The 144,179-nt window shown below is 33.0% G+C and overlaps 11 protein-coding genes across 13 annotated transcripts in view; 4 read left to right on the forward strand and 7 right to left on the reverse strand.

Moving 5' to 3' along the window:
- Positions 1–1,188: 1,188 nt before the first annotated feature.
- On the reverse strand, positions 1,189–7,108 carry LOC105173809 (NADP-dependent alkenal double bond reductase P2). The gene is made up of 5 exons (XM_011095688.3): positions 6,720–7,108; positions 6,290–6,473; positions 2,420–2,586; positions 2,090–2,172; positions 1,189–1,776 (listed from the first exon to the last, which is right to left on the reverse strand). The coding sequence occupies exons 1-5, from the start codon at positions 6,960–6,962 to the stop codon at positions 1,383–1,385; spliced, it is 1,071 nt and encodes a 356-aa protein (XP_011093990.1). The 5' UTR covers positions 6,963–7,108; the 3' UTR covers positions 1,189–1,382.
- A 7,095-nt stretch (positions 7,109–14,203) lies between these two features.
- On the reverse strand, positions 14,204–23,916 carry LOC105173810 ((+)-pulegone reductase-like). The gene is made up of 5 exons (XM_011095689.3): positions 23,521–23,916; positions 21,425–21,608; positions 16,322–16,488; positions 16,005–16,087; positions 14,204–14,811 (listed from the first exon to the last, which is right to left on the reverse strand). The coding sequence occupies exons 1-5, from the start codon at positions 23,761–23,763 to the stop codon at positions 14,418–14,420; spliced, it is 1,071 nt and encodes a 356-aa protein (XP_011093991.2). The 5' UTR covers positions 23,764–23,916; the 3' UTR covers positions 14,204–14,417.
- Positions 23,917–32,826: 8,910 nt separating this feature from the next.
- LOC105173501 (2-alkenal reductase (NADP(+)-dependent)) lies at positions 32,827–37,669 on the reverse strand. The gene is made up of 5 exons (XM_011095260.3): positions 37,062–37,669; positions 36,661–36,838; positions 34,603–34,769; positions 34,036–34,118; positions 32,827–33,356 (listed from the first exon to the last, which is right to left on the reverse strand). The coding sequence occupies exons 1-5, from the start codon at positions 37,290–37,292 to the stop codon at positions 32,978–32,980; spliced, it is 1,038 nt and encodes a 345-aa protein (XP_011093562.1). The 5' UTR covers positions 37,293–37,669; the 3' UTR covers positions 32,827–32,977.
- A 2,975-nt stretch (positions 37,670–40,644) lies between these two features.
- Positions 40,645–83,561, forward strand: EMB3142 (nuclear pore complex protein (DUF3414)). Of its 2 annotated transcripts, none has more exons than XM_088875325.1 (45): positions 40,645–40,938; positions 41,513–41,608; positions 42,966–43,040; positions 43,330–43,434; positions 43,515–43,625; positions 46,639–46,798; positions 47,314–47,399; positions 48,217–48,339; positions 48,425–48,652; positions 49,885–49,974; positions 52,121–52,282; positions 53,542–53,658; positions 53,768–53,974; positions 57,774–57,875; positions 57,995–58,138; positions 58,429–58,559; positions 58,635–58,754; positions 58,938–59,061; positions 60,616–60,813; positions 61,622–61,740; positions 61,837–61,987; positions 65,974–66,086; positions 66,203–66,284; positions 66,397–66,483; positions 66,575–66,652; positions 66,945–67,148; positions 68,561–68,653; positions 68,724–68,834; positions 68,947–69,111; positions 69,426–69,481; positions 69,979–70,051; positions 70,149–70,339; positions 70,436–70,562; positions 70,642–70,719; positions 72,187–72,351; positions 77,209–77,379; positions 77,473–77,607; positions 78,750–78,893; positions 79,137–79,256; positions 79,364–79,459; positions 79,549–79,683; positions 79,766–79,866; positions 82,032–82,151; positions 82,246–82,357; positions 83,176–83,561. In XM_088875325.1, the coding sequence occupies exons 1-45, from the start codon at positions 40,798–40,800 to the stop codon at positions 83,251–83,253; spliced, it is 5,625 nt and encodes a 1,874-aa protein (XP_088731451.1). In that variant the 5' UTR covers positions 40,645–40,797; the 3' UTR covers positions 83,254–83,561. The 2 variants fall into 2 exon arrangements, with proteins under 2 accessions (XP_088731451.1, XP_088731452.1); XM_088875326.1 differs by having other exon boundaries at positions 68,561–68,578.
- Positions 83,562–85,779: 2,218 nt separating this feature from the next.
- LOC105173504 (putative polygalacturonase At1g80170) lies at positions 85,780–92,368 on the reverse strand. The gene is made up of 10 exons (XM_011095263.2): positions 92,324–92,368; positions 92,085–92,222; positions 91,309–91,446; positions 90,926–91,096; positions 90,011–90,037; positions 89,260–89,467; positions 88,879–88,960; positions 88,681–88,789; positions 86,165–86,281; positions 85,780–86,089 (listed from the first exon to the last, which is right to left on the reverse strand). Exons 1-10 carry the CDS (start codon positions 92,324–92,326, stop codon positions 85,862–85,864), a joined length of 1,221 nt encoding a protein of 406 aa, XP_011093565.1. The 5' UTR covers positions 92,327–92,368; the 3' UTR covers positions 85,780–85,861.
- A 1,715-nt stretch (positions 92,369–94,083) lies between these two features.
- LOC105173505 (FkbM family methyltransferase) lies at positions 94,084–96,709 on the forward strand. Its single transcript, XM_011095265.3, has 2 exons — positions 94,084–94,843; positions 95,873–96,709. The coding sequence occupies exons 1-2, from the start codon at positions 94,235–94,237 to the stop codon at positions 96,233–96,235; spliced, it is 972 nt and encodes a 323-aa protein (XP_011093567.1). The 5' UTR covers positions 94,084–94,234; the 3' UTR covers positions 96,236–96,709.
- A 5,106-nt stretch (positions 96,710–101,815) lies between these two features.
- On the forward strand, positions 101,816–104,826 carry LOC105173506 (DUF538 family protein (Protein of unknown function, DUF538)). Its single transcript, XM_011095266.3, has 2 exons — positions 101,816–102,377; positions 104,556–104,826. The coding sequence occupies exon 1, from the start codon at positions 101,935–101,937 to the stop codon at positions 102,373–102,375; it is 441 nt and encodes a 146-aa protein (XP_011093568.1). The 5' UTR covers positions 101,816–101,934; the 3' UTR covers positions 102,376–102,377; positions 104,556–104,826.
- Positions 104,827–109,194: 4,368 nt separating this feature from the next.
- On the reverse strand, positions 109,195–111,490 carry LOC148785084 (uncharacterized). Its single transcript, XM_088875290.1, has 3 exons — positions 111,138–111,490; positions 109,996–110,071; positions 109,195–109,455 (listed from the first exon to the last, which is right to left on the reverse strand). Exons 1-3 carry the CDS (start codon positions 111,387–111,389, stop codon positions 109,328–109,330), a joined length of 456 nt encoding a protein of 151 aa, XP_088731416.1. The 5' UTR covers positions 111,390–111,490; the 3' UTR covers positions 109,195–109,327.
- An 8,379-nt stretch (positions 111,491–119,869) lies between these two features.
- On the forward strand, positions 119,870–123,240 carry LOC105173507 (uncharacterized). 2 transcript variants are annotated; one of them, XM_011095267.3, is made up of 9 exons: positions 119,874–120,074; positions 120,206–120,336; positions 120,654–120,723; positions 120,968–121,050; positions 121,258–121,296; positions 121,861–121,931; positions 122,006–122,120; positions 122,221–122,345; positions 122,959–123,240. In XM_011095267.3, the coding sequence occupies exons 1-8, from the start codon at positions 120,026–120,028 to the stop codon at positions 122,287–122,289; spliced, it is 627 nt and encodes a 208-aa protein (XP_011093569.3). In that variant the 5' UTR covers positions 119,874–120,025; the 3' UTR covers positions 122,290–122,345; positions 122,959–123,240. The 2 variants fall into 2 exon arrangements, with proteins under 2 accessions (XP_088731388.1, XP_011093569.3); XM_088875262.1 differs by lacking the exon at positions 121,258–121,296 and having other exon boundaries at positions 119,870–120,074.
- Positions 123,241–132,482: 9,242 nt separating this feature from the next.
- On the reverse strand, positions 132,483–133,607 carry LOC105173508 (uncharacterized). Its single transcript, XM_011095270.3, has one exon. It carries the CDS (start codon positions 133,435–133,437, stop codon positions 132,724–132,726), a length of 714 nt encoding a protein of 237 aa, XP_011093572.1. The 5' UTR covers positions 133,438–133,607; the 3' UTR covers positions 132,483–132,723.
- Positions 133,608–134,967: 1,360 nt separating this feature from the next.
- LOC105173509 (Regulator of Vps4 activity in the MVB pathway protein) overlaps positions 134,968–144,179 on the reverse strand; it is a 10,260-nt gene continuing 1,048 nt past the window's right edge. Inside the window, exons 3-6 of the mRNA XM_011095271.3 lie at positions 141,059–141,162; positions 137,760–137,904; positions 137,534–137,674; positions 134,968–136,757 (exon numbers count right to left, since the gene is read on the reverse strand). Coding sequence (XP_011093573.1) covers positions 135,378–136,757; positions 137,534–137,674; positions 137,760–137,904; positions 141,059–141,162 — 1,770 coding nt within the window. The 3' untranslated portion in view covers positions 134,968–135,377. The remainder of the gene's footprint in view (positions 136,758–137,533; positions 137,675–137,759; positions 137,905–141,058; positions 141,163–144,179) is intronic.

A 144,179-nucleotide genomic window follows, 5' to 3' on the forward strand; every position in this document is an offset into this window, starting at 1 on the left:
ATTATAGGGGTGTTTAACACCTATTGAGGAAAGGAAATAGATACCCCTCCTACAAAGCCAAAATGCCACCAACACCCCAAGATCTGCGTCCTCTACTAGCGACCAATCCACTCCAAGGACTCGGGATCTTGGCCATACAATGTCTAACAGCTAGGGCTTGAAATGATGCCATATGGACCAGACAAGCAGGCACATATGGCCCTATAGATACTCTCATTCTATTCCATTTATAATAAAGACACATTTATTATTTGCTACCTCGTTTACTACTCCAAATCGCTATTTTTCATTTCGAACTTAAGTATCAGAGACTCTTCGTCAGGGACCATCACGACTAGCCTAACGTACTTTCCTCTTCTTAGGGACCACCTTACGTTCCGGATAATCTGACTGGATCGCAGAGCTTGACCCCCAAGGAGCTCGCGTATTCAACCCGGACCAATATATATCTATATATATATATATATATATATTCAATTACAATTTTGAAACTCTCACTTCATCATAAGAAAATAGGTCAATAACTACGAAAAAAATTAATATTAAAATGAACGTCAGGTTAATTAACAAATAAAATTTTTATTAAATTTGTTGCTAATATATATTAAAAAAATACTATTATTTCCTAAGAATATATGTATTGTTATTAATTATTACTTGTCGTGCTTGGTTCGGTGATACACAATCAGAACTATTATAATTATATCCACTAACTTTCAAAGATCGAGCACAACACATTTCAATAAATTTCACTTCTATTCTGATGGGGAAAGCCCCAATTTTCAGACAGAATATCGAAAATATCCTTAATGAAGGGTACTCCCATCATTTGGGAGCCCATGATTCGCAAATCAATGAAGGCGAGTCAGATAGACCCGACTCAGGAAGGGTCGTCCGGTCGCGGATGCCTTTCACACTGATGGTCACACGTGGCCCAAACAACAGTATCTACATGAGCCTATAAATACCCCAACGCATTCCTTTTGAGGTAACTGACATTTGCTATTTTCGACGTACATTCTCCAGTTCGCATATTTTTACTTCGAACAACTCTAATTTGAGCGTCGGAGGGTCATTGTTTGGGACGTACCCGACAAGCCTCACGTTCGTGTTTTATCCTCAGGACCCAATCACTAAATTTTGGGGGAATACGTGGCCGTGATCGAGATAACCAACTGAGATCGCATATTTCGAGTGAAATCATATTCATTTATATTTGGCATCTTCATGGCAATCGTACAATAAAGTTGAAAACAGTATATATGTGTCTGGACATGACGGATAACCAATCAATGAAGTCAAAGCTATGTGTGGAGTTCATAAGTTCAAAAGACATACAAAAATCATTCGACAATGTAATAATGCCACCTCACCTTGGCAATTCAATGTAATGCATGATCGCCTTCAACAATTCTGACTACCTTTTTTCCAATATTATTGCCACGAAAAATATCAAGAAAGGCCTTTGGAATGCTCTCAACACCATAAGAGATGTCTTCTATGGCCTTGATTTTGCCTGTCTGAAGATATTGGGTGGTGGTTGAAATGAATTCTTGATATATACTCATCAAGTCCAAAGAAATAAACCCTTGTATTCTGATTCTTTTGTAGATTAATTGCACCATATCCAGCTTCGCTTTTCTCAGACTGTCCGTATATTCAGATATCACTCCACAAACTGCCACTCTACCAGAGCTGTTCATATTCTCAACTGCTGCTTCCAACATTTCACCTCCCACATTGTCAAAGTATATATCTATCCCTTCAGGAAAGTACCTGATATTAACCAGTACTCTTCCAGTTACAAGATCAAAAATGAGAATTCGTAACCAATTGGACAACAAGTGGAAATATCCTACGTTACGTTATGGGACAAAAAATGTCATTTTACCCATAATTAGTGATAATTCTTATATTTTCACCTATAATAATTAGCATCTCTCTTTTTCACCACAAAAATTATGGAATACCAATTTTACATAGTGTAGAATTGCAAATAATCATTTAATTATTATTAGGGAAAAAATAAAAAGAAAAGGCCTATGGACATATGATATAAATAACCAAGCATATTTAGAAAGAAATTCACCTTTGAAGAGTTGAACTCAAATCATTTTCTTCTTTATAGTTGAATGCATCGTCAAACCCAATCTTCTCCTTTAGTAAGTCCACCTATAACAAGCCACCACGTGTTCCTTAGATGAAGAAAAGTTTCACAAAAAATTCTAGTCCGGTTCTGACTCGACCAAATTTGAACTAATCAAATGGCAATCGCAATACATTTATCATGGGATTGGCGTATAGTTTAGGAAAAGTGAGCAATCACATAATAAAAGTGATACTTGTTCTGTGATTAATTTTGTTCAATCAAATATGATTCGAATAAAAATTTTTCAAGTTTTTTCAAGTGTATACTTACCTTTTCCTTACTTCCTGCACAGCCAACAACATAGCATCCAGACATCTTGGCATACTGTCCGACTAAAATGCCAACTGATCCACATGCAGCAGAAACAAACACTTTCTCCCCCTTCTTGGGCTTGCAAACTTTGAAAAACCCTACATATGCTGTGAATCCACTAATTCCTACAAGTAAATTAGGGCATGTTAATTACTCGGATGGGCAGAGAGTTTCTCATTGTCACATAAAATTATGTTCACCACATGTTTATTAATTCTAACATGAACTAGTTAATTACTACAAAATAAAAAACTTAAGGTGTCAGTTATATCGGGTGTTTGGACTATTTTAACATCATGTTTACCTCGTAAAAGCTTATCGGTTGGGCCTGACCTTATTTATTATTTGACTTAAATAAGCTATGTTGAATCATCGGAATAGCCGCATGATCTAATAAAGGGGTATATCGATCATTTTACCCGTCTTATTCCCCATGTTTTCTTCCTCTTTCCCGCTGCCCCCACCCTCTCCCCCCGTGTTCTTCCCCACCCCGCCTTCCATCCATCAACCGCCCTCCCCCCCGCCTTGTTTCTGCTGCCAATTTACTTGCTCAATTTGTGAAAAAAAAAATAGTTTTTGGGATATAGGGCTTTGCTACTTTTTCTTTAATCAAAGATTTAATATAAATTTATCTTATCACTCAAATAATTCATAGAGTGAAGTAAACAACACTAAGAGATTTAGAGAGTGTTTGGCTAAGCTTACTTAAACATGAGGCTAAATTGGATTTTTGATCCTGTATGTTAAGGCGTGGCACTTTGAAGATACTCAACTATGGGGATGACAACTTAATGACATTACGTATTTAATTTTTTTAAATTTTAGGACTTGACCCACCGAAATACCCAAATTTAGCAGCAATGAGATGATCTGACAATTTAGGGTTTTGAAATTGGTGATGAGTTTGACCAAGCCTTGGCAATGTTGCAATTGTAATCATTCTGTCAAGAATTGACCTGAATTCCGTCAGAGCAATTAGGGATTTATCGGAGTTGGAAATGTCATCCAATTTGCTCAAAAAATTACACATGAACAGCACATGAAAATGTCGAGATTAATTTATGCCTTTTTTTTTTTTTTTTGTCTAACTAAATTCATTCCAAGACACCCCTGAAATTGGGAACCCTAGAAACCATTTTGTCTGTCTAAACGTTTTTTGTCAAAATTAACCATAATGTTTGAATTCGTTTTCTGAGTGTTTTGTTGTGTTTTGTAGAGATAGAGAGAGAAAAACAAAGATAAATAAGTGCGTGTTAGAGATAATATATATGTTTGGATTTGTTTTTTAAGATAATTTAAAATAAGTATTGTATGTTTAATGTTGTGTTTTGGGAGACAAAAATTACTATTCATTGTCAAATCATAGTTAAATCATGTCTCTTTTATATATATTTATGTATATGTATGTGTATATATACATGTACATATTTATGCTAAAATAGTTTAAAACACCTAGACAATGTGTTTTTGAATGATGGCAAACATTGAGTATGTTTTGACTCGTCTCGAAAATAATTTGAAAATAAAAACAAACATAGTGAATGGTTTTTTCCTCCTATCTACAATAAAATTACATATTTTTAAAATATTTGTGTAGGTTGTGAGCGTTGAAGAAAAGTATGTACAAGACTAAAATTTTAAATTTTTTAGACATGATTGTCTTCGTTGGCAAGGAAATTAATTTTATCATTTGTTAAGTCAATCACAGCCGCAATTTCAAAATCCTAAAAATGTCAAATCAACTTATTCCGACCAAATTTCGAGACCCCAATGGCTGAAGGCCTAAAATTGCATAAAACTAAATACATAATGTCATTAATTAGATTGCCAAACCCATATTTGAGTGTCCTTAAAGTGCTACCCTCTAACATACAAGATCAACGATGCAATTTAGAGAGTGTTTGAGAAAAAAAAACTAATGAAATAATTAAAGAAAATAAAAAGTAGAGACCAAAAAAGAAAGAGATACTAAAGAGGGGTTCTTCCTTAGTAATATAATATAAATTTTATGATTTTTGAAAATTTTACTTTTTATATACTAATGGCGTATTTATTACAAGTTAAATTCAAATTATTTCCATATAAATATTACAATAGTCATAACTTCAAATTATTCTAATACGTATCTCAATTAATATATTTAAAAAGACTGATTTAACCCCCCCCCCCCCCCTGCTTCATTGTATTATTCACTTTGTGATAATTTTCATTATTTGACTAACATATTTTCTACATATTCTCATTTATTTATAAGATTAATACACGATATTATGTTAAAACTTAATTTTATTTTCTCTTTTACCCCCAACATATCTTAGTATGATACTGATAGGGCCCTCTCCCAAAGGAAAATATCTTTAAAGGAAGAGGATCCGACATTTTTAGTCAGGTCGGTGGGGTCGCCCCCGAATCTGCCCTGACTCTAAGACTCGAATGTGGTCTGTTGATCACTATATTGAGGAAATGCCTCAAGATCGCGCCACGTGAATCCGCACAAGTGTCCCTTTAAATACACCCTCCAATCTTATTTATTGGTACTCCATTTATTACCTTACATCGTACTTCAATGAACTGATTTAGACATCGAAAGATCTTTATTAAAACCACCCAACGAGCCTAACAACCTTCTTACTTTTCAGGTTCCTAACACCCAAATTGAACACTCAAATCTAAATCGATCTCCGATCCGGATCTGATTGTAACATTTACGACTATAAAATAATTTTTTCAATAAAATTTCTTTTTCCTAGCGAGTTTTCTCGCACTTGAGCTATTGGAGGGCGTAGTTGAACTTTTTTCCGACTGTAAGCTAACATAAGTGGACTGATTATTATTGTTTTTCTGCCATCAAATACATAAACTAAAACCAACATTTGCACAGACACTGTGTGTCTATATATATATATATATATATATATATATATATATATAGAGAGAGAGAGAGAGAGAGAGAAATATCTAGAAACCCCCCTATGATAATAGGAATGTTTAAAAAAACCTCTATGAAAATTACGAATAGCCTCCCTATAATATAAAATAAAGTTCAAAAAACCCCCTCCGTACAGAAATTGAGCCACACTCGCTCTTGATTGCTAATTTGCTATAAAAATACTTTTTTTTATATATTTTTGTCCTTCTCTCACATATATATTTATTGATAATAAAATATTATTTTATATAATAATTATTCAATTAAATATTATATATATTTATCAATAATAAAATATTATTTTATATATTACTTATTTAAATATTTATATAATAAAATATAATTTTAATTAAATTAAATAAAAATAATAATTTTTTAAAACAAAAAACATAGCGGCGGTGTCGAAAGAGGCTGTCGCCCAACGCAGCGAGGGCGACCGCCGTCGCCCTCCACTTTCTTGGCGATGCCGCACTGCCCAGACGGGCGGGGGCGAGGGAAGGGGAGGTGGGATTGGCTGGGGAAGAAGATTGGGGGTGGGGGGGGGGGAGGTGGGGTAGGGGGGTCATAATTTTTATTTTAAATTTTTTATAAATTATAATTATATATATTATAAATATATTTTAATAGTTATAAATTATATATTTTATAAATAAAAAAATATATATTAATATATTTAGTTTGACGGTTGACTATAAAGGGTATTTTAGTCATTGTATCTAAAAAATAGGTTCAAGTTGATCAGGGGGTGGTGTGATTATTTATTCATAACATATGGATGATTTTTTATATTAAAAATTTCATAGGGGAATTTTTGATATTTTGATACATCACAGGGGTCAAAATGAATTTAACCCTATATATATATATATATATATATATATAAATGTGTAAATTATTACCTAGAACTCCTCCAGCATAATATGATAGGGGAAATCCGAAACTGGTATCCAACTTTTGCAGCAAAACACCTGCTTTTACGACGCAATACTCTCCCCAGCTTAGAAGCCCCCACACCACATCGCCTGCTTTGAAATCAGGATGCCGGGAATCCACCACTCTTCCCACCCCGATTCCTTCAATGGCCTATTAAATTAATTAACAACTTTTTAAAAAACATAGTAAGATCGAAAACATTTTCATAGGTTTAATATATTACAAAAACAAATTAATAACTTTAAAAAACATAGTAAGAAGTAGACTGATGCATTTTGAAAACTATAGAGACAGTAAATCGCTCATCTTTTTTTTGTAGGGCATAATTTGTTCATTTTTAATATCACATAAAGATTACTTATATTTTTCCCACAGGAGAGTTGCTTGGAGGATCACCTGTCCTGGAAGAAGAGCGGATGCCTCAGGGATGCTGGTATGCGTGGAGCTGTGAGTCTTCATGCGGTTTATTAGGCCGGGATCAATGGATATGTAGAGATTTTGCACCAGCACATGAACATCGTCGGAAGCCTGAGGCTGGAGCTTTACTGAAAGTAACTCTTCACAAATGGAGAAGTCTGATTCATTTGGGGCTCCATCTATATGATTCTTCATTGCTACATACTTATTTTTCACCTCCATTTCTTTTTGTCTTGTGCTTCTTTTCCTTTTTCCTGCTCCGATGCTAATTCTCACTAATTTGTGGTCTGTTTTGTCTGTTGTGTTTCATTTGTTAATCTGTAAGTGATAGTAGCAATATATGAAGGAGAAGATATATGGTAGGGCTACATGCCAAAGAAAAAACAGATAACTATTTCATGTATAACTCATTTACGTTAGGAAAGGACAAAACTACTAATTACAACTCATATGCAATCTTATTAAAAAAATAAATGTATAAGAATAAGTTTGCTGTTTAGTTATGGAGGACAAATAAAACTGGATATATATGAAACCTTTTCGGAGTCTAATTTTGTTTCCATCCAAAATTAGACGAAAAAGTGAATATATAAGACTAAAAAGACAAAAAATATATTTTTTTATTTATATTTACTCTGTTGGCCATATGCATAATTTTTCTCCAATTCTTGTCTCGTTCCTACTGATAATACAGATATATGATCTTTTAAAAAGATAACCAAATCACCAACAAACATGTTGGTGTTTTGAATTTAATTTCTTCATTTGAGGGCATTTGTAGCAATTTTCATTTTATGTAAATTGAATAGTGTAGAATATATGGACAATATATACTTATATTGATGAATATTACTATCAATAAACAAATATTCTTGCTCTTGTTGGATCAATATTTTTATTGATGAGATTTTTAATTCTTTTATATACTAAAAATTATTTTAGTATAATATTAATTTGTTTATTTTCTATTACAAAATAAAGAGAAATGATTAATTAGTAAAATTACAAATTAAATTTTTCTTCTCAATCTATTTCCTTCGTACCAAACACTAGAAGAATTATAACATTTTACTATGGTTAATTATCACGTTTTTTTTTTTATTAATTGTCACGGTTAATAACAAATAGCATAGCAAAGAGTTATTGACCACGGTCCCACAACGATTGTTGGCCGTGGTTTTTGCGAGGATAGCTAAAAGCCATAGCAAATATTTTGACTATGGCTCTTAATCGTGGTAAATAATTTTTTCATGGTGAAAAAACTAATTTTTTACATCGATTTTATTGAAACATAATTAATAATAATTATTTACCATAATTTTTAACCATATCCATTATCATTATAGTCAATAATAATTTTTTTTCTAATAAAATAAGAAGTATTTGAAATTTAACTTTCTTCCCACTCATACCAAACAACTTAAATAAAAATTATTATATTTTACCTCCCACTTCATTTTCTCTCACTTAAACTAAAATTGTTTGGAGAGTGGAGAAGATATAATAAGGCTATCCTCGTTGGATGGATAAGCATAGTGTCGGAAAATGTCCATGTATGCTACAGACTACGGAACGTCACATAGGGGCGACGCATTATGCTATAAATAAAAGTATAAAATCGGTCAAGTGTCTGACTCCGTTGTGAAAACGCACTCTTTCCATCTCATGTCATTTTTTAATAATAAATCAGAATTATTTATATTATATACGAATTTATTATTTGTTTATTTCTGTTATGAAAGGACACTCGTATTATTATGTAGATAATAGTTTAAATATTAAATCAGAATTAGTTACTACAATAGAGAACAGTATCAGTGATGAAATGTTAATTTATATAATTAAATGAAGAAAATCGTGTTGAATACTAATTAACGATGAATGTTAATCATTATTTCTACAAATGAAGTTAGAATATTAAACATAGTTAAAAATATGTCTGATGTGCATAAAAATAGATTGGCCCAAAGAGGCCTAAGAGATCCAAAAAGAAGAAAGAAACGGGAGGCCTGTAACATCCTAGGAGGCCTACATCATGAGGACAGCCAACTAAAAATTTGCTAAGCTCAGCCGAAGAGGGAAGCCCAGTATACCAAGCTCAAGCCAAGAGAGAAACCCAGTATACCAAGCTCAACCCAAGATGGAAACCCAGTACTCAGCCCTAGAAGGAAGCCTAGTTAGGCCCAAGAAGTAGGCCTGGTACGAGGCCTATCGAACCTTAAACCTACCTTCCAAGTCCAGCTCGGGAGAAGGAAAGCTCCCTCAAAAAGTTGAACTCCTTGACCTAGAAGGACTCCTTGCATAACAAGAGTTCTCGCATAAAGGGAATCCTCGTTCAACCAAAGATTTGCCCTTAGAAATTGTTTTATATGGATGGTCACTACAACTATATATAATATATAAGTACGTGCAGTACATATTTTGAATACGGATAAAAATATTCAGAAAATGTATGTAGATATCGAAAACGACAAAAGGAGCATCAGTTACATTTTATATACACTTGGATACCTTTTTTTTTTCCTAACCGGAGGCCAATTTTTTTTAAATAAAATAATAATGTGAGATTTATGCTGCACTTTTTGTGTGTAATTCTTTAATTCTCATCTTCCATACTATTTTTCTATTCTCTATTTCCAGTTAAAAATACCAATAAATCTTTATATATATAAGTTATGCGACTACAAATTAATTTGAAAAAATTTTATATATGTAAATGATATTATCACTACAAAAAACAATGTAATAATATATAATGGATTTTTCTGATAGAACTTATTCGTCGCTATTATCAACAGATTTTCTGACTACTTTCGGACGGACGACACCTACTACTTTAATTTCGTTGCCAAATTCATCGCGAAATTATTACCAAAATTTAGCAATGGAAAATCAGTGGGAAACCGATTAGAAAATTTGGCGCGAATTTGGAGGGAGAGATGTCCATTGGAATCCGTCGGGAAAGATGTGACAAAATGCAATCGTCCAAATTTTCCAACACAATTTTTTGATTGAAAAATGTTCACTACAAAAATTGTCCTTTTAGTGATGGAAGTTATGATAGTTTTTGGTCACTATTTTATATTTATGACGGGAAGTAAATCGTCGGCTTAGGTACAGTAGAAAAAAAAATTGATGCAAGAAAACAACCCGTTTGCAAGACTTGTGACGACAGTCGACAGCTTTGATATTTTCTGTTGCAAGATATGCTAATTGGATGGAATATATTATTAGTGTTGTTGAGATAGATTTTGCAACAAACTTCTGATGGTTATTTTCGTAATGCATAAGAACACTCTAGGATAGGCTTCGAAATGAAAGTCACGTTCCAACATATGAAAGAAATTGAGACAGAGTTTGCAACGGGCATTCGTCGAATTGAACGTAAATATTATCAAATTTGAAATGATTTTTGCGATGTCTTGTGTTATAAATATTTGGAGAGGCTTGCAATATCGCAAACTTAACCCGAATTTATAGCATAGTCCCCCGTCGAACGAAGAAGTGTGATTCCTTAAAACTCAGGTCAGTGGCTGCTGCAGATTGGCCTACTCATTTATGCACGCAACCATCTTGGCATCTAGAGGGCAAGGAGTCACTCCTCCTTGGGAGCTTGTATTGAATTTTATTCAAGCTATGTTTCTTCTTGGGGTGAGTGTAATTTGAGGCAACAAATATTACAATTAGATATTTGCTATACCATGACAATCATAATTACAAAGCAAAATTTTTAATTTTTAAATTTATTACTACAACAAAATAATCGTAATAAAAATGGATATATGATGATCCAAACGATGATTTATTGTTGTGACGGACCTTTAGAGCCAAACAATTTATAGTCATAAAGAAATCTAAGTTTTCATAATAAAAAGGTATTTGCTAAGAATTTTGTTCGAAGCCAAGCATTGCATTTTCCACTAGCAAAACGACTTTTGCCACGAACCTTTAGCGACCAAATGAGGCATTATTAACCAAGATTAACTTTCACATATGATACAGTAGAAAATCAAATCCTTTCCGTAAGCGGCAACGAGATATATTTAAATTATCTTGTGATTATTAGATTAATCCTAGATGGTACTCATATTTAGCGGTAGGTAAGGGCGTACGTAGAATTGATTTTCCACCCCCTAGCATTTATTGCTAGCACAATATAAATATCTCTAATTTCGTTGTGAGAAGGGACTTTTGGAAGAAGAAGTAATTGAAGAGAAAATTACTAATTTCTAGTTTGTGGAAGAGTTTGACGTGCTTCAATCTCAAGCTTCAATTTTTTGGAAAATTCTAGTCCGAACCTGGTTCGGCCAAACCTAAGTCAATCATATGGCAAATGCAATATACTTGCCGTATGATTGGTGTACAGTTAAGAGAAAGTGTCAATCACATAACAAGTGTATCATAGTTGCTTTATGATTGATTTGATTCGATCAAACTTGATCCGTGCTAGAATTTTCCCAATTCTTCCCTCATGAATAGTTGTTTTAGACACTGCTCCTAGTGACATATCACAACTCTATTTGAAGGAGACATCACTTTTTCCACAGAAAAAATGCAATTTACCCCTTGTAACATGAGAAATAAGCAAAAAAAAAAAAAAAAAAAAAACAACTATGAAACTAAATTTAGCAAATTAACCCCCTATCTAAACCATTAATAAAGGTAATTTGCGTTATTCTTCAAAATACGAGTGATTTGTTAATTCTTTTTTTATAGAGATTTTTTTGCTCATTTGGTGCCATAGGTATAAATTGCATTCGACTCCTCTTTCCGCTCTTTGTATCAAAAATAGAAAAAATCAAAGTGGAAAAGATTGGCTAAAACCTTTTCAGAGCTGACTTTAGATTGCTCTCATTCTTGTAGTTGAATGCATCATCAAAACCAAGTTTTTCCTTCAGCAAATCAACCTACATGTATATGACACAAATGCAGCATGAAATTAATTAAAGGGGTGTAATTATTAAACTTCTAAGAATATAAACAATTTCATGTGTTAAACTCATAATTTAATAATAGGCCATATACATTAAGGTGCTAATAGTGGTAATTCAAGAAATTTAACTGGAAAACAAAGTAATATGGCCTCACCTAATGCAGTCTATTTATAAATTTTGGAAAAAACACAATTTACCCTCTTGTTAGATGAGAAATAATTAAAAAAAAAAAAAATTGTGTAAAAGCAATAGCAAATTACCTCCTGTGTCGTGAAAAATGATGCAAATTATCCTCCAATCTAAACCATTGATGGGAGAGTAATTTACTTCATTTTTAAAAACACACAGGAGTAATTTGCTGATTTTTTTTTCACAGTGGATCTTTTGCTCATTTAACATATCACATGGAGGGTAAATTGCATTAAACCTTTATAAATTTGGACAAGTAGAATTGATGATTAGGTTCAGAGTTACTCTTTTCAATTTTTCTTCATATATATAAATCTCATATCAAAATAAACACATCTTCTACAGAAAAGATAGATAAAAAGAAGAGGGAGCAAAATGGAGGGGACAAGAAGAAATGGTATACCTTTTTCTGGGCACCAGCACAGCCAATGACATGGCAACCAAAGAGCTTAGCGTATTGTCCAACTAAACTTCCTACAGATCCAGACGCTGCCGATACAAAAATACTTTCTCCCTTTTTCGGCTTGCATATTTCAAAGAACCCTCCATACGCTGAAAGCCCACTAAATCCTGCATTCCTTGTATATCTTTCTTATTCTATAATGCAGCATATACACAGCATATGATAACTAATTCATGGTCACTTTTAAGGTTCAAATATAGCTATTCATACTTTATTCAAGGCTATTTTTATCTTTTGTAACTTCTAGAGTTGTAAAATAGTCGTATAGCTTTTGGATATTTTGTGATTTTGATTCTTTCGGTGTCGAATTTTGTAAAAGTCGTCGGAATGAATTGTGAGTCCCTAGCGATTTTGATATTTTTATCCTTTATATTTCTAGAAACTACAAAAGAGTATTGGAATTTTTTTATATTTCGTAATTTTGGTATTTTTGGTGCCGAATTTTGTAGAAATTATCGGAATAAATAATGTGTCACGTCACTTTTTTTTATAAAAAAAAAAGTATTCATATTGCCTATCAGAATAAAAGTCCAATTTAAATGAACCACGTGAAGCGCGCATGATTTATTCCAACTACTTTTGCAAAACCCGGCTCTTGAAGGATCAAAAATGGCAAAATGGCAAAATGACAAAAAATTACAAGACTCTTCTGTAACCTACAAATATAAAAGGCACAAAATCCTTTTTTAATCCCGTTAAAAAAAGGGCATTTTTGCTTTTGGTACCACAATTATGGCGAGTGTCGCTTTTGATATCATAAAATACAAAAATAAGCTTTTTTGCTCCCAAGTTAACAGCAGAGGTCATGTGCCTCGCACGTGACTATTTACGGCTGTTAACTTCTATTGACGCACATGACTTTGACTAATTTTAGCTTCAAATGCCTTATTTAAAGGCAATTAAGATAAAAAAATGTGTTCTTTTTTGGTACAATTAAAAGAAAAAAATATATTTTGACCAACTTTGACCACAAACTATAAGATTTTTTTTTATTGTTTTACAAAAATGAAAATGTTATGAAAATTTTATTTTAATATATATAATAACTAGTCTAAAATTATAATTATTTTTATTTCAGATAATTTCTAGGATTCATTTTACTATTTTTGAAATTAAATTATTATATGGTCTAAAAATATATTAATATTTGAGCACAAACTATAAAAAGTAAAATTTATTTTTTGAATAAAAGTATTAGATAAATTTTTTATTACATAATAAATTAATTTTTAAATTATAGTTATTTACATTCGAGATAAATTGTAGAAATAAAATTAAAATTTATTTCTTACTTTTTTCGGTCAAAGTTTATTAAAATATTTTTAGAATACGCAATAATTTAATTTTAATAATAATTAGAATATGCTAGAATTTATCTAAAATAAATATAAGGGTAAAATACACTTTATCTCCCTAAACTATTTGTCATATAACATATATCCCCCTAAATAAATATGAAGTAAAAAATATTTTTCAACTGATAGCTGATTAATTCAAATTTTTAAATTTTATATTAATTGATAAATTAGTTTTTTTTATTATTTAGTTATTTCCTTTTTTTTTCTTAATGTAATGTATTTATATATATTTTTCTCTTATTTATAAGACGTTTTAATGTTTGAAAGATTATTTATTATATACAAATAGAGACGGCAGAAATAAATGGACAATCTAGCCCCATTCCGTGGGTCATAAGATGGGTTTGGAAATGAGCCAACCACAGGGAAAGGGCTACTCTTGACTAAGAGGAGCCTGAGCAAAGATAAACCTCTCCCCCCAAGGACCAATATTAGACTTTACTTCATCAAAGAAGCAACAATCCTTACTAGTGGTAAGATAGAAAAAACCCCGGTCACAAACACCAAAAATTATCGAAGTTTTGGCTCAAGGTTAAAATTTCGCATTATCATGATAAAAAGAATAATATGACGAATGAAGTTAGCGGATAGTTGCATGAAGCAGATATCTATATCCAGTAGGATATCACCTACAAGGCGGGCTAAAGGAAAACAAAGACCACCTTCTAAATGCAAAAATGCTGAGGCGAATGATGCATTCGACAATGTAATAATGCCTCCTCATCTTGGCAATTCAATGTAATGCGTGATCGCCTTCAGCAATTCTGACTACCTTTTTCCCAATATTATTGCCACGAAAAATATCAAGAAAGGCCTTTGGAATGCTCTCAACACCGTAAGAGATGTCTTCTATGGCCTTGATTTTACCTGTCTGGAGATATTGGGTGGTGGTTGAAATGAATTCTTGATCTATACTCATCAAGTCCAAAGCAAGAAACCCTTCTATTCTGATTCTTTTGTAGATTAATTGTACCATATCCAGCTTCGCTTTTCTCAGACTGTCTGTATATTCAGACATCACTCCACAAGCTGCCACTCTACCAAAGCTGTTCATATTCTCAACTGTTGCTTCCAACATTTCACCTCCCACATTGTCAAAGTATATATCTATCCCTTCAGGAAAGTACCTGATATTAACCAATACTCATCCAGTTATACTAAAATTAACCTCTATAAATTAATAATATTGGGACTACGTAATTTTATTAATTTAAGGAGGTATTAATTAATCAATAAATGAATAATTTATTAATTTAAAGAGATTTTTTTCGATTCAACGAACCTACATTATTTTTCATAAATAAAACATATACATTGTATTGACTAATTGAACGAGATTTATGTATAATGTGACTAATTAAATATAATACATGGACCGATCCCCCTAAAAAAACAAAGTTCATTGTACGTAGAACGTAGCATTAGTAATTAAAACTTAATGCAAGTTCATGTATAGTAAGGAAATGTATAAACAACTTCAAATATTCCTAATAGAATACGATAAGGAAGGTTAGAGTTGAAATACAGTTAGATTTAAATTTTAAGATGAAACAAACAATAGAAGGATCATATTGTACTAAGTTGTCCTTATTATATGTATAATTTTATAGAATTATTAATTTATTATATTGAAAGAATCATAAATTAATATAAGGGTGTTTCGAAAACTTATTGTCTTATTAATTTAAACCTTGAGTCCAAATTGGAACTAAAAAAAATTCTTATTTTTAAAAAAATTATTAATTTATTTCGTATTAATTTATAGAGGTGATTCACAAAATACAAATTAAAAGGGAGCCTTGTAGTAGCTCGTGACGAACGTAATCTATTATTTGCAATATTATTATAAATTAAGGACTAAGAATATTAGCTACACGATATCAAATAATGAGATAGTATTAGTAATCGTACAAATATTAAGTATAATATTTTGAGTTGCAAATTCTAATTATTAGTTAAAAAATAAATATAAGTAGTGACAACAAATGTAACATCAAATGTCGTTCTAATAATATCTTCTGTTGCAATGAATGGAAGTTATATGTTTATCCAAAATCCTGAATATATATTTTTTTTTTGAGGAAAAATCGTTCTAATAATATCTTCTGTTATAATAAATGCACGTATATGTTTATCCAAAAACCTGAATATATTTTTTTTTTTCGTGGAAAAGTCGGGCATACTCAAAAATCATGGAATACCAATTTTACACAGTGTAGAATTGCAAATAATTATTTAACTATTATTAGGGATCAAAGAAAAAAAAAAGGCATATGGACATAAGATATAAATGACAAAGCATATTTAGAAAGAGATTCACCTTTTAAGAGTTGAAGTCAAATCAATTTCTTCTTTATAGTTGAATGCATCGTCAAACCCAATCTTATTTTTCAGTAAGTCCACCTGCATTAGATTCTCATGTCAAGAAAAAGTTCTACATATGAATGGTAATAACAGAAAATTCTTGTTCGAATCAAGTCTGACAAGTATGTGTATCACACTTGTTTTATAATTGCTCACTTTTCTTGATTTGTATACAAATTACATGACAAGAATATTATACTTACCATATAACTAATTTAGAATTGATCAAATCAAATCTGTGACAGAATTTCCCGAAAATTAGGGTAAACTTGCCTTTTCCTTACTTCCTGCACAGCCAACAACATAGCATTCAAACAACTTGGCATATTGTCCGACTAAAATGCCAACTGATCCACATGCAGCAGAAACAAACACTTTCTCCCCCCTCTTGGGCTTGCAAACTTTGAAAAACCCTGCATATGCTGTCAATCCACTAGTTCCTACAAGTAAATTAGGGCATGTTAATTACTTGGATGCATAGAGAGTTTTTTTCATTCGTCGCCCAAGATTGAGGAGGGTGCGGCGCCCTCTTCAGTAGGAATTTTTTTAACATTCCTATTATCACAGGGGAGATCTCTAAATTTTTCCATATAAAATTATGTTCAGCACATGTTTATTCATTCTAACAAGAATTAGTTAGTTACAAAAAAACTTACCTCGTAAGACGGTGGTCGAGCTTATCGGACAGGGCTGACCTGATTTACTTGACTTAAATAAGCTATGTTGAATCATCGGAATAGCAGCCTGATCTAAGAAAGGGGTAAAACGACCATTTTACCTGTCTTATTTCCCATGTTTTCTTCCTCTTTCCTGTTGCCCCAAATTTGGCCGCAATGAGATGATCCAATAATTTTAGGGTTTTGAAATTGGTGATGAGGTTGAGCAACCAAAATAAAAAATTTTCCATACCAACTAGGACGATGACACGGAAAAAATATAATTTTAATTCTGTATATTTTGAGGGTGGCAGACGTGGTCCTATAACTAAAGTCTTGGCAATTTTAGTCCTAAAAATTATTATTTTCTTGCAATAGTAATCATTCTGACGAGAATTGTCCTGAATTCCGCTACAACAATTAGGGATTTATGGGAATTGGGAATTTCATCCAATTTGCTCCAAAAAAATTACACATGAAAAGCACGTGAAAACGTCGACATTAATTTATGCCTAATTTTTTATTGATCTAACTAAATTGGTTCCAATACACTCCTGAAATTGGGAACCCTAGAAATCCTTCTGTCTGTCCAAACATTTTTTGCAAAAATTAACATTTTTTTCTGGGAAAGGTAAGTCGCATTAAGTAAAAAAGAAAGAAAGAAAAATAACCAATTCGAACATCCAGCGGTGCCTCTCTTGAGAGGCCAAGGGATACTCCACAGTTTAAATAAAGCTCGTGTACTGATTGATCTAGGCAAGGTGATGCTATGAATTCGCTTTCTAATATCCTCGACTATTACTAATGCCATGGTGGTGGGTATTTGTTCCATGTGCTTTAATCGTCTGAGATAGATCTCCTTCCAAATGAGGTTAACACATGATGTAATGTCTATAATATCTTCTGCATCATCTAGCAATTGTAGAGCATCAAACGTATTATATACGGCAATTGCCTTACCCTTTTCCTCACGACTCAACCTTCTTTCACGAGGAAACTCTCGTCCCTCTCTTCGGTTATCCACCCCTCGAGTCGGCGGTATTCTCTCTTGATCATGCTCTCATCCCTCTCACTGGTTGTCCACTCCTTGAGTCGGCGGTATTCTCTCTTGGTCATGCATAGGTGGTGGCCTCGCAGGTCCCATTTTAGGAATGCGGCTTTCCCCGCGAGGAGGCTCTCGTCCCTCTTTCTGGTTGTCCACCCCTTGAGTCGGCTGCATGGGTTGTGACCTTGGAGGTATCGTTTTAGGAACATAGATAGAGACCAGTGGTTTAGCTGGGTTGGACGGCTTGGTGAACGTACAAACCTTTGCCGTATGGCCTAACGTTATACAACTTGTATATTTAGGAGGTAGCCACTCATATTCAACATCAATTGTACATAGTATTTCTCCTCCTTCCTCGTTAGGCATCATGATGATAATATGCCTTAATAATTTAGAACTCACATCTAGCATCACGCATACACGAGCGAAGTCCAATCTCGTGCATGCTCTTGTAATCGCATCTGATATAGGGGTATGCCAATTCCACTGGCCGCCATGCTCAGGCCTTCCTCCGTCCACAATTCTAACGGCAAATGTCTTAATTTTATCCAAGTTGGGACCTGTGTATGTTTTAATTTTTGCAGCATCATTCCCGATTCCCACTGTTGCAGTACAATTGGTTGCCCTTGGAACAACCATGGTCCCCCTTCGATTGTTTTTCCATATATGCCACTTTCTTGAATTGGAAGAAGTAGAGTCCGTTCGTGGTGGCCTTAACATCACGTAAGCCAGGCCAGACGGACATGGCATATTCTTGGACATGATAAAAGTATGGTCTCTTTCCCAAGAAGTAACTGACCGCGGGTGTTTTCCACCTACTAGCTCCGTTTCAAATAGATTCAATCGTAAGTCTGATAACCATTTCCCCATTTTGTATAGTAGGGGGGATATATGAGAGCGTCTTATGGGACGAGTTGTTGAAACCATCAGCAATTTTATCATCCGCGCCTGGAATTAGGCATGACTGCAATGGGATGTTCCCTATAAATAAGCTGGTATGAGTAGAGTTAGTCTCATATGTTCGTTGCTGTCCAAATTCAACAGTGTCATTGCACCGCGTCTACATCTTTATCATTGTCCTTTTCCCCATCCACATCAACGTTGACCGGGTCCTTGTTGACCAAGTCATCATTGACCAAGTCATTATTGACCAAGTCTTGTTCCATGATTTCCATGTTGACTGCGTCTTTATTGACCAAGTCAATTTTGACCGGGTCATTATTGACCAAGTCTTGTTCCACGTTTTCCACGTTGACCGCGTCATTATTGACCAAGTCAATCTTGACCAAGTCCAGTGCTCCATCTTCAGCCATATCTGTAGTCCGATTTTCCGATGCCACGTAGTTAGTGTTTGACACGTACTCAGCTACTAACCGCCCGGCATCCGTGGATGGTGGTTGGCTCCGATCTACCGCCGGCTCAATCGATTTCAGATCGGTATTTCCCTCTTCTCAACTCGCCTGACCGGTGGTCGAATATTCTTTACAGGCGGCCTCAATACTTTGGGCAGAAATGGCGTACTAATCTCCTCCCTAGATGGCGGAAAGCATCGCGTAGTTGCTTCTTTCCCAAAACGCTCCGTCCACTTGTTGTTTAATTCACGTAGCGCATCCAAAGCTTGTTTATCGCCGGTATCTATCACCGTATGGGCAAGTTTTGAGAACTCAGACATGTTGAAGGAGATCGAGCCCTGTTCGCCGTGTGAACTGCTTGATTTTGCACTTGTAAGCCCTAGAGTAGGACGGCTCTTTAGGTTACCGCGAGTAATGGTCGAAAAATCTCCGGCGGCCATCTTTTGGAGACGTTCAACCATCATGTTCAACGTGCAACCATCCTCCATCGTCTGACCGGCCAAATCGTGGTCGCCCTCCTCTTCACATCCTCCATCCCCGCCAAAGTCGTCTCCATTGCTGGTCATAGGGTGTAAACAAAGAGGGAAAAGTCCCTCTAAGTTTCGGAAGAGAGAGGTGTCGGTATTGAGAGAGAATTTTTTATTAACATTTTTTTCCTCCTACGATAAAATAACACATTTTTAAAATGTTTGTGTATGTTGTCAGCGTTGAAGAAAAGTAGAGATTCATTTGTTGGTATGCAACATTCTCTTGAGTCAATTTAAAAACGACTTTCTATTAGAACGACAACAAAAAGTGATTCTAGAATTCGAAAATCTATTGCCTAAAAACTTTGTGCTTCGACTTCTGCCTTCAATTTACAAAGCAAGGTAGAGGGAAAAGTGAGCAAATTAGCTAGAGAGTGTTACCACAAACTGCACATACAATTTTTCACTAAATTGGATAAAATCCCTAATTCCCAAGAATTCTCAATTGTTCTGGTCGAATTCAGGTCGATTTTAATTAGAAGAACTTAAATTGTTGAAATTTTATAAATTTCAAAAGTAAAATTATCATTAGTTATAAGACCACGGTCGCCACTATTTAAAATGTACAAAACTAAAATTTTAATTTTTTTCTACATCATTGTCTTCGTTTGTAAGGAAATTTTATCATTTGTTAAGTCAATCACAGCCGCAATTTCAAAACCCTAAAAATGTCAAATCAACTTATTCCGGCCAAATTTGGAGACACCAATGGCTGGAGGCCTAAAATTGCATAAAACTTAATAAATAATGTCATCAATTAGATTGTCAACCCCATATTTGAGTGCCGTTAAAGTGCTACCCTCTAACATACAAGATGAATAATGCAATTTAGAGAGTGTTTGCGAAAAAAGAAAAAGAAAACTAATGAAATAATTAAAGAAAATAAAAAATAGTAGACCAAAAAGGAAAGAGATACTTTTTAATATAGTATAAATTTTATGATTTTTGACAATTTTACTTTTTATATACGAATGGCGTATTTATTACAAGTTAAATTCAAATTATTTCCATAGAAAAATTACAATAGTCATAAATTCAAATTATTGTAATACGTATCTCAATTAATATATTTAAAAAGAATGATTAACCCCCTGCTTCATTGCATTATTCACTTACCAAATTTGTGATAATTTTCATTATTTGACTAATATATTTTCTATATGCTCTCATTTATATATAAGATTAATACACGATATTATGTTAAAACTTAATTTTATTTTCTCTTTTACCCCATATCTTAGTATGATACTGATAGGGCCCTCTCCCGAAGGAAAATATTTTTATAGGAAGAGGATCCGACATTTTCAGTCAGGTCGGTCGGGTCGAACCCAAATCTGCCCCGACCCTAAGACTCGGATGTGGTCTATTGATCACTATATTGAGAAAATGCCTCAAGATCGCGCCACATGAATTCGCACAAGTGTCCCTATAAATACACACTCCAATCTTATTTATTGGTACTCCATTTATTACCTTACATCGTACTTCAACGAACTGATTTAGACATCGAAGGATCTTTACTGAAACCACCCAATGAGCCTAACAACCTTTTTACATTTCAAGTTCCAAAACACCCAAACCGGACACTCAAATCTAAATCGATCTCCGATCCGGATCTGATTGGAACATTTACGACTATAAAATAAGTTTTTCAACAAAATTTCTTTTTCCTAGCGAGTTTTCTAGCACTTGAGCTATTGAAGGGCTTAGGTGAACTTTTTTCCGACTGTAAGCTAACATAAGTGGACTGATTATTATTGTTTTCATCCACACAGACATAATATGTAAATTATTACCTAGAACTCCTCCAGCATAATATGATAGGGGAAATCCGAAAGTGGTATCCAGCTTTTGCAAGAAAACACCTGCTTTTACGACGCAATACTCTCCCCAGCTTAGAAGCCCCCACACCACATCGCCTGCTTTGAAATCAGGATGCCGGGAATCCACCACTCTCCCCACCCCGATTGCTTCAATGGCCTATTAAAGTAATTAATAATTTTAAGAAACATAGTAAAAACAATATTCTTACAGGATTTAATATAATTTATCCTATAATATTATAAATGTACAAATTACTCCTTATGAAAAAAAAAATTATTTTGCCCCCTTATTAAAACGAAACAATTTATTACTTCATTTTAGAAAAACAGAGAGAAGTAAATTAATGCATTTTGAAAACTATAGAAAGGTAAATTGCTCTTTCTTTTTTCATAGGGCATATATAATTGGGCAAAATCCTTTTTTGGTCCCATTAAAAAAAGTCATTTTCGTTTTTGGTACCATAATTATTGTAGGTTCGGATTTTGGTACCATTAAATCCAAAACTACGCATTTTTTGTTCCAAGTTAACAGCAGAGGCCATGTACCTCGCACGTGGGTTTTAACGGCCATTACCTCCTATTCATTCACGTGACTTTCACTTCAAATGTCATTTTTAATGGTACCAAAACAACAAAATATTTTTTTGTACCATTAAAAGAAAAAAAAATATTTTGACCAACTTTGACACAAATTATAAGATTTTCTTTTTTACAAAAATAAAAATGTTAGAAAATTTTATTTTAATATATATAATAAAATAGCTCTAAAATTATAATTATTTGTATTTCAAATAATTTTTAAGATTTTTTTTACTATTTTTGAAATTAAATTATTATTTGGTCTAAATATATATTAATATTTGATCACAAACTATAAAACTAAAACTTATTTTTTGAGTAAAAGTATTAGATATAATTTTTATTAAATAATAAATTAATTTTTAAATTAAAATTATTTACATTTGAGATAAATTATAACAACTATTAATTTTCTTAAACTAAAATTTTATTTTGTTTGAAAATATTTTTTAAATTTTGACAATAAATTATAAGAAATAAAATTTTATTTTTAAAAAATTTAAAAAATAAAGAAATTTTATTTTAATATAAATAATAAAATAGTGTATAATTTATAAGTATTTATTTTAGATAAATTCTAGATATTTTAATTATTTTTAAAATTGAATTATTATTTATTCTAAAAATATTTTAATAAACTTTGACCAAAAAAAGTAAGAAATAAATTTTAGTTTTATTTCTAGTATTTATCTCTAATGTGAATAACTATAATTTAAAAATTAATTTATTATTTAATAAAATAAAATTTATCTAATATTTTTAAATATTTTTATTCAAAATAAATTTTAATTTTTATAGTTTGTGCTCAAATATTAATATAATTTTAGACCAAATAATAATTTAATTTTAAAAATAGTAAAATAGATTCTAGAAATTATCTGAAATAAAAATAATTATAATTTTATAACTATTTATTCTATATATTAAGATAAAAAAAATTAATATTTTTATTTTTGTGAAAAAAAAGTTCTTAGAGTTTGTGGCAATAGTTGGTCAAAAGATGAGAAAAAAAAAAGAATTAGGGAAAGAAAATGAAGGGGAAAAGAAATTGGGATGTGGAAACCCTAACTTATGTCAATTTCCCTCCTTTTTCACAGCATCACGTGTCTTTTCTCTCCACAATGGTGGGGTTAACGGCAGTTAACGGAGCATAATAGTTATGTACGCCGCACATGATTTTATGGGACCAAAAAAGTTTATTTTTTAATTTAATGGTATCAAAACCCGAACCCACAATAATAATGGTACCAAAAATAAAAATGACCTTCTTTAACGGTACCAAAAAAGGATTTTGCCCTATATAATTTGTTCATTTGCAGGATGGTTCCCCCATTAATTATTTGATAGTTCAAGTTTAAATCAGAAAAGATAGGACTTGGAAAAATTAAAAATAATCACAAACCCCTATGAGTAGTATAGGGAATTAATATATTAATGATGATGCACATAAACAAAAGAACAAGCAGTATTAGGTGTTTTTGAAGGATCACCTGTCCCGGAAGAACAGCGGATGCCTCAGGGATGATGGTATGCACGAAGCTGTGAGTCTTCATGCGGTTTATTTGGGAGGGATCGATGGATATGTAGAGATTTTGCACCAGCACATGAACATCGTCCGAAGCCTGAGGCTGGAGCTCTACTGAAACTAATTCTTCACAAATGGAGAAGTCTGATTCATTTGGGGCTCCATCTATATGATTCTTCATTGCTACATACTTATTTTTCACCTCCATTTCTTTTTGTCTTGTGCTTCTTTTCCTTTTTCCTGCTCTGATGCTAATTCTCACTAATTTGTGGTGTGTGTTGTCTGTTGTGCTTCATTTGTTAATCTGTAAGTATTAGTAGGAATATATGGAGGAGAAGATATATTACGTGCCAAAGAAATGGATGTATAAGAAAAATGAAAGTAAAAAATATAAGAATAAAACAAGTAAAATTGGAATATGAAACCTCTTCGAAGTCTAATTTTGTGACCGTCCAAAATTAGGCGGAAAAATGAACATATAAAATTAAAAAAACAAAAAAGTATATTTTTTATTTATATTTATTCTATTAGCCATATGTATAATTTTTCTCCAATTCTTGTCTCATTCCTACTGATAATACTGATACATAATCTTTTAAAATGATAACTATTTCTTCATTTGAGGGCATTTTTAGCAATTTTATTTTATTTAAATTGAATAGTTTAGAATATATAGGCAATATATACTTATTTTGATGAATATTGTTATCAATAAAAAATATTCTTATATATTCTTGTTCGAGCGATATTTTTATTAATGAGATTTTTAATTTTTTTATATGCTAAAAATTGTTTCAGTACAATATTAAATTTGCTTATTTTCTATTACAAAATAAAGAGAAATGATTAATTAGTAAAACTACAAAAGTTAATATTTTCTTCTCAATCTATTTTCTTCATACCAAACACTCGAAGAATTATAATATTTAACTACGGTTAATTGTCATGGTTAATAACAAATAGCCGTAGTAAATAGTTATTAACAACAGTCACCTAACAATTGTTGGTCGGGGTTTTTGCGAGGTGGCTAAAAACAATAGCAAATGTTCATGACTTTTAGACGTGACAAATAATTTTTTTCATGATGGAAAAACTAGTTTTTTACATCGATTTTATTTAACCATAGTTAATAGTAGTCATTTATCATGATTTTTAATCATATTCACTGTTATTATAGCCAATAATAATTCTTTTTTTAATGAAACAGGGAGAAATATTTAAAATTTAACTTTCTTGCACTCGTACCAAAAAACTTAAATAAAAATTATTATTTTTATCCCTCCCCTCTTCATTTCCTCTCATTTAAACTAAGTCAACCCAAAACATAAATAGGTGTATTATTTTTTGGAGATTGGAGAAGATATAATAAAGCTATCCTCATGGGATGGATAAGCATAGTGTCGGAAAATGTCATATATATCACGATAGGAACTGACCCTAAATAGCATAGATATATGTATTGTAATAAAATGTCAATGGTATCAGGTATTAGCTACTATTTTTATATTGGACACGTTAAATTATAGTATTGTATATATATATATATATATATATATAGTCATTTTATCTATAGTACAGACTAGGGAACGTCACGTAGGGGCCACGCATGAGTATTCAAATATCTATATACTATCAATAAAAGTATAAGTCTCTCGAGTGTATGATTCCGTTGTGAAAAGGCACTCTTTCGATCTTATGTAATTTTTTAATAATAAATTAGAATTATTTATATTGTATACAAAAGTATGAAATTAATTATTATGTGTTTACTTCTATTATAATAGAACACTCGTGTTATTGTGTAGATAATATTTTAAATAATAAATCAGAATTAGTCGCTACAATAGAGAAGAGTATCAGATATGAAAATTAGATATGGAGAAATACTCATCTATGAATTTTGACTTTCAGAGATAGATTCATATTCCGTAAACAACATAAAGGAAGATAGAAGAGAATATGTTATCGTTGTAATCATATTTGTTTCAATAAATATGCTCTTTAGACATTTATGAACCTACTTGGATCACATATCTAGACGTCGACGAGATAACATGAAATTAATGCACACCGTGGTGGAAAAATATATAAAGCAAAATATTACTTTTAAAAAAATAAATGAAAATTAACTTAAGTATATTATCAGCATAAAAATTTTGGTGTAGGGCGGTATCACAAACTGTCGTTTGTGAATGAAAAAGATGTTTTTTATATATATATTAACTAGCGAATGGTGGCACGTAGTCTCTACATACATAATTTTTATTTTGGTGTAATATATTTGACTGCATCTATAATTTTTTATCATATATATAATTTACTTGTTATTTCTCCGTGTAAATGTAAATATTTTGAGACTTTTTTTATTTTACTTATGGATACATAAAGTGTTACTTTTTATTGAAGGCGAAAAAGCTCTTGATAATTTTCAAATAATTAAAGAGAAATCTGAAAAATCAACTTATTATCAATATATCATTCTCGACTATATATATATATATGTAGAAAAAGAAAGTAAAATCATGGAGAACAATCATTTCAATTAATTCAAAAAGTTAGATAAAAATAAAGAAAGGATATAATATTGACAAAAGACTTTGGGAAAAATCCGTATTGATGGTTGAGAGAATCTAGAAACGATTTAAAAATCATCAACTAAATCAAATAAAGTAAAACTGATGATATATGGAATACAAAAACTTTCAAATGCAGGAGGAATTAATCAAATTTGATTTTTTTAGTTAATTAAACATATTTTCGACAAACCTATTTTTCTTGTACTAAAATCATAATATTCTGTGTTTGTTTAAAAAGTTTGTCGTCCATGCATTCTCATAAATAATTATTTATATTTTAAAATATATTATAAATAAGAATAAAATTTATAAACCAAAAAATTGGTGCAACGGTGTCATTAGCTATCGTTTGTGAGTGTTGAGGGCCTTTATTTTTTTATCCTAGCTGTTGTGGCACGTCGTTCCTACATGTATATAATAAATAATTTTTTACCCTTTAAAATATATTATAAATAAGAGTAAAACATATAAATCAGTACACTACATTAATAAAAAGAAAGAAAGAAAGAAAAATAATCATAATTTATCAATTAATATAAATTTTAAAAAGTTGAATTAGTTAGTTATTTTATCATGAAGGGCATTTTTTACTTCACAAATAATTGGTGAGACAGTGTCATTAACTGTCATTTGTGGGTATGGAGGGACTTTTCTTTTTATGTTAATAGAGAAGTATAGATATATATATAAATAGTATAAATATATAGATGAGTATAAAAATTTAAGTAGAGGTGGTTGAAAAATACATAAAAAAATATTTTTTATAATTTAAAAAGTTGATGTTGCGAATAATAATCGCTTTTTGTAAGTAAAAATGAATTTTTTTTTTATTAGTATAGACATAGATTAGCGAGAGTGGATGGCAACCTACAAGCATAATTTTGTTATCCAATAATGGCAGATTCAGCCATAATCAGTTATAGTAGCAAGTTTTAGTTGTTCATATTGGTCCAATTCAAAATAAAGTAAATAAAAAATTAAAGGTGATTAAGTGGAATATCCCAACTAATAATTCAAAGTAAAGATAGCCGATATAATTCCAGCATAGAATACTTTAAGCTGGCCTGTACAATTTGATACTTTTGTGTATGATCTGTCCTCACAAACTCCCACGACCGAATTATCTGTATTATATGTAAACTATGTTATATCATCGAAATAAATATATTTTTTTGCAATAATTAATACTATGGTAAAAATAATAGTAGAAAATACAGATTAATTATGGGCTCGGAATAATCATTAATAATATTTATTGTTTTTGTAAATAAGATCAAAATATTTATCATAGCATACAGATTGATCATCGATCCGAAAAAAATCTCAATCATGATATCGTTGTCAAAATGTGGGGTGTTATGTATTAGTTGTCCTTGTTTATGCAACACATTAAATAAGAAACAATATCTCATAGCTCAATAATAATAGCATTGACTTGTTTCTGTCCCAGTTCACAATCTGACAACAGCCTGATCACATTTTTTCCAATTTCATGGATTAATTTAAAAATACCCATTTTAAATAAAAAATAATAATAATAAGTATGTCGCCCCTAAACAATGACGTGGAAACTAATAATTTATTCTTGTTGAATCATTAGTTTTGTTAAGAAAAATATAAAAAAATCGAGAGTTGGTGAAGCATATATTTATAGGGCATATTAGTTTATAAATATATTTTTTTTAAAAATTAATCATTTTATCTCGAAAAGTTGAATAAAAGTATAATAAAAAATAATAGAATTAACTCGTCGTTAAATGGGCGTTAAAATTGTAAAAGCGTTTATAATTTTTCTAATAATGAAATGAGATTTACTTATGTTAAATTTTAGGGAATGAGACTCCAATTTACCCATTGATTTACTGGTTCCCGTTTGGTCTCGGAATGGACAGTTCTGACTTTGGAATCAGTCATTATATTGTTGAATTATTATTTTAAAACAATTGGTCAGTTCATCTTAAATAAGAAGCAAAGTATTAAAAGCGATGACTTTCAACAAACTCAAATAATGTGAGAAAAATATTCGAAAAAATAAAAGAAAATATGGTTTTTTTAATAATGGTTAATTAATATAATTAAATGAAAAAAATCACGATGAATACTAATTAATAATGAATGTTAATTATTATTTCTGCAAATAAAGTTAGAATATTAAACACAGCTAAAAATATGACAAATATTAATTAATTATCATTAAAAATTAAGTTCTCGAATTGATCTTGTTTGATTGTTGTAAATAGTATTAATTTGTTATGATTTTAAATACAATAATTTATAATGTGGATTTTATTACTTTTTTTTTAAATGATATAAAAATTCAAAAACAGAACAAGAATAATTTCATGAAATCTTCTCTTTCACCGCATATATATAATTAACTTTTTTAGGGTAAATTGCATAAAATTCCTCTATATTTTCAAAATTTAGCTAAAAAACTTCTATTTATAAAAGAATAGGCAAAAAAACCTTTTGTGTTTTTGAAAAGGTGGCATACGCTCTCCTTCCATTAGTTAAGCCCTAATGCCGTTAATTATTTATTAATTTTTTTATTATATCCTTCTTATAACAATTATTTGATCTTCAATTAGAGAGAATGAAAGGTCCAAATTTTAAGTAATTTAAAATATAATTTTTTTATTTATATATATTGATATATACTATACATACACAATATAATATATATATTTAAAATATATTTAAATGTGAAATAAATGGACAAAATGGACATTATACACTTAAAGTAATTCCAAAAAGGTCAAAAAATGAGGCTCACTCGCACAATAGGTGAGTATCACACACTCTCATTTAGCTTCTAACGGAGAGGGGGTCTTTTTGTAATATTTTATAAAATACAGGAGTTTTTTTTTCTATAACATAGAGTGTTTTTAGCTAAATTTTGAAAATATAGGGGGTATTATGCAATTTATCCTTTTTTTATATGAAAAAAGGAAGAAAAAAGATTGATTGAGATTAAAAGATGAGTAGACAATATTTCAGGGTTTATTTATTAAATTCTAGTCGTTATAGTATGTCGTTTCTACATGTATATAATAAATAACATTTCATACTTTAAAATATATTATAAATAAGAGAAATATATAAACAAGTACATTACATTAAAAAACATAATTTGTCAATTATGTAAATATTGAAAAATCAAATAAGTTAGTTTTTTTATCATGAAGGGGATTTTAACTTCACATAAAACTGGTGCGGCAGTATCATTAACCGTCGTTTGTGAGTATGGACGAACTTTTCTTTTTATATTATTATAAATTATAAATATACCGTATTAATAAGTTAGAGCACCATTTTGATGTCTCACTTTTTTTATCTACTAATTTTATGATATTTAATTAAATTAAATTATTTATTTATTAACTTCCCACCCTTCTAAACCCCCAATTGTCCAATTTTATCTAACTTCCACTAACTTTAACTTTTCATAACCTTTTTCATTATTTCGATATTCTTAATTTCTTCAACCATAATAAATTTTTAAAATAAAAATTAATATTTAAAATTTTTACATAATCATGTACACTCATTTGAGTGTATTACGCACATTAGTGTGTATATATGTGAAGAGGTATATCTTCACCATTTTAAGAGTAGTTTAATCCAAAAAAAAATTATTTGATTAAGAATAAGTCAGTAATCAATTAATCGAGAGTAAATATCAATTGACATCAGTCTTTTTGTTATTATCAGCAAATTCAGTTAATTTTGACTAATAAAAGGTTTATTTGTTAGATGAAAGCAAAATTTAAAAGTGCTAAATATAATTTTCTGAAGTACCAATAATTTATGTATAAATACATCAAATATTTATATATAAATATATATATATATATATATATATATATATATATATATACCGAGGATGCTGGATGAGTCCGCACATAATAAATTGCTTGCCCATATAGAGGTGTACAGTATTTATATATTGGGCAGCTTGATTTGCGTAGATGCCCTTAGAAATTGTTTTATATGGAGGGTCACTACAACTATATATAATACTTGAGTACGTGAAGTACACGTATTGAATACGGATAAAAATATTCAGAAAATGTACGCAGATATCGAAAACGACAGAAGGAGCATCAGATACATTTTATATACGGTTGGGTACTTTTGTTTTTTTTTTTCTAACCGGAGGCCAAATTCTTTTAAATAAAATAATTATGTGAGATTTATTCTGCACTTTTTGTGTGTAATTCTTTTAATTCTCATCTTCCAATACTATTTTTCTATTCTCTATTTCCAGTTAAAAACACCACTAAATATATATATATATATAAGTTATGCGACTACAAATTAATTTAAAAAATTTATATATATATGTAAATGATATTATCACTATAAAAAACAGTGTAATAATAATGGATTTTTCTTATAGAACTTATTTGTCGCTATTATCAATGGATTTTCTGACTACTTTCCGGCGGATAACACCTACTATTTTAATTTTGTTGCCAAATTCATCGAAAAATTATTACCAAAATTTAGCAATGGGAAATCAGTCGGAAACCGATTAGAAAATTTGGCGTGAATTTGGAGGGAGAGATGTCCATTGGAATCCGTTGCAAAAGATTTGACAAAATGCAATCGTCCAAATTTTCCAACACAAATTTTCGATGGAAAAATGTTCACTACAAAAAGTTGTCCTTTTACTGATGGAAGTTGCCATGGTTTTTTGTTGTTAATTTATATTTACGACGGAAAGTAAATCGTCGGCTTAGGTACAGTCGAAAAAAAAATTAATGCAAGAAAACAACCTGTTGCAAGACTTGTGACAGCAGTCGACAGCTTTGATATTTTCCGTCGCAAGATATGCTAATTGGACGGAATATGTTATTGGTGTTGGTGAGATAGATTTTGCAACAAATTCCTGATGGTTATTTTTGTAATGTATAAGAACACTCTAGAACAGGCTTTGAAATGGAAGTCACGTCCCAACATATGACAGAAATTGAGACAGAGTTTGCAACGGGCGTTCGGCGAATTGAATCTAAGTATTATCAAAATTGAAATGATTTTTGTGATGTCTTGTGTTGCAAATATCCGGAAAGGCTTGCGATATCGCAAACCTAACCCACATTTATAGCATAGTCCCCCGTCGAACAAAGAAGTGTGATTCCTTGAAACTCAAGTTGGTGGTTGCTGCAGATTGACCTCCTCAAAATAGAAGGCGATCGCAAGAATCCCCAAGAGTTATGCTTTTGAGAAGTCCTTGAATGGCTAAGTCTTCTAATGAGGATAGGCTCCAAATTCCCAGAGGGTTGTTGAGCTGTGTGGAATAATCCACCTACATCCATATCATGGATCACTTGGTGACTTTTACCTTGTTTTTGCTATAAAATTATAGTCATAACGAAATCTAAATTTTTATTTGCTAAGAATTTTGTTCGAAGCGAAGCATTGCATTTTCCAGTAGCAAAACGACTTTTGCCACGACCTTCGACCTTTCGCCACCAAATTTGTCCTATATAATAAATCTTGTTTTCCTATAATGAGGCATTATTAACCAAGATTAACTTTCACAGAGCATACACTAGAAAAGAACAACAAATTGCAAAGTATTTCTTTCAATTCCTCATCTGATGTCCCGACTTACTACAATGCTAGCACTTAAAATCACAATTTATGTCTTTAATTCCCATGACACTATAATAAGAATTGATGATTCTCTGCACTATAAATCACTATTGTTTAAAAATTTTGGTAAATTAATATTGTATAATACGATCAAACAAAATTGATGCAGAAACCTTTAACTTTGAGCCTCATTAATCAACGTTCGCTATGATTTTACTTATCTAGAAAATATTTGTCACACTTTTTAGTTGTATTAAATATTTTAACCTCACTTATAAAAATAACGGTTAAGAACCGTTCCACAGTCGTAATTAATTAATTATAATGAAAAACTATATTTCTTCTTGGTCTTATATTGCGATGAATTGTGAACTCCATAATTAATTATACCATGTGCATTCTAATTTACCTCAAATACGTGCTAGCGTCAACTCAAAAGTTTAATTTGCAGAAATTGACCCCACTATCTTAGGGTGAATATATAGTATTTACCCCTTAATATTGCAAATGAACAAATTATTCCTATAAAAAAAATAGCAATTTATACCCCTCTATATTTTTTTAAAATGAAGCAATTTACCTCCCTGTTTAAGAATGTAAATTGCTTCATTCTAAAAAATATAGGGAAGTAAATTATTATATAAAAAATACATAGAGGTGCTCTTTTTTTTTCCGCTTAAAGGAGTAATTTACTCATTTATAATATTACAAGGGATTGTTTGCATTTTTCCCCATTATCTTAACTCAACACTACAGTGACCTTTAGTAATAAGAAAACAGTGGAAGGAAAATGTAACAATTACGTATACACTAGAAGAATTATAACATTTAATTATGGTTAATTGTCATGATTAATATAGTTGTAGCAAATAGTTATTATCCACAACCACACAATGGTTGTTGGCCTGATTTTCTCGAAAGTCGCTAAAAGCCATGATAAATGTTTTGATAATGACTCTGAATCGTGGTAAATAATTTTTTCATGATGAAAAAATTAGTTTTTTGCATCAATTGTGTTTAACCATAATTGACATTATTACCATGATTTTAGCCATAACCATTAATATTATAGCCAATAGTAATTCGTTTTCTAGTGATAGATGGAAGCAACTTCAACTTATGGTGAAAATGGCTAAGTGCGTTCTTGGAAGGAAGACGATTGGAGAAAGAAGAAATACAATAGACTGGATGGTACAACTTAACTTCCCTAGCAATTGCCTTTATGAAAAGTCTATTGCAGCCGGTTTCTCATTCATCAGCAATTTGCACAATCGTTTTCCCGATGTTATCACCACGAAAGAGGCCTACGAACGCGCAAGGCACACTCTCCACACCGTGCGAGATGTCACAAAGTGCCTGCATTTTGCTGGAGCGGAGGAGGTCAGTCATGGTCGAGATAAATTCTGCGTAGCATTTGAGGTAATCAGCAGCCAGAAATCCCTGAATGGTGATCCTCTTGTACACCACGTCCAGCATCTCCAGCGCTGCTCTCTTTTGGTTGCCGGTGTACTCAGAGATGGCGCCACACACCGCCACCCTACCGAACGAGTTCATGTTAGACACCGCTGCTTCCAGCATCTCTCCTCCCACATTATCAAAGTATATGTCGATGCCCTGGGGGAAGTACCTGTCGTAATTAACATGTTATATAGTTGTTATAATTGACAGTCTAGTGCAAGAATTATCAGGGATGAATTTAGCCATTGTAGTTCAGGCTGAAGCTGATTTTAGTGTCCGTCCTCTGGGTACATTATTCATGACGGTCGAACACTATTTGGAAACTATGGACAAGCACTTACAACAAATGTGCAGATGCTGGCGAGGAAGGGGCATGACTTGAATGCTACATAGTTGGAGACAAAGAAGTTAAATGGTGGTTCTAAAGGAAATCAAATCCTTTCCATAAGCGCCAACGAGATATATTTAAATTATCTTGTGATTATTAGATTAACCCTACATTGTACTCATAATTAGCGGTAGGTAAGGGCGTACCTAGAATTGATTTTTCACCCCCAAGCATTTATTGTAAACACATTATAAATACCCCTAATTTCGTTGTGAGAAGGGACTTTTGGAAGAAGAAGAAGTAATTGAAGAGAAAGTTATTAATTTCTAGTTTGTGCAAGAGTTTAACGTGCTTAGATATCTCAAGCTTCAATTTTTTGGGAAATTCAAGCTCAGGTTGTGATTAGTGTACAATTAAGAAAAAGTGACCAATAACATAGCAAGTGTATCACACTTACTTTGTGATTGATTTGATTCAATCAAACTTAGAAAAAATCAAAGTGGAAAAGATTGGCTAAAACCTTTTCAGAGCTGACTTTAGATTGCTCTCATTCTTGTAGTTGAATGCATCATCAAAACCAAGTTTTTCCTTCAGCAAATCAACCTACATGTATATGACACAAATGCAGCATGAAATTAATTAAAGGGGTGTAATTATTAAACTTCTAAGAATATAAACAATTTCATGTGTTAAACTCATAATTTAATAATAGGCCATATACATTAAGGTGCTAATAGTGGTAATTCAAAAAATTTAACTGGAAAACAAAGTAATATGGCCTCACCTAATGCATTCTATTTATAAATTTTGGAAAAAACACAATTTACCCTCTTGTTAGATGAGAAATAATTAAAAAAAAAAAATGTGCAAAAGCAATAGCATATTACCTCCTGTGTCGTGAAAAGTGATGCAAATTATTCTCCAATCTAAACCATTGATGGGAGAGTAATTTACTTCATTTTTAAAAACACACAGGAGTAATTTGCTAATTCTTTTTTCGTAAGGGATCTTTTGCTCATTTCAAATATCACATATAGAGTAAAAAGAAGAGGGAGCAAAATGGCGGGGACAAGAAGAAATGGAATACCTTATTTTGGGTACCAGCACAGCCAACGACATGGCAACCAAAAAGCTTAGCGTATTGTCCAACTAAACTTCCTACAGATCCAGACGCTGCAGATACAAAAACACTTTCTCCCTTTTTTGGCTTGCATATTTCAAAGAACCCTCCATACGCTGAAAGTCCACTAAATCCTGCATTCGTTGTATCTCTTTCTTATACTATAATGCAGCATGCATCAATGAACTAATATATACAGCATATGATAACTAATTCATGGTCGCTTTTAAGGTTCAAATATAGCTATTGATACTATATTCAAAGGCTATTTTTATCTTTTGTTCTTCTAGAGTTGTAAAATAGTTGTATAACTTTTGGATATTTTACGATTTTAATTTTTTTGGTGTCGAATTTTGCAAAAGTCGTCGGAATAAATTGTGAGTCCCTAGCGATTTTGATATTTTTATCCTTTATCTTTCTAAGACTGCAAAAGAGTGTTGGAATTTTTTGATATTTCATAATTTTGGTATTTTTGGTGCCAAATTTTGTAAAAATTGTCGGAATAAATAATGTGTCACGTCACTTTTTTCTATAAAAAAAAAATTATTCATATTGCCAATCAGAACAAAAGTCCAATTTAAATGAACCACGTGAAGCGCGCATGATTTATTCCAATTAATTTTGCAAAACCCGGCTCTTGAAGGATAAAAAATGGCAAAATGGCAAAAAATTACAAAACTCTTTTGTAATCCTACAAATATAAAAGGCGCAAAATTCTTTTTTAATCCCATTAAAAAAAAAGGGTCATTTTTGCTTTTGGTACCACAATTATGGCGAGTGTCACTTTCGATACTATAAAATACAAAAACAAGCTTTTTTGGTCCCAAGTTAACAGCATGGGCCATGTGCCTCGCACGTGACTGTTTACGGCTGTTAACTCCTATTGACGCACATGACTTTGACTAATTTTGGCTTCAAATGCCTTATTTAAAGGCAATTAAGATAAAAAAATGTGTTCTTTTTTGGTACCATTAAAAGAAAAAAATATATTTTGACCAACTTTGACCACATACTATAAGATTTTTTTTATTATTTTACAAAAATAAAAATATTATGAAAATTTTATTTTAATATATATAATAAATAGTCTAAAATTATAATTATTTTTATTTCAGATAATTTCCAGGATTGATTTTACTATTTTTGAAATTAAATTATTATGTGGTCTAAAAATATATTAATATTTGAGCACAAACTATAAAAAGTAAATTTTATTTTTTGAATAAAAGTATTAGATAATTTTTTTTATTAAATAATAAATTAGTTTTTAAATTATAGTTATTTACATTCGAGATAAATTATAGAAATAAAATTAAAATTTATTTCTTACTTTTTTCGGTCAAAGTTTATTAAAATATTTTTAGAATAAATAATAATTTAATTTTAATAATAATTAGAATATGCTAGAATTTATCTAAATAAATATAAGGGTAAAATACACTTTGTCTCCCTAAAGTATTCGTCATGTGACATTTATCCCCCTAAATAAATATGAAGTAAAAAATATTTTTCAACTGATAACTGATTAATTCAAATTTTTAAATTTTATATTAACTGATAATTTAGTTTTTTCATTATTTAGTTATTTCCTTTTTTTTTCTTAATGTAATGTATTTATATATATTTTTCTCTTATTTATAAAATATTTTAAAGTTTGAAAGATTATTTATTATATGCACACAGAGATGGCGTGCTACGATGGCTAATATACTAGATTATAATTTATTAGGCCGAATATTGAATTGGTAAATAGAAAAGTGGGTTAAATACAACTTACCTCCTGTGTTAATGGAAAAGTGCAAAAAAGCCCTGTAAAATAAAATGCAATTTACCCCCTTGTGATTTAAAAAATAATTCAATTTATCTCCATTCGGAGGGGGTAAATATTATCATTTTTTATTGTCACGAAAGGATAAATTGCACTTTATTTTTTTATAAGAACTTTTTTGCACTTCCGTTAATATAAGGGTAAATTGTATTTAACCCTAGAAAAATTGGAAAAAGTGTATGGAATGGGAAGCTGACCAAGAGCCCCGACATAGGCAGGCAAAGGCAAGCCCATGGGATCCAGCTTGTTCAATAACCTGCCTTCTTCTATGATACTGTACTCTCCCCAGGTCAGCAACCCAACTACCAGCTCATCCTTCGCCAACTCCGCCCGCCCCGACGCCACCACCCGTCCTACGCCGTACGCATCAATTCCCTGTCAAAACATGAGCATTATAACATGTTAGTATTTGTTTTGCATATATATAATCATCGTTGTTAATATAACATATATTCCACAAAGTGTTATTTTTAATTTAATATAAATGAACAAAATATGAGCTTTAATAAAGTAAAAATATTATAAAAAGTTATGCGCGCAGGTATTGGGTGCCACCGTATCTAGTAATTAATGAAAGAGAACCAGAAATTTTACGTACGTGTCCGGGAGTGACGGCGGTGGCGAAACTTATGGCTGCCTGAGAGGAGCAGTAGCTCTTCATACGATTGAGCTGGTAAGGATCGACGGACACGTACAGGTTCTTAACAAGCACCTCTTTGCTTCTCACACACGAACTAATCGTTTCAGTCTTGATCTCGAAGTCGGACTCATCTGGTGATCCATTTATGTGATGCTTGATGCATACAAACTTGTTCTTCACCTCCTCCATTGCTTCACTGTTTTTGGAAAGAACTGCTTGCTAGTATTGGGTTTCTCTTGCTATGTAAGTGTTTACATGCAACGCAGGCACATTTTAATGATCAGGCAGATGCGGTTCTCAGCCATAAATACATACAGAAATGTCTGGATCAAGTTTGATCGAACCAAACCAATCATAAAGTCAGATTCGGGTTAGAATTTCTCATACATTAATAGAATACATATGTTATTTCAGGACTACTACTAATTGTATAAACAATTCTATATCGTTGAACCCAATAAGGATGACGGTGAGCACTAGAAAACCTTCGGAGAAGACAAAAGGGAATAACGAAGAGAGGAGAGAAATTGGATGCTTTAGGGAGTTGGTGGAGGCTATGAAAGAACGAAAAGAAAATAATAACACATATGACGTCAATGTAGTTCCTTGGTTTGTTTCCTTTTTGTAGTGGCCAAAAGGAAGAGAAAATAACAGATAACTATCTAATACTGTCGGCACGGGAATATCAGTTGCTTTTGGAGTTTTACTTGGGGTAGTGCCGTGCACACCAACAAAGTTGTAGGATGATAGGTGGATTATTATATAGGGAGTGTTTGTAAAAAAAATTATTAGAGAAGTGATTTTTAGAAAAGGTTGGAAGTGATAGCAGAATTAAAAGTGGGTAGTGTTTGTTAAAAAAAATAAAAAATAGATAAAAATTAAATTGAGTAGTGTTTGGAGAAAAATCACTTTGAAACCAGCTTGATTGTTTAAAGACTATTTTGTCCACATATGTTAAAGATATATTCTCGCTACAAAAAATGAGGGATTTTGGGGGAGGGGGGTTTAGGCACGGTGTTTTTGGTTTTTGGCACGGTCATAAATTAAAAAAAATCATTTTGAATTGGATTCTGGAACGGTTTACGTTCTTTTGTTATAGACGGCGTTACAAAAATTTAGGAACGACTGGTGAAGGACCGTTCCAATTGGAATGGATATTGTATCACACTGATGATGACCGTTCCTATTTTTTGAAACCGAATATAAGAAGATATATTTTTCATTGGAACACATTGAATAAATTTTGAAACGGTTATGTATTTTAATTCCGGTTATATTGGAACAATAATAGCAATACTTATGCCTGATCTTTGGAACGATATGTATTTGTCCTAGTGATGTATTTAAGAGTGGTAATTGAAATTGTATTGTGATCTAAATTTGAAATTCTATTAGGCATGACCTTTTTTTTTTGTTTGGAGCAGTCTTTTGCAATTGTTCTAGAAATCTTTTCTGGAACACAATGTGGTGCTTGAATTAGTTTACGTTGCAATACATTTAGAAATGGTCAAGCCTATTTAGAAACACGTATTTAGAATTATTTTCGAAATGGTTTTAGGAACGGTGTCTTTTTTTAAATTTATAACATTTTCTTTACAATTGCTAAAATCATTCTAATTTTTTTATTTTATAATAAAATTTATGCTGATAATTTAAATTATATATTTAAAAATCTTAATAAATAATTTAATTGATATAGTAAATTTTAAAAAATAATATAATTTATATATTTTTAATAAATTTAATTTAATAAAAAAAATTATGAATTTAATTAATTGAACAAATATGAAATAATGGAATGTAATAAACATTATGAGACATGAATAATTTATGAAAAAATATTATATTGATATGAAATATTATCCAATTACAATATAAAAAATAAATAAAACCTAATCTAAACCCTCCTCGTCAGCGTCGTTCATATCGTCATCGTTTGGCCCGGGGGGTTTGTCGGAAGTTGTGCTGGGGCACTAGTGGAGGCGGTTTGCTGTGATGGTTCCGCAGCCGAGGTGCTGATCCGTATTTCCCTCATCATGGCCATCATGTCAATCATCATCTTCTCCAGCCGGCCGATGCATTCCTCCGTAGTTGGGCTTGGTTGTGGCAGTGTCGATGCAGGTGGCGACGGTGATGTGTAGGTCCGGTGAAGACATGGGCCTCAAAACCAATATCGAATACACGACCTTTATTCTTGTCCCCGACTACAGCCAGCTACAGCTGCTGCTCGAGCATCGCTACTGAAACCTCCAATTTGGTCGGGGTATCGTGGTCCTTGGTCGTGGGCTGGGCTAATGATCCTCTATCAGCTTCTACAAAAGTCTCGTGAAACAAACAAAATTATTAGAACTTTACATTAAAATTATTTAAAAAAAATAAAATTACTAATTAACTTACCACTACCACAACCGCCCTCAGGCCGGTCCAGCCACCATCCGCTTTTTTCTTAGGCGGCCATCCGAGCTCTGCCTCCTGTAGAAAAATAAAACAATTAGCATAATATTTATAAAATAATGATAAAACTTAAAAAATAATGTAATGTACTTTATCATCTTCCTCTTGTGCATGCCGACAGAGGAGAATCCCCCACGGTACACACTAGAGGATGCCGTCGGGTTCGCCTTATTCTTCGCGGACTCCTTTTGAAAGTCTGCCCTGCCAAGTAGGCTTGGAGCTAGAGCCATACGTCGTTAGCCAGTCAAAGTGGCTTGACAGCTCCCTCCAGGCGACGACGAACTTTTTTCGAATATATTTGCCAGCCCACATGTTGAAGACCGGGAACATGGACTCATCGGTACAGTCCTATCAGCAGGTCATCTACAAAATACCAAATTCAAAAGGCATTAGTAAAATTCATATAACAAATATAATTTTCCTAATTAAAATAAATTTATGTATAATTACACCAAACTTCAAAGAAGAAAAATGTAATTATCCCATTAATTAATCGTCTTTATATTATCCATAACTTTATATCATTGGAGAACATACTTCTGTGTCTTTTCTTTTTCTTTTGACAAAAAAACATCATTTTGTGTCTTCAATAATTATGGTTTGTCATTATTCTTTTAATATTTTTATTGATTTTCTTTTTCTCTCTCTTCTCAACTTCCTCTTTCCCATTTATCTCAACTCTCTCTTTTTTTTAGAAACTTATAAACTCCAAAAATAATAACAAAGTAAAAAATAAAAAAATAAAACGCCACATATCCCTTTCCCCTCTCACTCTTTATTCATAATTTCTCACAATTTCCTTAAAAATGAAATAATAATTAATTTTCAAAATTTAAATTAGTTATGCTAATTATTATTTTTTTATCCTCCAAGGAATTGTCTCCATTTCTTTCTTTCTTTTGTTTTCCTCTCTCCAAAATATTATGTATTATTCAGGTTTTCATGAGTATTTATCTATTTTCTAAAATTTTAAATAATTTATTATTCATGTATTAATTTTATTTTATTTATTAAACATAAAATATGTTTATGCACACAACGAGCGTGCCACGTACCCCTAGTTTTTATGCAATATATTTTGCGTCTGCGTTGCCCCAACAGCGAGTCTCTCTTAAACCCTCAATTAGGGCTTTTCCCGCCCTTGAACACTCTTCTCCCACCATTTGCTCAAGGGGAGCAGAAAGGAGCCTCCAATTTTCTCAAAATCTCCATTTTCTTTGTGCATCAACGAAGACGGGCAATGGTGTCACCCAAGCAACTCTTATCGGTAATCGAATCGACTTTACTGGCGCGGTCTCCGCCCACAGCGGCCCAGAGAATCGAGCTAATTCACGCCATTCGGCAATCTCTCCCTTCCTTCAAGGCTCTACTCTCCTACCCGGTATATTCCTACTCATATATATATACACACGTACATGTGTGTGTTCGTGTGTATGTTTTGCTTAAAAGAAGTTTCTTTTATTTTTGCTTTTCTTTTTAATTAAAATCATCCTTCTTGCGTAGTGATAAGCAGGTGTATTTATTTGGATATGATACTTATCTTCAGAAATTAGATTTTTCAGTCTTGTGCTGGAGGATTTTGGTTTTAGTGATTCTGTTCCAGTTAAATGCTTCAGTAATAGAATAATTGCAGGTAGTTTCATATTCAGAAATGTCAGGTCATTTTGCGCATGCTTTTAAATAAAACTCAGTGACTATATCTGGTTGTAAAAGAATAAAATTTGCCAGGTTTTTGCCATCAGTCTATCAATTATATGCTAATATAATTGGAGGAAGTATCAGATTAAAAAATGTAAATTCTGATATCTGTTCCTCATTGTTTGCATGTATTCTTATTGCTGGTTTAAGAGAAATTAAAATTAATGCCTGGGTTTCTATCCATCCAGCTACCATCATTATCTCTGATGTCGTTTCAATGGAGTTATTTATTTCTCTTTTCTCGTCACAATTTCTAGCCTCCAAAGCCATCAGACAGAGCTCAAGTCCAGTCGAAAGAAGTGAGACTGCCAGACGCTGGTCCAATCTCACTTGACGATCAGGATGTTCAAATAGTAAGTTTCCATCTCTCTTTTTTTCTCCATTATTTTATATTCCCTGTGCTGAATTAGAAGTTATTACATTGAAGTAAATAAATGAAAGGCATACCTTTGATCCTACAGTTTTGGTGCTGACATGTATAAGATATTTTAAATGCTAAAAGGCTAAAATTGTGAATAAGGTGAACATGGTGCTTGATTTAAGCTTTTTGGCACTTACGTGTATGCAAGATTCTGTATACTGCAAAAACCTTATAGTTCTTAACAGATCACTTATAATAAAATGATTACCTACGGCTATGACCTAGTAGCATATACGTTTCCCAGCACGCATGCAAATATACAGGTTTTATTGTATATTTCATTAGTTTGTTTTGATCTGAAATCATATGTTTCCAAACTAAATATCAATGTGTCTTCCCTGTCCCATTTCTATGTCCATCAGTGTACATGATGGCATAGTGTGCATGACAATGCAAACATCATCTCAATTTCGAGTCTTCCTATCCTTTCCTTTGTTATCTTGCAAAATCAATATTCTGGAAAGAACAAGGAAATGCCAGACATGCCCAGATTTTGCTTTCAAGAGAACTTCCATCTAACTAGAGTTGGATATGAAAATTGATACTGGATATATGAGCATGTGGATGTAGCGTGATGAAAAGTTGAGGGAGCAAAGATGTAAATTACCTGATTACCATAAGAATTGCTAATGTTAGGTTTACTATCTTAGAAAAATGTTATATTTGGTGATAGTATTTAAAAGAAGGCAGTAGTAGTCTCTTTATTATCAGACCATGAAGAACTTCTGGATAAGTGACTTTGCATTTGGCATCTAGATGCAGCACTGCTTTAGGTCCCATCTTAGGTTTACGCCAGGCCAAAAAACAGAAGTGGAACTAGCTTGGCTTGCGTTCTGATTAACTTTGACTTGTAGGGTGCAGGACTTTCTGTTTCCTATGACTTTTTTGGGGTGAGGCTGCGGTTGGGAGTCATTGGTAGTTCTATCAAGTGCTGTAGAATTATGTTTTAAGAGTTATTTTCCGTTTTTTTGGGAGGGGGGCTACTAGGATTTGTTTGGTTGCTCTTATTGAGCTAAACTTGGTGGACAAAAGTTATTATGTGTTACCAGTCTTTTTGAATTGTAGGTTAACTCTTTTGGTGCTTACTTGCACTCTTCAATCCTGCATTTGTTGTTTACCTGTTTCTATCAAACCTAAAGTGGTTCGCATATAATCTACATATCCTTCTTTTTACATATCCAGTGCCAGAGTATGTTGCTGTTTGTTTTCTGCTCCAATAAGAGCATTTGCTCCAACTCCTGACCTGTTTTAAGCTTTATATTTTAATTACTTGTTCTTGTTTTCCTTAGGCTTTAAAATTGAGTGAAGATCTCCATCTCAATGAAATAGACTGCGTGCATTTGATTGTTTCTGCCAATCAAGAGGTAATTATCTGATATCCTCTGGTCCAGTTACCCTATCGTGACATAGTTAGTATCCCTTCCAGCTATAACGGGTCGAATTTTAAAGTTTTTAATCATAACTGCCAATATCTATTAATTAATATATAAGCAGGCTTTCACAAAAGGGGGAAAAGGACTGGAAAAGGGGAATGGGATTTTTCCAGGAGCCAAAAGGCTCCCATTAATTCAGACATTTTGCAGTTACTAATTGACTTGCAGTTACATCTCAGTGTTCCTATTGTTCTTGATAGTATTATATTTTTTCTTTCAGTGGGGATTGCTAGGTCGAGAGCCATTAGAAATTTTTCGTCTTGCTGCGGGACTTTGGTATACAGAGAGAAGAGATCTACTGACAGCAATTTACACACTATTGAGGGTATTGTTTCTTGTTAGTTTCACGCCTTATAAGAGAATTTTAATATGTTCTTTTAGCTATCATTTCTGGTTCTTTTGCAGGCTGTTGTTCTTGACCAGGGTCTTGACGTTGATCTTGTTACTGACATTCAAAGTTATTTGGAAGACCTCATTTCTTCTGGGCTTAGACAGCATTTGGTTTCACTCATAAAGGTTCTACCCTTGTGTTCCTAGATTTATTTTGGAAGACCTGATTTTTCGGGAATTAAAGAGTAATTAATTTTCACTATAAAGGTTTTAATCTTGTTTTTCTAAGATTTATTTATAGGAATGAAATAATTTCCAGTTCCAGTGTTTTAGTTGTGTTCTCATCCTTCTACTTTTATATTTTGTTGAGCTTCTTAGACTGGAAGAACTGCACTTTTATTTGTTGGAAGCATATTGTGTAGTTAGGAAGCACATTGAGGACCTAATTGCAGAAACTTATGTTCAGTGATTTTCAGATTGAAGCTTGTATTAGGGCAGGCAGTACTTGTCTTGCTATACCTGCTTGTGCGAGTTTTCCTGTGAAAGTAAGCTAGAAACAAAAGATGGAAACTATCATTGTATCCTTATTATTGCTTTACATTTTGTTAAAAAATATATTGAACTTCAGTTAGACAGTTTCGCCTCTTGAATAAAAACTTCAATACTGAAAAGAATATTGGGAACTAATAACTTAATTAGTGTAGTTAATTTCTTTGCTGTTCAGATTATTTTACTTTATCCTGTATAATTAATTGAAATTTGCTGTGAGAATATATATGTATACATTAATAATGTATGATAAACTAATACTACCACTACAGTATGACCAACAAAAATACCAAAACTTTTGTCAGAAAAAGGATACTAATATTAATAAGCATAATGATAACTACTATTAGTGAGAATACTCATATTATTGTTAATATTAATAGATCAACGTAATAATACCAACAGTGACTAATATTATTATGAATTGATTAATAATAATAATAATTGCACATATATTATTATTATCATCATTATTACTGCTATTACTACTTATACAGTCTGCGAGAAGATCAGTGAATTATTCTTAATAGTAAGAGGATTAATCATATAAGATACTGATTAATGTTTTTTAGTAATTAGTTAGTGCAAAACAAAAGTTATTGCTATCAACTAATAAGGATTGTTAGTTAGTTTGGTCAAGAGAACAAATGAAGCATGGGAAAAGACAAAATTAACTAGCACAATTGCGAAATGGAAAATGAAGATTTTTCGTAGTAGTCCCTATTAAATTGTTACTTTTATTTTTATCATCACTAGGTGTTTCTAACTTACTTGGCATTTTAAATTGAAATAGATTTGACCAAAAAGGATCAATTATTGTTAACATTAGAATAAATATAGAGAGAATTATTTTTTTTTTTGTAATATGTAATATGGTTAAAGTTTTTTATTTTCTTGCTATTATCATCATCTGGTAGTTAATTAACTTAATAAAAAGAGTTGAATGATAAGAAACAATATCATTACTGTTAACATGAAAGTAATAAATACATTGATAAAATTAGTTATATTGTATTGATAAATAATACATTATTAGTTATTGTTAACATACTAATATGTATTGATAAATTAGTTTTCTTCTTTTTGCCTAGTTGGTAAAGTATACATCCAGAAATAAGTTGTTTCAAGCTTTGGTGTGTATCTGAGACATGTTTACAGAATTGATGGACAACTTGGCCATTTAGATAACCTAAGCAATCAGCTAATTTACCCGGTTACTTTACAAACCTGAATTTTCAGCTTAGTCCTATGTATTATTGGCTAAGTACAGGGTTTGTTTTTTCCAGTTTATTCATAATTTGATACTATACAAATCATTGCAGTGTATTAGATGTTGAAAACTGAACCGAACTAGTTGAATCAGGACAGTATCACGCAGTTTCCATACGGTACAGTTAGGTTAGCTTTATTTCGTATTTAATGTTAGCAAAGAAATAGTTCTTATTATTGTTATAAATTTTCAGTGATATAAGAAGGTATTATTATGCCATAATGAATCAATCTACCATTTCTTCCATGACTTCAATGTAGATTATAAGTTAGTCCTAATAAAGAACACCGATCAAGTATCAATTTTATTTGTAAGTTTTAATCAAATAATTCATATATGATTCAATATTATAGAAACATATAAAGCTTTAATTAGATATTCAAAGGTTAACTGTCTTTTAAAGATTAACCTACAAAAGGTGGTATCAATTTAGAAGCAGATACATCAATAAAAGTAGAGCTGCATCCAGCATTAACAGACATAAATTTTTTGATTTGGACGCAGTAGTAGTTTAACCTTAAAAATTGTATAGTATTTCCATGTCAAATGTTCATTTTCGGCTTCGTTTGTAGAAATAAAGAATGATTCAATTTAAAATTTCAATTGCAAAGACTAAGATAATTTCTAAAACTTAAAACTTAGGTAGTTTATATTAACAATTTCTTATGTCACTCTATCGGCGAGTATGTAGAAATATAGCAAGTATTCACATGTAAATTGCTACATACAGCATTTTCGTAATCTAATTAGAATTAGACTTTATAAATGGACCTTAACCATTGAGCTTGGGGACAAAAAGTAATAACTATGGCATTTATGTATAGCATGAGATACAAGATGTTTAATCAAGTTGCATATAGACTGGTCCAGTACCAGCATTTTTGTTGATATCAAGCTTTAAAGAGCAAGAACATATGAAAATAATTGCTGCAGTAACTCATACATGTTAGAAAGTTTATTATGAAGGCAACACTTTGGTTGGTTTTGGTACAGTAAAATTTGCAAGGACCATGAATTCTCACTATCAACTTCTGTTGCAATGTGCGTAAGTGTTGCAACCATAGGACTTCTATTGTTTTCTTGATAGGTTAGGACTTCTGCCATAGCCAAGTTTTGCCTTAGAAAATTGCAGTTGTCATGAGTTATCACAAGGACCCTGCGTAAGATGATGTGTTTGATAAGTTATATTACCAGTACGTGTGAATCAATGAAGGTTACAGTTCCTTTCTTCTGTTTCTTTTTTATTTTCCTTCGATTTCCATTTACATTATTCCACTTTTTCTGGATTTTCCCAGTTTCTGTTACTCTCTTCTTCATGTTCATACATCATCTTATTCTCTTCTTAAACCTCTTCATTGTTGTCTTCTTCATTTTAACTAGGAACTCAGTAGAGAAGAGCCAAGGGGTTTAGGCGGGCCCAGTTGCGAGAGCTACTTTCTTGACTCAAAGGGTGCTCTAGTGGAAAGAAAAGCTGTGATTTCTAGGGAAAGGCTCATTCTTGGTCATTGCCTTGTTCTTTCAATTTTGGTCGAGCGACCGAGTAAGCTTCAAAAAGAATATATGTTGCTGGATTGACAGAAAAGTTTAATGTCTCCTTTGAGTTGGGGCTGAAATATTATTGAAGTTTCCTTGAGCTGTTATGAACTTTATATATTGAGTGATTATAAGATTGTTTCCTTCCTTGATGCTCTATCAAATCCGTGCAGTATGTAATATTGTTTTGGGCTTCTACTTCTTTTCTTTTGGGTTTAGCCATATTTACTTCAGAACATGTCATTTTCTGTTCTTGCTGCTTCACTAATTTCTTAAAGGAACTGAACAGATGGCATGCTTGCCTTGATATACTACCAAACAGAACCACCTGAACAGAGATAGTTATTGTTAAATATATTCCTCTTGGTTTGCTGCCTGTGATTTGTCATGAACAGCTGGATGATTTCTCTCTCATGCTTCAATGTGATAAATGAAGTGATTCTAAAAGAGCTAGGATAGGAGGGGTGCTCAACATGTTGTAAGAACTGGCATAAATGATCTGATAGCATTTGCTTCCTGCAGGCTCTAAAGACATCAAAGACATATTTTCTGCTTTGAAAGAGAGTGCCGCGGAACTCAGTGGGGGTTTGGACTCCTTGAAGCATCAGGTCCGTATCTTCTTATCATGTTCTGTATTTTGTAGGGCACCTTAGTTGCAGTAAGGCATTTCAGAGTTTGGTTATACATTAGGTGCATGCAGTTCAAATGTACTCACATAACATTGATTTCAGTTGTCTATGTATCTCGGAGAGATTATCCTTTTCCTAATCTATGCTGATTTAGTGCTCTTTCAAGTTTCCCTCGGCCATTACTATGAACGTGTACATTAAATTTATTTTCTTCCTTTGACTGAGATTTATTTATGTTTATTACAGAAATCGATCCCACTGTACTAATTACATAGGTTAAATACAGTTATATAATGTCAATACACACTGAGAAGTGAGAACAAAGAATTGATGGACCGGTACTCCTTTTCTAATAGCGTGGGAACTTCTGTATGTTCTAGCGTACATTCGGTATATTCTAGTTTATATTTGCTGATGAGCATATAGAAAGAATATGCATTCTTATAGGCTTACCATGAAATTTTGCTTATAGATTTCTTCATGGTATGATTTTTCTGCAAGTATTCAACCAATTTCTGGCAATATGGTTTATGGTCATCTCGATTTATTTTATATACAAAAGCACTGTAAGTTTCATATTTACGTGGAACATGAATCTGCTAGAGCCAAAAGTTCCTCCATCAATAAACTAGTATCTGTTGTGGAAAAATGGAATTGTTTATTTACACTTGCTTGCTTTTTCCTTCCTTTTTCATTTTTGATTCTTGTTTGGTTAGGAAACTTTTGAATGCGTCTCTCCTGTTTATGTCATTTTTCTGTTATTACTGATAATGCAAAGTCCTCTCTGTTTGTGCAGATAGCATATAGCCTTCTATTCTCTCTTGTCATCGCTTTCATATCAGATGCTTTGAGCACAGTACCGAACAAAGCGCCTGTCTTGTCCCAGGATGCTTCTTTTAGGCGTGAATTTCATGAGATTGTATGATAAAACGTTACCTATTTGTTTGACAATGTACCTCTGTCTATGACATTATGAACCTTACTGGTTCTAGTGCTTCTTCCAGGTGATGGTTGCTGGAAATGATACTGTAGTTGAAGGCTTTGTTGATTGTGTAAGGCTTGCATGGGTTGTACATTTGATTATGGTACAAGATGGAAATGATGCAAAGGAGGCACTGACTAGTACTTTGTCTAATGATATGAAAAGTGTTTGCTCATGTTTGGACGTTGTTTTTGCCAATAACGTTTTCCAGTTTTGGCTGGATAAGATCTTTCATACAGCAGCATATCAGGTTGGTCATTAATCTTTCTGAAAGCTAATTTTGAAAGCTAATTTGACACCAGAGGTGGTAAGTATTGCAAGCGCCTTCATTTAATTTTAATCAATGAAAACTTCCTGGTTTCCTGAATCATGACTAGTCCTAAACTGATGTTGTGTCAAACCCCATTTGTTCTCTGTGGATGAATTCTTTATAGAAAAACATTTGCTTTTATGCAATCTCCAGAACCTAGCTAGAAGTAGTGAGTTCTTTCATCCTAAGAAAGTTAGGGATGGACGCAACATTTGATGGTACCATCTTGTTTTGAATTGGCTTCAACCTTTGGGAAAGTAGGCTTGCGGTTGAGGAGGCTCTTTGTGATGTGTTGATGTTATTGTTTACGTAACTTAGTGCTTGAAGGTGTGTACCTGATTCGGTAGAGGTGTCTGCATCATGCAATTCTTACGTTGAGGATAGTTCTGTTTAATTACTTGGCTACATCTGGGCCTGATTAGTTGTTTCCTGTAGCATACACCAATCCTGAAGGTTGGTTTATGACTTGCTCCATTGGAATGACTTGAAGTAATGGAAAGTTTGATAAGTGAACTTCAGCAAAAGTGAAGAATATCAGTATTTTTTTTTTTGAAAGAAAATTTATTTCTTTTTCCTTTATTTTCTTCCTTTTGTTTCATCCCCTCCAATAAAAACTGAAGGATGGTTCTTGCTCGGAATTTGCGTTTAGTAACTGAAGGCTTTGAAACATGTTATGCATATATTAAAACTTCTCTTATGCTTTTTGCTTCATTCCATTTTATTCACACCTAAGGAACTCTATTCCTATATTCTCAAGTCTCGCGTGTACTAATTCGCTGCGGACTGTTTAACCAAAACCAATGACTTGTCTGATCTGTTCTGCACCTTAATTAAATTATTAGATACCGACCTTTGAATTTTTAGAACATATTAAGTTGACCACTAGTGCGAATGCTCTCCAGAACTTAAGTAAATATTGCTATAATTGGTGCTGAGTTTTATCCCCTTATTTCTTTTCTTTCTTAAGTTGGTGTCTCCCTTGCTATACACGTACATTTGCATTTCATGCTTGAATCTTAAGGCTATACTATATCATCCGTTTCCTTAATAAGACAAGTGGCACCACCTTTATCTAAATTGATATTTGGTTGACCTTAAGTAGCTCTTAGATTGTTTTTCTATATCTATGTCCTTGGGCTGGCCATCAATTTCAGTTGTGTCTTATCATGCAGAATGATGATGAGGATATGGTCTACATGTACAATGCTTATCTTCACAAGCAAATGACATGCTTTCTTTCTCATCCACTTGCCAGAGACAAGGTTAGTTGATTATGATTTGTTTGATGTCATGCATCAATCTTCATTGAATATTGAGAACTAAGTTGGCTTAAATGTTTTAGCTTCTTCAAATGTGGTACAAGTTTGTAGTTTTATCGTATGTTTTATTTATGTTTCTGATTCATGGGATTGATAACCAAAAGGGTGCAAGTTACTGAAGTTAAGGCTGATTGTCAAGTGGAGAATAATAGAGTTGGGGGTTTATGTGGTCACTGGTGAACAAATTCCCTCCAGGTTCTGTAGGAAGTTGCAATAATGCTGGTATTGTAATGATCCTCTTGGATAAAAAACATCCATGTTACCCTTAACATGTAAATATTAAGGTGGACTTGGATTACAAGAAGAAGATGAAGTAAGAAACTAAGACTTGTGAAAGTGTAGCCTGACCATGATATAGTGCGAAGACTTAATTAAGATGTTATTTTGCAATTTAAGAATGGTACTAGCACACTGATTAGGACATGCAATTTCATGAGTACTAGTGAGAATCTTTGAGGGAGGGGTTGACTGAGATGATTCATGATGGAAAAAAGAATTTCCATGTCAACATAAAATTCACATTAGGCAATGAAATAAATTTTGGGGTAGCAAGTTGAGTTGGTTTGCAACTCTATAAAAGTCCATTATCATTTTATTTACATTTATTTGGTCTACATCAATTAATGGTGTATGTATTCGGTTTCTTGGTAATTGTGAATGTGACAGCAGGTCGCTTTCATGTTGAAGCTACTAGATAGCATGTGGGACCTGTTTTCATACAATGTTATTGTCATGAGAGAGCTTATTTGTTACTTTCAAATGATTTCTCATGTCTATTTTGTGTTTTCGAGATACTTCACATAAAAAAGATAATTACATAGTCACCCTTTGAGATTCGACATAATTACAGTTTCAATGATTACATGCTGTTGTCAGTCATATTTTCCCTATATATTTCCCTGCTGGTCGAACTTCTATTCCAGAAATGTTGATTTCATCATGAAAATGCCTGGAAAAGTTGATTTTGCCCCTGCATGTTCTTTTAGTCACCGTCAGAGTGTTTTGGACTGAAACTCTTTTATTCTTGTTTATACTTGGTCATGTGAGGTTCTGGGTAAGATCATGAAAGAACTTTTTAAGGGGCCTGACTGCATGTAATTTTATCTTTCTCCACTTTCCTTTCGAGTTTCTTGTTTTCTTTGTCATTTCCCCCTTTCATTTTCATTTCGGGTCCAGTTGTTAGCAATTATTTGGGGGGGAGGGGGTTGGATGAGCACAATGAAGGTTTAGGAGAGGGGTTTAAATAGAGTTTTTACATAAACCCCATTGAAGATTGATGTAATTACAGAAAGGCCATCTAAACTCTCCCCTTAAGTTTGACATAATTATGAGAAAGAACCTCTAGGGATAGTTTGGACACTCAATTCGATATTTTGGTTATTTTTTCCTTTTCTTTGGATGAATAATTCACGTCAAGGTCATTTCAAATGAAATCATCAGCTTTTGGTGCAGTCTTTGACCGGGTGTGTTGGTGTAATTATTAAATAATGAGTCTTTCTAAATTATGGCAAGCCTTAGGGTTGTTTAATTAATTTTCATTTATAACATGGCATGTCTTGATTTGTTGTGTAGGACCAAATGTACACCTCTTAAAGCAAATCCTTGACAAAGTAGGTATAGCTGAGGTAGGAATGTCATCTGATTTCTGGTTGAATATGAAGGGATGCAATTGATAATGCCATATTTACTAGTCAATTAAATGAGATATAGTTTTTGGGATCCCAAGCTACGTCAGTGAACAGCAGTTGGGGAAGTCATGAACTTGTATTATGGACAAAGCTAGAGGAAGAGGTTTACCCAAAATCATCTGTTGGGGTACTTTAGGATTTGAGTCTTCGTGGCTTAACTTTGGAAATGGTCGTTGATCTCATGAGTGGAAAGAGGATTCGTACAGCGGACTGATGTTAGTTTGGGATGAGGCTGGGCCAAGGCTTTATTGAGTCGAAATTTAAACAATAATAATGCAAAAGTTTTTCCTTCATATAAAATGATACAGCTTTTGCTTTGTTGTAACTCCAGTGTGCTTTATAAGAATGTTAAGTATACAATAATTGCTGACATTGTTCTTTATTGAAAAACAATTTGACAGGTAAAAGAAGCAAAAGAGAAGGCTATGGCTATGCTTAGTCCGTACCGCCCTGCTGCCACACATAATCAGATGATTGAAGGCAGTGGCCATCCTCAAGAAACTTACGAAACTGTGCGGGAGCCTTTTGTCTCCCTTTTGGAGTTTGTGAGTGAAATTTATCAGGTCTGCATGCTACTTCCTCTTCCAAATGCCACATGTGAATTTCTTAGCGAGCCATTTTCCAGCATGTGAAGTGGTATCTTTTGTGCATGAATTATTTGTAACTGGTCAATTTTTGGCTAATACAGAAGTTTCCATAAACCGATAAGCGGCTGAAGGTGGAGACTGAAAAATTTGTTGTGACTCCACGTAATTACTGGCCATATTTTCATTGTTTTGAGACATTTCTCTTAGTTTAATGATCATGGGTGTCAAAGTTCTCAACTTTATTTCTACTGTATCGCTTCCATTTCATTCATGATATTGCCTTGATGTGGGCCTAATGTGCCGTCCTCATATTTACGTTATACCGAACCTGTTAATACACTGATGTTGGGTCATGTGGAAACTGTTTGGCGATGCAGTCACCACATTTTGGTTTTGCAAAGCTAATGTTTATTCCCGGAAATTATGATATATGTATTTTTTTAGGTCATTTTGATCGGATCCTAGTCAATAATCTTCCTGTTTGGTTTGATTAGATCTTGGTCATAGAATCTTCCTGCCAGTCATCGAATTAATGATCCATCTGGATCTGTTTAAATCTTTGCAGAAAGCAATTGAATGACCTCTAACTATTGGAATCATGATGTGTTCGTATGACCAATGTGATATTTATTTTTATTCAACTATTTATATTCGATGTTAAACTCGTAAAATAACTCAATCTAAGACCTATCTGCTGAGCGTCAAGCTCTTGTTATTAAACCCTACTCCAGTCTGGAAAAGCTGAAGACCTGCGTTTAAAGGTTCTTAAGGTAACTCATGATGCTTCTGATTTCTAATACTTTGCATTCATCAGGGTTGAAACAGTTAAAGGGCAAAATGCTAAAAAAGGGGATAGTTAATATTTTGTCTGTTATTGCTGGATGGCTACTCAGCTTTTAGAAATTTCCAGATAATCTGTTATCTTATTTTGATGCTTTTGATTATAATTTTGGTTTTACACCTGAAGATGAGGTTTCTGAGGCTCTCATGTATTTCTAACACCTATATTTCTCTTCTCGATGTAGAACTTAAGTGCTAAAAGTATGTTATTATGTTTGATTTTGGCCCTTTCTGGAGACTAATATAATATTTACCTATTTCTGACTTGATGTGTTGAATGATTATATATTTGGTAGGCAAGATAGCATGTAAGTTCTCTGAGCATTTACCTTTTTCTGCAATATGTTGTTTTTAGATCCTGATACATTGTAACCAAACTGTTGTACTTTCTTCAGAAGGAACCTGAGCTTCTGTCTGGTAATGATGTTATTTGGACGTTTGTGAAGTTTGCTGGTGAGGATCACACTAATTTTCAGACACTTGTGGCATTCTTGAAAATGCTAAGTACCTTGGTAGGTGAATTTAATTGCCACCTCCATTTATGACTGAAAAGCAAAGGACGACTATTAGTTCAATTCAGTTTCATTTATTTACTTGTCTGGTGTTGCTTCCTACAATTAGGCTTGTAATCCAGAGGGAGCATCCAAAGTTTTTGAGCTGCTTCAGGGAAAAACATTCCGCTTGATTGGGTGGAGTACCTTATTTGAGTGTATATCCATTTATGAAGACAAGTTCAGACATTCTCTTCAGAGTCCTGGAGCTGTATTACCCGAGTTTCAGGAAGGAGATGCCAAAGCTCTAGTTGCATATTTGAATGTTCTAAAACAGGTAAGAAACAATTGCTTAAAAATTCTAAAATGCATGGTTTAGACTCATTAACTACTTTTGGTTACCAGAGGACAAAAATTCAAATAATCTTTGCTTGAAAGTTTTGAGTTCCTTATTTTTTTCTGCTTAAATGATGGATTTCTGAAGAAAATTAATTGACTCTACATGTCTTAAAGCCATGCTACATAGTTTGCAGTTGTTGTAATGCCGAATGTGGCACATAATAACTTCTGGTGTTAATGCTGTTTGTCAGTTGGGATTTGTCAGGTTGTGTATAGAATAGGTGATCGGTTGAAAGTAAGATCTGATATGACTCATCAAGTCAAGATGTGTTATGAATTGGTATAAAAAGTATCATATTAAATTTTGCTAACCTGCATCCATGGGCAATTCGAATAATTACCCAGTTCTTGTATTTGGTGCGTCCAACAAACTGCCAATCACTCCATTGAGCTAACTCACACCTTTCATTCACCACCAATTTATCCAAAGTGGACAGTTTAAAAAATCTTCCCACTGGCTCTAGTTAAATCTACATGGGTTCTGAGGAGAGTTGCCCCTTTGGATAACATTCTTGATCCAATCAATTTGTTTGTTAGGTTTTTTCAGTTTTTGAGCTCAAAGAAAGGATGTGTCCAAAGTTCTTACAATGATAATTCTTCTCGTTAAAGGAGGCTTGGAGCTTGTCTACTTGGTATTACCCAAGTTCTACTCCTTAGTAATAGCCTTCCTTTTGACTTTTTGCTTGTTTTTCTTCCCCTTTCTTGTCAGTATTCTTAGAGTGGACTCCTCTTTATAGATCAAATCACTTTCATGTGAATCCGCCATCCAAATGACTTCCTTAATTGGTGCTATTGTTTGTGGAACATCTTATAGGTAACTTATTAATAGTCCAATCGAAAAATTTTCCTTTACAGCTGTGGGACCATTTGTCATTCCTGAAGCATACAAACTCCAAACTCACTCATTCTGTCTTGAAATTGGGTTGTGAACAACTTAACAAAAACTGTTGATGGATACAGTGGGGATCTTTGCGTAAAGCTTTTAACGTTGTCACTTTCTAATTCTTGTTCCGTTACCCATGAGATCTAGTTCTATACACATGTAGCTACCTCTTGAACCATAGGAGTCACCTTGAGATTCCAATGCCTGGCTATCATTTGTCAACTCTATATTGCCATGACAAGGATGTCGCATTTTGTGGAGGGATGGTTATAACACTCCATTCCACATGGATTACAAAACTTATGCGCTGTGTGGGTTTGGAGGTTCTCATGTCCCATGGGTTCGTAGGCCTGAGGCATGACAAGAAATGCTTTAGAATAAAACTAGTGGAATCTCAACATTGAAATTGCAAAACTCTTTGTGAAGTGAATTCTTCTATTAATGATCCGATTTAAGAGAATATACTAGTATTCTTCTGCAGAGCTAAATTGGAACTAGGAGTAAGTAAATTCTTCTTTCAATTGGATTTTACTTTCCTGGCAACAGAATGACTTGAAAACTGTGAGATTTTAACAAGAACAAAAAAATGAAATTTATATATAGCAAATTATCAACTAATGCCAAGATAGTAAATGAACTGTATCTTCATGATCCTTGATCCAAATTATTAGATTAAATTAGTTGTCTTTGTTTTGTAGCATAAATCTGTAGAACCTGAATTCCATTAGTAGATCTTCAAAGTATATCCTTGATACTTTTTGTCAAAAACCTTTCCTTCTTATCCACATCTTCCATGAGAATAAAAATATGAAATCAAGGATTTAATACAATTGTTTGGTCTAACTGGGGATTCTTAACTGTGTCTTCAGTGTATACCCCAATGATGTAACAGTTAATTCCCAAGTTTCAAAAAGCACAAACTATGGCACTCTCACTTTCAGTCTTTAGATTTTCTTGGATTTACACTTTGATATTAAAATTTTGAGCAGAACTTGGATTCCTTTTTAATAAATAATTTGTTGCTTTTTTTTTTTTATAATCTAAATCTAGTATTAATATGAGGTTAATAGGATGCAATGGCAGGTAAAGTTATCATTCATACCTGTAATCAACATGAATATGATACTTTTGACTGAGAATGACTGCACTGATTTTGTATTTTCTTTAACTCCACAAAACTGATTTCCTAATACCAGAAAGTTGTGAAAGTGGAATTAAATGATAACTACAACTATCAATGATACCTATATACAGAGGTGTAATTAAGTGATAACTACAACTATCAAAGATACCGATTGAAAAAGATATGCACAAATCTGAAATATTCTAACAGTCCCCCTCAAGCCGGAGTATATATCAATCATGTCTAGCTTGTTACACAAAATATTGAATTGCTTCATTCTTAAAGCTTTGGTGAAAAGGTCTGCCCTCTTCTCTGATGGAGGAGTATAGGAGTGCAAATTTTCTTTCTCATAACCGCTTCATGAACAAAGTGGCAATCGACTTCAATGTGCTTTGTTCTCTCGTGAAAAACCGGATTATTAGCAATGTGAATGGCTACTTGATTGTCACAATAACAGGCACAGGTTCATTATTTGTGAAACCCAAATCTCTCAAGAAATTCTTCAACCATAAAATTTCAGTAGCAGTGTGAGTTATGGCCATATACCCAGCTTGTGCACTCGATCTACCTATTGTAGTCTGTTTCTTGCCTGCCAAGTCACAGTATTTCCGCCAACATAAGTGCAATACCTAAAAGTGGATTTCCTATAATCTTTAGATCCACATAGTCTATGTCAGAGTAGGTAGGGTTCCATCTTGACTTGTCCATGTCGTTCAAACAACAGACCTTTACCATGAGCTGCCTTTATGTACTTCAAAATCCTAAGAGCAGCTTCCAAATGAATGAGTCAAGGCTTATCCATAGACTTACTAACTAGATTAATGGCAAAAGAGAGATCAGGCCTAGTCACAGTCAAATAGATCAACTTTCCTATAACTCGTCTATATTTGGTTTTATCTTCCACAAAGTTAGTATCATCCTTCCTCATTAAAGAAATATATAAATATATATATATATATATATATAATATAATTTCTTTCCTCACTCAATTTTGTCTTCTCTCTCTCTTACCATGTAGAAAGTAGAGTGAATGAGAAAGTAAAATGTCGTATCTATTATTGATTCTTCCACTGTGGAATTACGTGTTAATTACAACTATCAGAGCTACCTATCCAAACCCAATATGAGAAAGATATGCACAAATCCAAATATTCTAACAGATCCAATGTGAACAATTAGTTAAATGTTTACTTGGTAAAGCAGTTATTTGTGTGGTTTCTTCAGTCTAAATTTTCAGGAATGGGTTAAATGTGAGAAATGGACATTGAAAACTTTGACTATCTTAGAGTGACTGGTGTAGTAAGAGGGTGCTATTTTTGATCTCAGATTATCATTGTAATATTCATGAGGATGGTTTTAAGTATTACTGGTGTAGGATACTCTACAAAAGAAAGTCGTGGATATGGTAGCCATGTATCCTGACTAATTACTGATCTAAATTCATTTAGTTTAGTAAGTCTGTGTGTTCTATTATAATCTGTAATGGATTGGGGTTCCTTTCTATTGAACTTTCATCTACTGTTAATTTGTTTAATTTTGTCTTCATCACTGAGCTTGCTGTCTGGTAAGGCTTCCGACACTTGTCATGCCTCTATGTTTATATATTCTTATTATTCATACATTCATGGGAAACATTTCAGCAGAAAAGCATTTCTTGTCTAAAATTCTGTTTGTAAATACAAATTGAAGGTGTGGCTGTTAGTACCTTTTCATCTTTTTTCTGTGGTATAGGTTGTGGAAAATGGGAATCCTATTGAAAGGAAGAACTGGTTTGCTGATATTGAGCCATTGTTCAAGCTCCTGAGTTATGAGAATGTGCCTCCATACCTCAAGGTTGGTCATACTGATTTTGTTGCCTTTCCGCATAATTGTCAGTTTTCGTTTTTTTCCACTGTAAGAATATTCCCATTTGGGTTCTGCACTTGACTGTCTTTTTCATCCATGTTGCATAGGGTGCTCTGCGTAATGCCATTGCTACATTTGTCCAAGTATCTCCTATTATGAAAGATACAATTTGGAGGTACTTAGAGCAGTATGACCTACCAGTAGTTGTTGGCCTGAATGTTGGGAACAGCGGATCCGTGATGGACACACAGGTGGTTCTTGAATCTAAATCTTTGTTTTGGTCAGTTGAAGAATTTTGCTAAAAATTTTGCTTCACCTGAGAAGAAAGGCAAATTCGTGTTACACTTTAAGCCTTTGCACTCAGCTCTGTCGAATGCTTTGTGTTCTTTTTCTTTCGATCAGGGGGTTGCATATTTTGTGTTTTTACCTAGGTATAACTCAAGTAGTTAAATCCTAATATTTTCTTTTGTTTATTTTTTGTATTCTAACTCAAGGAAAATCTCAAGGTCTTCTAATTGATTCTTATGGTTTTGTATTGCAGGTTTATGATATGAGATTTGAGTTAAATGAAGTTGAGGCACGGAGAGAGCAGTACCCGTCAACTATATCATTTATCAATCTGCTTAATTCTCTTATAGCTGAAGAAAGAGATGTCAGTGACAGAGGACGTAGGTAAGATAAGTAACCACCTATCTGCTATCTTGTTTTATAATGAAAATTTTCCTCTAACAACTTGTTCTTTTTCAGATTCATTGGAATCTTCAGATTCATATATGATCATGTATTTGGTCCATTCCCACAGAGAGCCTATGCAGATCCTTGTGAGAAATGGCAACTAGTTGTAGCTTGTCTTAAGCATTTTCAGATGTGAGTTGTGTTACCAATTGCTGTCATAAGCAGTTTATATTAAACTATTATTTTGAGATCTAAGTTATTTTTAATAAATTTACTACTTTTTAAATTTGTCATTATGGTATTTAATATCCTGATCTGAATGCGCAAATTAACTTTGTAAGTCTAACATCGATGTGCAATCATTATCATGTGCAGGATGTTGAGCATGTACGATGTTGGAGATGAAGATAGTGATGCTGTTACTGATCAATCTCATATTTCAGCGATGGGGCATTCTTCTCCTATTCATATGCAGCTTCCTGTTGTAGAAGTTCTGAAGGTATTGACCTTATATTCTAGTTGGCAGATATTTTTACTTGCGTTGTTGCTTTGGTCACTTTTCCTTTATGGTCTTATTGTTTTTATTAGATGCCATTACCGGTTATATATGTTTTTTTTGTGTGATTGAGCTTTACTTATCACTTCCTTTCTTATGACTTGTATTTCTTGTTGTTAAACCTCTATGTCAATGTCTTCTGGTATTCCTAGGTCTGTTTACTCCATATCCTATGGCATGTTGCAACAGTTTGCTACCTCATAATACTTGCTCTGAAGCCGCTTGTTTATTTACCCATGAAGTTCCAGAGATTCATTCTTCCCCACCCAGGATGCATTTCGCAAATGTTGAAACTATTCAAATCTTGGTTAGTTCATGGATCTAGATTACCGTAATTTGCAGGTGCCCTCATGTTAACTACTATCTTCTAGAACATGCAATGAGTTCTAGATAGCTCAAACCTATTAGTGGAACACTACATGAATGAGGGAAAGAGCAGCATATAAATGAGGGAGAGAACATTTACACATATATTCATGAGAAGGAAACTTATTACGCTGGAAATAAGTTCTATCTTCAAGAAAATAGCTGCTGAAAGTAGAACATGGAATGGAAAATTTGTAAACCAAGATGTCCCCAAACGCATGCAACAAGATCAAATTGTTTGCTTACGAGGATGGCTCTCCTATCAGATGATATATCTGCAGTGCTACCCTCCAAACCATGTGCCTTCTTTACAATGCTGCAAAAAGACCAAATTTCTGATGTAAGTGCTAAAGAAAATATTCCACTTGAAAACTTAGCCATTCTTCAGGAACAAAAATTCCACCATTTAACGTAAAAATAAATATTCACTTACAAAGAGAAATAAAAATAGCATAAGGTGTCATTACTTTATCTGCAGGTGTATCTTTGTGTAGCATCAGTCTTGGTGCTTATCATAATTGTTTGTGTAGTTTATTAATGAGAAAGAAAGGGCTATTGGAATGTTCTTAGCTGCTATGCATTCAGGCATTTAAAAGAAAAGATTGAAAAGTTATGATTTCTGTTGAGGACTTTGCTTAATGACATGCTATGCTAGTATGCTGTTGGAGTCTCTGGCATTGAGGAAGATGAACTCGTGCAAGAAATGGGTCCTTATACCAAGGAGTCTACAAGTATCTAAAAACCATACAGGCCGTACTGCAGATGGCAGATGATAATAAGCTTTCTCTAAGGAAACTGCTTTTGTAACCATTCGAGTAGTCTATTTTATCAATTTTTTGTGTCTTAACATGAAACCTTAGCATGGCAGTGCAGCATCCTGGTCCAAAGCTTGCCAGAACTTCTGTTATCCTCTGAATCTTTATTTCCTTCCATCTTTCCTCAAGTGCCATAGAGATGCACACCATTCTGTTTCTCTGCTTTGTTTTCATATATGATAGGAAGTAGTCTGCATACCCTTTTGAAGGTCCTTTAAATTAACTAGCTTTCAGCTCCAAAGAGATAGTTTCTGATATTGCAGCATGTCTTTCTCTTTTCAACCAGCTTCTTATGAGGTAACCTTTTGCCATGCAGGATTTTATGAGTGGGAAAGCCTTGTTTCGGAACATAATGGGTATTCTTTTACCAGGAGTCAATTTTCTAATCACTGAACGTACAAATCAAATTTATGGGCAGCTCCTTGAAAAGGCTGTTCAGCTTTCTTTGGAAATCATTGTTCTTGTTATGGAAAAAGATGCAATTGTTTCTGATTTCTGGCGTCCTCTGTATCAGGTATTTATCAGAAACTCTTGACAGTAATATTATCTTCTATGCTTGTTTTATCTCAGAGTTCAAAATGATGATTCTTGAGCAAGCCTGTGCTGCTTTTAATTTTGGAAAGACTCCTCTTTTAATATGCCATTGCATCTAACTTGTCTAAGGAGAGTCAACCATCAGTAAGATTTTATCACTTAAAAAATTTCAGAAGAAAAGTATATATCCAAATTCAGTTTACATCTCACATAGAGGTTGAAAATAGTGCTGATATGCCTAATAATTTGGATTTAATGTAAGGGGCCTTATATCATGTGAATATATTTAATACGTTACACCTAACTTACTGTTGTTTCTTATGAAGTCCAATTCATTTGATGGAAGTTCCTTGTGAACATTCTGCATGTAGATAAGGTGCCCCTACGTACCATCTCTCTCCTTGTAGAGTAAGAAATCTCTTGAAAAGTTATGGACAATTGTAAATTTGCAGCTCTTACTCGTAGATTTAATAAAGTGAATCCTAATGTGGAGTTTTGGTGTCAATGATTTCTGGAACTCTCATCTTAGCCTACTGTTAGTTATTTATTCACCATTTCTTACAAGGGAGAATATGAAATAATTATCTGTTTGCATGCCGAACAGGTAACTAGCTTCACAATGCATTTGTTCAACTAATCTTTTCCTTTCTCTTGTTTGCAAGTTCCAAGTGGTCCTTTTAATCAATTTCAAATACTATCACGAATGTCTATCTTCATGTCGATACGTCATACATCTCAACATAGCTAGACCTATGACAGCAATTTTACTAATTGTTTCTTCATTGCAGCCTTTGGATGTTATACTCTCTCAAGACCCTAATCAAGTTGTAGCTTTACTGGAATATGTCAGATATGATTTTCAGCCGCAGATTCAGCTTTGCTCCATCAAAATCTTGAGCATTCTGAGGCAATCTTCCATTTTGTCTCCTCTGACTTCACCTGTGATTATAGTCTTTAGTTGTTAATACTTTATGTGTTCAATAAAATGTCCTTTTGCATGCAGTTCTCGTATGGTTGGGCTTTCACAATTGCTTTTGAGATCCCATTCTGCAAATGGTTTGATTGAGGATTATGCTGCCTGCTTAGAGCTACGATCTGAAGAGTGTCAAATTATTGAGGACAGCAGTGTTGATCCTGGTGTACTAATTATGCAAGTAAGCTTTCTAGTTTTGATGTTTTTTTCCTGCTTTGGATCAACTAAGGAAGTACCAATTTCTTCTTCGTACAACCTTGAAGTGGTAAATTAATCAAGAATCAAGAAAATCTCACAGAGAAAAACCATTGCACAGACACTATTAAAATGTTAAAAATTTAATGTACTCATAATATGTTGATTGTGGAAACTATTATCCACATCATAGCTATTATTAAAAGCGCAAAATGCTGCACACCATTGTTCATGGCGTGCGAGCAGAAGCCCTGTGCCATTTTCAGAGAATGGTGCTGGATTTTGCTATGGCGGCGGAAAGGTGCTCCTTTTGCAAGCTCTGAAGGGCGAAAAAGCATGGGGGCAGGGAGAGGGTTCACGTGCCGCAATGGAGGGCGTCAGACGGCAGGGGATGGCGGTGGGGGTAGTGAAGGCGGTGCTGCTCAGGTTTCTGAGCGACGGTGCAGAGCTAGGGTTTTGGGAGGGAAGAGTTCATTTCTCTCTGGCGGAGCAGAACCAGGGTTTTGAGAGAGGGAAGACCTCGCTGGTCTTTGTTTCTTTTTTCTGTTGTTTGAAAGGAGAAAAGGAAAAAAAAAAAAAGAGAAAAAGGAGAAAATAAAATTAAAAAGGAATACATATATATTTCTGGGCTTGCTCAAGCCCAGTCTTTTTACTTATTTTTATTTTTCTTTAAAGACAGTAGTACAAGAATAGGAAAAAAACCAAAAAAACTAATTTTTTAAAAGAAAGTAATAGAAAATTATAACAGAAAAATAGAAAAGAAAAATAAAAAAACTTACTTTTTTAAAATAAAGTAAAAGAAAATGTATAAGAAAAGTAGAAAAGAAAAACAAAAAAAGAACACAAGACTAGATGTTTCATAAACTTTTCTATGGTATAATGATTTATATAATTTCTAGTGTTTTAAATTGTAATATGATGTTAAAAGATATTAGTATATGAATATATAATATATTTACGCAAATATGCGCTGCGCACCACACCGTGCTCCATGGCTCCACGACACTTTTACGCCTTCATGCGCCATGTGCTTTTAACAACTATGGCCGACATGGCCTCAATAGGATGCACTTTGCTTGTAATCTAAAAGTGCCAGCTCCAGTTGGATGTGGTCAGGTTTTCATAGGTTTATGTAGTTGTTATCAAATTTTCATATATTAAATACCTAAACTCGAACTCGCTTACAGTAATTATGGTACCAGAAGCTTCTGGTGCTTGATCAGGTTACTGGTAACTTAATTTTTATTCTGGTTTATATCTATTTTCCTTTTTCTTTTCCTTGAATGCTAGCATATGTGGCTTGCTGAAACTTGTACAAAATGTGATACTCCTGATCTGCGACATCTAATAAGTCATAACCTATGAAAAGCAGAAAACAGACAGGCAGGATGATGTTCAATGAGAAATAGAACTTTTATGTGTATGTGTATAATAGCTGAACCACTTTTCAAACTAGAATTTAATAGCCCTGCTCCATCTTTAGTAAGCAGAGGTTGAGTTGCGACAGTCAAGATTGAAAAAGGGGAGACAGATAGAAGGATAGGTGCAGGTGGAGGATCTGATGGAGCTGATGAAGTGAGACAGCCCCAGTCTGTGATCTGGGGTTGGGGGAGAAGAACAACAGTTTAGGCTTCAGGAGGTCTGAAGTAGAGATGGAGATAAACTTAATGCAGCATTGTTTGAAGAGTCATGGAGTAGAAGGGTGGTAGAGATCAACGGTTGAAGAGGGGGAGTAACGTGGTGAGGTGAGTGTCAAAGTGTGGAATAAAAGAAATAGGCCATCCAATTATATGGACGTTTTGGTAATCTGTTACTTATCCATACTTTTAGATTTCATATTTAAGGGATTAATATAACAAAACCATTTGGTTGCATTTGGATTGAAGATCATAACAAATCCTTTGGATACATTTGGATAATCCTAAATGTAAAGGATTTCAAATCCTTCTATTTCAATTTTGAACTAAGTTTTGATGGATCTGGATGGAAATCCAAATTCCTTTCAAATGGAGTCATTTAAAATCATTTCTCAAAATCCTTGCTTCAAGTCCAAATCCATCAATGCAAATACACCACCCTTAGATACTCATACATCAATGCAAATCCTTCTATTTTCATATTTTAGATTATCATGAAACTGTTGGAAATCCTTAGGACATTCCTAGAACCACATTTTGAATAGACTTTTTTTTTTCCTTTCCTCAAAATATGGGAAACCCAGAAAAGTGTAGTTCTCGATCTTTCAACCAACTCCAACAACTTATCTCTAGCAGCGATAAGATTGTGCAATTTCAGGATAACTTATCCTGGGGTTTAATAGATTTAAAGAATTTAGTGAAGAACTAAATGAAAAGTTAATTGATTTAGATAATTTATTATTTACAAGAAACTTTGTAACATTAAACTTATGATGGATGTGAATAGATACAACACCACCAACACAATATGACACTGACAAGACATTATATTTCTTAAAATTTTTTGATCCCGACATAGCTGTCCTATATATATTATATATCATATAATTATTCATGTAAAAGATATACGCACATCACATACATTCATGTAGAAATGTGTACACATCAAAGTAATTATAAAGAGAGAAGTTCATGTTAGTGGTGTTGTTGGACTTCTACGAGAGTGACTTGTAACGATGGTATTAAATGGGAATAGAGGTTTGACTTTAATGAGAAAGTTTAAAGACGCAAAAGGAAAAATTTAAGTGATATTGCTTTTGCAAGAATTTTTATTGGTTACTTTTCGCGCTCTACTGCTTACTTAAATGTGTGCAGAAGGATCATGGTTTGTCTGGAATATGTATCTATATGTTAGGTACAGACCTTGTAGGAATTTTTCTGTAATAAATGGACCGACCAAATGATGTTTTGGACAGATGTTGGTACTTAGATGGGATTCACTATTACAGGTGAGTGCGTTGGTGCCCTATAAGATTGTTCTTTTGTGAAGCAACTCATCTTTTTGTAAAACCCAGATTCTTTTTCCCTATGTAGAAAATCTCATTCATTCAAGATCCTAAAAATCCCTACTCCCTAGCTAAACATTGTGAAAACTATAAATAGTGTTAGTGTAAAAGTTGATGGCTCATAGCTGGGTTTTAGGTGTTGGGAAGTTGGGTGGGCTGAATTTTTTGAGGTCGGATGTATTTTTATAGTTTTCCTAGATGAAACTTTATCGTAGTCAGTTTTTAGATCATGTTTTTGTTTTTTTAATTTCTTAAGAAGGTTCTTGGTTACATTTCCAACTTTAAATGTTCAAAATGTTTTCCTGAGTAACCAAAACCTTGAAATAATATCATTTTTACGTATTTCGGCCTGTGTAACCCAGGTAGTTTGGTCAATCTGTATCCATCTTTGTATCAGCTCTAGCTGACCATGGTTTAATTTATTTAACCACACCCTCGTTTTCTTGTTAGACTTTGAAGATTACTGTTACTATTAGAAGCTTAGCTGGGTTTGTATATAATAAGAATTGTTGAAATATAGCTGGGTTCTATTGCTTCAAGGTGTCAACCTTCAAGGAATATCCATAACTATATATTTGGTTCCATAAAATTGATCATTTCAATCATCAATGCTGATTGCAAGTTCAGCTGTACAAGACTCCTCAATTTCCTGTAATTGCTATCACTAGCCATTTGGTCCTATTTGTATGGGTTTCTATATTTATATGCTGATTGTATAGATTTAGTTGCCTGTCTATGAGTTAGGGCACTCAAATATTCGTCGCTCTCGTAGATCCCAAAATGGAATTCAATAAATGACAACGGAGAAATGTCTTGGATACGCAGTCTGAATTGTTTTGTGTGAACTGCAATTATGTTCATAGAAATGATGAATACGCTAGAGTTCTCTAACATTGCTTGTAAGATTTACCGGTTGGCTAGAGTCACTTCAATTTATGTTACATATTTGCATCTGTGATCTCATAAAGTAGTAACCTTGCCCAATGCAGCTGCTTATTGACAATATCAGTAGACCAGCACCAAATATCACTCACCTATTGCTTAAATTTGATGTTGATGGCCCTGTGGAGAGGACATTGCTTCAGCCAAAATTTCATTACAGGTACTTAAGTAACGATTTACTTAAGAATCTTTATACTGCAGTTATTTGGAAGTTCATCTGATTTTATTTATTTTACTTGTGAACTTATAACGTGGATCTTTTTGTGTCAACTGCAGTTGTTTGAAGGTCATTCTTGATATGTTGGATAAGCTTTCGAAGCCTGATGCCAATGCATTGCTTCATGAATTTGGTTTTCAGGTTTGAATCATCCACTGTGATATATCAGTTTCTTATTTATGATTTACTGATATGAATCCATGATTGCCATCTCCTTAAATATTTGTCAGCTTAAATTAAGTTCCTTTTGCAGCTCCTTTATGAATTATGCGTGGATCCACTAACTTCTGCTCCTACTATGGATTTATTGTGTTCCAAAAAGTACCAATTCTTTGTCAAGGTCCTCTTCCTCCACCACTAGTATTAAAATGTTGCTTCTTGTGAATCAACAAGTTTGACTAATTTTCTAGTGTTCCTGACCTACTATTCAGCACCTGAATTCAATTGGTGTTGCTCCCCTTCCTAAGAGAAATAGCAGCCAGGCACTTCGTATCAGCTCACTGCATCAGGTTTAGTTTCTATTAATTCCTCAATTTTGGTCTTTCTATAATATATTTTGATGGAGGTTTTTGCTTTTTTATTTTATATTATATTTCCTCATCTGGATAGAATGTTAAGTGTGACTCAATTATTTATTTGTACAGCTTGTTCTATGTCGTTCCTGTGCATGGTTTCCTTTTTTATGCTTTATTTGTTGATATATTGATGGAAAAAGAATGTGATGCTATCAAAAGGTTCTAAACTTAGCCTATGAGAACTATTTCTTGTTCACTAAAATCTATGTTTCTTGCCTTCCTGTAGAGAGCATGGTTGCTGAAGCTTTTAGCCGTTGTATTACATTCAGCGGACATGATAGATTCCAATCATCGTGAAGCATGCCAGAGTATTCTCAGTGAGATTTTTGGCCAGAGACTGACTGAGTTTGGCACTCATTATGTTGCATCTTCGTTTCTCCCTCAAAGTGATGAAAAAAGTGCCGCAACTGGTGCTATTAACAAGATTAAGGTATTTTGGTTGCTCAAGAGAGTCTTTTGTATTTGTGGAAGCAATTTCATCCTGACTTGTTTATGTGAATTGTTCATACCATGCACATCTTGCACATGGGCATATTTGGAGGTTCATAGCACATTAACGCGTAAAGTTGCCCTGGAGATTGGAGTTGAGCAAATATTTTAACAATTTAGCGCTTATTTACTAATTCAAAACATTTACGTCAGAAAATTAAGATATTTTGCGGCAACACGAGCAATATTTTAGCAACAAGCTTCAATATTTTAGTAATAATCTCAATAATTTAGAATTTGCCAAAAACTTAAGCCAAATAGAAAAGATGGAAGATAGAAAGAACTAATAAAAGACTGGAAAAGAATAGAGAGAGAAAAAAGGAGAGAAAGATATGGGGGAGGACAATGAGACTATGAGAGAACAAAGAAGATGAAGAAAAGAACAAGCCAAGTGAGACGCGTGCCATAAGCAAGGGCAGGGAAAAGTGACTGTGGCATGTGCCATTCACCATTTGTGCCAACGTGCTGGCCAAACATCAATCTAAAGAGTTTATGACCAATTAAAAATGATAAAATAATGCCTATCTTTTTACTCACTTGATAGAAGTCTGTCTCACTATTCATTTTGTTTCTCTGTTGCGCTGTGCTCCAATTAGAAAAAGTGTTTGATCAATTGCGTTCTGATATTTGTGTTGCTTAGTTGTGATTAACTTATAGGCATGGTCATCATTTATTGCATTTCTCGCTGTTAGTTGGTAGTTGGTGAATAACTCAGTTATCTGAAGGGTGGCTATGAATATGGAAGTAGCCTTAGATGATAGTGTGAAACGTCACCTTTCTTATTCTTCTTGTAAATTATTCAAACATATGTTTAACATGGGAAAAGATCTGCTGCTGGAAAGAGAAATTTGAAGAGTTGATATTCCTTAAATTCTTCTTGTGTGCCCTTAAAGAAATGTCTATCTTTGACTGGGTTTGAATCTTGCACCATGAATGACATGTCCTCCGTTTGAAATACATCCTAAACTATTTGGCAGTTCCATATTTTTTAGGCTTAACAGAAACTTGTACCTGCAACACAGAAAACATATTTGATGTTAGAGAGACCACCATGTTCTGGTTTTGTGACAATCCTTCAGTTTTCTTCCCTAGTTTCTTATGTCTTCTCGCATGTTGGGTAATATTTTAAAGCTTGCCACAAGTTTTTGCATAAACCTTCTGATAACTTCTATATGATTTTAATAACACCTCTAGAAATGCTATTCCAATTCTCTGGGATTCTTTAAATTTCACTAATTCTAATACCTGTCAATACTTAACTATTTAGTCTTACTGGTTTATGCCTTGCCCTCCCTATTCTTCTATTGGTTGGTGTTCAGAATGATTACATCACCCTGTTATTTCCAATTATAGGTGCTGGAATTGCTTGAGGTAATCCAGTTTGAATCTCCTGATATCACACTGAAGTCTTCTCAGTTTGTGTCTAGTTTAAAATATTCATCTCTGGTAAGCTAGACTATTTTTACTTGAGCGTCTAGTTTCGTTTTGTACTTCAAATGACTTTTATGCTTTGCAGGCTGAAGATATACTGACTAACCCGACAACCTCGGGAGCGGGAATCTATTATCATTCAGAACGTGGGGATCGGCTTATTGACCTAGCTTCTTTTAGAGATAGCCTTTGGCAGGTGTTCTGATAGGCCCACCACCCCCTCATGTTTTATGTTTCACTTATCTTTGATCTTGTGAGATTGTTGAGAAGAAGCCTGTCGTGTTGATCAATATGATTCTTTTCTACAGAAGTGCAATTTGTATAATTCCCAGCTTAACTCGGGTGAAGCTGAGTTGAATGAAGTAAGAGAAGCAATCCAACAACTATTGAGATGGGGATGGAAATACAATAAGAACCTTGAAGAACAAGCTGCCCAGCTTCATATGTTAACAAGCTGGTCTCAGATTGTTGAGGTCCCCTTTGCGTTCTGCAAGTTTTATATTATCTTTAAACATCACCATATATTGTTTGGGCTGGGATTAGAGATGCCTTTGTTGTGGTTTGACCTTTTTATCTCATATTTTTGCTTGAATTATATTTATTTTCTTGACCTGGAAATTGCAACTTTAGAAGAGAACAGGATGTGTTTATGAGAATATGTGGAAAAGGTGGTATGAAAAGCCTTGTTTGCTTTTAAGAAATTTACTATATGTCAGTGCTTCTGGTGTAACTAGTGATTTTATGTATTGCTTTTTGGTTATGCTATTTTTCTTTCTTCCTTGTTCAGGTTTCTGTATCCCAGAGGATTTCACTCCTTGAAAACCGGTCTGACATATTATTTCAGTAAGTTTGTCTCTCGTTTACATGTTCTCCTAATGCCTACTTGGCTATGTTACATAGATACTTACATGGAGCCACACATACATACAATGCAGAAACTGTAAAAGCCATAGGATGGTTAATATGCTATGCATTTAACATAAATCTAAATTAACAGGAAAATTGTTACAGATTATTTCATAAAAAGTTTTATGATAGTTGAACATGCTATGCATTTAACATAAATCTAAATGAACATGAAAATTGTTATAGATTATTTCATAATCAAATTTATGATAGTTGAACATGCTATTCTCTTTTAGCACATCTATAATTGTTGGGTACACAGTCGATTTGTTTTCCTTGTCAATATTTTGGACAAATTTTGATCGGATATATGTCTGCAAAGTAAATGAGAGTGTTGTATGTTATTTGAGTATCTGACATGCCTATGAATCCCTTTCTAAAGTATCTTTGCATTGTACATACTTGACTTTCTCATTCTAGAGTCATGTGTCCAGGTTGCTTGATGCTTCCTTAAATGCTTCTGGTTCCCCCGACTGTTCCCTGAAAATGGCACAGATATTGACCCAGGTTAGTTTGATAATGCTGAACTTGGTATTTCCTTCTTTTTTCATTCCAGTTTCTGTTTCTTTGTTGGGTATAACTTGATTTATGATAATTTTTCAAGGTTGCTCTCACATGTATGGCCAAACTGCGTGATGAAAGATTTGTCTTCCCCAGTGGCTTGACTTCAGATACAGTTACATGTCTTGACATTATTATGACTAAACAATTATCAACTGGGGCTTGCCACTCTATTTTGTTCAAGCTCATCATGGCAATTCTTAGACATGAATCTTCAGAAGCATTAAGAAGGCGGTACTTAAAATGACTAAGAACTGTTGCTTCTAATTTCAGTGCAGAAAATGAGAAAACAGCGTTTGATTTTATATTTTTTTTAATTTCTGAATCCAGCCAATATGCTTTGCTTCTGAGCTACTTCCAGTACTGTCGGCACATGCTTGATTCAGATGTTCCAACAGCAATTCTGCAGTTTTTGTCAGTTGATGAGCAAGATGATGGAGATTTTGATCTAGAAAAGGTTGGAGCACTTCAGAACCTCAAGTTCTTTCATTTTGTATTACTTGTTCTTTTTATAAATAAGACCACATCTTTTACAGATTGATAAAGATCAAGCTGAATTAGGACATGCAAACTTTGCAATCCTTAGAAAGGAAGACCAGGCCATTCTTAATCTGGTTGGTTCTTTGAAGCTCTCTTACCCTTGCCTTCCATTTTTGTTTTTTATTTTTATATTTATCTCTTGTGCTTTATTCTTGATTTTTATATGTTCCATTATATTGTTGCAATGACCATGGGTAATTTGTTTAAAATATGAAAATTATGGTGGAATCTAGAAATTTTGTTGCCCTGTATCTATTAACCTGTGGCACGTAACCTAGTCAACATTTAATTGTTTGACATATTTATAGTTTATTTATTTGTCTTACTGATGTCATTTGGTATTGATTTTGGAGTTGCCATCATTGTGGTTTTGAGTAAAAGCAATATTTGGATTTTGATAGGTTTTAGCTTTTTCTTCAAAGTTGCTGATAAGTGATTGTATGATGTTAAATTTGTTTTGCCATATGTATGGGTGAAGAACAACAATGATCAAATAAGTTGCAGCATGGAATGATTCTAAATAGACTGCTGAACGGATGCTTGATGACTTCTAATGGCACAAAAAATGAATTTAGAAACTTGTGTTCTCTATTGGCGATCAGATGGATATGGAGGGACTAGCCTTGGTCTGTAATTGCTGGCAATGTTTTGTGTTTTATATGTAGAACTCTCCAAAATCTAAAAGATTTGTTCCTTATGTCTGCACTGATTCTAGTAAAGAGCTTATCAATATCGCTGTTGTCTATGCTTGCATCTTTTCTCACAGTTTTCGTTTAGTGCTTCCTTCTCTTGGATTGAGAACATGTGGACAAAAAGTTTGTCTCTGATGTTGGTGATAGCACATGATAACCTGGTCCAAAGTGATTCAATGAAGGTTTTGATTCATTAATTGTTTTAGGACTTGATTCCTGTTACTCAAATTTTATAGTTCGGCAGTTGTAATGTTTTGTCTTTTGATGATGCCTAGACATATCTGAACAGAGACATTGTGGGTTAAAGAGGTTGTTAGATGCCCCTGAAGCTTGAGTGTGGTACTTGCCTTTTGTATTGGATTGCATTCATATCTGGGATCATATGTCCCACTATCTGCAAGTTACTATTAAACGTGTTGTGGCTGCCATCCCACATGATTGACCTTGTTGATTTGTTAGAAGTTTTGAAGCAAGAGTTGAATGTGTGTGTTTATCCATAGTCAAAACTCCTGTCAGAAATTATCTATAGTATTAATAACAATAATACAAAACCAAGTGCAGGGGGTCACTTAATAACCAAAGCTGCTGAAATATGGGTTTTTGTTTCGTAATACATGGCCACCTAGTCTGGGACATCCAGAGATAGCAAATAGGCAATGATATCATATCAATTGCTTTCTTTATACGCAAGTTCATAATTTCTTTTAGTGACCTTGATCTATTAAAACCAAGTATAAGATAACTGAATTAGCTTGTGCTGATTTTCACTATTAGCATTCAAGTTCTATACTTTAATTTCTTGCTCTATTCTTTTGCTTTATCTCATAATTCTTTTCTGTTCTGCTTTAGGTCATAAAAGACGCTACTCAGGGCAGTGAATCTGTAAAAACTATGTCATTGTACGTCCTAGATGCATTGATTTGTGTAGATCATGAGAAGTTCTTCTTGAGTCAACTTCAGAGCAGAGGTTTCTTGAGGGCTTGCTTCATGAACATCAGTAATTTTTCATATCAGGTGAGGATCCTAACCCTGTGAAAATCTCAGAATGTGTGGAATCTTCTTATGTCATAACCATGATAATATCTTGCGATTTTATTATTTATATTTGACGAAAATCAATAACTTTATTGTTATATGTATTATGGATGAATTTCATGTCAATTGTGGTGGAGGATGACAAGCACTTTGCAAAATGCATGCGTACTTTACATGGACTTTGTGCCTTTTGTTTTTTAATTTTATCCATTCTCAATTTCGCTTTGGCACTTCTCTGGCTTTCTTTTATTGTTAAAGCCACTGCTGCATGAATGAAACCTTTAAATTTGTGAACAGGAATTTCTTGTTTTAAATGTAAGCTTTAATCATTGTGCTAACATTTCATATTAAATTAATCCATAAGAAGCTTCAACTTTTCTTGCTATATATTACATGATATAAAAAGAATTTCAAGCATAATTGTTGGACTTGTATCTGTACGGTTTATATTTGACATGGCTGCTATTAGTTACTGAGTTTCATATAGGAATCACCCATTTAAAACTTAATAGGAGATGTTCGAATTAAATATGTAGGTCCTCGTTTTTCTTATTTTTTGTTGATTCACGGATAGGTGCTATCTAAATTTCTTAGGATCCTCAATTGTTCTTTATTCATGTCATCCTTTGCAGCTTGAGTGTTAGACGTTTGAGATGAAGTATACGAATATATACATATATATATATATTGTGTTGTCTATTAACAAGATATTGTCCATCTTTTACTCAATTAAGTAGTTAAGTATGAGTAAGAGTTTGCCCTTCTCAACTTTATATATGGCATCTGTTTGCCTAGTCGAACTATAAGAAATGCATATCAAGCACACATGAGGCGCGTGCTTAAATTTTTAAAGCATATATATATATATATTTATATATATCTATATCCATCAATTTTTGATACATTATTTTATATATATGTATATCTATATTATATATGTTATATAATATTATAAATGTATTTATAAGATCAAAATATTTGATATATCTTAATATCTGTGAAGAAATAATGTCGTGTAACTTCAAACTCAAAATTTGATTAAGTTATATACATTATAAAAAGTAGTCCTAAAATAAAAAGTAAATATAAAATTTTAAATAAGACTTACTAAACATAATAGTATCTTTTAATATCAAACTGATTTGATCAAGTAAATGATATGATGGAGCTTTCAAAGTTAATTTTGTTTTTGTTTCTCATGGACTGCATGCAAAATATTATAAAAAATTTGATCTGCTAAGATATTTTATGATTTAACATATGTAAAACAAACGTAAAATTCATTTCCTTCAAGGAAAGATATAAAGTTGGATAAGATTCGTTTGACATATGCATATTTTTCAGAAGCATTACATATAATGTAGAAGATTTTATGGTCTTTTAACCTTTTTGTGATGATTATATATATTTAAATAAATTATATTAGTATAAAAATTAATCAATTAATTTGATTGGGACACATACCTTAAGCCAACATAGTTTGGTGACTTGCTAACAATATGGCAGCGTACAGTTAAGAAACTTTTGAAATAATGAGTGAGAAGATCAATAAGAAATGTATAAATGGTGACATATAGTTTTGACTAATTAGATTAAATATGAATTGCTATATTGACCAATTAATATATTTTTAATAAATTTGTGTAATTTTTATATGTAGTAAAATAATAAAAATATTCCCAAGTAAGAAATTTATAAAAATTAATAATCTATTAATTGAAAGTAGTTGCATATAGTAGATAAATTATATTGTTATCAATTCATTTTTGTTTCGTCACAAGAAATAAAATAATACTTAATTATTATTCTAAGTTCATATATTTGGAAGCCCATTTTCAACATGCGCAATGTGCGTATATTTTACTAGTTAGAATAAGAGATAACAAAAGAATGACAGGGAATATAAATTGGCAGCCAAATTGACATTAAATGGTAATTATTTGTGAAAACTTGGGTATCCAGGTAACACTAGTGTCAGCCCTTGGGGTACTAATATAACTTTTGCTTGTTTTTAAGGCCTTCGATATTATATTTATAGTTAATATTTACTTTGCCCAATAACTAAGAAAATGTAAATTCTTTCTCCCTTACAAAATGTTTGAGAAAATTTTAAAGAACTTTTAAAGGTTTTGTTTGAACATGAGAGTATAAGCATTTATTTTAAATTAGACTGTCTATAGAATTACGTAATTGATACTTCTACTTTATCCTGTGCTTACTGTTATGGTATTTACAATAATTTTTATTAATTATTCTCAACTATCATTATGGTTGTCCGTTAATAAAAAATGACACAAATGCTTAGTTGAAATCATCTTTTAGAGCATGAGAAAACAGTGTGAGAGACTAGTCTTAAATCTTAAGAATGAGACTCTAGAATATGAATAATGTGGTAGTAGAATACAAAAAGTAAAATATATAATATATTTAATTACTAAAATTTATCATGATGTTTTTACTTGCAGTGCATCATTCAATGTTTTTGGTGTACGTAACCTCATTTTCTTCCTAAAATAACATCATTCTATATTACAAATTAATAAATCATATATTTGAATATTATTGTCCTTAATTTAAGTAAAATTATTCATTTTTTGTTATATGCAAGATATTTTACCCTATATTTTCATGTTTATGTGTCTCCGCATCTGCGTCATATGGTACCTGTGCTTATGTAATCGTATTTGTGCAAAATAATACATGCATGCATATATTTTAAATAATTATATTTGAGTTGTCACCGTTCAATCAATATTGTTTCATATGTCCTTACTATGTCTTGTCTAAGGTACTGCTTTCTCAAAATTTAAATAAAGTGCAGATAGAAGAAGAAAACAAGATTACATGGTTCGCTCATTCGTCTTGCACCCATGAGGCAAATGCCCAAAGGGTAGGTGAAGTGGCATGTGAGGAATAAAATTGAGAAGAAACCATACACATCAATTAATATAAAATCAAGTATTCTGCCATACCAAGAATGGTGCAAATTCCAGTCTACTTGGATTTGGTTTCTATGCTCAATGTTCCTCACTAGTTGAACATGGAAATAACCTTTTGGAGTGTTCAACTTGGACAATAGAACTGCCATAACAAAGTTGACTCGTTAATGTGGTAGCCAAAAAAATAAATTAGGGTTGAATCATTTCGTTAATGTAGATCCAAGCCAAGTTCGGAAATATGAAAATAGCTGCAGATTTCATTGAGCAATTAGCTGAAAATCAATAGTGTAGTCAGATAAAAGCCATGTGGTCGTTACATGTCTGTGATAGCTAGATCCGCCAGGAAGAACATGTCACGTGGCATACAAATTCTTGGCCCTGGAGAAAAGGAATAAGGGATTAGTGGAAAGCTCATTCTCAACTCAAAATAACATGAAGAACTTTGAGAAATCTTGAATACTTAATAGTTGATGGCATAATGACAGGAAAATGACCCAAATTGCACATCATGCACTATAAAATGGAAAATGACGCATAGTGTGATCAAGAATTATATGCATAGAATCAACATTTTGTTTATGAGAAAGTTGAATTTAAGATGAATCAGGATCAAATCATGCTCTTATACCGTGTCAAATTTTAGATAAAGTGAAGAGGGAAGAAGAGGCCACTCGACTTTCATCCATGAGACAAATGCTCAATGGACTAATCATGTTCTTATGGTTATAATACACATATAGGTGTGTGAACACAAATTTTCTTGTGTTTGAAAATCAAACACAAGAAAAATTGTGACAAATAAAAGATATATATTTGAGAGACAAAAAGCAAGAATAATCCATATTAAATCTTGTTACTCTTCTCTTTAGAAATGAAAATTTTGTTATTTAGCAATCTGAAGATAAAAACTCCACGTAGGTCTCCTTCGAACTTGGACGACCTTTTATTACGTTAGTTCAAGAGCTCGTGCTTGTAATCCCCAGTCAAACGTTACAATCTTATCTTTGGATTTGGGGATTTGAAAGTAAAATCGCTACTTGAATCTTTTCGATGTCCAATTTGAATATTTATAATGTTTATTCGAGCGTCTGTAGTCCCGAATTAATGCTGACTTGGTGTATGCCTTTTCGCTAACAATTATCTCCGCCTTGGATGCATTGAACATTTTTTAATTGATAGACTTTGTAGAGAGAGTTCCTTAAGACCTCTGTAGCTTTAATCTTCAATTGTCTGTTGTGTGTCAAAATGATATCCAAAAGGCTCTTTTATATAGGTGTTTTTAGAGAATCATAGTCTATTTGAACACACTTGGTATTATTTTATAGTTTATTCCGAGAGGAATAAATACATGAAATATTTGTCATGATAGATTAATTTGACATCATCTCTTTAATAGTATAACTTTCTAAAATTTATCAATATTTTGCCATATTTGATAGGCAATATATTTATGAGGTACAACTTGATTGGCTTGATTACTTGACTACAAAGCAAGATTTGATTCACGAGAACACCTCAATTCGGCACTTGATTTGATCAATATATATATATATAAACCAGAATATCAATTAAAATTAATTATTTCTATTTAGAATTAAATTTGATAAACTCCAATATAACTAGAAAATATGATTTGATAACTAATATAATAGTTTAAACTTGTGACCATTCAATCTGGGCATGAAATTTATGCCTGGTGATAGACATGTGATGTGAGAAAAACATATAAATTTAATCAAAATCAACTATTCTAGGGCAAATCCAATCTATTTTGATTTGGTTTTTATTTTCAACACTGGAATTTTATTCCATGTATTGTATGTTTGTATTATTAATTTATATGTATACTTATTTCCTAGACTAATATGTTCGACTGTTGTATGCTTTTGCTATTCAGGATGGTGGATTTTCTTTAGATTCTATGCAGCGTTTGTGCACCCTTGAAGCAACACTTTCTTTGCTGCTGAGAATTAGCCACAAATATGGAAAGTCAGGGTCAGAGGTTCTTTTTTCAATGGGTTGTTTGCAGCATATCTCTTCATGCAGAGTTCTACATCTTCCAATGAAGGCATGCCATTATTTGTCTTGATCTCTAAACAAGTATATCTGCTACTTTCTTCAAATACCTCATTGACCTAAAATGAACTATACCATGCACCAGGGAAATTTTCGGCACCTTGACACCAGGATTGGGAAAAATTCTGTTGATGTTGATAAACAGCGCATGGTGGTTGCTCCAGTTCTGAGATTCGTGTTTTCATTAACCTCACTGGTTGATACTTCCGAGTTCTTTGAGGTTAGCAACTCAACATATCTGTGTAAAAGGACATATGTCAACCCTTTATGTTTGGGTTTGGAAGTTTAATGAAAGTTTCTTTAAGATTTTCTGGTGTTACCATTGAGCTTGTGGTTTAATACATTCAAATTTCAGCACTATGATGCCCAAAGGTTTCCTGCATAATAGAATCTTACAGTAGTCAAGTTTGTAGCACATTTTATAGAAGAAATGTGATATTCTGCATAGAAAATTTTCAGAGATGAGAACTTAACCCTACCTCACCCTCTGGCAGTATGATATCTATAAAATTGCATGAGATTTCTTGTAAGATTGTGAAAGGCCTGCTTCTGGACTGTTATGTTCTGTATAGATTATTCTCAAACTGGCAGCTACTCTTGTATTTTAGATTTCCTGTATTTGTCAGATACATCATTTTGCTGCATGTGCTTTTATAGAAATTGGTCAGAAAAAATTCAGTATTACTTTAATAGCAACGATGCATTTGTTTTGGTTAATTGTAGGACGAAAATTATTGATCAATCAATGTGATTGAGCACCTTGTCTTGTGAACTTTTTCTTTGTCTGTGGAGGAAGGAGAATATGCCTGAAACTTTAAATAGTGAAGTAGAGAATCCTTCTGAAATTTGTGTAACATCTAACAGCAGAGTTAGTTTTTCTTCCAACTTAAGCTGCTATTGGAATGAGTCGGTAACACTCTCAATTTGAATTGAATCTCCTCTAAAGTTTCAAGGAGTGTTGAATGTAAGTTGTCTGGAATTCTCATGCGCTACGTCACATGCAGCATCTTCGGTTTCTGCACCCCAATTACATCAAATTTTCTCGTGTTGATAATTATCTTAAAGTTTCAAGCATTTCTTTTTATTTGTTCACAAGTACAAGTATCGGAAGTATATTTTCATTGTCTTCTTCCCACAGCTGTTAGAGGTTCATGGTATACCATGACACAATGTCCACTAACCGCATGCACCTTATGGACAATGTTTTATCCAGAAAATTTCTATACTTATGTGGTGTTTGGTTTTATTATTATTATTTTTCCTTCCGAATTTATCTTATAGTGGTTGGACTTATGATACATGCTTTCTCTTTCTTTCCCTTTGTCTCGAGTTAGTCATAATTTGTCTTTCTGGATCTGATAGGTGAAGAATAAAGTTGTCCGTGAAATTATAGAATTCATTAAAGGTCATCAGATGCTGTTTGATCAAATTCTCCAGGAAGGTTTATTGGATGCTGATGAATTAACCATGGAACTAGTCAATATTGTTGTGGGTATACTTTGTAAGGTAAAAGTCTCCGCAAAATTTTCTAAATCTTGGTCTTGATGGTCAACAAGCAGGCAGGATTGCTGATTATATGTTACTACCTCAACCAATAGATTATAAATTTTTGAAATATGTACTCATAAACATACACAAGAACCCCGGAGATTTTGTAGTTTCAAATGTATATACTATTTAAGCATTACTCAGCTGTAATTTCCTGTTGAAAGCTTGTTTCTGACTATAAAAATAAACGGTATTGAAAAGGTTTGGCCATATGAAGAGAGTGATGAATATGGATTTATTCAAGGGCTCTTTGGGATGATGCGTGCTCTTTTTTGTCGTGATCCAGACATTTTCACTTCTATACAATCTGGCCAATCAGAGGTAATCAGAACTTCATCCTATTTCAGTACACTATATGAAGTAATTCAGAACTAGGCATCTGAGTTGTATGTTTTTTCTTATCTTTTTTATTTAACATGGATTTTCAGATTCAACAGAAGGCTGATGTGAGCATATCGCGCCTTTGCTTTAATTTGAGCTCTTATCTTTATTTTCTTGTTACAAAGAAATCCCTAAAGCTACAGGTAACTAGAACTATAACCTAGTACTATTTCAACTCTTTTTATTATGCAAACATGGGATGAAAAGTGCTTTTCTGGTTTTATTCATGTAGGTTTCTGATAGCCCTTCCGATTACCGTACTGCTGCATCCCAGCAGCCCACACTGGCTTTGCTTGTTTCTTTCCTTGGTTCCCTGTCAACTGCACTTGAAAGAGCTGCAGAGGAAAAATATTTACTACTCAACAAGGTCCAGGATGTGATATATTTACATTATTCCGTGTTTTAACTTTCTGGTATTATAAAGCATCTGAATATTTTTCTTTTTCTAGATTAAAGATATCAACGAGTTATCAAGGCAGGAAGTTGATGAAATCATCAACTTATATGGATCTCAAGATTGTGCTTCATCCTCTGAAAATATACAGAAAAGGTATTTGGCTTCTTTCCCCACTCCCAACTACACACATAGAGATACGATATATACATATATATATGTATATTTGAACGCAACTTTTTACAGCAGTTTTGCTTCTGTATATGTGACCATTGGCTTATCTATGTGATCACTTATCATGTTAGTTGACACGAGACCAAGCTCAACTCTTCAGTTGTGGTTTGCCTATTATGCGATTGATTAGTGCATGGTGATTTAAGTTGTTGTGCAACCATGCCACATCATTTCTCTGGCAGGCAAATTGATAACTTGCCAGGGGTCGATTAAGGAACTTATTTTCCAGCTAAGCTCAATATAATTACTTTTAACCCAGTCTGAACTTCAATATATATCAGTGTAGTAGGAACCAATCCCATCCTATGCATGTTGTTATTGTTACCCTGCCAATATGTGATTAAGACCTGTCGTTAAATGACCACCACTTCAATATCCTAATTCTTTGTGCTTCATGCAACCATTCTTTATGGACATTAATTGCATGTTACTTGAAGTTCTAAAGAGCAGGGAGTCCATAGATGCAAAACAAATTTTGGTATGCAATAACACTTCCTTTCTTTTTCTTTCTTTGAAGATACTAAGGTTATCAAATACTGTAATTTCTTTGCTGCTACAACATTCGGGACGTCATTCTGGAATTGATCTCTATGTTATTTCTATTGATTCATGAAAAAGATACACATCCTTATGGACAAGTTGTGATATCATGTAACCTTCCCGGTCATGATGATTTTAGTTTTTTGTTCTTTTCCTTGGTCATTATGTCTTAATTGTGCTGACATGATCTCTGTTTGAGGGCTTGTCTAGTCTAGTATTGTTGAATGCTTGTTATTTCCTCAGCGGAAATCACATATTAAGCAATTTGTTGCTGTACGATGAGACAACTACGTGGAATACTACGTACTCCACATTTTTTGGTGCATGTCCTCTTAATGATTTTCTTCAAGCACTGTGTCCAATTATGCTGATTGTGCGAAGCAACTTACACATGCTTTGCTCAAGTGCTGACTTATTTGTGCTGGTTGCGTGAATTCCATAGACAATCTTTACCCTGTTATCTTTATCTACAGTTTCATCTGAATTATAGGATTAAATTCAGTGGGTACTTGGTGCTAGCAGCTTAGGAAGATGATAGTATTGTGCAATCATCAAGCTCCATGATGAAACCCTTTTTTTACTGTCCTGTTCAAGATGCATAAGTTGGATAGCTCACTGCTCTTAGTTTCTTAGAGGATTTCATAAAGTCTCACAATTTTGACAGATGTTCAGTTTTCTGTTTGTTTTTGTTTTCCCGCCCATTCTATTTATAATAAATTCCGAATCATAAGTTTCTTTAATGTGTTACATATACTTATTGTTAAGATATAAATATTAAATGATTTTCCTTTATATCAGCTTAAGCTTTTAGATGAGGTGGTCTTTTAATATGTTATTAGAGCAATGCCAAACATGAGCTAGTGGGTTTTGAATCTTATTGCCACCTATTTATAAAAGAAAGGTTTCACGTGTAGGGGTTGCATGAGGGGGGGCTTGTCAAATATTAAATATTAAATAATTATCCTCTCTAGCGCTTTAAATTTAAATTTTTAGACGAGGTTGTCATTTAACACTTTACATGAAATATGAAATATAAGAAAGTGCTTGGCTGTCTGGATATGCATGGAAGCTCACACAAAACGCCTTCTGTTCCATGTTTATAAAATTTCTATAGTTGAACATATATAATCATTGGTTTCTTATAAAAAATCATGGAGTAATAATCTTCATTCTAATAGGTAGAGCTGAAACATCCTGAGCATTCATATCACGACTTCTCTGCTAACTTACTATGTTATTTTGAAACCAAAGATACCCACAGCTAATTCTTTATAGCAAGTGCGACTCTGTGTTTTCTTCATGTGTATCATTTAGGTTGATGAGTATTCTGTTTGTGAAACTTTGAAGCTGCCATAGCAACTGAATGGCTAAAGGAGAAAATCATGAAATCATTGATTTAGATGAAAGAATGTCAAAGCTCTGGTTTCTTTTGATCTTCATGAAAGCTTTAGCAATTGTGTGGTTGATTAGAGGTTCACTAAAGGTGAAGTTATAGCATTACTGAATTCAAACTGATTCATGCATGTTTTCTTTTTTTCACTGTATAGGAGATATATCGCAATGGTCAGCATGTGTCGGGTTGTTGGACAGAGGAGTCGACTTATCATGCTGTTGCTTCTACTTGCAGAAAATTTGATGAACATTATTCTTGCTCATTTCCAGGACAGGTGTAACTTCTGCATGTTGCTTTTTGGTGCTGCAATATTAATTTCTTATTAACTGATATACTTTACTTTATACATCGTATGGATGTGATTACAGTCACTCTAAGAAAGGAATTGCATATGACACCAGACTTGGTACTAAAGAGGACTTGCATTTGCTTTGTGGAGAACTAATTCCAGTTCTTGAAAGACTTGAACTATTGAGCGAGGTACGCTGCCTTATTTACTTGTTGATGTCTCGTGGATTTCTTGATTCCTTAAATCTATCTGCAATTGACTTTCTCATTGTTTGATGTTCTATTCAATCCTGAATAGGACTTTATTGTTTTCTATTATATAAGTCCAAGACAAGTTCCGTATGGGAGAATGGTGTATCATATCCAAAACGTTAGTCTTTATGGCCATTTGATTTGAAGGCAGAAGCAATACGCAGGAAATTGAATATGTAACGTTAACTAGAGTAGCTCTATTTTTCATCTTCTACTGGGTCCATATCATTTCATTTTTTATATTGGTTTCATGTTTTTGTCGAATTTATTGTCAATACATTTCAATTGTTCTACTTGCAAATCTCATGACATGAAAAATCGATCATTGACATGTATTCAGAAGTTGTTTGAGGATCAAACTACAGATATTCAGGGGAAGTAAATTCAGTGGTTCTGATCGTATTCCATAGTTAATATAACTTACGGCAGATGTAAAGATTGGATTCGTAAGTTTGAAGAAAAATGTTGGAACCATTTGCCCATCAACTTCATCTATATTGGTTTATCAATTTACCCGTAGACTTCAGATCTTTGCGCCAGTGGCTGTCAATTAGTTATGCTGCTTCCTGACCTTCACTCTATTGCCATATAAATTCATGTCTCAGCTGTCTATTTGTTACTTGATGGTGAACTTCAGTTATATATGTGTATATATATTTTTCATATATCTATACTGTTTTTTCCCTATTTCGATCCTATCATAGTAGTATTTACCTTTTCTTCTCATTTTTCGTGCTTTACGTATGTTGGATTTGCAGGAGAAAACAGGGCACAGCCTAAGAGTTTTCCGCAGGTTAGCCCGGTCATTGAAGGAAATGTCGATTCAGAAGCTCTAGCTATCTAATAAACTTGTGTGTCAATCAGTTCTATGTTGTCTAGTTCATCTGATCCTTTGATCCTTGAAGCTGAATAGTAGATATATGGTGTATAATAGCAAAATGTCGATCTTATTTATAATTTAAATTAAGTTTCAAATTGTCCTTATTGTTCTTATAGTTTATAATAGGGATAGTTTCACTTGTCGGCTATTCCCACACATCACGTCTTAATCGGGAAATTTTGTTTCTTATCTCAGGGTATCAATTGCCTTATTTCTGTACTGAATATTGTGAGAAATATGATGATGTCATCGCAATTCCTTTTATGGAGTTTTTGCAAAGAGCTTTATGTATTTTATGCTACTGGTAGGAACCACATGAGTTGTATGTTATTCTTACTACGTAGATGAAATGATTATATTATTTAAAAGTGAGTTCTTATAATGACATTCTCAAGATAATTAATGTAGCCTTATTTTATTCTTAGAAAAGATCAAAAAGAAAAAGTATAAGAACATAATGGTAAGAGTCGTGAGTTCTAAAAACATAAGGATAAGGATCCAAACACTGTTTTAGGAATGGATTTAATTTCATGGAGTTTGCATAGGTAGTTTTAGAGTTCTAAGCAGTACCGATGACGCTTTGTTGGAGGCCCTCACTTCGCTTATGGCGCTGGTGCATCATTATGGTGATGAAATGAGAGCAGAGCCGGCCTTGAGGTTAGGGAAAGAGGGGTTGGGTAAGGGACTCCAGATTAGGGTTTCATGCAAGGAAATAGATGGTTATGACAATTCTTGTAAGCAAGCCGGTCATCAATCTTGCCAACCAACCAACTAAATATGTTTCCTATAGATGAAAACCAACTGTAATGTTTTGTGCAAGTTTTTATAGTTTAATTATAATATTCTGGTAAAATTCTCACATACACGAGCGATAATTGACATCGTCAAGTGTTTTGAATTTGTGCTTTTGCATTTTTGTAAGGTACTTAATTTTATTTCCATCCATATATTTGTGCTGACTTTTTGCCGATTTTATGAAAGTCTTACCCATTCTCAAATTTCAGTTTCAGCCTTGCCCTCCCTAAGAGGTTCTTGTTATACATCCATCTCCTAAATTTTCCTATCATGATGATATATCACTGTATTCACACATAAATATATATATTTAATTAATTTTCTAATTTGACGATCTACATAGTTAAAAATATTATAGTATTACGTACACTATTTAGGAGAATACATATAATTAACATGATATAAGATTACTAAAAAAATCATAAAATTAAAATAAGTAAACCATAATTAATTTAATTAAACACAATGAAATATTAAATTAGTCTTTGCTACCTGGTCAACCAACTTAAGTGATGATCAACACTAGTTGACGGTCCAAAATTCGAGTAAATACAAGCTAATTAAATTTATATGCACGAAAATCAGAGTGTTGAGAGTGTTTGTGGTAAGTATAAGAATTTTTACAACAAATGAAATAAAATGAAATGCATATTATATATATATATATATATAAGCCGTTTGGTTATGGTTTTTGTAACGGTGTTTGAAACGCCCGAGATAGCCATTGAAAATAAGTTGTTAGAAAATGTAATGGCTATTTTGTAATGGTTTTTCGAATGACTCTTATAAAAAAAAGTCGTTCGTAATGTGATGGTTCTTGTAACACCGTCTTTTATACACTTTGCAACGATTTTTGCCATTGCCATTGTAACGGCTGATTATTTGACCAAATATTCATTACAAAAATAGGTAATTGTTGCAAAAATCATAGTAAAATAGTAACGGCCTACAAATTATAACGGCTTTTGGCACACACAAAATTTGTAGCAGTTTTTGGCCATTACAAAAAAATCCATTTTCATTATCTTCTCAATGACGTTAGCAAGTCCATTCTGTTACAAAGCCGTTACAAGGGTCGTGTGTATTGAACGAGCCTGTTGACTGTTCCAAAAAAACCATTACAAGTACTTTGTAGTGTCTAAATCATACCTAAAATTAAATCCCTACAACAATATACTTTCACATATAAAATAATTATGGCACAAGAATAAACAAAATGCATATCATATTAAAAATATTATTTTCTACAATAGATCACGGGAGCCAACTTATTGACTTGCCGGTCATCTATTCCCACATACTTACTTATTCAACAATATTCATATATATATGTTTGCACTTATGAAGTTCCTAGAGTAGACATGGTTATGGAATGTGATCACACACATAGAGATATATAACAATTAATCATTTTCATGATTCTTGGTTTTAGGTGTTGTATGTTTCAAAATTATTAAAGAGGGACATCTATATATGATCACATAAAATTATTTAATAATAGACATATTATTGCTTGCAATATTATGTCTATTTGTTAAATTATACATTCATACTTACGAATTTTGTAGATAAAAATGCCAGAAAACTAGCTCAAAATTAAACTACGACTTTTTGATCTAGTTTACTTGCATGTACTTTGCATTTGATTAGTTGACTGACTAAAATGAAAATAAATAGCAGTATGATATAGGGTCTTTCTGTAAAATGATTTTTACTTTAGTCTTTTACATCTTTATCGTGTTGTCTGAACATATTAATAACATCCAACTTTAGTCTAAAAGACAGGGATAAGGAACGACATCAATTTCTTGGCCATAAGCACTTGCACAACTTGCAGTAACTTTTCTTCCAGCGTTGGCTGATGTTAGTTGTATGGATTCCATCCATATTCCACGACACGGTACGGATCTGCTGCAGTTGAGATTAATGGCGATGTCTGTGGTAGATGTGCCGTATATTTCCTTGTAACTTACATTGCTTATTTGAACTCCAGTTACCTTCACCAAAACAGGAAACATTAGTGCATGTTGCCAACTTTATAAAACTATATATCGTCGAGTCCTTATAGTTACCTGCTCTCTGCATGCATCTCTAACGTCACAGTAGTTTTGATCGATGATTATAGGATTCTTGACTGAGTAGAACACCAGATTTTCAAATACAACGTCTCGCACGTATCCTCTTCCGACCTTTTTGCATGTAAATATGAGTTAGTCTAATGGTACATGGTAACTATGAGAAGATGATAGGCTATAAGCAATGAGGTTTTGTACTGTGAATGCTAAAACTAGTGTCTTTAAATTTAAGCCTATGTTTGAATGATGTTGTAGGTCAGAAGCAGAGTGAAGCAGAACATAAACTATGTCTCAATTCATATATATTCTGAGCCATCCAAATTTCTTTAGTCTGCTCAAGTTTCTTGAACTTTTTAGTAGGTTATATATTAGTAATTGCACCAAATACTACAAGAAAATTGGTCAATAGCGATAAAAAATATTTGCGTCGAACTAATTAATAAGTAAAATTTTTATTGTTAATCTACGTTATTTAATACAAAAAATTTACTTACTAATAAATTTAGCAACGAAAATTTATTCACTACAAGAGAGCAGACAGAAATTAGAGACGGAAAAACATCCGTCACTAATTTTCACCATCCAGAGATGGATTCAGAGACGAAAAACGATTGTGTTAGAAATTATAAAATAAATTTAAAAATATTTTAATGTATTGGCATTTTAAGAAAAGATATTTCATTTCCGTCTTTGATGTAAAATTAATTAAATTAGAAATTCCGTCTTAAAATTCCAAATTCTAAGATGAAACCAGAGATCAATTTTAAAATATATATTATTTAATCCCTATTTATTTCCATCACAGAATTGAAAATTCTGACAGATTCAAAGACGGGTTTAATATTTTTTTATTAATTTTTTTAAATGTATATTAGAGATGCTAATAAAATATTTATTAAATAAATAAAATAATTGTTCTCTCTCAAAGAAGATCGTATTTCTCTTATTTCCATTCAAGCCCTAACTTATCTTATTTTAACTCAAAGAAGATGATTACGCCATTGCTTGCTTTGGCGACGAAGGTCATTGCTTTGAGTCTCACTCCATTGCTTGCTCAGACGACAAAGGTCGTCGCTTCGTCTCTCCTTGCAGTGTTAGAGGTCATAGCCGTGAAAGTAGATTGAGTAGGTCATATCCCTATCTTGCTTGGACGCTCACGCCGATTGCAATATTTGGACTCTTACGAATCTATATGAAACACCTTGTATGACATCTTCTTGGCCTGCTTACAGGCAAAATTTTCAGCTTATTGTGACTAAGTCATTACACTCTCGATGTCCTAGCCGATTCTGATGAGTTGAGCTTAATAGTGATTATCCTAGAATTTAAGTTAAGAGTGCAAGTTCTTGGACTATGGTTTGTCAAGCATTTCAATACTTGTATTTGGTATAGTACTTGTAAATATGAAGACTTGTATTTATTCTTGGTAGACAATGATAGTGCTTTCCACACTTCATTCTAAGTATATTGGTTTCTTTATTTTTTTATGGTTTTCTGGAAATAGATTTTGCTTGATGCATTTATTATTAGTCGTGGTATCTCATTTTGTTCCAGCTTTAATTTATTTTAAGTTAGGGATTTAATTGAAAATGAGTTTTGACTTCAGCAACAAAATTAGAGATGGATTCAAAGACGAATCAGCCACGGGATCAGAGATGAAATAAAGAAGAATAGAAGCATTGATACTGTAAACGATGGATTTTCATACGGATGTAAGACATACTTACTACGTATTTGGTTAAGGTTGTTGGTACTAAGACAAATTTTAAAACGGATTATGTTCCGTTTCAAGTCAAGTGACAGATTCAGCAATGGAATCAGCCATGTGACCTTCAGCAACAGGTTTTCTAATGGAATTTTCCGTCTCTAATCTTATCAGCGATAGAAATATAGGTTTCAGAGACAGAAAATCCGTCTCTGAAACCCTATTTTCTTGTAGTGATTGCTATCAAATTTAACAATAAATTGTTTAAAATACATATTAAATAATATAGATTAACAACGAAAGTTTTACTTGTTAATTAGCTCGACGCTGATTTTAACATTAGATATTTTTATTACTATTTGAGATATTTTCTGTAATGAAATTCTGGCAAAATAGAGTCAAATAGTAAGGTATTAACGGAGACGAACAATTCATAGTCTTAGAAAATGAACCCAAATGACAAAACTATACGTATTTTTATAGGGTTTAATGCAATTCACCTCATGTAATTTAACAAATGAGCAAATTGCCCCCTATAAAAAAAATCACAATTTACCTTCCTATATTTTCTAAAATAAAACAATTTACCTAACCTAAACAGGGAGGTGGATTGCTTCATTTAAAAAAAAAAAACACAAAAAGAACAATTATATCATTTTAAAAAACGCACATAGGGGTAACATATTATTTTTCACAAGAATTTCAATGTGAATATTTTGAATAACACGGGGAGATAATTTGCAAATTTATCGGGATTTAGGGTGGAAAACAAGAATAAGTAATTAAGGGTGTGATGGATGGCATATACCTGCCATGTTTTGATCCGAGCTCCATTTGTGGTTCGATTGAAGAAGGCATTGGTCACGTGTATCTTCTCTACGTTTACATAGTTTCTCGATTTTCCTAAGCTTCCGATGCTATAATTTACACACAATTAAGAAAAAAGGCAGTATCAAGTTATAGAATATGCCATTAATAATGCATTGGATTTTAATTAAGCAAGCACCTGATACCATGCCCAGGTCCACATTCAACATTTGCTATTTGGATGTTAGAATTGTGATCACCAATCGAAATACAATCATCACCTGAAATCATACATTCATTACCAAATCATTTGATTAGTAAATTATAATTTATCATATCAACTATACTCGTTTTCAATCAATTTTTCTGTCGGAAAAACATCACATATTAATATATGGGTACAAATATCACATATGCAGTATACGTGATATTTTTTCCAACAAAAAAATCAACCAGAAAACGGCTAAATATGAGAAACTGCAGATTCCGCAAAATTAAGACAACGAGTTGGATATAAAGTATAAAAACGAACATAATTCCGAGCGACGTAATTGAAAGATAGAGAAATAGTAGTATTCACCACTGCGTATCCTGGAATTGGTGATGACCAGTTGTTGAGATGAGTGTATGTGAATTCCATCGGTGTTGGGGCTATTTTGGGGGGAGTCGATCAACACATTGTTTATATTAAAACTGTTGCAGCCTGTGACCAGTATATGTGTTTGGCTGCTATTTACGAAATTCAAATTGCTAACGCTGCTCCCATTGCATGAGATGAACTTCAACGCCTGTCTCCTCAATTATTATGTATACATACAAATTAAACACATATCATATACGAATGTAAATTGCTAAAAAAATTTCAGATGGGGTAATTTGCTCGTTTGCAATATCACAGGGAGTTGCTTGCATTTTTTTTCATATATATTATATATCAAATTTAGTGCAATGTATCTTCCTGTGATTTTGCAAATAAGCAAACTACCCTCTATAAAAATTCTGTAATATACAAGAATGTAAATTGCTTTATTTTAAAAAAAAATACAGAAAAGTAAATTGTTGTATTTTAAAAAATATTGGGAGGTAAATTATTATTATTATTATTTTATAAGGAGGTAATTTACTCATTTACAATATTAATGGAGGATGGATAATTTACTCTGTATTAGTAAAGTTAATGAGAGTTTTCATTTGTAACATAATTGAGTAAGAATTTTAGAGTTTTTAATATATATATATATATATTATGTTATAGAAAAGTATACTTAGGCTCTATTTTCAAACATAAAATTCAAATTATAGCAAAACGAAACAAAAAAAGGAGTACTTACAGTGGGAGCCAATTTGGTGCAGTTTATCTGAAAGTTGTCAAAATAAATAAATAAAAATGATGTTGCATACTCAAAGTTCACAAGTAATATACATACTACTTCACAAATAATTCAAAATGAAATAAAAAAGATTAAAGGCTATTTATCTCTCCATAATATATGAAATGAATAAAAAAAAAATTTGTAAAAAAAGAATTAGCAAATTACCCTGTGTTTTGAAAGTGAAGTAAATTACCCTTCTATCGATGGTTAGATAGGGGATAATTTGCTTCATTTTTCAAAATACAGGAGATAATTTGCTGTTTTTTTTTACAAAGATTTTTTTTGCACAGTTCTCATATTACAAGAGGTAAATTGTATTTTTCCAAAATAAAAAATCTTATATAGAGATGAACGCTCAAGATGTATCTATACAATTAGATATATAAACAAAAATACTTTTATCGTACCAATTTTTTAATACTCAAATTTACCCTATAATTCATTTCTTCCCTTAAAAAAATTTGATCGACACTGTAATTTCAATATTTTTTAATAATATTACAATTATAATTTTTTTTCCTCACCCACTGCTCCACATTTCTTTCTTACCTTAATTCTCTATGTTTTTTATCCTTTTAAATTTTTAATAAACCCATAATTATAAATGATTTTTTCTCTCCCGCCTCACTTCACGTTCTTTCTTCTCACGAACTTTTTTCTTTCACATCCCCTAATGACACCATGATTACTTTTTTTCTTTTCATAAATTTATTTTTTCTCTTCATCTCACACCATAATTTTTTCACAAATTTATGAGAAACTGCGGGTCGCGACGACTAGTATGTGTAAATGTGTTTGTACATATATACGTGCATACCCATATTATATACACAAAATGTATGTATCGTATGTATGTATATAAGAAGCCCTTACCAGTTGTGGATGGTATCTACATGATTGATCCCACCAAGCCTTTCCCTGACCATCAATGGACCCAAATCCATCAACATTCAACCCACTCACATCCTTAAATCCTAGCCATTGACTTGCATCCTTCCCATCCCACAAGCTAGGTGATTTCGGGGCCATAAGTCTCCCTGAAATCTACATATCAAATTCCACATTTTCAGGCTCAAAACAGTCCAATATTGGACAGTTACACATATAAATAAACAAAAAAATGCAAGCAACTTTCTCTGATATTGTAAATGAGTAAATTATTCTCTCATAAAAAAAATAACAATTTTACTCCCTATATTTTTTAAAATACAGCAATATATTTCTATATTTTTTAAAATGAAGCAATTTCTCAATACCTCGAAGTTAATTGTTGAGGCATCACATGGGCCATGGAAGATGACAGGGTTCACCAAAAACGTCTTCTCTGGTGGAACAATCACTTTGGGATATTGGGTTGGGGCGCTACAAGCAGCATTCCATGCCTCTACAAATGCCTAGTTAAAATAGGTTAACACGTACTTATTAGACGTTTTGCTGAAAACTCATCGCAAACTCACAATATCACAAATCATAATTATTTAATTAATATAAGGGTTAATTACATTTAGATCCCTTTTAAAAATACGAACTTTTTTAAAAAAAAAATTGAAATTACACTTGCACCCCTTCCAAAAATTCTCTATTTACACCTGACCCCGTTCGTTAGAATTAATACGAAAAATGCTGATGTGCGCAAAAAGAGACTATGATTTCCCAGTTCTGCCTTCATTTGATATTTTTATGTATAGTTTATACTTAAAAAGGAATAAGTGTAATATATATATACACATGAAATGAGGTTAACTTATTTATACTTTTTTCTTTATAAGTACAAACTTATTATAGGGGAATGATAAATGAAGGTTAAAGTTGGAAATCTATGTAACTTTTTTTTATGACATCAGCATTTTTCGTTCAGATCCTAATGAAAGTGGGTTAAATGTAAACAGTGAATTTTCAAAAGGATTGTAAGTGTAAATTTAAAATTTTTTTGGGAAAAACTGTAAATTCATCTTTTCAAAGAGGATTTAATTGTAATTAACCCTTAATAAGTATTTAATGATGAAAAAGCACAAATAGTTGGTGTGTATACTCTTGAATCATCTGTATAACCATCACTTGTGGCTCCATAATCCATAACGTTGAAATGGTCTTCAATTGTGCATAGGTTTGAGTGAGTTAAGTGTAAAGAAGCCAAACCGTAAAGGAATAAGAGTACGCCAAACGTATCCTAAAAAATATGAAAACTGTAGAAAATTAATTTTAATGAAATAAATTTGATTTAAGTAGTAAATACTGGAAAGACTGATAATTAAAAACTTCCACCCTCACCATGAAATTTCGAAGGTATATATGTATGTGCTAAGGAGCAAGCCTGCCAAAAAACACACTGCAGGTATAAATTATGCAAAACTAATTGGGCTTAATGCAATTTATTCTTGTAATATTGCAAATAAATAAATTATTCTTTATAAAAATTAATTAAAATAAAATAATTTACCCCTGTACTTAAGATTTAGGCACTTACTCGTCTCTTGTAGTTATTTATCTACTTATTACACTACCCATAAGTTTTTCAATTATTCTTTGGGGTCAATTATAATGGACACCCTTAAAGTTTTCCATAATTATAAATACCTCCCTTAAATTATAAATACCCTTACAATGGACTACACAAGGGGGTATTTGTTAGAATATTTACAATTTTAGAGGGATATTTGCAATTTTTCAAAAAAAGAAGAAACATCTGTAGATTTTAATTTACATATATATAGTGGGTATATATGAATATTTTAATGTACAACTAACACACACGTACAAAGACATATAACCACACACTTAGAGATACACACAGACGACCAATGGCGAGGCCAGAAAATATGCTTAGCTCTATCAAAATTTAATTTAATTAAATATAAGTGTTAGATTTAATAAAAGTTTTAAGTTAGCAGAGTTTGCATTACAGATTAAATGCAAGATATATGATATAAAGTGTCTGCTTGATCCTGTGATTGAACATGTCAAACCTATGTTTCCAGTATAAATATAATTTCTTGTATCGATTGGCCTCTTTTTCAATAATTACAGTTGGGATTAAATTCAATAATTACAACATGTGAGAGCCTGCTCTAACATATTTATCCTCTTAACCTAAGACAACGTACCACAATAAAATTTAAATAAAATCAATAAAAGTAATAGTTGAGAAATCCACCTAGTTGATACTTGTTGTACTGTGCTTATGTACCCCTTTACTTAATGAAGTTTACATTTACCGTAAAAAAAGTAATAGTATAAGAAACACCATCATAAAAACTTGTTTCACAACAATCTATTAGGCAAACTATGCCAAAAATTTCTTTTATGAAGCAAGTTATAAAATTTTGGGGTAAATTATAAAGACCTCTTTTGAAATTCGATATAATTATGAATATTCTTTTATTGTTTGAAAAATTATTAATACTTTTTTTATTTTAGTGGTCGTTTAATAATTAGTCAAATCCGTTAGATTTTCAGTCATTTTTATGATGAACTGACCAATAAGCCCTTATAGATTAAAAATTATAATTTTATTTATTTTTTAAAATTTTTATTTTATATGGACTAAATGGAATTTTTTTTTGTATGGACTATATTATTTAATAATAAATTATTATAGTTAAATAAAAAAATTATTCACTTAATTTATAAAATATTTAAATTTTTTTTAAAAATAAACAATATTTATAGTTCTTTGTCCACGAGGACATTTTGATCATTTCACCATAAAAAATAGGTGAAAACTAATGGATTGAACTAATTGTTAGACGGCTACTTATAAGAATTATTTTTTGCTTTTATTTTAGATATGTTTAAGGATTAAAATGCAATTGATTAGTTACTTTTAGGAATAAAGTGCTATTTCGGGTAAAGGACAAAATAAATCTTCTGTGAAACTCGGAAATAGGCATCGAGAATATTATGCAAATAGTTAACTGAAATGAGGGGTAATATGCTATATTTTTAATTTATATAGGGCTTACTGCAAAAACGCAAATTTAAAGGAGTGAAGTGCTATTTTCCCCCAAAAGAAGTACTGGCTGTAATGAACTATGTTTCTGTAGGCAACTATGCCCAACCCAGCGCCTATGTGAGCTCAGTTTCCTTCGCTCTTCCTGTAAACGAAGAAAGGGACTGAAAGATCACTCTTCTGCAAGATCCACTTCACAGTTTCTACCCTCTTCACCTCTCCTCCAATTTTCCATGGCAAATGCCTGGAAAAGAAACCAACCCAGTAAAATCTTGAACCCAAAAAACCTCCTCCTCTTCGTCTCCACCTCCCTCATCCTCCTCACCTTCCTCTATTTCTCCAACCAAACCCCCAAAGATCCCAAATTACCCCAGAACAAAATCCTCAAAGAATCAGTTCTTCATAGACCCATTAGGCCATTTGATTGCTATGATGCCCCGCAAGCCCACCCCGTGTTCGCCAACACTGTTGAGGGTCTCAAGTTCCCTTTCCTCTATTCGCTCTCAGACTTTGGGAATTTACCGGACAAGCCCCACAAAAACATTGTCAGGACTCTTAAAGGGAAGCCCTTTAGAAGGCCTGATATATCTGCCACGGTGCAGGAATTGTTGGAGAAGATGAGAAGGGAGAATAGAAATGGGATTTTCGTGGATGTTGGGGCGAATGTGGGAATGGCTAGCTTTGCTGCTGCTGTAATGGGGTTCAAGGTGTTGGCCTTTGAGCCTGTTTTTGAGAATTTGCAGCGGATCTGTGATGGGATTTATTTCAATAGAGTTGGGGAGTTGGTGGAGCTGTTTGAGGCTGCAGCCTCTGATCACTCCGGCAACATCACCTTCCATAAGGTATTTATGCTTTCTTCGGTTTCTAAATCTGTTTCTTGGCAGTTTTCTTCCTTGTGTTAACATCTTCAGAATTTCTGCGTTTTTCTTTGCTGTGGTATGAATTATGTTTGAATTTGAAGTGAACTAGTGTCAGTGGGATTGATGGGATATACCCGATTAGCATTCTGCTTGTATTTATTGTATACCGATCCTTGAACTAGTGCGAAATGCTGAGAAGTAAAATTCTGCACCACCAAGCTATAGAAGGTTAACTTTAATGTTTTGATTTCTCAAACTTTTGAGGCTTTAGCTTTTTAGGTTGTGAGGTTCAAGGGCTCTTAGACAACAATGTTATCTAATCAATTTCACAGTAATGTGGAAAAGGTCAGATGATATGTGAACTTGTATGATAAGATCTTTACTGTATGTTTAATCCTCCATCACGTTGATTCCCTTTCCTCCCTTCTATATGCTCTTTGAATTAGGCTTGTGATATGTGATAAGTTTGCCTAGACACCGGCTCTTACCCTGTGACACAAACTTTGGTAGTCTAGTTCTGATATCTTTCAAAAGTATCTGAACAATTTGGTGAGGAAATGCTGAAAGTGCAGATGATATCTTGTATTTTGGTTTTTAGTCACTTCTAAACAGACAGACCAGCTCCATGTGCTTAGGTCTATTAATCAACGTCTTAGATTGGTCGGAATTATATGCTATGGCAAAAGCCATTCTAGTTATTGGTTATGCTTTACTGCTAAAATTCATACCTATATACTAAGAATCTCTATGTATAGGCTATATGTGAATTTAGGTGTTGTGATCCTCTATCTATTTGTCCCACCACCCCACTTGTCCTTTAACTAATACAATGCCCTATCAGTTACTAGTAAAAGTAGATATGGCAATCCTTCTTCAACTATTGTCCAATTGGCTGCTTAAGTTCGAAAGACCTATGAATTAAGCTTTTTTTTTATACTTGTTTATCTGTTTCTGTCCATGGATGTTTTACTACTCTGATAGTCACGTTTTTGTTTACATGTAAACTATCAGTTGGTTGGTCGGCTTGACAATAGTGCAGTCTCAGCCACTGGTGCCAAGATGGCTTTTAAGTCCAATGAAGAGATTGCACTTCAAGTCAAGTCTATTCCTCTGGATGATGTAATCCAAGAGTCTGAGCCTGTGCTTCTGCTCAAAATAGATGTTCAGGGTTGGGAGCATCATGTTCTAAAGGGTGCATCAAAATTGTTGTCAAGGAAGAAGAATGAAGCACCATACCTAATATATGAAGAAGATGAGCGTCTGCTACAGGCGAGCAACAGCAGTGCCAGAGAGATAAGAGAGTTTCTTCGCAGTAAGGGTTACCACCAATGCACACAGGTTGGAACAGATGCACACTGCACGAAAACAGATTGACAACATGATTTTTCTAAAAACATTTGCCACAAAAACTGACTGAAAATCAACAAGCGGAATCCCATTGTTTGTAATCTATGAGTTGGTGATAACCAATCAATCAAGCCAGACTGAGGACCTTGCGATGCCCTTGTCCTAATGGCTCCTGAAGTGCTATTGAAGATCTGGAATATATTCGTAATGGACTCTAGGTCTAAGAAACTTGCAAAAGGCACTCTTCTTTTCTTGCTTGTAATCTGATTCTGATCATAAAGGTCCCAGCCTAAGCCCCTAAAGTTTTCTTTTCTTTTCTCTTTGTTCTTGAGTTTGATTTTCCTGATCTGTCTCTGCTTAGCATTGTAGGGGTCATAATTCTTTATAGTGCCTTGACTTTATCTTCAGAATCATCTTACTCATCCACCATTTGTGGAGGTACTAAAACTTTCATGATGTCAATCTTTATTTATTATCTTGGAACATATTTCATTGTGGCTTTATTGCATGAAGATAACTATGGCAGGACTATGCAAAAGTCCCTGTATCAACATCAAGGTCAACACATAATTCTTGGTCTGTGGATCAGTTTGCTGTTAAATGCGAGGATAAGTTACATCGACAGCCCTTGAAGTAGGTCTAATTACACAAATGCATCATAATCTTTGTCAAATTTGAAGTACACCCCAGAAGTTGTAGTTATAATTACAAATTACTCCTAGGAGGAATAACTTACAAAGACACCCTTTGTGTTAAATTATATTGACTCCCGGCAATAATGTATTTGTAATTTTGCAAAGAGTGTGAATGGAATGTTGCTGTGATGATGCTTGGCTTTCTTGCTGTGTTATCAGTCTGCTATCGTACGTTTTAAGCTTTCATTGGTAAAGGAAATCAATTGCTTTTATATTGACAAATTCTAGCTTTCTGTAGTTACTTGTTGGAGGGTTGACAGTTAAAGTTTTGGTTTTTACTTTGTGAAAATTTGATTACGAGAGCTGAAACTTTACTTTAAGGTCTGCATGGTTAGATTGCTTGACCCGACTTCAGTTGCAATAAATAAATACAAAAGAATAGGGTATTAGTGACGGACATCAATCCGTTACTGTTGTCACATGTCATAGACGAATTCCGTGTTGGAAAATAGTTTCGGAATAAAATTATTAAAAAAGAATTAGAAAATAGAGAGGTGGAGTTTTTGGAAGGATTGACATTTTTATTGGTAATTAAAAAGAATAAAATTAAAGAAAAAGATCCTCTCTATTTTGCTTTTGAAAATGCAAGTTGAAATATAGAATTTTGAGATTCGCGACGGATGTAAATACGAATGCAAATCTAATTATTTGTCTTCAAATCCATCGTTAATTGGTTTTTTTTATTTTGATTTTGGAATTGGATAGAAAGCTTTAATTATAAGATGGACTTTTCCACCTTAAAATAAAAAATTATGAGATGGAAAGAGAATTGAATTTTAAGAATATATTCTTTTACTAATTTAATTTTGTTTTGCTCTCTAATAATTAAAAAATAGGGTTAATTAATTACATCTATATTCCATTTGAAAAAAATAAAATTACAATTTCTCTCAGAAATTACTCTTACATTCATTTGAAAATATTCAATTAATTATAAAGCACCCCTACCATTAGATTTTGATAAAACAAGGTCCAGATGTTTGCTAAAGAATACGTAAATCTTCTGTTGTTTGATTCCGTACAAAGGTGATAAACTAGGGAAGCAAAAACTGTTCTAGGTGCCGCATTAATAAGATTTACCCTTCCAGGGACGACAAGCCTGTTGGATACTAGTTTCTGGTTGAAACAACGCATATGCTTCACTAGAACTGAAGTAGCTATAACTCCCCTTCCATCTGATCCTGTCCGATCCTCCATAAACAGGGTGCAACTCAGCAATGATCTCTGCCAACTGCACCCCTATTATAGCACCACTTCCAACCTTGTATTAGGGGGGTAGTCTTGCAGAATGCTATGGATCAGCCCAAAGAAATATCTGTTGACCATCCTCATCTATACTCTGTCAGTTGCTACAAATAAGGTCTAAGTTTCAGCAGCCCTTTCCAGCACCAAGATCTAGTTGTGGAGGAAACCGTCCAAAGAGACTTTCCCCTCTAATGTGTATAAAAATAGGTTGGTCCAAAGAAGCTCAATTAGCCTAAAAAAAAGAAAGAAACGGAAGGCCCATGGTACCCCCGAAAATCAGGAGGAGACCCCAGTTATGAGAGGCCCACGATACCTAAAAGGCGTCCCGTCCCCTAAAGACCAAATTGGCAAAGGGAGGACCAATAGACCCGTAAGGACATGTGATACCCTTAGAGAGAAGGACTCCTTAACATACTCCAACAAATCCCCTCGAGTATGGGAGGTATCCCCCAGCTACCCCTCAAATCCGGAGGGGGTCAGCCAACACCAAATCTGAGGGAAGATCAACCTTATCCAATAACTATGAAGCCATAATCCCCCCAAATCTGTGACCTCTACCAACAACCTTTTTGTTGCCTATAAATAAGGGTCTCCTCCAACGGGAGAAAGAGATGCAAGACCAGAAGGAGAATTGACCTTCATACATTCATCCACACATGATCAGATCCTCACAGTTATATTCACAAGACTAGAAGGATCTCCTCGAGAAGGATACGACTAGAGGGACATACCTGTTCACTTTTTTGCTACCATATTAGTCTAAAGGAGCCTTGTAAATCATACTTAGAGCTTTGATCCTGTATCAAGCAATAACACTCCCTCTTCCTTATTTCACGGTTTTTACCTTCTAGCACTTGTTTTATCACTTCACACTTCAAGTAGGTTGAGCACCTCACATCATTTATCTAATACGTGCATTTTTAACATGAATCACCCTTAAGCTACAGAGAATTGTCCATTGCACCCATAAGGATTCGTCATTTTGAGAAACAATATCCCAAAGATACCTCAAAATTAAGACTAGGTTTACAACTTCCATTCTCTACAACCCCATATCCCTTTTTTCCTTGGAAGGCAAATATGTGCCCAAGAAACCTTTGATAGCTTTTTGCGCCATTCCATTCCATATGAATGATCGTGGTGATAGATTCGTAGATCACATTGCAGTATGCAATAGGTCAAAAATCAGTCACAGAGATAAGGAGTTGCACTTTGGGGATGATGGCCAAAATAGTAGCATTAAGTTGTTTGAGAAGTTTTCTCTTAGAAAATAATTCCTTATTAGTAAAGATTACCTCAGCACCAATAATAGGCCATGCTGCTTTAAAGAAGGCAGAGGTGTATCCATTTGGCCCAAGAGCTCTATCTCCATCGATGTTAAAAATTGTTTCTTTGATTTTAGCATCAATGACAGGATCCACCAAAAATTTTCCTGAGATATCATGTGCCTTACCTAAGGCTCCTAGTGGTCTAAAATAATGTTAGGGTAGATGACCAAAAAGCCAATTAGTTTGGCCTAGATGTAATTGTTTTGACAATGCTCAATATTATGTAATATTATTCAGTAAATAAAATAAGTGTTCACTATTGGTCTTATCATTGTTGTGCTCATTCTATATGTTCATATTTGCTTAAACATCACAACAAAACCCATAGACTATTTAGACAACCATGCAGTTGGACCGCACATTGGATGGTGGTTATGTAATCAACTGCTAAGGGGTTGGGTTTAAAACGTTCCAAGTCGAGAACTCGAGATTGAGTATTGAGTGTGCTAAGGAGACTTGCACTAAAAGTTGCATTTATTTGATGAGTGCCACATTTTATTGCCGACATACGTGGGACGTCTATGCAATTTTAGTAGGTTGATTGACTAGGTGTCGAATCGACTGAACTGACTCATGGGGATCATCATATAGAAGTCTTGGAAGCTTGGTCAGTATGACTTGAATCTCCTGCTCCGATAGTATGAGAGCAGTCCTTAGACTTGAGGGACTACGACAGTCACGTCCCTACGATGACTGTATCTTGAATCTGACAAGAGGTGGTTGTATCACAAACATGATCATTATATGCCTTGTCTAATACAGTCGGAGTATATAGCGAGGACGGTGAGTTTCAAGAAGAGGATCCGTCCCCTGCCAGTGTATGATAGAGGTATCTCCTATGCACTCGGAGAGACGTTCACGCCTTATGAACCTGTGGCCACAATAGTTGATCAAATAGGAAAATGAGGTTCCTATGTCGAGTAACTTAGCATAAACCAGTCTCAAGTATTAAAGCGTAGATGCCTAATCTAAGATGGAAACCGAGACCAAATTCCAGGCCTTAGATTAAGGTAGGGAGACAGTAGACTGAAGGACCATACCCATCTGGAATATGGAGCCTAAATATTCACACATATATTTACATAGTCTTTAATGCCATGGACCATTGCTAGACGACCACCCATGGAAACGGGCTTACTTAATCAATGGTTGATCAAGGATGATTTATTAAATTGGATTTAATTAATCATTTGTATTGGACACTAGCCCAAGTCTAGCTGAAGGTAAACCTAAAGAGTCACGTACAAATTACCAAGGAAGAACAAGAAATTAATTCTGTAAAGTATAAGTAATTGGATTACTTACACGTGGGGTGATCCATTAGATAGATAGCCCAAGATTAAATTAATTTAATTGATTTTGTCTTAATTAATTAAAAAATTGAATTTATTAATTAAGAGACATTTGAGGCTTGTACATTTAATTGGATTAAATAACACTAGGCTCAATTTAGTTGGATTTTATTAATTCAACGAGCCTTGAATTTATTTTATATAATCGGTCCATTAATTGAGGCCCACTAGCCAATTGATGGAAGGAGAGTTAACAAAAAATTACACTTTTGAAAAGTGCAAATTTGGCCATAAGTAGAACCCTCTCTATATGGCATGATTGGATCATTGCCATATAGATGGAGGGGTTACTTTGTGGATAAGTGGAATATATCTAGACACATTTTCACTTATCTATAACTCTCTTTGTACCGGTGAAGTGTGGATAAATTTTGGAGGATTCCTACGTTCAGATCTTGAGTGAACGAGTAGCCGATTGAAATTCAAATCGAAAGAGGTAATCTCATTTCTATCTTTGAGCAGGCAATTGTTTTCATTCTCGAGATCCATGTACTCTATTAATTGACGTAGAAAATTCCTTCCAACTACCTACTAAAATTGCATAGACGACTTACGTCTGTCACCAATAAAATACGACATTCACCTAGTTAAAAGTAGAGTTAACCTAGTCCCCCTTCTTCCTAGAGGCTTCTTCCTCCTCCACAACTATACCATCGGCGACTAGGTTACCAGGAGAGCGAGACGAAGGCGAGTTTGAGAGGACATGACTTCTTTCCACCCCTATGCTACTCTCCAAATACGAAGATCTCCCAACCCAAATTTAAGAGCCAATGGACATTTTAAATTATAAAAAATTTATATGTAATTATACAAACCCGAAACCAATGACCCAATGGCTAATGGTTGGTATAAAAGCATTGGCTTAAATTGACCTTTTGACTAAGTACTGTTAAAAGACACAAGTCAAAATACATATAGTTCTATAATTTTAAATTATTAAAATTCTTAATTTTATTTACATAATTAAAAGTTTTAACGTCGATAGAACAATGAATATACGAAGCGGTGAGGCTTGATATTTTCTCTATCCTCTTCTCCACATTTCTCATTCCAGTATATTCCACTCACCCTCGCAATTCACAAACTACTCGATCCATCTCTCTTCCATGGCTACACGTCAAATTTTCCTTTTCCTCTGTCTCTGTTTCGTCGCTCTCTTCGTCTCCGCCGATGGCCGCAGCGCCCACGATGAACTGATCAACTACGGGTTCCCAATTGGACTTCTCCCCGCCAATGTTGACTCATATACTCTCAACACTACTACTGGCGTTTTCTCGGTCCGGCTGGGGGGTTCCTGCCGCGTGACTCTTCCTCCCGACAACTACTTGGCCACCTACTCCAACAAAATCACCGGTAAGATCGTCGAAAACCGCATTGCGGAACTCGATGGTATCAGCGTCAGGGCATTCTTCAAGTGGTGGGGCATCACTGGTATCAGATCCAACGGAGAGAATTTGGTGTTTGAGGTTGGGGTTGTCACTGCCAAGTATCCTTCCAAGAATTTCGACAAGTCTCCCTTGTGTGAAGGCACCCGGTCTTCTTCATAGAGGTCGATGAATTTCATCTTCTTTTAACTATCTACGACTTTTCTTATAATTGCTGAATTTCAAGTTATATTGAGCTTGGAGATTTATTTATTCATATGCTCATAAATGCTCTTATAAACGCTTGAATGCAATTATGCTCAACTCCCGTTCAATTTTCTGGAGTTATTGAGTTTCTTATCCAGATGATAAGGGTCTAATGGGGTTACCTTGCTAAAAATGAAATTAAGTTAGTGATTGGGAAATGCTTGCTGTTAAACTTTGCATGTTGCGCTGAATGTAAGAGTCTTAACTATCGAGTCACCATTAATTCCTAAACAATAATCTGTGGCAGAGTAGATTACGTGTTACTGGTGGCCTCATCTCTGGTCCGAGTGCAAAATGCAATTTACACGAGGTTGAACTATTTGAAACACATTACATGATGGAATGACGCCCCCTATTTACCTTTATAGACATCTTTGTTTCTTGCACTTTTCAGAGATGAAAATCTATAAGGAAATGTAATTGGGAATTAGCAAGTTTGACAAAAGTAATCATGGCTCATTTTTATCTTTAGATTCTACATTCATCTTATTAGTTAATTGGAATTTTATCAATTGTAGAATTTTCTATGATTTATCAACAGTATACCTCTATTGAAGTATTTTATTGTTTTAATTTACATAGGGGTCATAACATTGAGCTTAGTAGGATTACTTATCTTTCCAGAATTGGAAGTTAATATAGCTGAGCTATTAGTTTTTGTGGAGTCAATATATCAAGGTGCAATCGTAACTATTCAGTAAACGTTAAAATAGATCAGTTTACTGAGTTCTTACAGCATATTTAAGCTTGATTGAATTTGTAAGATGCAATTCTGAGCCCTTGGGTGATCCCTTTGAGTTTTGGGTTGGACGAGTACAATTGTCAACACTTCAATTCCTTTTGAAATGAAAGCGATTAAGTATTATTAATTGAAATAAATCAATTACAATTATTCCTGTCAAATATCAATATTTAACAAAGACAATTACAATAATCATACTTTATCAACAATATAAGATAAATTAGATCTAGACAACACCTGCTATGTAAACAACACTCCACACATATGGTGGGATTCGAACCCATGACCTCTAAGGTCATGGTGACTCAATTTCACCAACTGAGTTAGGCCTCATTGGCTGTCAACACGTCAATTCGTGCACTCATAAACATCATACCTATCAAGGCCATGGTTTTGCTTATTTTCATATATGACTAGTATACCCTTCGAATGCTAATTACCGTTCTGGGGTGATATTTGCAGCTCCTCACGAGCAGCTAGACACTGTTTTCAAAGTTATCCTACATCAAATTGAAATCTAATGGCCTGAAATAAGTTCCTTCTAAGTTTATGTAGTTCCAATATACTCTTATTCAATTTTTCCCCTTCATGCTCCGCTGTTTTTGGCTGAGGCTTTGTAATGACTTACTTAATTGCAAGAGTGAGAATCCATTTGGACAAGATAATTACTTTGATTTGAGTTTCAATTCTTTCTTCAAGATTGTTTTGAATGTCATATAATGGCCATATCTGGCTGATTTCTTAAGTTACGGGAAATGTACTAACGGATTATTTGACTAAAGGATGAAAAAGGATAAGATCCACAGAGAAGTGGCAATTGATATGGCGGATTATATTTATCATCCACCTATTTTAAAGGACTTTGCCACACAAAAGTATACAATGGCTGGATTATTTGACATTTTTTTCTTTTGGTTTTCTGCTGTTGTGAAAAATCTGGAGCCCTTTTTTCTCCCACAACCCACCGCTTCCTTTCTTAACCCCACTGACCCCATTGTTTCCTCCCTTTTCATCTTCCCCAGCCGCACCCCATTATCAACTCTCTTGATCTGCTATCTCGGTTTTTCCAGATGGCATCTTCTACCACAAATCGCAACAAGTCATGGGAAAACTTTATGTTTATGCGAAGTATATTGTCCATTTGGAATTGCTTGGGGAATACAAGACTTACATAATTTCAGTATGATCTTCAAATGCTCTATTGTATTCAAAGACACAATATCTACTGAAGGCGTAATAATCATTTTCTCTTTCTTCGGAGTTCTACTGCTCAGCTTAAAACATAGTTATGCTTTCACTGCTGTCATGGAGCATATTTATTAATTTGTTGACTTGCGTTTTTCATGCTTTTCAGATCCAAAAGGTCTTTAGCTTAAATCATCAGATAGTTCAGATTTGTGCAACACCAAAGCATTCTCTTCTGCTGATGTTCTAAATTACATTATGTCGAATACGCAGCAATTAGTTTGATGCCTTGCTGCGGAATTGGATTATTATGTCTTCCATTTAATAAGCTATGTATATATTGGGTGACATAGTGTAACTTTGACGAAGTTGCAATGTGTAACATACTTGGACTCTTTATGCTATGTTATATCAAAGCTAGTGAACTATTGGTTGGTGAATTGATGTACTTAAACTTCTCATCGTCCTGTCTGGTATAACGTTGTTTTGCTCACCTCATCAATCGAGTCAACATGTTGCTCGTATCCCTTCAATGATTGTGTAAAGAGTGATGCAGATGGGATTTGTCTTGACTTTGTCCTTTCAATATTTGTGTAAAAGGGCGATGCAAGATTGCCCTGGTAATTCGAAACATCAGTTGTGAAGGGTGCATCTTCAATTGTGGTCTTTGTATGTGTAGGCTGCATCAGAAAGATTTTGCTACTAGGCTGGAGCTGGCTATCTGAACATCCTCTTCTGTTTCTTTAATCCAAAGTTCTAATTAATGGTGGTGATTTTATTAGTCCTTTTTTATCATGTTTGATTTTAAATTTTTCTATCTGACATCGGCTTCTGTGTTGATGAATTTAGCAATTCAAGATCCTTTTGTTTGCATGGGGATCTTGGGCACTATTAGGTTGGAAAATACCATCTGGGTGTTTGGGAACAAGTCATAAATAGTTTACAGACATGGATGTCATTGCAAATTCCAATAGTTAGAGAAGTCATTTTTTTTTAGAGAATGTCGAAAGCTGTCGAAGAATCAAAGTGAATTGTGTTTGGGGAATGAATACTTCTAAAACAAACTTCATTGATAAATGATCATTTTGTTCTTATGTTATGAAAGATACTATTTGTGCTTAATTTGTATTGTTTTTTGTCAATATAATTAATTTTTTTAGAAAAATCAATAAATTTTATTTCAATCAGTGCATTCCAGAGTTCAATTTTTATAAACATGTGTTATCTATATTATTAAATTATTGATATAGTAAAGAAAACTAAGTGTTTAACTGACTAATGTTTCAATTGAAAAGTGACATGTAATGGTTCATATATATATATATATATATATATATTACAGGGTATATACTGGTTCATATGGATGCACAATAAGTAAACTTATTGTGTAAACTTGTATGATTGAAAAAAATATATATATGTATCTTCATTTTGTTAAAATACGGACTTAATTTATATTTATGTATGGTGTATGAATAATCTAGGAGAGGTGAAGTAAATCTCCCTTAAAATATGTAATTACTTTTTTATCCTGTCCACAATAATGTAATTCTGTTTTATCCCTTCAAATTTCAAAATTATGCAAATCCTCCTCTAAGAATGCCCCGTTAACAATAATACTCATGCTGTTCCGGTTATGGTAGATTTTTTAATTTTTAATTTTTTAATTCTGTTCTTTACTCAATGATCTTCATATTTTATTGATCAAAATATGCTTTTGTAACATTTTGACACTTATCGTTATATTGCAGGCTTGAAACACTTATCGCTATATTGCAGGCCTCATTTACTTTGTTCGATGGTATTGGTCCTATTAGTTATGACATTCTCATTTTTGGTTCTCTAACTTTTAAAAAGTAGTATTTTTTTTGTTTATGACATATTTTCATTATATATTTTAACGAAAAATACCACGTGCTAAGTCTTTACACTTTTGGTCTAATATGTTACAAGATTCTCTTGATCCTATAATTTTAAAAAATAGTACTTTTGGTCGGATGCATTTAATGATCACATGGCCTTTTTTCATTAAACATCTAATGGAAAGATGTCATGGGACCAAAAACTACTATTTTTTTAAAGTTATGGGACCAAAAGTAATAATCCCGTAACTAATGATATCAAAAGCGAAAAGGCCCTAAGTTACGAAGACAAAAGATGTTATTTCCCCCAACACTTGGATATAATCTATATAAAGAGAGTCATATTATGTGAATTGGATTTTGATACTTAATAGATCGGTTTACTTGATTTCTCTTACTGTAATAAATCGTTGTCTGATCTGAAAGTGCAAGATATGAATGTCTAATAATATGGCTAAATTCATTAAAAGGATGAATTCTAGAGCCTCCTCGCCGTGGGATAATCAAGAAATTTCAAATAGATCTCAGTGGGAAGATAAAGCTCTATTTGCTTGGAAACCTCCAAAAATTGGGTGTGATGTACGTAGACCTTTTAGTTTGAAAAATTATATTTAGTACCCCTAACATTTATTTTTATTCAACCCATAGATCACTCCATTAGTAAAAAATTTATTAAATTGGATGATATTAGCAACTAAGTTGAATCAGAATTCATAATTTTCACCAATAGACTTATTTATTACTTATTGTTTATCAAACAAATTTTATGATGAAAATACCCTTCAAGAGCAAAGTTATATACCTACTTACATGTATTACATGTATTACATGTATTATAATGTGAGAAAACATAAGGGTAGTTTGATAAATAAAAATCTGTTTGACCTGCAATAGATTAGTACTAAGTCAAACAAGAGTAAGGGAGTGCTTGCGAGCGCTTTAAAAAAAGCGCTTTTTAGCTTCTAAAAAAGCACTTTTGAAGTGTTTAGGATACCAACTTTTGCTTCTAAAACGGCAAAAAATTGCTTTTAGGCCAAAAGTTAGAAACATTTTTGGGGTTGCTTTTAACTGCATTGATTTTTTTTATTAAGTCCAACTTTATCTTTTACTACTTTACTCTTATTATAATAATCTTATTTCAATTTTACTGTTTTTTATTTATTTTTAAAGTTATATATTTAAAGTCGATATCAGAATTTTTAAATAATTTAAATCTTAATAATAATTAAATTTACACTTTTACATATTTAATATTTTAATTTTTTATATTTTATGTGATATATCATCTAATCATATTATTTCGTTCACATCTTATTATTTGATTAATTAATAAAATAATTATTTTTTACGATCATGCAAGTTTAATTATTGTTTATACATGAATTAATAATTATATTACTCGGTCGGAGCATTATTAAATTAAATATATTTTTTAATATTTTAAAATTATAAATATGAAATACTAATCAAAATAAAATTTATGATTTTTTGTGAAAAAATAATTATTATGACAAACAAAAAGTGATATAATAAGCAAAAAAATAGTATATTTTTAACGCATTAGGACAAAACAGTCTTTCATCAATTAAGTTTATCTTGGAAGTGATTTTTCTCCACACTATCCAATTTAGCTTTTATCTGCTTTTCACTTTTTTTTACAAACAATACCCTTTTATTCTGCTACAATTTTCAACTTTTTCTATAAAATCACTTTTTTAAAAGTAGAAATTTTTTGCTAGATTGGGGCTATTATTGTTGCGGCTGTCCGAAGGACGGATCAGGCCACATGCTTCGCCACTGTTCTTTTGCTAGACTAGTTTGGGCGCTTTCTAATTTGTTGTGGGGGATTTTCTCTCGAGATGATCTAACTATCGAGGATGGGATGCGCTTCCTCCATCGCCGCCTCTGTCGGGGTGGATTCGTGCGTTTCCCCATCATTTCTTGGGTTTTACGGAATAACTGTAACAGTAGGATATTTGAGGAGCGCTCATTGGATGCTAAGGCTCTAGTAGATCAGGCAACCGGAACCCTCCGCTTGTTTGGGTTTTAGTCTTGTTTGCTATTTTGCTTATAGTGGTGAACTTGTTGTGTGGTCGTATTCTTTGTTTTATTTAATATAAAATCTTACCATTTGCTCTTGAAAAAAAAAACAAAAAAATTTTCAAACACTTTTTAAATATAAAAATTCATTCAATTTTTTATAATAATATAAACAAATTCAATGAATTTTAACTAACGAATGAATCACTTGTTAAACAGAAATAAACGTCAAGCGTACTATATATAATTCTTCATATTACAAAGAATCTACATATAAATACACCGTATCTCAGAGGAGAACATTATAATTAACCATTATTATTATTATTATTATTATTATTATGATAGTGGGCAGTTGAAGTTTTGATGGAATGGCCTAAACGTGGTTTTGTCGACCCAAATGTTGGACAAGATTTCCCAGATGCACATGACCACTCTGTTTATAATATTCATCCAAAAACAAACCCGACCAATATGTCGTCATATATACAGCTTTTCTTACCAAATTCACGTAATCCATACCAAACTTTGCTTCTTGATGAAGATGGACATCATGCACAACTCCTTTCACTAATAAATTCGTATCACCAGATTTTCATCCCAAACAATCTCAATTTCACTACATTGAAAAGAGGAAAAAAAACACTACAAGAAAATGTTTCAATAAATACAAAAAATTTTATGATAAAATAAGCATAGACCCAAAGGGCAAACAAAATACTTATTAGCAAATAATTTCTCGTATTAAATAATGTGAATTAATAATTAATGAATATAACAAAAATTTTATTTATTAATTAGCTCGACGTTGATTTTTTCTATTATTTATTCTTGTAGTGAGAAAAAAGAAAAAAAAAATCATTATTTGATCATGATCACCTCCATTTAATATTAAAGAGATGAAGAAGAAGAGGAAAACAGATACTTACAACTTCATATACATATATATGCATGATATATACATATATATATATAAATATAATCGGCCCATGCATGCTGGGTAGGGGTGGGGGTGGGGGTGGGGGTGTGGTGGATTCTGTCAAAATTCATTGCTCCAAAGTTGTGCATTTTTGACTTTGGAAACACTCTCCAATACCTCGACAGGAACAATGTCCCCTACTACCACCACCATCTTCGTTTCCAAATCCACTTGATACGAACTCACTCCTGTTCTTCGTCATCATTACCACACTTATATATTAATTATCTATTCATTATTTATGTTAAATTACAACGATCTCTTCTAAAACTTGATATAATCACGAATACCCTTCGTTGTTTGAAAAATTACTAATTAATACCCCTAATTTTAATTGCCGTCTACCAATTAGTCCATTCTGTTAGATTTTCATCCGGCGAACTAACCAAAATGCCGTTATGGACTAAAAATTATAATTTTATATATTTTTCTATTAACTTAGTGGATAATTTTTTTTGAAAAAATTTTCATCCACTCCCTCCGATTTTTCTAAAAAATTTTATTATACAATAAGGGTATAGTTGACAATTTCATACCTCAATCGAAATATTACATAACTTCATCAAATATCAGGGAGTATTTGTAATATTTTAAACAACGAGAGGGTATTCATAATTATATCAAACCTCAAGAGAGATCGTTATAATTTATCCAATTATTTAATAACATTAATTAGCCAGCAATTAAGAAAACTAAGTGCATATATATGTATATGTGTGTGTGTGTACCTTCCAACTTTGATATGTGTTTCTCGACTTTCCTTGCGCAGCCATTGCAGTGCATTGAAACTCTCAGCACCACCATCTGCAAATACAGATATTCAAGATCAACGTCCATGCTTTTTATGCCATGGATGAAACCAAGTCCGACTCGAGTTTATATAATATTATAAATGAGTAAAATATTTTTTTTTATAAAAAAATAATTTAATTTTATGTATTTTTTAAAATTAAATAATTTATCTTGTTAATTTTTTCAAAAAAAAAATAATTAATTTGCTCATTTGATTAGCAATTAAAAGAGAAAAGACAACTCGGGCAACCCTTAGTACAGGAGTCATTAAACTTTTATTTTTGAAAAATTATGTCAACACTTAATTATCGAGATTAAGTCTAATTACATAAACAGTTGTTACTTTTTTGTGCAAGTTTTTTACTCTAAGGAGGTGTAGACATAAATTACACAATTAATTACAATCTTATTTATTTTTCCAAATTTTACTTTTTGTTTAGAATTAAATATAATCAGTAAATAATATGGTCCCTTAAATTTGCATTTAAAATCAATTTAATTCTTTTAAATTCACTAGAGTCCCTAAACTTTTGTTTTGGTCCGACCAATCAAATTGAGATAAGAATTAATTAAAATTTAAGAACGCTAAAATGTAAATATATATATGTATAGAAACTTAAGAAAATTAAAATGAATATAATTAAAAATACAAATAAGGGCCAAATTACACTAAGCAAATGGTTTTTGCAAGAAGTGAAGTAAGATGCATATATATATATATATATACATATATAAATAGTTTTGGGAAAAGTATTATTTTAGTTCGGTAAGTATGCTTAATTTTAATTTTAATCCGATAACTATGTTCATTTTTATTTAGATCCAGTAACTTACGAAATTGCTTACTTTTAGTCATCTGGCAGATTTTCTAACAATTTTACCCCTATGCAACTTTTAAAATGCAGTTTTAGTCCATATGCACTCATAGAGGTAAATTATCCAAAAATCTGTCAGAGGATTAAAAGTAAGCAATGTCGTAATTACTGAACCTAAACAAAAATAAATATAGTTATCGAACTAAAATTAAAATTAGATATATTTAGCGGTCTAAAATAATACTTTTCCCTATAGTTTTTACCTTAGGCTTTAAGTGGAAGGCAAGAGTAGGTGGGGGGCCACTGCCACTGTCAGTGCCAGTGCTGGTGAGGTTTGGATGAATGAGAGGGTTTTCTTCTTCTTCTTCTTCTTGGGCAGCAGTAGAGTGGTTGTTGTTGCTGATAGACAGACAAGAAGAACAACTACTGTATGCGGCGGCTGGTAAGAGACACAGAAGTTGGAGGGCTCTGCCTCTGCCTCTGCCTCTGCCTCTACTCATCACCTTCCTCATCATCCCTATCCCTATCCCCTATTACTCGCCTCTGCCCAATATCTATCACTCTGCTTTTACTCTCAACACTCACAATATATATATATATATATATATATATATATATAATAGTTTTCATTTCCCTCTTTTGACGTCTGCATACATATCAACATTATAAACGGAAAGTGCAGTTTTAGTGGTGTAATTATATAAGGTGATAAAAATAAATTATAATTTGGTCTTGTAATAAAAGAATTCGACTAATTAATCCTAATTACATTATGTCCTTTTAAATTTGTTAATTTAATTTATTTCCCACAATTTAGGGACCTACCCCTCGTCCACTTTAATATTAAATATTAGGGTAAATTACAATGACTTTTCTAAGATTTTGTATAATTATGAATATCTCTTGTTGTTTGAAAATTATTAATACTCTCTAATTTTAATGACCGTCTGCTAATTAGCCCAATCCGTTAGGTTTTCATCTATTTTTTATGGTGAACTGACCAAAATGCCCTTATGGATTAGAAATTATAATTTTATTTATTTTTTATGGAGACTATGCGGATAATTCTTTTATAATTTTTAACGATTTCCCATCCATCCCATTTGATTTTTTTTATAAGTTTTTAATTTTTTAAAAAATACAGTAAAAACAAAGTCGACAATTTCATACCTCTATCCGATGATTACATAATTTCATCAAACATTATGAGAGTATTTGTAATTTTCAAACAACAAGAAAATATTCGTAATTATGTCAAATCTCAGGAGAGGTGGATGTAATTTACCCTAAATACTATATGGTTAATTTCCAACTTAAAAGCTTCAAAAAAAAGAAATGTAAATTCTTTTAACATGAAAAATATCACATTTGATATGAGAAGATTCCAAGTTAGCAATATTATTTAAGTACAACGCTCTCCTCCAAGGTTTGATTTAAGTACACATAAAATTCAGACCCCCGTAGTTTGAATTTACATCTAATATTTCTAATATATTATTTTCATCCAACAAATAATTCACCCGTTAGTCAAAATTCATAAAATCTGTTGAAATATACGAAAAAAATGAATAAAAATTCATTTTTGCCCCCGATTTATAATTTTTCATTTAAAATATTTAAGAATAAAACAATCATTATTGGAAAAATAATAAAAAAAATAAATAATATTATATTAATAATAAGATTTAGGTACCAAAATAAACACTAGGCATATGTGATTAGGTGGAGAAGATGGAACAATGGTCCATGCACAGATCAGAGTTGTCTTAAGTCATGTGATTTCAGACTGTTGTTGCACAGCCACAGCCTGTGTTTACACATTGCAGTTTATTAGAGAAGTGCAGCAGATTGAGAAAAGAAACATGTTGAAGAATAAAACATACTGTTAAGGCTCTGTTTGTTTGATAGAGATGACATCTTGATTAGATAATTTTTAAAATCCGAAAAAGCAACAAAATCCCTACAAAACCAAGTGTTATAAGATAATTCTAATTTAAATATATTATAAAAAGTCTATTACAAAATACATTAATCGAAATATATTTTTATTTTTTCACACAAATTTAATGCGAAATCTCACTTGAAAATACTGAAAATTAATGAACGAAAGTTCACTTCTTTCCAAAAAAATTTTGAAATTATACTTACACCCCCTTCGAAAATTCATTGTTTACACACGACCCTCTTTTGTTAGAATTTGAACGAAAAATGCTGATGTTAGTAAAAAAAATTTGCATAGTTTTTTAATTTTACCCCTTATTTATTATTTTTATGTTATAATTTTGTAGTTATAAAGGAAAAACTGTAATAATGTTAACTACACTCTATATATATATGTTACATTTATCCTATAAATACAAAAATATACATAAAAATATTAAATAATAGGCAAAATAAAAAATTCATGTAATATTTTTTGTTTATATCAGCATTTTTCTTCCAAAACTTAATGGAAACGGGTCGAGTATAAATCAAAATTTTTAAAGAGAATGTACGTATAATTTTAAAATTCTTTTACAAACAAATATATTTTAATAATTTCGAAGAAAGTTTAAGTATAATTAATCCTATAACAAAGCAAGGCAACAAGAGTCAAAATATTCTGTGATGTTTGTCCTATACATAAGTGGAGAAGGTCAGAATTAATACATACACTAATTTATTTTATATATGTAATTTAGTGGTAATGAAGAATGAAGTGAAAGTTGGTGATGTGTGATTAAGTGGTAATAAGGAATTAAGCAGAACCGGCCAAGACTACTTCACTGTCCCATCCATCACTCGATAAGGCGCCGTTCATGTCGGAAGCGCCACACTTTTATATTAGGAATAATTATAACTTTTTTCTTTTTAAATTATATAATTACACATAATATTTTTAAATATTGAAAAAAATTATATTTGGCAATTTTAAGATTTATTTATATTTAATAAATAAGTTCCTTCGTTAATTAAAATTTATCGATTGTCGATATTAACAAAAATATTAGAAAACAATATCTATATTTACCCACAATTAACTCATTACTAAGTTATTGCAAGTTAAATAATTCTTTATACAATTAAATAACCATAATATGTCTTCAGGCGTTATGCATGGAGGAGGTATACTTTAACTGTTTGTAAGGATAGTTTAGTAAAAAAAATATTTGAAAACTGCACTAAATCAGTATTAAGTCAATTGAGGATAAATATCAATTTTTATTTAATTTTTTCGTTTATATCAACAAATTCGTTGAATTTTAATTAACGGAGGAACTTATTTGTTAGACAAAAAAATTTCAAGAATGCTAAATATAATTTTCCGACCTATATAAAATTTATATGTAATTATACCAAATCTCAAAATAGGAAATATAGTTATCCCTTTATATTAGTAGAGGGTCCACGCATACTGTCATGCTCGTCTAATTATCTTGTCATCATGTGACAGAATGGATATGCAATACACACTCTACTTCACTGATAATTGCACTGTTTTTTCATAAAATTTAGATTCTTTTTTTTTAACACCCGAAGGGGAAGCTTTTCGGAGTCCCCGTCCCTTTTTCATTGAAATTTAACTAACAGCCATCGCTACATCATTACTGCAACAAAATCATAAACGGAGGAGTATTACTTCTTTACATTGTAACAATTTCTTCCAGCGACATTATGTTTTGTGTTTCTGTTGCCATCTTCTTTTGATTCTCCTTGTCCGAGTTCTTGAACCACAAGAGTTGCTCCTTTGTTTCATCACTTGATTTTTCTCCTCCGAATTCTTGAAAATATAAAATTTTATTTCGTCCGAAAAAATTTAAATTATACTTACATCCCTTTTAAAAGTTTATTATTTATACCTGACCTTTTTTGGTTAAGGTTTGAATAAAAAATATTGACATTAGTAAAAAAATTACAAAAATTTCTAATTTTACACGTTATTTAATATTTTCATATAATAATTTTGTACATGAATAAAATAAGATAATATTAACCCCACTCCATATATATATTACATTTATCGAGTTAATTGAGATTTTGGTCCCCCGAACAGTCACTTATGCAGTTTTAGTCGTCAAATAATTTAAGTTTGCAATTTTGATCCTCAAATTTTAATTTTTTTTTGCACTTTTAGTCCTTCTATTAACTCTATCATTAAAGTTAATGAAAATTCTGTTTTAAAATGAAAAAAGAAATTGCTATTTTTTTTTTCATTTTTGGTGTTATTTAAATTTTAATTTAAATAAACCCATTTTTCCTATTTTTTTTTCCAAGCTTCAAATTTTAATTTAAATAAAAAAAATGGATATAAGCAACAAATTTTTTAAATAATCTTAACAAAGAATTGTCAATGATCTGTTTAATGTAGGCAATACCTACAATATGTGTAATGTAAAAACAACATCCACACTAAAAAATATACATTTTTGAATTAATTAAACATCAACACAATAATTTTTTTTTTTCAATCTTTAGATCTTATCTAACACAAATCAACGGTTCATATTACATATGTAATAATCTACAATTTATATAAAATCCTATTTAAATTAGGATTGACATCTTATCTTCAAAAATCAACGGTCCAGATTTAATTTATATATAAACTTTTAAAATATATGCAATATATATGATATATAGATAATTATATTATATATATGTATGTATAGCCCAAACATCCGTCCCTCTCTCCCTCCGTTGCCGGCTCCACCGGTGCCCATCTCCCTCCCTCACAGACCGCCCCCTCCCCAGCCGTCGTTGCCCCCCTCCCTTCCCCTTTCTCATTCCCCTTCCCCTCCCCTAGCCTCATGTCATTGCCCCCCATCGACCGTGGATGTGGCGAACAATGGAGTAATGTGATCGGTGGCGAATGAAGCTATAGATGAAAATATTAAATAAGGGACAAAATTAAAAGTTTATGTATATTTTTTTGCTAACAACAATATATTTTTCATCCAAATTCTAATGAAAGGGGGTCAGATGTAAATGAAAAATTTATGAAGAGGGTGTAAGTATAATTTCAAAATTTTTTTGAGGAAAATATATATAATTTTGTATTTTTAGAGGGGGTCTAAGTGTAATTAATCCTAAAATTTAATATAATTATATATAAATTTCTTTTAATTTAATAAATTCATTTAGTATCTTTGATGTTTATTTCTATCTATAAATAAATCCCATTATTAGTGAAATTATTAAATTTGTTGATATTTGTAAAAAAAAATTGAATTAAAATTTATATTTACATCTAACTAACTTATTACTGATCTAGTGCAGGTCAAACAAATCATTTCTAACCAAACTATCTTTATACATCTTTATACAATAAGACGTGGGAAGATATACCTTCACCCTTATAATGATATTTTAATTAAAAAAAATTATTTGACTTGCAATAAATGTGTCGTATGAAAAATGATGTAATCATCCTTTTAATTTAAACCATTATAGACTATTTTATTTTTAATAAAAAACATTAAATAATTTCAATTCCAATCACTATCACACTTTAAAATATGTCCCCAAAATTATATGCAATTTTCAGAAATATTTAATTACTATCAAATAAATAAGGATGGCAGTATTTTGTTTTTCTGAGCAATGGACCCATCTTAAACTCGTCTCTTTTGAAATTAATATAAGATTAAAATAAATTTAAGATTAAGTTCAAGCTTTTAAAATAATAATAATAATTATATCAAACTATAAGTAATCTACTTTTTCAAAATACACAAGTACAAATATTCCGAACTACGTATGGTTTCAAAATTGAAATTTAAGTATATACATTCGTAAACAATTAATTGTTTACTAATTGTATTAATTTCTTTTTCTTATATATATATAACATATGTTGTGATCTCATATGTCTTTTTAAGGGGAATAATGAATAGGATCAAAAATAAAACGAGCCTAAATTATCGAACCAAAAATTTTATTACCTCTCTTTTTGAATTAAAGAATAAATTTTATTAATTTTAATGGTCCAACCCTAGATTCTCCGGTCCGAAATAGAATAAGACTCAATAATAATAAAAATCAATGAATTTTGAAAAAAAAAAAAATCCAAGCTGAACCTACTACAAAAAGATTGATTTTTTCTTTTTATCAATACTATAAATAACTACTATCAATATAATCTATCATAGTCAAATAAAATCAATACAAAAAATTTAAACTTTAATCATAATAGTTAAACGTTTACTACAATTTTCGCCACGCCAAATTTTTATTTATAATATTCAACTATAACTAATATTTTAATCTTATTTACAAAAATGACAACTAACGACCTTTGAACAGCTGTGATTAATTGAAATTCGTTATAAACTTTTTCCTTTGGAGTATATTAAGTAATCATAACAAAAAAAAAAAATTATATCACTTGCAGTACCTCTAGAATTTAAATAACACAGATATAATAATGTCAACAATATTGTCCATATACATACGCTTAATTATATCCAAATAATAATAATAAAAATAATAATGTAGAATTAAATAATGTTTAAACAATGGGTGGCATGAAATGTATTACGTATGCGAAAGAAAGCAACACAGATGGATGTGCATTAGGGTTTGTGATTATTCTGCCGACAATTGGGTGTGCAGACTTGCAAAATTTTGTCCTTACATCAGTAAAATACTGTAATAATTGGTGGACAGGAGGCCCATTGAACACCCAATTATTGGAATACATACAGGGCATTATTAATTATTATTATAGAAGGTTGGAATTCTTTATCAAGTGGGGTTTTAGTCAGTCCCTCCAGGTTAGATCCATGTGATCATACATTTCTTTTGTGTTCATGTTCATAAAGCTAAGAGTCATTGGTTGGATGTCATGCACATGTACTGCACATGTCCAAATGACTCATCTTATCCATGCTGCAATTTCAAATTGATTGAAGATCTATGATTGTTGAAAAATACTATGCTTAACGTTTGCAACGGATGTTCAGCTGAATAAATTTGGCAGAATTTTGGATGGCTGTTGCTAAATTTAGTGTGTTCTCAATTTCGACTGGATATTGCAACGGTCAATTGGTGTCATTGGTCTGCGATGGATTTACTAACAGGTGCGAATAGCTGTTCAAATTGTTGTAGTGCACATAAACCACTAACAAGTTGTTGGTTCGGGGATACGCGAGTCGAATATAAAGTGGATTGTTGTCAATTAATGGGGTTAAAATTCTTAAAATCGTACTTGTTCGGAGTAGTTTAACTCTTTTATTTCACCATAAAATAAGATTAATTTCGTGTTTAACGTGGAATAGTGACAAAAATAGTGAAAAAGGAAGTGCACATGAACCACTAGTTACGGCTTTCATCAACTAGACATGAGTAATATTATCGAATGCTGGGTAGTAGTGGGTTCTTGGACAGTTGTAATCGGGGGATGGGCGTTGGGTCTATTAATTGGTCTGAAGAAGTGGGTTGGTGGAAGCCATGGATCCCTCCAAATTCTCACCTGCATGTAGCTTGTAACACAAGTTTAACCGACCAAATACTTCTCCAAGAGCTTGATGGATTAGAGGCCAAGTTAGAGTCCAGGAAGTGCACTCGTGGGAAGTATCTGGCTTTAAGGACCTTGCTGAGAAGACTGTCAGGCTTTGTAAGAATTCACAATGTTGAAAGCCTCAAGATCCCAAAAGCCCATTCCCCCTCGTCCTTTGCTATCACACAGTTTGCTCCAAGCTACCCAGTGGATCCATTTTTCTTTTGGACTACTCCACCGAAAATCTGCAAGAATAGATTCTATTTCTTTGATCAAGGTTTTAGACAATATAAAATAACTCATGGCATCTTGAAGGACAAATTTAATCACTTCTTTGCCTGCTTGAGAGAGAAACTTTTCTTTCCAAATCCTGTTTCGATTGTATTGGAAAATCTCTCTTTTTGAATGCTCGATACAGGATGGCAGTCCAAGGTACTTATCGTGTCTGTTTTCCATTGTGACTCCGATTATTTGAGCAAGCTCCTCTTGGATATGAGCCTTCATATTCCTGCTAAAAACAACCAAGGATTTTTGCAAGTTGATAAACTGGCTTGAAGCTTTCTCATATCTTCGGAGGATGGCACGAATGCACCAGAATGTTTCCTTTGTTGCCTCCCCAAAAATCAGTGAGTCATCGGCAAAAAGGAGATGTGAAATTCTAGGTGCATTATGTGCCATTGTAATTCCTTTTGAATATTGTCTTTCAATATCCTGTATCAAACAGTTTAGAGTTTTCGCACAATAGATAAATCAATAGGATGATGATGGGTCCTCCTGACAGAGTCCCGATGAGACATAAAGCATAACAAGGGAAATAAAAGATTGGTGAAAACCTAGTTTACCTAGGACTCTCTCCAAAAACCTCCACTCAATTCTATCATATACTTTGCTCATATCTAGTTTAAGTGTAGCATTGTCCACTTTCTCTTTCCTTTTATGTTTCAAAAAGTGATGAATTTGACAAGAGATAAGAACATCATCTGTGATTAATAGGCCCTGAATGAAGGCTGATTGGGATGGTGAGATAATGAAGTCAAGGCAGACCTAAGTCGATTGGCTGTAGCTTCAGAAGCTAATTTGTAAATCACGTTACACTGGCTTGTAAGCCAAAATTGTGAAACAGATTCAGGTGGTGGCGCATTTAGGGATAAGCACAACATATGCGTGATTTAGTCTGGGTAAAAAAGTGCGGGAGTTGAGAAATTCAAACGCATATTTTGTTATATTAATATCAACGATATTCCTGTATCTCTAAAAGAATATAGGGGGAAGACCATTAAATCTAATTACCGAAAAGAGAGAGTGTGTATAATTTTTAAAAATACAGGGGATGTTTTGTTTTTTTTATTTAACACAAGAAGATTTTCAGCTAAATTTTTATAATATAGAGAGATTTTATGCAATTTATCCAAAATAATAATAATAATAATAATGATAATCTCAACCCATTGGGCGACTCCGTATTGCTAATAAGAGCAAGCTGGGTCGGACTAAATCATGGTACAATCACGAAGAACGACGGGCCGCTGTCCTTTACTGGCAAAAGCCCATTCCACGATCGCTCAACTCCACCTCTCATTCGCTTCCACTATCTACACCAAGGCCGAAGAGAAAGGAAAGGAAAAAGAAGAGATAAAACTGAGCAGTGAGAGGCTTTTCTCTGCTTCTACAACAATGGAGAGCGCTCTCTTATGTGCTTCTTCTCCCGTTATTTCTTCACAATGTAAGACTTCTCAGTTTCAGTTCTCTCATTTTATCTATCTTGCTTCATATTTATCGTAATCTCGTTCGTCCAGCATGTCATTGTAAACCAGTTTTTCCGTTTATGTGATTATTTCTGGTTACTACTGTCAGGTCATTCTAAAGCTTGCGATCTTGGAAGAAATTTTCGCAGTTCGTTCAGCGGCAAATTGCTGTACAAGAATTCCGTTTTGATAAGAAACACTGGAACTGCGTCAAGAAGCCGCGCCACTGTTTCTTCTCTGGTTCATATTTTTCACCCTTTTATGGGTTATCTATTGCCATTGATTGCTTGCCTCGTTTTGTTTATTATGAGAAAAGATTGTGGGGGAGTTGTTTCTCCGGCTCGTTGGATAGCGAATATATAAAAGATTAATGCAAATCCGAGGAGAACTCCGTAGTTGTATTACAAGCCCTGAACTTCTATGCTGCTGAAGCCTTGTTGATTGTGTTTCTTTCACTCGAATGAGTATTTTTTGTGGAATTTGTTGTGTACTGGAGATCATAAGTTGACGAATCAACAGAGCAGGCGCATGAGCTTTGATGTTATTACGTTTTGCAGCTAGGAAGGAAAGTGAAAAAGGAGACCATCATACCGGACCCCGACTACCGTATTCCAATTGTACTTCTAGGTGAGTACTGACAAATATGAGCACCTAAGTTTAATTATGATTCTCTTTTCTCCCTTGCACGGTTAGATGCAATTTTGTGTTAGTTCCACAAGCATTGTAAAACAATAAACCACAAGGGGGGAAATGAAAGAATGCATGTTGGCGACATTGCAACATTAGATGAAGTACTGCACAGAATTTTACACTTAAATGGAATTTAGTGCTTGATGGCTGTATAGAAATTCTGAGCCATTTAACTTGGCAGGGGCTGCCGGTGGTTTTGTTTATGTCGATAATTTAGCTGCAGCAGTTCCTGTTGCTCTCCTTGGATTACTCCTTTTAGTCCAGGTAATGTCATGGTTTGACAAAGCATAAAAGACTGCAATTCATTGATGAAATCTAGTTTGAGTCTAGGATATTAAACCAAACAGTTGAGTTGATTTTCTTGGAGTTGAAACCACTTTAAGCTTACAGTCAGTAACTTTGCTAATGTGTGTCTTCTTTAGACACATCCTCTTTCTCTAACGTCAGGATAACTTAGTTTTCTTCTTTCAGGCAACAAGAGTGAGATTCGTATTTGACGACGAGGCCCTGGTTTGTTTACTCAGTTCAGAATAACACTTCTGATTCTTAATAAGGAACAAGCATGCATCAATCTAATCCGGCATTGCATTAGTATTGTTATTGATGCTAGATATTGGAATGATAACTTAACCATCATAGTTTATTTAGTATAGTGTTTCTGGGAACAACTCTGGTCGGTCTACCAAAACCCTTATTTTGCTTTTGCTTGAGGAGAACTCCATCAAACTACAAGTCCCACTGGGGCAGTTATTAAGATCTTTGTCATACAAACACTAGTACGAATAGCTTGTTCCAAAAGATACTAATATCATGTATGCCACAGTGGCTTCCGTATTCTGGAAACAAATAGCCAGTGCATCAGGTACTGACCTGATCTTGTAATGTCTAATATACGTCACTGTGGAAGGTTTTTGGTTCTCTTAGGCTATATATGAGTTTTAGTTATTGTAGTAATATTTAGTTACCTTCTCCATGTTGCATATTTTGTTGGAATTTTATTTTCCTTTTTAACAGAAAACAATAGAACTCTGCTATAATATTACCATGAAGTATTCCGAAAATACCTGATTATAGGAGGTGAAAGTTGGAGACCAGCTTCAGGAGTCGGGTGAAAATGTTTTTGTGGGTGGAAAAAACCGCTGGAAGTAAGTGGACCTTTTATTAGCACGATCCATTTCTCAAATAAAAGTAAGTGTTTAACTATTAAATGCATGGCCAGATATTCAACATTTGTAAACTGGGAGCTCTGGTGGCCTTCCTTCCCAATCTTAGTTTATTTTAAGGAGAAACAAACCAAAGCTGAAGGACAGATTCACTTTTTCCCAGTAATTTTTGTAAGTACCTTGGAAGTTGCAAGTTGTCTTATTTGCTAGAAATCAAAAGCTTTCTCGTCGTGCTTATCACTTCATTACTCCTATTGCTTGTGGCATATAGAATGGGAAGCAGCTCTATGATGTTATGGTGCAAAGGTGTGGTCCTTCAAAAACTAGCGGGCCTAAATAGTTGTAATGCCTAAAGTTTCAAATTGAAATCAGTGTCAGATCATACAATATATCAAGGTATGAAGTGTTATATCTTGCTGAAAGTTAATGTATCTTTTTGCACATACCCATCATATGTATTTCACATCTTTCATTGTTCAAAAGATTTTCCTATGCCAAAAGGGATGCTCTTCAAAGTTGGATGTGATTTCTTATGAATTGATCACACTAGAATTTATTGGTACAAGATTAACTACTAATATGAAGTTCACCACTATACTTTTATGTCTAAAGATGTTTGCAGTTCGGATCAACGAATTTGAAGGTTTTTTAAGATGAATGCTTTTTGGCTGCTGAAGTTACAATGACAGTTACGTGCAATTTAATTCATTTTTTCAGTAGAACCCCTTTTGGAGCTCTTTTCAACACACCACAATATGAGACATTCTTGAAATTTCGATTCAATCCTGGTAAATCTAAGTTGGTTGTGTCTTCATGATGGTATAGACTCACCACCCCCATTACAGCCACAAGCCTTGCTTAGTCTACCTACATATTTGCCTACCTGAGGACTTCCTTTAGGAGAAGGCATAAATCCATGAAGCACACTTGCAGAGAATTGACAAGCAAAACCAGATGTATTAATATCTGTGTTTCAAATTGATGGCCATGTTTTAAACTTTTGTTGCAGGGACGCTGGACCCGTTTAATTCTGGAAGCTGAACTGCAGAAGATTTAAATCATGTAAGCTTTTGCGGATTGCATCACATCTATTAATCGATGTGGGACTGCTGCGGCTAGCTAAATTTTTTCTTGCAAATGAATGCACTAGTCTACCTGTATAAAATCATGTATATGATAGAATATAGCTCATTCGAGATACTTTTATACCTTATGCTTTTAACTGGAATTGTTAGCTCGTATCTACCTGTAACTTTTATTTTTCTTGTCTTATGTCTCTAATTATGTTGTCCATCGGGCTCCTAAACCATTTAGCATCTCAAATTTTCACTTCAACTCATAATATACCAATTAGAAACTAAAAAACTGGGATTTGCCTCCACTCCTTTAAAATTTTATCTTCTGAAAGCCACCTCCAGTTGGGGTTTACATTTTTTGCGAATGCCCAAGGCAAAAGATTCTAATTTTTTTTTACTTTGTTACAAAATTTTTCATGTTAATTCTTAATTCATTAAGGTTGTGTCTGGAAGAGTGGATTTGGGTTTGAATTTGCCTAAAAGTTTGAAATGAATGGATTTTAAGTTCATTTGATTTCAAATCCACGTACTTGAATTCTCTCAACTTTCTTTGTTTTAAAGGGAAGATGTATTTTATTTAATTATAAGGAAGAGAGTCAGTTTTGATAGCTGCTCGTACATCTTAATTAAAATTGCTATTAAATTTGGATTCTTGAGCTAGTACGTGAGCTACTCAATTGCCTTCCGGTCGAATGTGTCAAATCTCCCACGAACTGCTGGTGTGGTGTTCATGCTCTGAGCATCCATAGGTATGGGACAAACGTAGGAGTTGCGCACTGCTGGAGCTTGGAGCCTAATAACCACACACCAATTATCACCTCCCAAGAGGATTTGGTTCTACACGTTGCGCTGCACCAATTCTGCAGCTCCAGTCGGTACAGTTGCCATGATGATCTCTAGCAATTGCACCAATACCTACTCATCTTCCATGTTTGTGGACAACCCTATTGAAGTTTACCTTCACTGTTCCTTGTGGCGGATGTTGCCAGTTATTGCTCCTGTCAGCAATAAAGCAGGAAATCACATTCTCTTATCAACTGTTCCTGCCAGTTATTTGCCTCGAGGAAGGCCGAGTAGAATTTGTGCATTTTCAGTATGATTTTTAGCAACTCCTTGTGCAAGCCATCCAGGATTTTGGTGTTTCTCTTGTTCTAAATGGCTCACAAGTATCCAGCCCGATTGATGTGGATCCACTTGCTTCTCTATAGTACTGAACCGCCTCCCACAATCCGTGTTCCAGCACATTCACACGAAACATTTGATAATGCCCAGAACAGACGTCCACTTGAGCCAGACCACAGCAATGTCTTCTGTGTTAGCCTCACATACCTGACAAGTGCTATCATCTCTTATCTTCCGTTTGGTGAGGTTTATCAGCAGTACGGAGAGCATTGTTGCAGGCCTTCCATGCAAAGATCTTCACTCTACTTGGGAGCGAAGGCAACCAAATAAAGTTCCATGAATTCGGTCTATTGGTGGAGCTGCAACCTGTATTACTCTGTTGGACAATTCCACTTGCCAGGTTATAGTCTGACCGACTTAGAAGGCCTTACTTCGAGCTATGCCAGAGCAATTTGATAAGTATTGCTCTTGATTAATTTATAATTCAAGGGTAGTAATCTAATTTATAATTCAAGGGTACTTATTACTATGGATGATCTTTTAGCATCAGTCCATGATACTAGAGAATTGATAAACATGGTGTGCAGCTTCAATTGCGCATACCGAAGAATACATCATTCCATCAAGCTATCTAAGATCAAAGTCTTGAGAATCTAAATTAGCAAATTATCCTTTATACCGCCCAATTTCCCCTCCCACTCCATCATCGCCTCCACCTCCCGCCCATTCGGTTCCGGCTGCATTCCTCCCTCTCCCTGCAGATCCGTCGTTTCTCCCTCTCCCCTATACTTCCCCCTCTCTATCCCTCCTTTGTCATTGCCGCCTCCCCTCCCTTCTTCCATTTTGCCTTCCCTTCTTCCTCCCCTTCCCTCTTCGACCAACGCCCCACTCCCTTTTCTCTCCTGTTGCCGCCGCCCCTCCTGCGCCCCTCTCCCTCCCTTTCTCTCTCCCCTTCTATCGCTGCCCCCTCCCTTCCCAACCCCGACCCCGTCTCGTCCACCCGACTCTCTCTCTATCTATCTATCTATATATATGTGCATATATATAAGTTTAACATTTAATTGTCTATACATACTTAAAATATATATTTTAATTTTATAAATTACATTTATATAATTTAAATTTTAATCTTTATAATTGTTTAAATTTAAACAATTGATTGAAACTAAGTAAAATGTACACCTTCAATCTACTAGTTAAATTTGGGACTTCTATTCAAATCACATTCAATGATTCTTAAATAAGATTATTATATTGTAAGTAAATATAAAAATAAAGAAAAAACGCATAAAATACACAAAATCGTGTTAGGGGTATTTTTGTTTTATTTTAAAATAAATAAGAAGATAAGTTTTTTTTTTTTTTTTAGAGTAGGTAAATTACTCATTTTCAATATCGACCACATAGGTATTTAATTGCATTTACCCCTTTTAAAATTTGATAGGATATTAATACTTTGTTTCATAAATATAGGGATATATTATATAAGATGATTCTATGTTATAAGCCTCGAATAGATCAAGTTAATTACTAATATTCATACAAAACACTAAAGGAGAAGGATTAGAAAATTCTAAGGTTATAAAGAGAAAAATTTGGATGTGAAGGATTTAGGTAAAAAAAATTAAAATAAGTGCATATCAAAAGAATTTAAATTATAAATATTTCGAAAAACATAACTCAAAACAACAGAATTCGAATGATTTGAAATCCCTACCTTTCTTTTATATTTTTTATGTAAATACAATTAGCAATATTTAGGCTCACTCTTGGGTGAAATTATTGCAATTAAGTAAGAATACTTCAACTTGACCTCAAACAAACATCAATCAATAAACGAAACAAATTAATGAAATCAACAACCCCTACAGTGTAAACCGATCCCAAAGACCAACTCTTATTACTGCACAAATTATTAAAAAAACAACATGTATGTAATTCTCTTATTTTGAGACAAGAGAAATTGACAAGGCAGAGTGATAATCAGCCATCCTCAAAACAAAAAAACCATCTACTTAAATTCTACCGATTTGGGTGAAAGTGGATCAGATGCAGGTGCAGTATCAGCAGCAGGCATGGACTTTGATCTCTTAAACCATTCAGGTTTGGCTGTGGAACGATGAAATTTGCACCTGAAGGAGCCTTGATGAGTGGTTGGAGAGCACAAGCACTGCCCTCTCGGGGATACCACGCTTTCGCCTTTGGGAGATGTTACTGCACTGAGGCTGTTGCTATCTTGGGAGGCCATCTTATCTTCTCAGAAACTGTTTAACTTTGATCCAATCCAATATATAGGAAAGTGATCGGGTAGAGATAACTGGCACAAGAATGGGGTACTCGAGAAAACTGAGAAGGCGCGATGTCCAAGTGGTGATAATGCGATGGCTGCCTGCTTTGGCATATGCGCAGACTACAAAAATTTCTGTTCCCATCCATCTCCTTGGAATCTCACTTTCGCTAGAATCCAAGACACTCACAACTACATGGGACCGCAGCTCTTGTATTCTTCCTCCACAATACACTTTGGATCAAGTTCTAATGGGATTTTTATGTATTAAGTGGTGCAACAGTAAGAGGATAGTTGACCAATAATTTTAGGATCTTTTGGCTTGTCTACAAGTTTTCAATTCATATTCGTGGATCTACAAGTACGTCTTGTTCCAATGATCTACGAATATTCTGATTCGCAGAATTTATATAATGTATTAACAAGTGCACTAGCGATGAAGTAGTATAGAAATATATAGTTTCTGTAAGAGTTCAATGAAATAAGTACAAAAAATATAAGCGATGCTTAATTATTTGAATGACTGAATTTTGAGAGATGAATTGTCATGCACTACCATAAGAAATTAAGTAGAGGATTATATAAATCTTAAAAGTGGAGAAAATTCAATAATAAAGAGGAGATGCTAGGGCTATAGGTCCACTAACTGATTTAATGAACTTCAAATTAACAAATTAATCTAACAATTAGTGGACAGATTCGAACACGGGTTACAAATTATCAAGGAAGCCATAACTCATCAGCCACAACAAATTGTTACGCCATCCGATAATACTCCAACCACATCCCACATGCAAAGAAGAAGTTCTAGCCAAATGTCTATTGGTTCAGTTAAACGTCATGATGTTGGGGTGGATATAGTTGGTTCTTCTACCTTATATACATCTCAAGATTATTACGTGCCTCAACCGCCTCAAGATTACTACATGTCTCAACCGCCACAAGATGATTGGTTTCAATCGGCTCTATATATGCCAACCCATACAGAAGATTATTCTTCACACGTACATCTTGACCTTGGCCATGACATTAATCAATCATATGCACCAGGATACAACATTTCACCAATTCTATTTCCATCATTTAGTGCATATCGTGATAATGTGGAGTCTAGTTCTGCAACAACATTAAGTCGATTGGACATTAATCCTGATGGTAATGATAATGAGGCACAAAATGAACCAATGCAAAATATGAGCGAGAAAATAAGAAGACTTCCACGTCAATGGCACATATACAATTGTGGAACGGGTGGACATTTTTAATATTTGCATTTTTATTGTAATATTTTTTAACAAATTGGTTGTAATTATAGTTATATATTTTAAACATTATGACTTTTTCAATTTTACTATATTGCTAAAAATTAATTGAATATAATTAATTTATAAAATAAAACTAAACGGAAAAAAATAAAAATTGATGTTGTGAATGACATCCACGACACCCCATTTTTTTAAAAAAATATTTTTTAAGTCAAGTCGTGGATCACATCCACGACTCGACATAATTTTTATATATTTTATATAAATTATATTTTTATAATTTTTTTAATAATATAAAAATATTAACCCGTTGATGTCTAAGGTTTTAAGGTATGTATAATACTTTCAAAGTATCTTTGAAGAATAATTGAGGGAGTTTCACTTAGATTTTGTGAAGGTGTGTGTTGAGAAAGCATTCATTCATAATGAGAAGTTAATACGACCGAGTGAATATGTCAATGCCATTGGAGAAGCTGTTAAGAAATGTGTCTTTTGGGAGTTTGTGAATATATGAAATTGTATCTTTCATTTCAACATTCAATATTGTGCACTTTTTCATTTTATTTTTATTTATTTGAATTTTATGATTATATTTTAGGTCATGTAGATGTGAAAGAAGGTGATCGAGAAGTTACTTTTTGTCTCCCGCATGTATATGTTGAACTTTTGTATGCAACTCTGACCTTTTAGGTTAATAATTAACATGATTAAGAATTGTGTAATGTCTACTGCTTGGCTGATACTTACACAATTATTTAGTTGTTGGTATGTTTATTCATGTTCGAATTAGAATATTGTACTTTTTGTCACGTTAACTTATTAGTTTATAATATATGTTAGTGATTTGTTGATTAACTAATTGTGTCATTCAATGTTGGTACAAATACTAATAATATATAAGAATACTTTCAATTAAATAAAACTGTAAATATTAAAAATAATAAATATTAAAAAAAATATAGAGATAATTATCGTGAAAATATAAAATTATACTTTCCTCCACTGAGGTTTGGTTTAATTATACCTAAACCCCCTGTAGTTTGGAAAGTTACACCTAGCATCTCTTATGTTTGTTTTCGTCTAATAAATAAGTCTCTCTATTAATCAAAATTCACCTAAATTGTTGATAATAATAAAAAGATCGAGAAAAATCTGTATTTACCCTCAATTGATTTATTACAAGTCAAATAAATTATATTATAAATAAATTACCCTCATACGTCTTCACACATTAATGCATGTGAGGTGGTATATCTCCATCGTTATAAGGACAGTTTAGTCTGAAAAAAATTGTTTGACCTGCTATAAGTTAGTAATAAATCAATAGAAGATAAATATCAATTTTTATTTAATTTTTTTGTTAATATCAATAAATTTAGTGAATTTTGACCGATGGAGACGGAAGTAAACTCAGGGCTACTAGATGTAATTTTTCAAATTATAGGGGGACCACGTGTAATTACACCAAACCTTAGGAGAGGGGAGTGTAATTATCCCAAAATCAAATTTTACTTTTATTGCTACAACAAAAGGGGCGTAGTAAAAGTTAATTATTGGAACAAGTAGAGCTCCATAATAAAAAGGTGATACTTTTTGCCGTTGCTTTTCCTATGAATTTACCATCATAAAGAAAGTTGATTTTTCGTAGCAAATACCCATATGATGGCTACAAATGGACAATCATAGCCAAAAAAGTGGTGATTTTTGCTCTTCTTTGCCCATGAATATATGTTGTAACAAAAGCCATTTTTTCCCTAGCAAATAACTTTTGCTACGAATCTCATCCGTAGCAAAGCTTTTGCTATATCAGTATTTTCTACCATAAAAAATCATAACAAATTTGTAACAAAAGGTTTTTTGTTATGAATATCGGACTTATGCTACAAATTTTTCACTGTAGTTATAAGCCTATTTTCTTGTAGTGACATATGATGTTGTGTATATTATGCATAAACCAACCACCTTTATTTTGAAAGATTGAATTATATTTTGTGGGAAGGAGATGTAAAATACAAAGCTATTTGAGAGAAGAGGCGGATGTATATTTTAGAGAGAGGGCTGATTTTTTGCTTCCTTTCCTTTGCCTCATGACCAACCTCTCCACCCCCATTGTAGGGGTGGAGTCGTACTTACCAAGTAGTTGAGTTGGGAAAGGATTTGAGTTGAAATCCTATTTCAAATACAATTTTTTTTCTAATAATAAATTAATTTTTAATTAATTTATTTCTCTAGAAAACGCAGACTCTCAAATAATAATATTATAAAGGTTTGATCCATGAAATTATTAAATTTACATTTAATTTATTTTAATGAAGTTTCCCAAATTTCACTAATTAATTTTGGACATAGTTAATCTAGGACCAAATTAATTGATTTCATGAATTAATTTTCACTCCTTGAACTTGTTTAATCCAATTAAACGTGTCTTATCTTAAACTAATTAAAATTTTCATACAATTAATTTAATCTTATTAAATTAATTGAGCTCAATAACTATTAAGTACTTTAGTTAATACTTCAACATCCTCAATCCACCATTTAAGTTGTTCTTGAATTAATTACATTCAAGCAGGGTGTGTGACACCGTAGGTACACTCAAATGGTAGTTATGGGCTCACAACTATTGTGACTTGTTAAATTTAATTAATTATATCAATTAAATTCTCTTAAAGTTAACTCTTTAATTTCAAGAACTCATTTAATTAATCATAGTTGGCATCCACGTCATGAAGCCATATCTTTAGGTAAAGGAGACGAACTTTTAGACAACGAGTACTATACAATTAAGATCCTATTATCAATTATCTCCCATTTGGATCTGAGACATGAATAATGAGTCGAAACATTTTTGACTCAATAGCTATGGATCACTTATTTCTATTTTTTTTATAAACCTTCATCCTACGAAATACTATGCCCAGTTGTCATGATACCCTGGCCAAGAATTTAATCAATAAACTCACGAATTAAATGGTAAAATCTCAATATGTTTTTGGACCTCTGATGAGACCTTGAATCATTTGCTTGCATTCCTGCACTGCTTCGCAAGTGATATCTTCGTGTTGAAACATGAGGAAAAGGAAACCCTAAAGGCATAGATACACCGCTTCACCAGTGCAACCCTGAAAGTACCCCTTTGCTAAGGAGGATGTATTAACCAACGTCTGTACTGATTGAGGAAGGAAGATTTCTTCAAATCCCTGAAAAAAAAAAAAACTCTCCTACTAGAAGGAAGTCTCTATTTTAAGGACTAAGTAGACCTCATCCTCCTAGTGTCGTGGGGAGGGGGGGTGGTTGTATGATATGGTTACAAATAGGAAACTCCCCCAGTTTTGGCCCAAGAGAGTCAAGGCTAAGGAGAAGGATTTGTTCCTTGGAAGCCGGGGGGGGGGGGGGAAGGGGGGACACCACCCTTGCAACTAGCGAAGCACTTGTCCAGATGGACATTCAAGCACCTGACGAGGCGGATCGAGAGAGAAGACTTCCGAAGAAGTAGAACCCCTACTCTACTAAGGACTTTCAATTGGATTGGATAGGCTCAGACTTCTCCAACCAACAGACTAGAAATTCAGGGAGACTTATCCTTGGGCAACCACCTCCTCAACTTCCTCACCATTGACTTCGACTATAAGATTAGGTTTGGCCTCCTCAAACGAGGGGACGATTTTCAAGTACTCATAAGCAATTTCTACTATATACACTCATTTTCACTCACGATTTTCATCATAGTATGTCATCTCGTTTTTCTCTCTTTTTAATATTACGTACTGAATTGGGTATTGAAATACTAATATATATTTTTGCAGGTTCCCTTTTCTTAAGCTTGCAAAGAATTTGGCCCACTGAAAAGCTCAAATCCTAAAAGATCCTATCCATGCACTTTTTGGGCCAATCAATATTATTTATGATGATTTGCAACAATATACATTGTTGCAAAATACAAGCTCTTAGGCAGCGTAACATTTTGTGCTTAAAGACGTAATTGCATAACAAAAAAATTTGTGCTGGAATATCTATTTTTGTATGAAAATTTTCGTTCCTAAAAGTTTTTTACACTAAAAAATTATCATTTCTAAAAGTTCTTTTTGCGCAGGAAAATTGTTTTTTTCCTAGAGGTCTTCTTTAAAGGTGTCATATCCCTTTTCTCGACCAAAATTTAGGTTGTTGAAAGCTTTTTGAGACAACGAAAAATTTAGTTGCCCAAAATTTACATTGGCCCCTTTTCAAGAATAAAAAATTATACAAACACTTCATACTCTTTATAAAATAACAAATACATCCCTAAAACCTAACCTCATTAGGTATCAATATAATTCTTTCTTGAAATGCTTGAAAATAAGTAATTAATTTTGGGAATGAAATAGAAACTCCCTCTTGGTGAACTCAAACCAGAAGCATTGGATGCCCTTTAGTGGACCCAATTGAATACTAATTTACAAAAAGCAGTGTTTCTATTTTCATAAAACTTCACGAACCATGTTCGGTTTTAGGAGCAAATGCACAGAATTCAGTACACTAGAAGTAGGGGGTCCGTAAAAAACAGTGATTTTTCTTGCTCCTTGTTTTGTCCACCACCCTACGTACACTTCACATGCACCTTCACAATCCCAACTACTCCACCCCCAACCGTTGAAACATAGAAATGATAAACTTGTTGGCTGCTGCTGCTGCTTCTCTTTCGACACGGCCAAAAGGACAGAAAATGAGGGGAAAAAGAATTACATGTAGTCTACAACTGTAAAGAAAAAGCTGTCTAAATGATTTCAATTTCAAGATAATATAGTGGTTTGAAAGCTCGCTCGGTGACAACATATATATTATAGAATTAAGTTAAGACAAAGCAGAAGCGTGGCCTAGATTGAAGAGCCATGACCACGCCCGGAAAGTAGAAAGCCTGACCCAAATCTGCTTCTTCATTACAAATTCTGGAAAGCTATACGTACCCAACTCTTGAAAAGGAGAAAAAGAAACTGATAACATAGAAAGTACAGAAAGCTGCAAAAACCCAACTTCAGCCTATGTTCTCACCAGGAAGGAGAAGTGCAGGGCGAGCCAGATGATGACGATGAAATGCCATCATTGTTGGTGTTGGAATCGCTGGGCGTCGTGCAAATGGATCGTGCATCCCTCAGGGAAACCGAGGAGCCCTCTGCTGGAAGCTTTTTCATTGGAGTCAATGGGGGTGTGGTTGCAGGAGAGGAGGGAGTGCTCGAGAGTGTCGACGTGATCTCCAAACGGGAGGGGGACGTGCCGGGCGTTTCGAAAGGTGTGTCATCGTGCTCTTTGCTCATCATCCTAATGGCTTCTTCGCCGTCGTAGATTGGATTGCATATGTAAATGAGATGCTCCTGACTTGTGGAGGCGCTGGTGGTGGCTGAGGGCGGAGGAGAAGTAGCTTCTTGGGCTGGCCATGGATCATGGGTTGAGTAGAGAGCAGAAGAGGGGTGATTGGTGGAAACGGGTAAATGGTTTTCCGGGATCGTTGTCGGGAAGAGGAAGCTTCTTGGAGCACGAAGAACTCCTTGGGCGTAGAAGCTGCTCAGAGATGGAGCGTCAGCGGCGGTGGCAGCCTCGGCAGCTGTAGGAGGAGCTGTCTTAGGGTGGTGATCATGGCGTCTGCGGAGTAAGAGTGAGCAGTAGAGCTCAGCTAAGAGAAGTAAAACCAGGGTTAGTACTATGGCAACGGTTATGGCCAGCAGAAGCACTGCACCCATGATTACTTTGGAACTTTCCTTCATCTCTCTCTCTCTCTTGTCACTGAAATGTGGTGTGGTTGGGGAAAGGAAGTAAAAAGAGACAGGAAGGGGAGAATCCCTACATTTTGGCGGGAAAAGGTCGACCTGTGACTTGTGAGAGGAAAATGAAAGAAAGAATCTTGGTTGGGGTTGGGGAAACTGTGGAGGGTTAGAAATGAGTGATGCACCAATTATATATACCCACTCAACAAAACAAAAATATATTTGAACCAATTATATTGTAATTTTAGTCCTATAACTTAAGGGGTATTGATATTTTTAGTCCTTCAATTTTGAAAAGTTGGTAATTTTGGCCATGTACAAATTGATTTACAGAACTAAAATTGCAATTTGATTTGACCGTGTGCAAATGCAATTTTTTGGCTAAATTGGCCGAAAAATTATGAAAATTGCCAAAATTTTAAAATTACAATAAAAATTAATTCACACAGGATAAAAAATGCTACTCCTTCTAAGTTACAGAATTAAAATTAATTTTTTTTTATTTTTTAATTATATTTTTTTATTTAAACAAGAATACGCGTTAATAAAATTAGGATAGACTAACCAAAGACTGAGCGAGGAAGGCCCTATCGAGACGACAAGGCTTGGCCTCGGCTAGAACTATTAGTCTATCAAATTTTGGACTTAAATTTGTTTTAAAAATTTTAATGAAGAATAAAGTACTAATATCCACCTCATCATCTAGAGGCTACATAATTATTTTTTATTAAAAAATATATATTTATAATTTTTTAAATAATAAAAAAATATTCGTAATTATGTCAAATCATAGAGAAAATACTTATAATTTACCCTTTAATTTACCAAACTAATCAATTGAATCTTGTTAGGACTAAACCAAATTTCTGACTTCACCAGGGACTAATACCAAACCAATAAGATTTATAAAAATATCACATGCCCAATTAAAAACTATGAAAAATACATAAATATCCTCAAGAATCTATGGTCCAAAAATAAAATAATGTAAAATCTATATATAATGACAAAAAAAGCCTTTGGTTGAAGAGCGCCCGAGCAGTCGCCTCTATAGGATGGTCCCATATATCGTATTCGAAGGTGACTCTGCATTCTACAAGCTTATAAAGGCTGGCTTAATTATGTTAATATTACAAAAAAAAAGAAAAATTAATTATATATTTGTTATTATTATATATTATAATTATTTAATTATAAATTTAAATATAATCAACAATAGAGTTATAAATTTATTAATGAAAGAATTATAATCAATTTTCTTCAGCTGATGGGACTTTATGACAAGATAGCAAACATCTTCCTTGCCAGCCGCTTCACACCTTTCTCAAGTCTCCTATTTTCTCTCATTTTTTTCCTTTTCGTTGAAGTAGGAGCTTTTAATTCTTTCACCATTTTTCGCAAGCATTAAGCTCTCTTATGCTAAATCATGTAGTTTGAGCTCTTTTCTCTTCTTCCTCTTAGTTAATCATGTCAAAGGGAGGTGCAGACGAGTGTGTTATTGAATAAGCTCTTAATCAATACCAAGTCAGATGAAACCAATCTGATTAAAGTATTACTGAATAAGCTAAAAAAATGTCATACATGTCGAAAATCAAGGATTATACTGTCAAGATCTTACAACAGTACAACTCAGAAGGTCTACTGCTTAAGTTGTCATTTGTCGTAATCGTCAAAGAACAAAACTTAGAAGTCCTAAAGTTTCTATAAGTTTGCTATCTGGAGTTCAGACAATAATACTCAAGAAACACATATATTTTCGAGCAGAAATGCAATACAGCGGCTAAAATATCGCCAATATATACTGAATTAACATATATTTTCCAGCAGATATGCAATACAACAGCTAAGGCGTCAGCAACATGCACAAATATAATGAGATCACAGGGGATGAGTGCATACTGAGTTGACATGATTTCTGAGGCTCCATTACCTCAGGTCATTTATCTACCTTTAAGGGCAGCAAACCTAGCAGCTAGATCATCATAGTCGGGCAATTTGGGATGCACATGCCGTGCCTGATTGTCCAGCTGGAAAGTATTGGCACGAGTAAAGACCTTTTGCGATTCTGGTGAAGCAGTTTGCTCATGAGGAAGAGAAACGGATCTAGTGGGAGGCGGAAATACTTTGCATTTATCATCATGCACGTCACTGCTTCGGTCAAGGGATGATTCACCAACATCAGTGATTATTTGATCCAGAGGCTGACCCCGCAACTTTTTCCTCAACTTTCCTGCATCATAGCTTGATGGTTTCTTGCTGTAATGAATCAACAATTTATCTATCATCCTTTCCTCATCCTCTTTTCTGTGATGCTCCTCATCAAACAATATCTGCAAGCCCTTCCTAGGTTGATCCCTTCTCCTGCTACTTGAGCTCCTGTTTACAGGTTCAACATCTTCAGGATTATCAACATTATTATGGCTGGATGATGATTTATGGTGTTTCCTCCGAATTGATCGCGGCTTTGGTAACGGGATTTTCTCTTCCTCATAATCGTGATATTTTTCTTGAGCATGACTCTTTACTTTAGCTGATGCAACCAATTGTTCTTCAAAGTCATGATCTGATTCATTTTGGGGCCTGCATGAGCTGTTGACTACATTACTTCTATTGCAGGAGGCAGGGTCTATGAAGTTTTTCTCCAGATCAGAACCAGCATTCTTAGAACCTCTACTGTGTGTGTGTTTATCTTCATTTGGCTTAACATATGGAGGGCGAGCAAAGTTGTCTTTAGATTTGACATATGGTGGAGGGAGGGCATAATTTGAGCAAGAGTTGAAGCTATCAGGTCCTCCCTCTGGTCCTTTTCTTGTTGAGTTAATTGCATTTTCTCGACTGGAAGAGTTATAAAAAGGAATGACTTTTTCAGTTCTTCCTAGATGTTCTGCGCAACTTGCAGCAGAGTCTGCTTTTTCATGAGATAATGCTTCTGTGCTTGCTCCTCTCCTTGTATTATGGGTACTATTACTCCGTCTTGTGTATCCACTATTAACATGATCCAGCATTTTCCCACGGGATGAACTGCTTGATTTTTCTGTCTTGAGTTCTGTATCACTTTTCTCAGAGTGATACAGGTGCTGCTTATTTTCAGTCAATATGTGCCTTCCACGAAATAAGCTGTCACTGTCCCCTTGTGAACTACTTCCTTCTGTCTTCAACACTGAGTGCTCTCTGTGCTCAATTGAGCCCTTCCTTCCAGCCATAGGATGATCTTTTTCATCTCTTTTCCGCATATGACCTTCTCCACAGTTGTGTATTCTGCTTTTCTCATCTAGAAGCCCAGGAGTTTGTTTCACTATATCAGCTTTTCTGACTTCTGTCTGGAAATCATGTCAATTGAGAATATCAGTCACCACATACGGTACATGCTAGTCATGCTGGCCTTCCAATATTAGCCAACAGGCGCAGTTGTATTTTTCATGAATAATGTTTTCTTCCAGTTGAACAAAAAATTGTTAAAAATGTCTTAACAAGATGGTCATCTCCTGAGCAAGATAACTTGTCATGTAAATACAAATGGACTTTGATTTCTTCATTAGTAACTGTATTCATCTTGAAACAAGTTCAATAAAAGAAGGATCCATTTATAAGATTCTCAGATTCCTAACAAGTAAAATACAATCAGGTGGCAAATCAGCAAAAATCCATTGCAAAGAACTATCAGAACAATAATTCTCCAAGACTATCAATTCTAATTTTCTATATAAGCTCAAATAGCTGATAGGAATATATTAGAGTAAAATAAAATAATGTCATAAGTAGATGTAAAATAATGTTGGTGAGATATAAATCAAATAATGTAGTGACAGATATAAAATAAGACTTAACTTGTTTGAAATAAGTACAAGCACGACACATAGAATAATGTCAAATCAAACCATATTTTTGCTTCCAACCAATTTATTAACATTCATATTTACCCGTATATTACTGGTTCCCATAGTTTTGTGTCAATCTTTTCATCATAACTATGATAAAGAAATCATAATATACTCGTCAGTATTAAATGCCAAAAATTTCTGTGTTTACAAACTAAGGGTTCTTCATGGACCTTTTAGTTATCTGCGGGAACATAATAAATAATTAAAAATGGTACCTGTGCAACTAGTGAAGGAGTAGACATCCTCTGTTCAAACCCCTTGTAATCCCACTTTATCGAGAACTCTGAAGCTATATCTTGCAATGCCCGGAGTCTCTTTTCTGTTGCAGGATGCCTCGCAGATACTTTCTCAACGAACTAGCAACAAAAATCAAGCATATTGGGGTTGAAACAAGCAGTTTGATTACAATAATATTCTCTTAATGATAAAATAGGGACATACCTTTTGATTTACAAAAGCTTCTAAACAATTTCCATATCTCTGTTGAAATATATCCCTGAGGTCTCGCAGTTCAGGCAGATCAGAGAACCTTGCAGCAGCAAACATCAGCGATGCAACAGCCTCTCTACATTCTTCAGGGCATTCCCTGTAAAGAAAGCAATTTGACAGGATAAAATCAATACCATGCTCCAATGATACAGGCTGAACTCTGAAACTAAGTCACGTTGCTTTGGCCTAAAAATGAATGCTTGAAAGCTGAAAGCACGAACCACTAGTCTCAAAAAGGACAAGAAAGTGTAAAGTTTCAACTCTAGTTCTCCATTATTCGATAGTCACTCCGTCCTAATTTGTGTACTCATATTGACTGGGAATAGAGTTTTAGATGAGAACGAAAGAGAGTGAAAGTTTTATACATTTTAATATTATTTTCTGTTCAATGTTTTCTCTGAATGTTTGGTTGGTCTAAATAATCTTAGTCAGATTGTTGTTATTAAGCCTATGGACTTAAAGTAATATGCTTCTTAACTCTTTGTAACTAATTCATAATTTAGTAACATAATAGAAAAACATTCTCTTAAATCCTATACAAAATATCTAAATGTCATTTCATACAAAATCCCATTATAATACCTACATGGTAGTTTTTTACCTTAACAAGGTAAATAACCATAGACCGAGTCCAAAAACACCCATAAATAATTAAAATAAAGTTTTAGGCCCTCATTTTTTAACCTGCAAAAGTTCCATATGAGAATTCACAAAAATGTTCACCAAAAGTTATACCATCTTCAGTTCTAGACTATGAACTGCCGAGTTGAAGGTGAAATTTTAGAACCATCTGCTATTAATATAGAGGTGTCAAAGCAAACTTACTTTGATTGATTAGTTATGTATGCCATAGTTTTAGAAAATTTACTATGTCAGAAATTCATATTATATGATCATAATATTGAATTGAGTACATGTAAATCATGTGATGTAGAAAAGTAGAGATTGTAGGGCAAAACATTTCGATTGAAAATTTGTTATGTTTCACAAGATCAATTGTTAAGTTCAGTCATGTTAGGATTGAGCCTTCGATTTGTAGTACTTAGAAGCCTATGTTATTCTATAAGGACGACCTCCGTACTTTACTGTAATAAATTCCATCATAGAAGTGTGATGTATTTATGGCTTACTTATTCAATTTCAATATTTATTTTGAAATGTATCATTTTACAAAAATAATGAACATTGATTGCCATAAGTCAGAATTTTGAGGCTTAACTAACCTGCTTTGAGATATATATATCAAATGTCAATAATTGTATGAATCTTTACATTAGTAATATAGTATATCTATTGATCTTATATAATTCATTGAACCGTGCTGCGAGGCATTATCCTTGTCATAAAATTAATGTTGCTTCGAAAATTTTATGATAATGCTAAAGGCCTCTTTTACGATAAAACTTTTCTCTATATTAAGTTCCATGAGACTAAGTCGTAGATATTTGAGAGTTTTTATGTGTATGATTAGTTTTTGAAATTCTTCACACTAAACTAGTTATGCAGGTTTTGGTTATGAGTCAACTTTTTGGAAAACTTTAGACATATTGGGGCTGTTTTATAGCATATGTTTCTTAATCTAGTTATCCAATGTTTACTAATTGTCATAACAGTTTCAACAGAATACTAACTATATAGTAATTTTTTGAAAATCAATGTCACTTTCCTCCGTTCTCGGAATATTGTTGTGGTCTTGATAAGTCAAAATATTGTCCCCACATAATTCTAATTTAATCTAATAGTGACCTGCTGACATCAAATTTATTTGGGATTTTTTTATCAAAGTCTTGAAAATTTAGGGATTGGGAACTTGATAAGGTTTGAGAATATCCTATATAAAGAATGCCTTACAAAGATCGAATGTGCCTAACAAGACACTAACAAAGAAACAAGATAATTATTGTGTAATAATTACAATTAAAGGTGAGAAAAACTTTTTTCAAAACAAGTAAATAGCAACCAAGTAAAGAAGTAGGTATATCATAATTTGTACCAATGTGAAATAACCGTATACATGGTTATATGCACTAAGAAGAACAGAACACGCAAGCTCCAAAATTTAATATTAAATTAAACAAAATGTTGTGTAACAGTTTTTCTTTACCAGGTCGTGTAACAAAATCATGCATCAAAAGAATGAAACTATTGCTAATGAAAATTTAAAAAAACAGTATAGTAATCTAAATACTAAATATTTGCATATAATATTAATGAGTTTATCATCTTAGTTGTTATTTATCAAATTTTATGTCACAACAAAATATTTCGAATTATTGAATTTTCAATATTTCATAGCATTCTATATGAGCTTAATATTTAAATAAAAAACCCTGCAAAATGCACAATGCACGTAACTAGTGCCCTTAAAAGTTTGGTTGATGATTGGTGGTCATACTGTTGCTTTCTGCATAAGGTTATTTTGGGGGAAAGAATCTATTTCAGATAATAGAGCATAAAAAAAAAAGAGCATAAATTTGGAAACAGAGGGAGTACATTACACTCTTTTTATGTTCAATCCATCTCTTTAAAGCTCATGCCCTACTTTCTCCACTCTAGAGTACTGAATATCAAATTGGCACCATTTCTATCAGTCTTATAAGATTCTTTGGACCTCAGTTCTCACAGAAATAATAAAGCAAAATTTTTCACAAAAACTTGTGGTTGTTCAATTAAAGTACTTCATGAGTGTTGGTGGTTTCAATCAATATTTTAAGTTCAACCACAGAGAGGCGTAATATGACAAATATACCAAAACTAGTCTTGCATATCTCTATCTCAATTGAGTCTTTTTAACAACCACTTCCTTATCTGTTATCATTACTTGACAAATTGTTAACAATACAACTGGTTAAGCTAGGCAAGCACAAACATGGGAGGACTATATATCAAATATGATTATTCTCATATTATTTGATGATGGTCCAGAGATTTGATATTTTAATACCAGTTATTCTAGTGACCTGTTTAATGATTGAGATAAAAGTATTACGAGCTAGCCCTTCTTCTTGCTAATTGTTTTGGCTTTTCTTACCAGGGGTATTGATGATCTGTAAGCATGTTTTCAGTTTTAAACAACAGAAAATAAGGCACATTACACTGTGTAATAGAAGGGAAAGAGATGAAGGATGGCAGAAGCAACACTTAAATAGAAACTAAAAGATATGCTAGAGAACAGGATATATATCTACATATATATAGACAACACTTGCAAGAAATAATGTAAGCTAGCTATAGACATGAATGGATCATACCCTTGTTTCTGCATTCTTGAGAGTTGCTTTACAATATATTCACAGGATTGCTCAACAATATCATAGCAGGACAAGAGATTCATTCCAGCAATAAATTCTTCAGTCTGTTTTACACGATAACCCATATAAGAACAATTTCAAGCATGAAATGTAAGTCATACATAGAAAAAAAAATTATTGCCAATATGTTTCATTAGAACAGATATAATATAAAAGCAAAATCTTTATATTTCCACACTGTTCATAGTTAACCAGTCATTGAATTCGATGACATTACACACTTAAAGAATAACAAACTGTATCTAAGTTTACTCAACTAATATGCTCAGTCATGATCTATATGAAAGAAGGCCTTCAAGTATAGATAGCTCAACAACATGATGAGACATTTGTACAAGGAGAGAGTTTGGCGACTCTGCCTAATAGTGTGGTTGAGGATGTAATGTTGGTACGGCGCAAGGCAACAGTTAAAGATGATCTATGTTGTATAAGTTTCTAGGCAACATAGAATGAACGTAATACATACAAAGGACTATCAATCACCAAAATAACTTAGGTACGGCTTGGATGAAGCATTTTATTTAACAAATACATGGTTAAATAATACAACAGTACATTTACTCTGAAATTGTATTGAAGAACATGTGTAACATTAGCTAACTTATGATATCTTTGTTGAATTAGATTTTAGAACCAAACTGTAAATGTGTTATGGAAAAATGTATATGTGTTCTGTGCAATGCAAGTATTTTGGAAAATATTAAGCTAGGAAAATAATATTAAACATGAAATCCAGCAAGTCAACAAATATTTGAATCATTGTGGTAAAAACTTATCAAAAATTCCAAAAAGATTTGTTAGTATCATATACGGTTTAGTTATTCATAATAATTTTTTCACAAATATTTTTTAAAAATAGTTTTCTTTGAGAATCATGGTTTTCTTAATGCATGAATTAATTACATAGTTTTGTTAAATTACAATTACAGTCAGAAACTTATGTGCTCAATAATACTTGTACTTATTCTATTTTTAAATACTACAGATTTCCCTTTTAGTTCTCCTCTGGTCTTAGTGCATATATTTATGTGCAGGAACTTACAATCTACATATATATAAATTTGCTTACACTTATACTTGCCTAGATTAAATCTTTCTTCACTCGTTTGCCAATTCTCGTAGTAGTTAATTATTCCATTAATCATATTCTGTAAGTGTTTTATACATATTCATTGTACATTTGTGCTTGCCTATGAAATAAGGTTGACACTTGCAAAGTTTCCATTAGCAGTTTGAAGATAACAAATCCTCTTATATTTATTTAAGGGTTAGAAAATTGTGTCCATGTAAGCTCGTTACAATATTTTGTATATTTGAAGATAATATTTATTTTTTGAGATCTATTTACTTACCTAACTAGATGCCTGTTACTATAAATTTTTCAAAATTAACTTAAAATTCATGAATAATTAAACTTGATCTACTGGTACTGCTAAATGTTATTAATATATTTTGATCAAATAATTCAAACTATTTACAGGAATATCTAAATATATTGTACATCCTGTGCATCTGCATGTTGTATTACATTTTGCTAATATTTAAAATTTCCTAATAAAATCATTTAAAAGAATGGCAATAATCACATCATCAATCAATTAGATAAAGAAAAAATTTCTTAAACGAAAGGTTAAATCTTAGATTGTTTCTCCTTAATCCTCATTAATTAACATCATCTGCCTCGTTCTCTTCCAAATTAGTTACTTATCATTTTCTCAATTATCTTTACAGTCACATTCTAATATCCTCATAGTTGTTACTATTCTAAATTAAATTTAGACTTTATGGGCCACAATTATGAGAAAATGTCTCCTCTTATTTTGCAGGCGCATTACTGACAATTGATTCCTTAAGCCAACTATTGCTTGCCCCGGGTTGGCTTAAGGATTGTCCTTTGTTCCTAGGAAGTTATATGTATATACATCCTACCTCTGATTCGCTCGGTTCTGGATAAGCATTGTACACAAGCCTTAAGGCTATTCCTTCCAGTTGTAGTCTAGAGCTTTGTTGTGCGGCCTTACTTCATACACTTGCATGGTTTGTTTTCCTTCTCAGACACTATAGAGGAAGGAGTTAGTATTCTTCTATTTTCTAACTACTTTGTAAGTTAATTCAAGTCCCTCAAGTTTATGGTACTCTTAGAGTACACAATTATTGTCGTCAAGAAGAACTTGAACTTTGACATTTCAAATTTGTCAAGCTTTCTTTCGCTTATATCAGCTAAAGTTTGAAGTTCTGTTTGGATGCATCTCCCTTTGGTTCATAGTATTTAGCCTGAGGGTGGTAACAGAAACTATAAAGCGTAGCATGCCCCAAACCACCATTTAGCAACTTCATGCAATCTTACATCAAGGTTACATCAATTCCCCATTGAGTATGTGCCCTTTTCTGCATTCATGCCTCTATTAGTGCGATGTATTTCATATTTAAGATAAAGTAACACTCATTTTGCCACAGCAACATTACTTTGAACATACGAACAAAGGGAAATTGCCCAACCTTTAATTGGGATAAAAATATCCAAAGGAAGCCAAAAGGACAAATGTTAAGATTCCTTGACCTTATTGTGAAACCATTGGAAGCAAACTCATCCCAGGTTAAAAGGAGGGACAAGGACCAAACAGAAGTTTTCAGAACTGTGCAAATTATCAACCTTTTTTTGTGCTAATTAAGAACTATAAGTTGAATGGCTTTGAACTTCTTAATCTGATATTCTGGTGATGTTATGCTGTAAGGATCACACTTCCATACGTTTTCAGCCATGCTTCTTGATTGTCATCGTGTGAATCAATTTATCTTTGCTTCTTCTCACTTGATCCCCTTCAATAGCATCTTGTAAAAATTGAACAGTGGGTTGTCATTCTCATGTGTCAATACATCCAAGAAGATAGCACTATACCCAAAAGCTTTAGTAAATGCTTGGTGGAGAGAATTGAGAAATAACATTAGGGGAGGAAAAGGCATTCCTATAGCTAGCGATGGAGCAGTCCCTTTCCTGTTGTCAGAAGTCCTAATTCTACTCACAATTTCCTATTGCATTAGACATACAAGCTCCTCGGGG

The sequence above is a fragment of the Sesamum indicum genome, linkage group LG11 (assembly GCF_026168435.1).
Source record: "Sesamum indicum cultivar Baizhima isolate 11 linkage group LG11, ASM2616843v1, whole genome shotgun sequence".
Classification (NCBI taxonomy): Eukaryota; Viridiplantae; Streptophyta; class Magnoliopsida; order Lamiales; family Pedaliaceae; genus Sesamum; species Sesamum indicum.

Bases quoted from the DNA above. Each gene is read 5' to 3' on its own strand.
- LOC105173809 (XM_011095688.3), bottom strand. From the start codon at position 6,962: ATGGAGGTGAAAAATAAGTATGTAGCAATGAAGAATCATATAGATGGA. The intron at 2,173-2,419 runs GTAAGTATACAC...GGCTTGTTATAG, and splicing joins GTGCAGGAAGTAAGGAAAAG to GTGGACTTACTAAAGGAGAA. The intron at 1,777-2,089 runs GTGAATTTCTTT...GGTTAATATCAG, and splicing joins TTGAGTTCAACTCTTCAAAG to GTACTTTCCTGAAGGGATAG.
- LOC105173810 (XM_011095689.3), bottom strand. From the start codon at position 23,763: ATGGAGGTGAAAAATAAGTATGTAGCAATGAAGAATCATATAGATGGA. The intron at 21,609-23,520 runs GTGATCCTTCAA...TTACTTTAATAG, and splicing joins CCGCTGTTCTTCCGGGACAG to GCCATTGAAGCAATCGGGGT. The intron at 14,812-16,004 runs GTGAATCTCTTT...GGTTAATATCAG, and splicing joins TTGACTTCAACTCTTAAAAG to GTACTTTCCTGAAGGGATAG.
- LOC105173501 (XM_011095260.3), bottom strand. From the start codon at position 37,292: ATGGAGGAGGTGAAGAACAAGTTTGTATGCATCAAGCATCACATAAAT. The intron at 34,770-36,660 runs GTCAGCTTCCCA...CAACGAATGCAG, and splicing joins TGCCTATGTCGGGGCTCTTG to GATTTAGTGGACTTTCAGCG. The intron at 34,119-34,602 runs GTATTCCATTTC...ATATACATGTAG, and splicing joins GTGCTGGTACCCAAAATAAG to GTTGATTTGCTGAAGGAAAA.
- EMB3142 (XM_088875325.1), top strand. From the start codon at position 40,798: ATGGTGTCACCCAAGCAACTCTTATCGGTAATCGAATCGACTTTACTG. The intron at 61,741-61,836 runs GCAATCTTCCAT...TTTTGCATGCAG, and splicing joins AAAATCTTGAGCATTCTGAG to TTCTCGTATGGTTGGGCTTT. The intron at 79,460-79,548 runs GTAACTAGAACT...TTATTCATGTAG, and splicing joins AGAAATCCCTAAAGCTACAG to GTTTCTGATAGCCCTTCCGA.
- LOC105173504 (XM_011095263.2), bottom strand. The intron at 90,038-90,925 runs GTAAGGGCTTCT...GACAACTTTCAG, and splicing joins GTAGATACCATCCACAACTG to ATAAACTGCACCAAATTGGC. The intron at 86,282-88,680 runs GTATATGCCATC...ACATGCAAAAAG, and splicing joins CTCGGATCAAAACATGGCAG to GTCGGAAGAGGATACGTGCG.
- LOC105173505 (XM_011095265.3), top strand. From the start codon at position 94,235: ATGGCAAATGCCTGGAAAAGAAACCAACCCAGTAAAATCTTGAACCCA. The intron at 94,844-95,872 runs GTATTTATGCTT...GTAAACTATCAG, and splicing joins GCAACATCACCTTCCATAAG to TTGGTTGGTCGGCTTGACAA.
- LOC105173506 (XM_011095266.3), top strand. From the start codon at position 101,935: ATGGCTACACGTCAAATTTTCCTTTTCCTCTGTCTCTGTTTCGTCGCT.
- LOC148785084 (XM_088875290.1), bottom strand. From the start codon at position 111,389: ATGATGAGGAAGGTGATGAGTAGAGGCAGAGGCAGAGGCAGAGGCAGA. The intron at 110,072-111,137 runs GTAAAAACTATA...CTGTATTTGCAG, and splicing joins CCTTCCACTTAAAGCCTAAG to ATGGTGGTGCTGAGAGTTTC. The intron at 109,456-109,995 runs GTACACACACAC...GACGAAGAACAG, and splicing joins ACACATATCAAAGTTGGAAG to GAGTGAGTTCGTATCAAGTG.
- LOC105173507 (XM_011095267.3), top strand. From the start codon at position 120,026: ATGGAGAGCGCTCTCTTATGTGCTTCTTCTCCCGTTATTTCTTCACAA. The intron at 120,724-120,967 runs GTGAGTACTGAC...TTAACTTGGCAG, and splicing joins TATTCCAATTGTACTTCTAG to GGGCTGCCGGTGGTTTTGTT. The intron at 121,051-121,257 runs GTAATGTCATGG...TTCTTCTTTCAG, and splicing joins GATTACTCCTTTTAGTCCAG to GCAACAAGAGTGAGATTCGT.
- LOC105173508 (XM_011095270.3), bottom strand. From the start codon at position 133,437: ATGAAGGAAAGTTCCAAAGTAATCATGGGTGCAGTGCTTCTGCTGGCC.